Below are 144,179 nucleotides of genomic sequence, written 5' to 3' on the forward strand. Positions count from 1 at the left end.
CTAATGGTACAATGACAAGAAACAAATTGAAAGGTACATGCTTACTTGCTGAATTTGAACCTAGAAATGTTAAAGATGCTTTGGATAATGAAAGTTGAATTGAAGCAATGGATGGAGAAATAGAATAGATAGAAAGGAATAAGACTTGCACACTTGTTCCCAGACCCAAGAATAAGAATGTGATTGACACAAAGTGGGTTTTCAGAAATAAGATAAATGAAGATGGAGAAGTTTCAAGAAAAAAAGCAAGGATAGTTTGCAAAGGTTACTCTCAAGAGGATGGTATTGACTATGGTGAAACTTTTGATCCTATTGAAAGATTAGAAAGTGTTAGAGCTTTACTAGCATAATAAAAACACATAAAAATTTTAAGTTTATAAAATGGATGTGAAATCTGCATTCATGAATGGAATTCTCAAGGAAGAAGTTTACATTGAACACTACACAAAACATTGTATGGACTCAAGAAAGATCCCAGACCTTCATATGAAAGACTTCATAACTACTTGATTTATCTATTTCCAAGAAACTAAATTTCAATGTAGGAGTAGTATTCTTTTCATATCTGAGATAAATCAAAGATCTGGAAATGATTTTGCATACCAAACTTGAACTTTTTATTTCCTCTTATATGATGAATAAATAAATCTTAAATGAAAAAACCCATACTAATATAGAGATGACAACTTTATATCTCCATCACCAATCTAAAATGAAGATAAGTAAAAAATATGAAATAATTGTGCTATTTTGATATTTTCCATTTTTATTGAATTTGAGTAATTATGATGAAATGTGATTATTAAATCTAGCATGGAAAGATATTACTAGATAAAATAGATGATAACTAGGTAGCATCCAATTTACAACTGTCACCCATAATTTTCCTGCATCATTCTTTCATTTAAAATCACATGTCCACCACATGCTCGCTTACTAGCAATGCTAAATTCATTGTAGCACAACTAAAGATGCTGCAACATAACAAAAATCCAACATTACCTAATCACATTACAATGCACCATGGACTCTTAAAAAATCTATTGTAGAGAGAACAATACAGTTTGAGGTGAGGTCTAGATGACCTAAGCATCCACTATAATTTGAAGTACAAAATGACACCCAAGATTAGCATGAATGGATGCAAAATGTGGAACTACATGTTAGCCACATGCATATGGCCTCTTGATAGGTGGATTGTTCATAGTTTTTATCAGATTTTTAACATAGAAATCAAAATGACTACTAGAAAAAATTGTTATGGCCAATCATAAAAATTTTAAAATGATAAAAAATTATGTTTTAATAGAAACATTTCAAATGACCATAGGTTAGGAGATTTGGGCACATTAAGCCTTTTTTCTAGCGGTCTTTTCTATGTTTAGTGAGAAAATTAAGGAAAAAATAGGACTGTTGAAAAAATTTACATTTGTCACTGTATAAATATTCCAATGCATACAATGAAGATTTTTCACAGCCCACCTATCTTTACTATCCTCTATGTGCCTTTGGTATCCTTCCACATGTTCATAGACTTAGAATGTGGCAATACTAAGGGAAAATACAATCAACATCTACAACCCTTCTTTGATATTTCCTTCATTCTTAAGGATCACTCTCCTTTGGCTCTATGGGTTCAGCAAAATGGTTATACAATAAGGTATAGAGTGAATTTAATTATTCAGAGAGAATAGATTCTTGTACATGTTGTTAAACAACAATTATTCTAGAAAGAAGAGACTAGTATTTCTACCAAACATTGATCTTTTTGTAGTCTCCATACACTCTTTTTAGTTATCTAAGATTGAATGTTCATTCAAGGAATGAAACCATAAATAGATTAAATTTTTCATGTAAAGAACAAAAGAAAACTACATAGCTACAAATGCAAGTGTCATAAGTCCTCGATAATTAAGAGGCACTAAATAAAACTTAAACCACCTATTAATATGTAAAGAACATTTTTGTCTTATCTATTTACGTTGCTTGTGTTGTGGAGTGCATATGTGAGATCCCATATTGGAAAGAGAAACAAAATGGAACAAATTATTTGACCTATACTAAATGGAAATAGATTCACTAAAGTTATTTTGATACCTAGTTGTAGTGATCCAAGATATCAGAGATCCAAAAAATAAAACCACTTGCAACTTAAATTTCAAAACTACAAACAATTTTTAAAAATCAATATTTAGTCCATTCCATTCTAAGTGAGTTTTGCATGAAAGAAGAAGATTGTGTGAGTTGAAAATTTGAGTGGGTTAAAAATGGCCCATGAAAAGAATGGAGAGAAAAACAAAGCAATAGCTGTAAAGGTAGTCATTGTGTTCTCTCCCAAGGTGGTAGTCACTATTCAATTTTATAAATGGGCTTTTGAAAGGAATGTCTACAATATTGCACTTGGAGAGAAATGATGTGGAGAGTATAGTTGAAAAGGTAGTAAAGCCATGGGGACAATTCTATGAAAAGATTAATATTAGTTTTAGTGAGCTTGGATGGTTGTTCATCCATATGTAATTAATTAGCAAATATTTTTAAATTAATTAACTCCTTCTAGAAGCAACTAGTAACCTATTGGTTAGGTTGTTTTAATCAAGAATCAACTAGAAACTTCTTGGTTAGGTTATCTTGTTCAAGAAGAAACTTGAAACCTCTTGGTTAGGTAGTATAAAAGGGGGTTCAAGGGAGACATTTGGTGAATAGAACACGAGAACACAAGTCATAGAAGCATTTGCAGTGTTAGCAAATGAGTTTGTAGTGATAGAAAACAATCTTGTAGTATTAGTAAGAGCGTAGTGATAGCGTTGGGTATAGCAGTGGGGAATATCAAAAAGAGAAATTAGGAGGTTGTCTAAATTCTTCAAGTGAGAGGCAAGGAATTTTGTATCTCTTGATTTGATAAAGTTAATATATTTTCCCTTTGTAGAACTAGTTTTCCTTAGGGGTTTTTCCAAGGACAACTTGTCCAAAAATAGGGACATTTGCTCCTAATACAGATCAAAAAAGGCACACATCCTTGAATTCCTTCCAATTTTTTCCATCCATAATTTCATCTATAATCACTCCATCCCATTTATCCTTATACACCCATACCATGGCTAGTGGAAGTAACTTGGATGCCAAAGATAAAGTGAATCAAGCAAAATATCCATAGAAATCCAAGGATCAACATGTCACCTCTAAAAAACATGTTCAAGAAAAGAAAAATGTGATCCAAAAGAAAGAAAAAATCCAAAGGCCACAAAGGCTGAAAATAAAAATTGGAAAAATTATGTGGATTCCAAAGCTACTTAATTAAGCAATAAATCTAAAGGGGAATTTCAAAATGGCATCCAATTTCACTAATCGAAAGGCTTCCTTCTTCCAAAAATCCTCAAAACTTCCATTTACAAACTCCATTTTGGGTCCTTATGCCCTGAAATCCATCATCTCCTTCATCCATTTTGGGTACCTATATCCCAAACATCAAACTTTTTCCTACATATCCCCCAAAATTTCTTCTTGACCATCACCCTTCAAGGTATGTGCCAATGATGATCTTTACACCTCTATCATCCACTAGTTCACAAGTCTTTCAACCTAGCATTCATCAACCATGTCTTCCTCTTGACCACTCCAACCCCTTTACCCAAACCTTTTCATAAGTCCTTTACCTCCTTTCCCAAACCCATTTCATCCTTCCTTTCATTATCCTACCGGCATCTATGAGAAAATAGTAAAAATTCATTCACAATAACAAAGAAAGAGATAAATATCAAGAGATACCATCCATGTATCTAGATGCTTGAGTCCTCCCTTTATTTTCTTATTATGTATCAAGTGTCTTCCAATTCCACTTATCCATCCATTCACTTTTCCTCTTCCACTTGCACTCTACACTCAGGGAAAGCTTCATCCAAATAAATTTCTAAAGTATTTTTAATGTCAATTTTAATTTAAGATACTAAAAAAAATGTGTACCATTTTATCCCAAATTAAAATTATCTTGCTATACTAAGAGGCAACATAACATAGAGATACAAGTAATATAGTGTCTTATATGGCCACAAACATCATTGGCCTCATACGTGATACCCTTAGCTTTAATCATAAGTTATTTCAACCATATGCGGTAGTCATTTCTTGGTTATAAATATAAAGGAGTATGCCATAGATGTATGAAAGGTAATTTAATTATTTATCCCTTTGTTAGGCTCTCTCGCTCATCATCTTTGGATCTGCATTTTTTTTTACTAATATATTTCACTATCTATATCTCTTTCTATTAAATCCTCCCCCCCCCCCCCCCCCCCCCCTCTCTCTCTCTCTCTCTCTCACACACACACACACACACACACACACACACACACACACACACACACACACCATATTTCCCTATATATTTATATCTATTTTTTTCTCTTTCCATATCTTTTTGTACCAATATATCTCACCCATTTAGATGGACATATATCTTTATCTTTTTGACTTCATATCTATTTGCATAAATGCATTTATCTATGTCTAATGTCTCTCTATGGATTTTTTTGAAGGCTATGACCCTATAAAAAGTTTTCCCAATTAAAGGCTTACAAAGACTATTAAATCTTACCTTGTCAAATGATTTCAACATGATGCTAAAAGTGTGCCTTGTTAGAGGACTTTAACTCAGAATAAAGTAAGCACCCTGTTAAAGAATTTTCAAAAGCATGTTAAGAGATTCTCACTCATTCACCTATTACAATGTTTTAGCATTGATCCTTTACTTAGCACTACATTTCTAGATATCAAATCATCTCTTTCCTTAAGTATACTTTATCCTTTGACTTGATATGTCTTCTCTATCCTCTAACTACTTTTCTTTGTTCTCTCTAACTAATTCTACAATTCATATATCTACCATAACCTCCATAGTCACCATGAATGCTCTTTCTCTACACTTAGCATTCATCCTTCTCCTCTCACATATACATACTAGGCTCTCAAAAAATTTAGGGTTTTCTCTCCTTATAAAAACATTTGTAGACTATGGTCAAGTAGGAATCAACGATTGTGATTCATCCATTTTTTTGGTTAACTCATCCCTTTTTTTGATTGGTTTCATGTAATGCATAGGGATTTACAAATATACATCCATCCTTATCTTCTAAATCTATAAAAAAATACCTAAGTTGGTCCAAAAATGGTTTACATATGAAATTGTGTCATTACAAACAACTATGAAAAAAACCTATCTACACGACATTTGAAAGCTTTGATGCTCAGCATCCACTATATCCTTAATGTTGTAACCTAACTCTTGAATGAATCTGCATAGACTATTTTACTTAGCACTTGAATCACTTAACACATAGTGAATTTCTTGGCACTTGAATGACTTGGTACTAACTATCTTCTTGGCACATACTAGTGTTAGGCACTAACTAGGTATATTGTTCAACATGTATTATTGAAAACTTATGCTTGACATGTACTACTTACTCAACATGCACTAAGTTCTATTAAGTAATAACTTAAGTGTTTTGTCACTGTCTTGTCAATATCAAAATGGGATCAACATCTCTATCTTATGAGTTTCTCCCTATTGTGGTCTTTATTTATTGAGATGTACCACAATGAGGTCTCATTCCATTAATTGTAAGTCACTTTTCTTCTCATCAACTCTTTGCTTCATTTTATGGTTGTTACCAGTCAAGGTTTATTTACTACACCATGAATCTCCTTCATAGATATGGAAAACACTTCAGCATAACCACTCTTATCTATAATCTTTACCAAGTCTCTCAGCTCCAATATGCCCCTTGGGTGTATCCCATAAACTATTTCAAAATGACTCTTGCAAGTAGATCTATTTTGAGTATCATTGTATGCATATTTAGCTTGAGGAAGAATATGATCCAATGTTTGAAAACATTCCTTCATGAAAAATCTAAGCAAGTTCCCAAGGCTTCTATTAACCACTTTAGTCTACCAATCTATTTGTGGGTGATAAGAATACCATAAAGAAAGGTCAATGTCTAGTTTTTTACGAAGGGTCTTTGAGAAATGAATAATGAATTTTGAACCTCTATTTGAAACAATGTTGATTGGAAAAAAATGGATCCTCTCTAGCTCCTTGAAGAAAATATTGGCTATGTGGCACACATCATGAGATTTTTTCATTGCAAAAGTGGACCATTTTGCTAAACCTGTCAACTATCAAATATACACTATCAAGTCTATGTTTTGTCTTAGCCAACTGAACTACATAATCCATGCTGAGCCATTTCAAGGTCTATTTGGTATAAGAAGTGTTTGGTATAATATTTTATTTGATGAAGTTACCTTTTTCCTTTTGATAAATGATGCATGAATCTACACAATGTTGATTGAAAAAAAATGGATCCTTACTAGCTCCATGAAGAAAATATTGGCTATGTGGCACTCATCAGGAGATTTTTTCATGGCTCAAAGTGAGCCATTTTTCTAAACCTATCAACTATCATGTATGCACTATCAAGTCTATGTTTAATCTTAGCCAACTGAACTACATAGTCCATGATTAGCCATTCCAAGGTCTATTTGGTATAAGAAGTGGCTAGTATAACTTTTTATATGATAAAGTTACCTTTTTCTTTTCAAAAATGATGCATGAATCCACACACATCTTTATATCTCTTCTCATTATTGGGCGATAGTAGAATCTATGAGAAAAATCTAGTGTCTTATGGATTGCAAAATGACCACTCAATGACTCATTGTATTTTCTTTGTATCAATTTCTCTCTCATAGAGCCTCTTGTTAGATGGATGAATGGTGATGATATTCCTATGGGGGAGTATTTTAGAAACATGATTAGTTCATTATCATGATGATATGTTACATTCATGACTATGTTTGTCATTGATGTCAACATAACAATTTTCTGTTGTATTTGACAAAAGAACAATTGAAATATCAAGTTGGTATGGGATGATCATTGAGTATTTTCAGTAGCCAGGTTATAGGGAGATACTACTAAGTGTCTAGTATAGGTAGCTGACCTCAGAAGCATAAGATATTAAGTCTAGAAGAAGTTATGTAAGTTTCAGTGAAGACTATTCTAAGATAGAGTTTATAGAGGCATGTTCTGGTAAATTTTCTATATCTCTTAGTAGAGTTGTTATTTTAAGAAGTTGAAGTTAAAGATGTAAAGAAGACATTTTGGTGATAACATGGCTAATCTCACTCATCATAATGATACATGTACAAAAAGATATTCAAGTTGCAAGGTGGAAGATTAATGTTATTGCTAAGTGTAACATTTTCTTAATGTGGTTCTATAATAATTAATTGAGAAGGTGTAACAACCGACTCAAGGAATTGTTTTATGGATTTGGTATAAAGGAAGAACATTTTCCTTTATCCTGTATGATGGATTTATGGATGAATATGGATGATTTTGAGCAGTATAAAGTGTAGAATGTGAAGATAAGCAGAGCAGAGAGGAAGTAAAGGAATCTTCATTGTCAACATTTAATTGTGTGATCCAAAGTTTCATACTTAGATCTGAGGTTCATGACTTGGTCTACAAGGTCTAACAGTGATTGGTCTAGTTGAAAAGATAGATAAAATAATTTAGAGTACAACACATACAATTATTCTGCAAGGAATAGTTGAGAGATTAGTTGGATAGTGAGTTCAGTGGTCTTTCCCTAGAAGTTGTTTGGATAGTGGGTACTTTTGTCTTCTATAACTCCTAATAGGGTTGGGATCTTCTAGAAAGGATTCAAAGTCTCCTAACAGGGACTCATATGTACTAAATCTTGTAATAGACTCCTAATAGGGGCCATCCTCTAACAAGGAATATTTATATTAGTACATCATCTTGTGGGCATCATTCCCATTGGTGTTTTCCCTAGTTAACATATCTGGTGTAATTGTCTATGTGCATCTTGTTATAGTTGTTGTTTACTTTCGTTGAATGGATAAGATTGTTTAAGGTTGATAAATGTTTTAATTATTGGACAACTAATTAACACCCCCCCCCCCCCCCCTAAAGTTATCTTGGTGGACTATTGTTTCTAACAATTAGTTTTTGAGCATTAGGTGCTTAACAATAAAGTTTAACAACTTTGGGAGATCCATGGAAAACATGTTCAGGAATGATAGTCCAAAGCTCAATGGAATAAATTATGACAGCTGGAAGGAAAAGATGAAGACACATCTTTTGTGTATGGGTCGAGGATATTAGATTTTGACAAAATCATCAAAGACAATCTTTGTTGAAAAAGATTTTGAAACTTATACCAAGGAAGAAAGAGATCTTTTCATGTGCAACATGAGAGCTAGAGAAGCACTACTATTTGCACTTCTTGAAATTCAATACAACTAGGTAAAGTCACTTGTTACTTCTCATTTGGTTTGGAAAGCTTTGGAAATTAGTTTTGAAGGCGATAAACATTCTAGGAAATTGAGGCTACAATGTTTGATTTGTGCATTACAAGACACTAAAATGATGGAAGATGAATCTATAAGAACATATGTAGGTAGAATATCAAAAATTATTGCATGTATCAAATCTGAAGGAGGAACCAAAGAGGATGATGAGGTTATATGGAAGTTATTGAAGAGCTTAATAATACCATTTAAGCCAGCAGTTCAAATGATACAGTTGTTGATATCTTGTACCAATGATTTGGGACAGTGCAAGAAGTTGGGTCTCACTTTTGGCCAAAAATGTGGAAGCGTTTATCCTTTTTTTGAAATATATTGTCAATTGATGCCAAGATTTGAGCGATTTAGAGATTAAATATAAAAAAACTTCAAAACTCAAAATTGTTGTTCCTAGGATATTCTTTTTGAATATGTAATTTATTTGTATACCCATATGATAGATTTTTTTTTTGGTATGGATGTTTAAAAACCACTTTTTCAAAATGCCTATTTCAAGACCATACCACACTCGCGTACAAACACCATAATTTGACACAAGTAAATGAATTTTTGTGAATATTTTTAAAGAAAGATACTTAACACACCAAAGATTGATGAGAATGTTTTTCTTGAATTTTTTAATGAATATATATTTTTATTAATTTTTAATTACTAATTAAGCTAATTTCTAAAACCTCTTATGTAAAGATGCCATAGTTTAATCAAAATTTAATTTTTTAAACTTTAAAATAATTGTGTGAGGATTTATGACATGTAAATTAATTTACAAAATATGAAAAATTAAAAAAGTTATTAAAGTTTTAGTGAATGTCATTATTTAATGTTTAAGAGTTACTTTTGATTAATAAATAATGAGAAAATAGAAAATGAACTCATAACACTAAAATTTACATGTTTAAAATTAGAACAGTAAGACCTATAATGGGTTTTTGTTTTGTCAAAAAATTCAATGAGGATGGCCATATAAAAATTACAACAATCTCTAAAATTGTCAATTAAATGCCTCAATAAAAAATTGGTTCATAAAGCCATAGGTTTGGTGTAACCAAGCCTATGCCGTGTCTTTCCACAAGGCAAAACCCCATGCAAATTTGTGCCCATGCCAAATTCATGCCCATGTCACTAGAATCAGGCACCCGATTTGGATTTAGTTGTTAACCCAATTGGGCATGTGATTTATAATCGGGTACCTAATTATTTAAAAATTGGGTACTCGATACTTAAATAATCAGGTACCCATTTCTAATCTACCTATTGGGCCCCAAAAGATGCCCCACAAACCAATTTTCATTGATTACAATGATTGAATGACAATTTTGAACTACAACAAAAAATTTCTATCATAGTTATTATATTTTCTTGTCTTCTACAATTTACAAGCTATTGATTCAAACTCAAAATTGGTGCAAACATGGGATCAAAACAATGAAGAAAGAAGAAAATAAAAGTTCTGACAAATGAGGATATTGTAACAAGTAAAGAGAATGTCAACGAGAGAGAAGACAATTAATTAGAGAGTTGAGCAATGTTTCAAAGGAGAAAGACATTTAGGATACCATAATGGGTGAAGAGGCTGAAGACTAGAACCCAATACAAGGAGATTCAGGTGCACATTCCAATCAAACATTTAATAGAGGTGTGTCTCCAAACCCTTGAATTTTTTCTCATGATGAAATTGGTTATTTTTTAGAAGCAAGTTACGATTTAGATGATTGAGATTTTCTTCATGAGAATAGATTGTCAAATGATCCTACACAACAAACTCCAATAGAAATGCATGCCCTGAAAGAAATACCAAGAAAAAATGAAAATGAGATTCAAATTCCAAATAATAGTGAAAATGAAATGCCAATTGAAAATAACAATTGTATGAATGTAGACATAGAAACACCAATTAACAAAAAAACATGTCAGAATGATACTAATGTGCCTGAACATAATTTTCATCTTCCTAATGATGCGCTAGATAATCTTGAGGGATTGGTTTCATGGAGAAAAATTAGGACACATGCTAATAAACTATATAGACATTTTTTTATAAGAAGAAATTTGGGTTTCAATGTCAATTGATGTTGCAACTAATTAAAATGTCTAAACTGCAAAAAGTAATGAAAATTTTAGGAATGTATGCAAAACCCAAGAATAAAAATGTGTCTTTAAAATAAGTTGTATCCACTGTCACTAGTGCCTTTGATGTTATCAGAAAGAGAAGTTGCTCTTGATGAGGCATATTAATGTCTCAATTTTGATATAGTTTTATATAGTTTGAACTCACTCTTTGGGCTTTGTGAAAACATTTCCAACATATTTTTTTTAAATACCTTGTGAACTTGTGCCAAGTATGGATGGAACCTATTAGACCTATGAATAATGGATATGACATACCTTGCTTGATATTATACATAATGGGCAGTATTTCATATAAATATTTTAAGATATGTTCTAATATTTGAGTAAGAGTACAAATGTTGTTGTCCATATGTTTCCAATGTTTCTAATTTTAGGGAAATGGAGAAGTGGCATGAAGAGTGGTGATGACTAAGAAACTGAATTAAAGGAAGGAGCAAAGAAGACAATTCATGGCACAAGAAGTGTAGATTAGTTCTGGATGATGAGCCCCATCTGTGAAAAAATTAATGAGAAAATTTGATGAAGACTTTAATTGCTATCTTTCCTATGAACTATTATTTCTATTGCTCAATCAATTTTTTATTTCATGGTTGACATTCTGCCTCCTATTCTAGCAATGTTTGTTTGTAGCTTTTATGTTATGTTTGTAATGAGTACCCAATCCTCTATATAATGGATTTTGTGAAGGATCATTTGTTAGTTTTTGGAGATAGACATATATGAATATAGAATAATAGAATGTTAGTTTGAGATTTAAAGTTACCTTCTTGTTGTCGTTGTTCATGAACTATTTAGTCATGTAATAAGAGAAGAATTTTAATGAGAAAGTAATTTTGAAATATCTTTTGTATTCTTAGTTAGTTGAAGCCAACCAAGGGGGAGACATGGGAGGTGGAATAGATTTAGGTAGAGTAGATTTATTTCTTGCAATTTACTATATTAGTTCCTACAACATTGTCATTGTGAAAGTTCCTACAACACTTGTGGAAAATAGTCATAGTTGATGTTTGAATTGTTAGCTGGCTTAGAATTCCTCTTTTGAATTTTTCTATAGTTATCTATTATTAATCCTAGCATGCCTACTATTCTGAATTAGTAGTATATATCCCTTTCATGCATTTTACTTTCCTACAACATAGGTGTTAAGACTCCTAAAGGAACTTGGTGCACAACCATGCTAACCCATTTCAAGTCATACATCCCTAGGTTGACAATTCAAATGTATTTCCATAGTAGAATATATATTTTTTAGAATGGATAGAATACCATTGTTAGAAGAATGGTAGTGTGATTATCTTGATCTATTATGGAAACTTCTAGCTCTAAAGATAAGAATGCGAGATGACAAGAAATAACAAAAACTTTAGTTAACAAATCAACAACTAAAAAAAGATTGATTAGTAACATAAGTGGATGTCTTAATGTGAATCATAATACTTTAGAAAGAGTTTTAAAGAGAAGGGTTAACTTTGAAAGTGATCCAACAAATATTTTGTGGACTTCTTGTGGTAGACTCCCGAGATGTGATATTAAGCATACCAGTGAAGTCAAAAGTTTGCTTGAAAACTTTTGGCATGATAATAAAAGAGTATCACCTAATTCAAGAGATGTTCTTAAATTGAGAGTTGGCTCAAAAATAAGTGATCCACATCCTAAAAACCTTTTGGAGATGATTCAAATTGAATTGTCCAAAAAATTTGTAGATGGTGGATCATCCCACACAACTCTTTCCTACTTTTCATCATGAACAAATCATATGAAAAGTGGGAAAAAGAAAATTTGGGTGCTTCAAGTGAAGCCACCACATGGCTTCCCTCAAAGCCATGTAGAAATGGCTTTGATGGAAGCTAAGGGCTTCACTCAAAGCCCTTTCCACCCATGGGTCTACTTGGGCTTTGAGTGAAGTTGTGGGCTTCCTTTGAAGCCTTTAGAACTTTGAGTGAAGCCCTAAAGGTTTCATTCAAAGCCTCCCTTGGAAAGTGATAAACTACCCAAGGGGCTTTGCATGAAGCCACTTCATCCAAAGATATAAAAAGGGCTTAGAATGAAGTTGTCTTCACATGAAGCCTCCAAAAATGGAAATTTCTTAGATTATGCTCAATTTCTGACAAATTTTCTTCTTTTGATGGCTCAAACAATGGCCAAATAAGTTTAAACTCTAAAACTAAGTTTTAAAATGAGTTCTGCTTTCAATAAGCTTTCCAATGAATATACTTTGAGAATATATTGTGTGTATTGTTATGTTTTATTTTTTATTTTATTAAATATAGTTTTTTATCATCTTAGAAATCTCCATTTGAAGCCTTGGAAAAAATATAAAAGTTAAAAATAAATATTTTGAAAATATGATCATCAAAGCTATGTGTATTAGCTTTCTAGAAAGTCAAGAAAAAAGGCATTTCGATATATACAAATCAAGTAATATTGATCAAAAGAAACGTGTGTCCAAATTATTGTTAGTGTCACTTTGACACTAAATAAAACCTATAATTTTTGACGAAAGGGAACACAACCAAAAAAAATTTCTAGTTATTGATGTTACTATTCTAGCTCAAAAAGAATTTTGTGATTATCCTATTTTTAAAAAGAGGTATGTTGTTCAAAACACCCATCTCTTTTTGAAAATATCAATTTTCATATAAAGAACTTCTCGGAGGAGATTAAAAAAAGGACTTCAAATGAAATTATTAAAAAATCTAAAAAATATTTTTAGAAACTAGATAGAAAATGCTAAAAGTCACTAGTTTACATTATCCTCAAATTATTTATGGTTTTGTCATAATATGCATTTTAAAATCAAGGTTTTTTAAAAAAATCTACTTTAGTGTCAAACATGGCCAAAAGTGGGAACCATTACCATGGCCTTACCATGGTAAGGTGTTAACTATTACCATAGTCAATAATCTTTTGAAAGGTGTAAACCATGGTAAGTAAGGATTAACAAGCAAAGAATCACATGTTGTTGTAAAACTCATGTTCAATTTCGTTATCATTATGATGTATTTCAATCTATGCATGGTACCATGCATAGTAAAGAAATGTTGTAGGAATGTGGTATAAAAATACCACCTCAAACTGTAAAGGATTTCATATTAGGTTTGTTTTGTAAGCCACCTAATGATCAATACTTTCTTTTCAATTCATGTCTTTCTAGTACATGTGATATGTGTGGCAATCTTTCTTTGTTAGATGAATGTTTGCATGAAAATGCTTTGACTACTTTTGGACAAAAATTAGTTGATGTAAAAAGATTCAAAAGTATTGAATATCTATTGGAGGATGGGAAGATTGGAAGAACGTGTGATCTATTTATAGATAAAGTTAGTTGTTATGCATTTATGGATGAGTTTAAGAGTGTGACCATACCAAAATATGTTAAACACTCTCAATATGCTAGATGACTTGATGGAAAATTTCACATATGTAAGAATACATTTCAAATTAGTACTATACTTTCAGTTGTTGACTTTGCAGAGAACTAAACACGTGCACTGCAAGATGAGGTACAACCACAATATTACAATTCAGTGCAAGTAACAATTTATGTTCATATAGTTTATAGGAATGCACCTGATAGTACAAAGGAGGATCAAAAAATATTGAGAGAGTACCAATTCTATGTGAGTGATAATAAAATTCATTCATCTAAGTTTGTCCAATATTGTTTCAAGGTCTTTTATGATAATTTAAAAGAGAGACAAATTCAAATGATAGAAAATTAGATATGGTCAGATAATTCTAGAGGACAATTCAAGAATGCTAGAATGTTGTATTGGTTGAGTAGGACACATAAGAAAACTAATATCCAACATGTATGGAGTTTTTTTGAGTTTGTACATGGTAAAGGAGAACATAATGGGGTTGGTGCATGCAGGAAGAGAGCCCTTAGTAGAGAGCAATTAAAATTTGAGGAAAAAGCCAAATTCAAAAATGCACATGAGATTGTCGAATGGTGTAACAAATATTTATACACAGGATAAAGTTAGAACTCTACAATGAAACATTTCTTCTACCTAGTTGAAGAGAAGAATATCCTTTCAAGATATGACTGTGATACAATTATCAGGTTAGCTAAATGACATTCATTTAGGAGTTTAGATTCTAACAATTGGACTATATGGAATAGGGAGCTTGCTTGTTTTCGTTAGTTTTGTCTTGTAGGTGAATGGGAAGAATGCAACAATATGTAATGGGTTAAAGATTGGAAACAAATATCATTAGCACCTACTAACACACAATTTCAAGATGATATAGTAAATGAAGGTTAGAATGCTACTTTTGCATCAGAAGACTATGGTCATATTTCAGACCTCATACAACCTGGTATGCACAATTAAATTAATTTTTTTTTGTGATCATTCTTCAATTTATATTATTTATTTATGTACATGTCATTAATATAATTCAAGTACATATCTTTAATATATTATTTATATATGTACACATGTGATTAAAGTGTTTATGTACTTTATCTTATCTTGAAGGACATGTTTATGCCTTGATTGCACCTAATGATAATGATGAAAAGACTAAGTATTGGCTAGCTAGATGTGTGGAACCTAAGAAAAAATTGATATGTCATCAAGTAGATGATGATGGTTTTGAGTATCCAATTGGGTATGTTGTTGTAGTTGGCACCAGACTACATACATACCTAACAAGAAGAAATGGTTTACAAGAATTTGAGGACTACCAATCTGAAAAGAAGATTTTACACTATTCTCATTTGGTTGTGGCAACAATATCAAATTAGAAAGATACAAAGGGAGACCCGCCAATGGAATTATGGAAAATTTCAATGGATGAGCATGAGACAATCATAGATGCATTGCAAAAGAGAGAGGATGGAAATGGTATAGTGGGATGACTACATTTAAATCAAACACATGTATGTTTTTTCTTTATTGTGCTATTTTTATATATGTACTTATATAATTTAATTACATGTATGTATTTCTTGTCAATAGAAAACTAGAGAACTTATGTATACCTCTTATTCAGGTCTTAATTACAATTTATGCAAATTTAAATCAACATCTTGTGCAATTACATGTTAAGGTGGATCAATCATCAACATCTTGTGCAATTACACATAGTGAGTACATACAAATTACACATATTTACATAGTTCATATAGCTCATATTAATTTATGCTCTTATTAACCTATGCTTTTGTTTTACAATTTTATTTTGTAGGACCTCATTTGATGAAATGTGATGAACCAATTTTATATTTTGAATTGACTTTTATTTATGTCATTGACATTGTCTTACATATATTGTGAAACATGTTTTCAACATTTAAAAACAAGAGTTTACTTCTATTTGAAAGTTAGAGGTGTGCACTTGATATTATAAATTAATTTTTAATTCAAGTAATGACCTCCTATATTTTTCCATTACTTTTACATTCAAACATGTTTAAATTGATGTCTCTATATAAATTATTGTTTGTGTGCCATATACTTACAAAATGTGTCATAACATGAATAAAATATGCCACAATAAAGAAAATGGCTCATACTTACAACATGATAAAATAGCATGATAAGAAGTCGTAAAAAAGTACTACATGGTCTAACATGTCATAACATGACCTATGAAGTCAAAAAATATATATAATACAGTTAACTATCCTAATACAAAGTGTACCAAAATAAACAATATGTACATACAAAAAACACAATCTAAAGGTGCCAAAAAGACCTAATCTATTTGATTTGTAGTTCTCCTTAGTCCATGTGAAACGGACTTAGATGGATCATCCTGTGTAACATGAGTTGTCTCATCATGTAATTTCTTAATTGAAATGGGTTTCAATATTTATCTTGCAAATAAATTAAAGATTCAATACATAATAAAATAATACCACATGAGATGGGTGTCCCTCTATAATGGGAGGAGGTGCGCTGTGAAAATTACCAAATATGGCAATGGTGAGATCTTGTAATTTACAATACATACATGTTTAAAATTTGATAAAGAGCATAATGAACTATGTATGTACATAAATCACAATACTGACGTCAAAGGATGATTTAGGTACCTCCATTTGGCTTAGTCTCATACTCTTAGTAACACTCATGGCAACATAGTCTTAAAATTATGGATACATAAACGTTGAGTCAAAATTATATATACATGAATTACAAAGTACCTAAACTAAAAAGTACATAATTTACGCTAAATTTTTTATAAACTATAAAAACATGTATATATATCATACCTGAGTAGTAGCCAATGTCACAAATCTGTCTAAAGATATGCTATCATGATGATCATCGACATGTCTCACATGGTCAAAAGATAGAGTAAAAAATAAACTATATCAAGGCCTATATTGATAAGTACGATCCATCTCTTGTTTGTAAAACCAAAAGACATAAAATTATACATGAATAAAAGTTGAAGATTATAAGTTAATAACAATGTGTATGTAAAAATAGTACAAATTATTTGTCTTGAGTCAAAAGTTCATACCATAGGTATTTGAGGTTGTGCCTCAGTGGTCAATGAATCAAGAGTTGTACAAACATCAAATTGTGTAGTACACAAAAATCCCTACAAAATTAGATAAAAAGAACATATGAGCACATGTTATTAAATTCAAGTTTGAATGTACATTATTTATAGTGTAATTCAAAGTGTATACCATATGAAGGATGGAAACCTCTGTAAGTCTCAAAAAAAGACTATACAGCCTTGTAGGAGGAACAATATCATCCATCCTCTATTATTTCAAAATCAATATACATTAATATGGTTAATACAATTACACATGTATGTAGAAAGTAAATAATTATGTACTTTATTTAAATTTTAATCAAAATTTTACCTATTGCTCCTAACTGTCTCTGGGCTTTCCTTGTAGAAGGTCAAAAAATGATGACACATCAATATCATCACTACCATCACCATGGGTAGCATATGCATCATCATCAAAACAAGCACCCTCAGCATAATGGTCATCATGTGCCACATCAACATTGCTCTAGGGGCCTCTACATATATCTCCACAACTAGTACAGATGTGTCAAAGTGGATGAATATCTTTCATCTATGTTCACTGCTCTACTAAATTGCTCAAAAGGGAACTCAATGAGGTAAGAGTAGATGATATTGCTTGATGGTGGTGTGGCACTAGGACAACTGGTGTTGGTAGAGGTACAAGAGGCTAAGGTTGTATACGATTCCTCATATTATCACTTAGAGTTTCCCTAAGCCTATCTTGAGGCATCCCTCCACCAACCCCTTGAAGTGATCTAATATCAAAATAATTGGGTTTCAAACCCAATTCATGTTTAGCCCATTGCTCCCTAAGGAAGTACATGGGCACTTTCTTGATTTGCATGTGGTGGATGGTCTCAATATCATGAATGAGGTCGCAAACATTACAACTCATGCTCCCCTTAGATCCTCTGTGGTAGGTGCTTTAGGAGGACAAGGTGGTCATTGAGGTGGGGGTGGAGGTGGAGGTGGAGGTGGAGGTGGAGATGGAGGGGGTGGAGGTAGGGTTGGGAGAGGGGGACGGGTTGGGGTGGGTCCGTCAAATATATTCGGCATATATGTTTAAACAACATAAAAAATCACAAAATTACTATTTAATAAAATAAATCTAAAATATAAATTATATAAATGCACAGATATTTGAAACCATATCAATTACATAAATAAAGTTAAACACTTAAGTAAACTTTAATGTTAAGGCTTATTGAACCTTATACCAAATTTAAGCCTAATCATAAAATAATACTCCAAAACACTATATTAATAGATTAATTGAAATGTGAATTCTAAAAAAATATCTTATATAAATATGTTTATGATTATGCCTTAGCAAATTTGTATGATTAAGGTTCAATATTAAAACAATTAGGATTGAATATATAAATAAGATTGTGGTTTGGGTTATGATTTAAGGTTATCCATTTACAATTAGTGTAAAGAAATTACCATTATGATTGAGGCACAAAATATAAGATTTAGGATTAGCATTATGATTGTTTTAGAAAATGGTCAAGACCAATCAGATAGATAATAATAAAATGTTGAAAAAAGAGTCATAAGAAACAACACTGACTAAGAAAGCATGGCATACCATGTTAGAAATCTAGATGGTGATCAATATCATTACTCAAAAGTGGAGTTAATATGGTGATACCACTAAATAGAAGAGGGAAGTATTATGACATTTTATTTCCCTTAATGGCCATATCCAAAAGTGGAATGGTAGTATGCAAAACATGGCTTTATAAAAAAAATATAAATTTCTTTTCCATTCTAGTAGTGACACTATACACATAAGGTACCATCATATGGATATGTTGGTTAGGATTACTCATATAAGATGAAAACAAAAATTCTTTTCTTAGGGGTGATTTTGGAGAATAGTATTAAAAAGGTTGATTTTTGGACATGACCTAGTAATACATACAATGCATGTGAACACTATCATTGCCACATTTTTTGTAGACCTATTAGATCTTAGTAAACCAAAGGAAATGACATGTGCTCTATGAATTAAACTATTCAAAAGGGTTTCTCAAGAGGTTTAGATGTTAAAGAACTATCAAGTGATATGTAGAACACAAAAGGAGGTGAAATTTTTTTCCCTTCTCAACTAGGTGATGTTTCAAAAATTGAGTAGAGGTGTCCATGGTGGTCAGATTTAGTGTCCATGCAAAACTTAATATGGAAGGAACATGCACATCAAAATTCAACATGTAAAGCACATGCACAACCTACACTTTTCATAGAGCCTTTCTACATTTTACCACATCATTGAATTAATTCTTAATATCAACTAAAGAGGTCCACAAAATACCATTAATCAAATGCACATAAATAATTACATAAAAAGATAAATAAATAATCATAACAAGAATAATCAAAGATTGAGATAGTTACTTCTAAGAATCCAAATTTAACTTAGACATAGACATGAAACTATTTATACCAACATCTAAGTATAAAAACCATTCTAAATATAGTTTTAGTCAATTATGTATTAAATAGTAAAAAAACATGTCCAATGTGAACAAACCTCATGCTAAAAGAATCAAACACAAATCTAAAGATAAAATCCATATCAATTGAAATGTATTAACTACATAAATTACATGGTGAAAAGTTAAGTCCTACATATTGTGTGGAGAAATTAAAAGAATATATATCATAAAATATCATTATCAAGAGAAATATTAAAAAATTAATATAATTAGATTATAAGTGTACAAAATAAGTTTTTCTTGAAGTTCTATTTTATAGTTTATCATTTAAGATTTCAATATTTCTTCAACCCAATTTAAAATCATTAAGTAATGTTTCCAAACCTAGAATTAAGATTACTTTCCATTATAGACCTAAGTACTATTATGGTTACTTAGCTAGGGATCAACTATTAGGTTTAAGATTTGAAGTTACAATTAGAATTAGGGTTTAACATTTAGGATTAAGCTTATTAATGATTAGGGTTAGGTTTCTCAATTTTAATTATATAATTTGGTTAAAATTTTAATTAGTGTTAGGGTTAGGCTTAGAATTATGGTCAGAGTGAGATTTTACATCAAGGTTAATACTATGTTTACAGTTAGTGTGTAGCTTTATTTAAAAAAATATGGTCATCAAATTATTGAAAATTTTGTTGTAAAATTTATCTAACCAAATAAAAAAATGATAAATCATGGATATGATGGTCTAGATAATTTGGAGTAGGGGATTTAAAATTACATTTGATTTTGACCCTAAAACATTAAGTTTATCGAAAATCACAAATAGAATTTAAGAGCTCGTCTATGTTTAAATGTCATAATTAGGGCTAAGGTTGTGTTAAGGATAAATGGTTATGTATGATTGTTTAGGATTAGAGATTTAGTTAATGTTAGGATTATAGAGTTAAGCTTACAATTAGAGTTACATGAATCTAGGGTTTAGGGTTTAAATTATGGTTTTAAGGTAAGGGAGCACATTAAATACTTAGCTTTATGTTTAGGGTTTAGATTAAATTATTGTACAGTTATGGTTAGGTTGAGGTTAGACTTAGGAATATAGTTAGTTTTAATTTCTTTGTTATATTTTTTACAAACTAATTTATAATTAATTACTATTTAGTTGAAATAAATATAAAATATCAATGTAATTACATGTTTAAACAATCTAATTTACATCTGTCTAATCATTCAACATTATAATTTTTATTAAATACATATAAACATCTAAAGATAAAACTATTAACAATGGAAATTTACAATTTTACATATTAAAAGTGAAAAAATAAAAATAAAAAATTTGACGGAATTATAAAGCATAAAATTGAAAACAATGAAATAAAATAGTAGAAAACAAAGTAAAATACCTGGTATGTCAAAAAAGAGCAATAGGGGGTTAGCAAAAATCTTAAAATGGGCTCCCATTTCTCTGCTAAAATTGGGCTCCAGTTTTGCTCTTAGTAAAAATGGCCAAAAAACCCCCCAAAAGTGGGTTTTGTAGTTTTTTAGAATCGGGTACATGATTTCTAAAATCGGGTACATGATTTTAAAGAAATTAGGTACTCAATTTCTTTAAAATGAGGTAAACAATTTTTAAAATGTGGTTTGGGCACCTGATCCATATTCAAAAATTGGGTACCCAATTATTTGAATATGGATTGGGTACCCGAACCATAATGGGTACTTGATTTGTCAAAATCAGGTACCCATTTTTGGAAAGGTCTTGTTCCTTAGAATTGACTTCTATGAAATTGCTACCCAAGTTTGTGTTCTTAGCCATTTCACAAAGGAAACATTGCTTGGAAGACTTGAAACAATTGGAAATGAGCTTGGATAGTCCATAGAATTGACTAGAATAGAAACAACTTTTAGTGCTTTGAATATTCAACCTAGTTTATCAAGAAGCACAGGTGCTAGAGGAAACTTTGCTAGTAGTAGAAAATTTGATGAGGATAGAAAGGTTGAAGAAGAAGTAGCCATTTAGGGAAGAAGATAAAAGGATGGTAATAAAATCTTTAAATGTTGGACTTGTAATGAATTTGGTAATTAAGCATTTAACTATCCTAAAACAGAGAAAAAGTTTAGAGGTAATTTCAAAATTAGAAGAGATAGAGAATGTTTGTATGCTATTAGTGAGTAGATTGTCCTCCAAAGAAATAAATACAAATTAACCCCAAAAGCCCAAGTTGGAAGATTGAATATGTACTAACAGTTGGATCACTTTGCTATTGAACAATGTAAGTGCCCTCTGAATTTATTTGGGTATTGCTCCCTGTGTATGATTTACAATGAATTCAAAAAGATACAAAAATGGATGCTTTTAACCAGAAAGCACAAAAGGTTTACAAACATCTATCCATAAATATGAAATAGATGCAGAAAGACTAAGTGGCTAAAAGAAAATAAATGACATAAAGTCCACTTATTTAAATTTTACATAATAGAAAGAATGAAAAAAAGAAAGAAATCTTCCATCCTTTTGATAAAATGAAGAATCAAAGCTTCAAAAATATCTTCATATCAAAATGCATTCAAAAAATAGCAACACTAAATGTATTTAGAGAAAACTGAAAGTTACACAAAGATGACAATCAGTTGAAAGAAAATTGTTGCAACTTGAAGTTTTGGTGTGCAATTATCTCCCAAATCTCCCTTCTCCAAAAGATAAAAAGATTATATAGATCTTATTACACATTGCATCAGAATCATCATCTAGAAGAAACATAAATTCTCTCCCTTACATTACACATTGACATAAAATACCCCCCTTTTCCTAACGTGCAGTCCAAAAAAAAAAACTCTACTTTCCAACTGTTAAAATCTAAAAGATAAATTACAAACCACAAAATAGAGAAAGAGAGACATGATTTATCGTGGTTCATCACAACTGTGGCTATGTCCATGCTGAGAGTAGAGAAAATATATTATTTAGTCATTGCAGCTTACAGCTTGTCATACATAGGGCTTTGCCCTTATATTTATACAACAGTCTCCAACAAAAGACGAAGAGACAAATGAGAGGAATATGAAATGAACAGTCATGATAGTTGGACTTCACATCCAACAATCTCCCACTTGAAGTTCAACTCATGCAACAACCTCATATCTAAATATCCTCCCACTTAAACTCTACTTTCCCTTACCAAATCCCATGGTAAGAAAGTTGTCAAAAGACAATATGTTTAGTTGGAATAGCAACCACAACTAATCAATATCACATCCAACTATCCATACAACATCAGTAGATTTATAACCACAACTAGCCCATACAATAACTCACCAAATATACCATCTTCCAACAAAAAACACCAAAAAGGTTATTGATGTGCAAAAACTAGAAGACCATTCTAAGGATATTTAAATTGCATGAGCAATGTCAACTATAAGCTGACCCGATCTACCAATCATAACATAAAAGGCATTGCATTAACTTGAGATGATCTACAAACCACAACCAACCTGCTACAAAATGACATCTTCCAAGTCCTCATGAAAAGACCACATATTTTTGTTAAAAAATAATGAAGTACAACAACAATAGATGACCTCAAAAAACTCTTGGAAGGAACACTAACACAAATCATAACTCATTCTTCTACCAATACCATCAAGTGCCCAGCTATGTCAAGTATGATCTCCTTTAACTCCCCAGATGAGAGTATTTACAACATCCAAACACCATGAATGAAAGCTCCTGTAAACAAGAAGATCAAGCTCCAAACATTCCAAAAATTAGGAACAATATCAACCATCTCCTAAATGCACAAGGAGATAAATCTGCCGAATAGACCAAGTGTGGAGATTGAGAATGCTCCTCCAGGATACACCAAGCCTCAATGACTCTTCTCCAAGAACAATCTCCACTAAGTCTATAATGAACTCGCATCCAACCACAGGTGTAGGCCGTGTGGACTTCATGCTGAAACCTCCAAAGAGAAATTGTCTCAACAAATGTTCTCTAAACCAAGAGAACTGTAGCCTCACCCAAGCCTCTTAGTTTTCAAGAGCACCTCCATGGTCAATTTGCCAAAGTACCCAATACCAAGAGCACTAATCAAGATGAATTATCAAAACTCCCACTGCATGTCTGCATAACCTGGGAAAACCTTATGACAACTTGATCTTCACAAACCACCACTAATGCTCTAAGGAGAAAAACCTATCAAGAGAACCTCTATCATGCCAATGCTCTAAATAGCTCACCATGGAATAGTAGAAAACATCTTCAATCTCATGAAGGGAACCATCTCATGATAGAAGATTATTACTAGCGAATAAAAAACTCCCACTGCATGATGAAAGTGAACTTTCCATGGTATCAAAAATAATAAAAATTATACCAAATATCACACTGAAGCTACAATATGTCTATAATCTGGACAAGCATAATGAAAACGGACATCTCCCAATAAAATTTTGAGGGGTCTCCCTTAATTGTCTCCATATACAGGCTAAAAAGATTTACTGGTTGAAAAAACATTTTTTATTTTACCTTGTCTTCTCTGTGGTTCTAGCAGACTAAAATTATTATACAACAATCACAATTAAGAAGAAACATTTTACAAACTATGAAAACCCATCTCCATCACACAGGAAATCAAGTAAATTATTTATGGAGAAGACACATTGGAATAAACACCAACTCTTCAAAAGCTATAACAGAAAGTGTTACATCTTCATATCAACAACCTTCTTTACTACCTTTACACAACCATGGTCTACCCTCTTTATCTTTGTTGAAGAGATAATGCCAGGCTAGAAGAACAAGCCCCAACCACAAACAATTCTACACTGCTTTCCTCAACCCATACACAAAATAAAGGACTCTCTTCCTTAGCAGAAAGTTCCTCTCCATGAAGAAGACAACAATACGAATAACCTAGCTAGAAACGAGCCTCCCAAAAAATAGAACAAGCACTAGGAGGCACCATTTCCATAGATGCAGATCCCACACGATCCTCCTCTGTAGATCATCCACCATCAGGCTGCAAACAAAGGTTCCTACAATTACAAAAAGGCTAAGCCATGGAAAGAGCCCTAGGAAACCCTATTTAGCCCTCTTATACTCATCCAGAAGATCACAATCATTGAAGGGATCGTCCTCCTCATCTTCAATCAGCTTCTCCAACATCCCAAAATTTCAACCCTAAATTCTGAACAGCAATACCTTGCCTTGATAGACTGCTCTGCTCTCTATGATCTTACATGCTCTAATACCAATTGTTAAATCTAAAAGATAAATTGCAAACCAGAAAATAGAGAAAGAGAGACATGATTTATCGTGGTTCACCACAACTGTGGCTACGTCCACACCAAGAGAAGAGTAAATATATTATTCAGTCATTGCAACTTACCGCTTGTCATACACAGGGCTTTGACCTTATATTTATACAACAGTCTTCAACAAAAGACGAAGAGACAAATAAGAGGAATATGAAATGAATAGTCATGACAGTTGGACTTCACATCTAACACCTACAACCCCAAAGTCTGATTTTATTTCCCCTTAGAAGAACTGGAAAAAAACTCCCCAAAACTCGAACAAAACTGGAACCCTTCTTTTGTTTCATGGATGCATATTTATTCCTCCCCAACGGATTTTTTTTCTGTTATAAAACTACTTCTGAGAATGCCTCCTTTCCTCTTTTATTAAATGATTGAAGTAAGAAAATTATAAAATGACCCACTTCTCCCCTTAGGAATATAAACCTAAAGTTTGGAGTGATATAACTGAATCAGAACACATATCAATCAAAGTGATAACTCACATCCTTAATGACCCTTCTTGATTTGGTCCCAAGGGTATTCCGGAAATTGTGACCACCTGTCATTTATTGACACCTAGGCACATATTAGAAAGCCAATTGTCTTAGCAATGCCACAGACCCAATAAACTGTATATGAGGATAATAAACTCAATGGAATAAGAATTACAAATTCAAGAACAATTAACAAGAGAGCCTGGGCCATTTCTTTGATGTCAATACTCCAATTTCATAGTTCTATTATCGGGTTCTGATAAACAAGCTGAGAGTTTTCTTTTGGAGTTCAAAAATTGGAGGACTCGTTGATATTGCATTTGAATCTGTTCCTAAAGGATCATTGTGCGAGCCTTATGTCCTTTAATCGAGCTCGGGTATGTTGTCAAACCTTTTACATAAGCTCAATGTATGACTGAAACCGTTGGTTGCCATAAGAGACAATCCCGACAGGATGAAATGGGATGCCAATTTCATGAACCATTTCTTGGTAGGCTTTCATAAAGGTGGTTTTGTCTAGATCATGGCTATGATATTATCATTTGCCAAACATTTATGGCATCATAGGCCATATACTTTCTCCGTCACTCCAAGCATTTAGTCAAACAATTCACCTACACTATCCATGATTTCTCTTTTTCAATATCTTCCAGGGCTGCATGATTAATTTCCTATTACAACAGGTGATTTCAGTATCGAAACAAGCCTCCATGTATTGCTATCACGAATCAGGTGTGATCACTGACTTTGGCATCTTTGTCGATTCCTGGCATGTTGGCACTATGATAAACCTTCAAGATTTGAGGTGGTGAGGCGCATGAAAGCCACTCGGGTGGATGTCAATGTAGCTAAATGAGGATGAGCAGTAAGCCTTGTGGGTGCGGCCATGGGAAATGTGGGTTTTATGACCTTACCGTTATTATTCATCTCTGCAGTAAGAGCTATTTTGGAATGATGTCCCGTGAGGAGCGTCGTGTCTTTCTACATCACACTCTTGCTAAAAGAACACTCAATATCGGGAACCCAAGACTCACCACAAAGTTGGATTATGAGTGTGGCATCATCTATGATAGTTTCAATACTACTGGCCTCATGAGTCACTAAAGATCTTGATGGACTTCGGTATCAAGTCTTTCTGCCTTCTAAAATTAAAAACTTTCAACCTCCGCAGATAGCATTCGTTAATGATCTGTATTCATAGCCACGTGCTTCCATATGAATAAACCTTGGCAATGAGAATGATCTAACTCATTCTTCGCTTGTTATGCTCTGGAATCCTCATCTGGGGGGCGGCAGATAGCTATTTATTGTTGTGGGTATTGGCAGACCCCGTATTCTTTCACATATGGGCTCATCTTGACCCGTCAGAATGATGCCTCAATTTCTCTCTGCAGCCCACAATGGTGCTAATAGTATCCATACACTTCTCAAACTCGAGCATGAGTGAATGCTTCTAGTACTAACCCGTGCCTTCTCTTGAGAAACTCGATTTCACATCTGCCAATAGGAACCGACGGTGTTTGGGGTGTCTTACCTCACACAATCAACACATGTTCTATGCACTTTCCTCAATTTTTATAACTCTTGTGTCCCGTATCCTTAAACAAGTATTGAACTAGCTGAGTGTATCAGAACACATGGTATTTTTTAATACTTTCACACCCACAATGCTATCTCTAATATGCATGCCCGATAATGATGATTTACCTATTTTGTAATAATACAATGCAACTTCATCATATTGGAAAAGGATAATTCTTAAAACCGTACCATGTCAAACCATAAAAATAGAGCATTCTTCACTGGTCATAAGATCAACTCCAAAATCTGGGATTTTGATATTAGAAGACACATGAGATGAATGAACTCAATCAAGTAATTGATCGGTGACCTCGATGTGTGCTCAATCATATGATTTGAATAAGATTCCCTTTCATATTAGACTACTAAGAGATTGATTATATCTTGACATGGCCTCAATTCGAGACTTTAGAATCAGGAAAACTTCACATGTGAACTATGAATTTGAACCTTGCTTGTACATTTCAGTCTTTAAAATTCGAACCACGGAGCTTTAGTATTGAACTTGCAAGATAAGCCATCTAAACCATCAGACCACTTTGAATTTCTTTGAACCATAGTTCAAAAAGGTTCAAGATTCCATACACTAAAAATTTAATTCTGGGTCTATATTGAGTACCAACATATGTGAATGAAGAAGATGATTTTGATGAACAAGCAGTAAGTGCTAGTGATGATGAAATAGGATTTGTAGCCATTAAAGGAGAAAGCCCAAAGAAAATAGCTTTTGTGTCATAGGTTGAAAAGAAATCTGATTGGATAACTGATAGTGGTTGTTCACATCATATGACTAGTAATATGATAGCATTGTGAAGACTAGTAGTATGTTTGCAGTTAGAGATTTTCCTAAGATTATAAACCCTTCTAAAATAACATACAAGGAGTGTCTTTTGGCAAAGCATATTAGAACTTCTTTTCCTAGCAAGAAATTTACCACTATAGCAAAATTGGAGATTGTACATATAGATCTCAGCGGTCCTACAAAGACTAAAGGATTCTATGGTGAAAGGTATTTCATGATTTTGGTTGATGACTTTTCTACAATGATGTGAATTGCATTTCTTAAAGAAAAATCTTAGGCATTTGATAAGTTCAAGATATTCAAGAATAGAGTTGAGAATGAATCAGGTATGAAGATTAATTTTTTACGATCAGATAGAGGAGGAGAGTTTACTTCAAATGAGTTTAACATCTTTTGTGAAGCTAATGGAATCAAAATATAGTTATTTGCTCCGAGAACCCCTGAATAATATGGTATAGTAGAGAGAAGAAACTTGTCAGTAGCAGAAGTGGCTAGAGCTATGTTAGTTGAAAATGATGTATCCAAGATGTTTTGGAGAGAAGCTATAAATACAATAGTCTACACTATGAACTGAGTGCAAGTTAGGAAAGATACAAACAAGACCACTTATGAACTGTGCTTTGGTCACTCACCTATAGTTAAGTATTTCAGAATTTTTGGTAGTAAGTGTTATATCAAAAGAGGTGATGATATTAGTAAGTTTGATGCTAGAAGCAATGAAGGTATATTGCTTGATTATTCATTGAAAATCAAGACTTATAGATGTTATAGTCTGACAAATAAGACTATTATGGAAAGTGCAAATGTAAGAGTTGATGAGAAATTCAAGATACAAGAAAGAGTAGTTGATTACAATTTAGATGATGATGTTGTTACTAAATCAAGGAATGATGAAGTATTCCTTGAGACTAACAATAATTTGTAGAATGAAGGAGAGAAAGGGTAGGAACAAAGCTCAAAACCTTCAACAAAGCCAAGAGTTGAGATACCAACTCCTACTTTGGGTAAGAATATGACAAAGAATCATCCACCTAAGAAGATCATTCAAAGCAAGGATAAAGGTATGATGAAAAGAAGAAGAATCAATGAAGAACTATGTTTGATATCTCATGTTGTACCTAAGAATGCAAATGAAGCATGTAAAGATGACTACTAGAAGCAAGCTATGAAAAAGGAATTGGATTAGATAGTAAAGAGTGTGACATGGCAATTGGTTCCCAGATTAGTAGATAAGAATGTGATAGGAAGTAAATGGGTATTTAGAAACAAGATGAATGAACAAGGTGAAGTTGTAAGAAACAAGGCAAGAGTGGTATGTAAAGGTTACTCATAAAAAGAAGGAATATACTATGATGAAAATTATGCTCTTGTGGCAAGAGTAAGGTTATTCTTAGCCTATGCAAAACATAAGAAATTCAAAGTATATTAGATGGATGTCAAGTCAATATTTTTGAATGGAGAAGTTGAAGAAGAGGTATACATAGAACAGTCAGAAGGTTATCCTTTGATAGATGACAAGGACATAGCATGTAGATTGAAGAAAGCATTGTATGGCTTGAAGCAAGCACACAAAACCTAGTGTGCAAGGTTGGACAAGCATTTAACAAAACTTAGATATAGAAAAGGTATGGAAAATAGTAATCTCTATTGGAAAGAAATTGATGATGGATTAGTGATCTTGGTAATATTTTTTGATGATATCATATTTGGAGGAAATGATGATGAAAGTGACAAGTTTGCAGAAGAAATGAAGAAGTAATTTAAATGAGCATGATAGGAGAAATGAAACATTTTCTAGGATTATAAATTGTGCAAGAGAAAGAAAGAATCTTAATTTATCAAAATAAGTATTTAAAATATTTACTAAAAATGTTTGGTTTGCAAACATGTAAACCTATTGGAACACCTATGGTAACTGGACACAAGTTATCTACAAAGGATGAGACACCTAATGTTGAGCAGAAGAAGTACAGATCTATGATCGAAGGATTGCAATATCTCACTCACATAAGGCCGAATATAGAAAATGCAATTGGAATTGTTGCAAGATTCCAAGCTAATCCCAAAGAAACATATTATGCATTAATCAAAAGGATATTTAGATACCTAAAAAAAACACTAGAGTTTGCATTGTGGTATAATAAATCTAATGATTTCACTATATATGTGCTTATGCTAATGTTGATCAGGTAGGTAGTATGGATGATAGAAAGAGCACCAGTGGTGGAGCCTTTTTTCTTGGAGGAAGGTTGGTTTCTTGGGTAAGAAAGAAGTAGTATTTTACGTCACAAAGTATAGAAAAAGTAGAATATGTCACAGTAGCAAACAATTGTAACCAAGTTGCTTGGATGAAGAAAATGCTAAAAGATATAAGGATAGAACTCAATGAACTTGTTGTCATACATTGTGACAACACAAGCACATTAAATATTTCTAAGAATCTAGTGTTGCATTCTAAGACCAAGCACATTTCTATCAAGTATCACATGTTGAGAGAGGAAGCTATAGAACAGGAAATTATATTTGAGTATATGAGCACTAAAGAGTAGATTGCATATGAGCACTATGCTAGGGGTTATGCCCCTTCCTACATCAGAGTAGATGATGCAAGAGTGCATCAATCTAGTGTAACAAAGCACTATTGTTTGTCGAGACTGAATGTTGATGCTTCTTGTATAGGGGGGTGTCTATGATGGACAAAATCATCCAGGACTCATGTTGGATGTTGCTTTTGAAAAGTGACTTTGGACACTTGAGCTAGTTAGAAATAGTCATTTTAGAGATTGTTGCTTGCTAAAACCTTTGACATTGATGTTAATGGGGGAGAAGTACAACATGAAAAACAAGTACAGCATGGAGAAATAGTTTGGAAAGCATGGAAAAGTAGTACAACATGTTTGGAAAAATAGTCAATGGGAGAATGATTGATGAAGAGGATTTGAAAAGAAAGGTTAATAGTCTTTTGCAGATGATATTCTTGGAACTAGATGTTTTTCATCTATGTTTCCATCAATGCCAAAGGGGGAGATTTTTGAAAGCATGAATGGTGATGATATTCCTATGGGGGAGTACTTTATAATAATGATTAGTTCATTATCATGATGATATGATACATTCATGATTGTGTTTTTCATTGATGTCAAAATAGCAGTTTATTGTGGTATCTGATAGAAGAACAACATAAATATCAAGTTGGTATGGAATGATTGTCAAGTATTTTGAATAGCAAGGTTAAAGGAAGATACTACTAAGTGTCTAGTATAGGCAGCTAACCTTGAAAGCATAATATATTAAGTCTAGAAGAATTTATGCAAGTTTTGGTGAAGCCTATTACACCCCAATTTTTGAGCTAGCTTGAAATATAGCCATTGAGGTTCACATGAAGTTAGTTGGTAGTTTAATTTGGTATAATTTGGTGAAAAGGTAAGATAGTTGGTCATTATGATTTCAAGTGAAAATGATATGTTAGTTGATTTTTAATCACAAATTTAGGAAATTAAGATGGAAGGTTAACTGTTATGATTATTTATGATTTATAATTTAATTACAGAGAAATTCCTTGCAAGGAGCATGTGGAAGAGGTGAAAGCATTGTCAGAAAAGAATTAGGCAGGACATCACCATCATTGGTCAGATGGGTAAAAGACCTAGCCAAAATACATCTGCAGGATTTGCATGAGTTATTTAATAATTTAATAAAAATAATTAGGATAAAATATTAAATGTATATTAAAGGATTTTAAATCATCTTTTGTCGTTGTATTTTTAATAATTGTTTTTACATATTCATTTAAATATAAAAATATCTCTAAGGATTTTAATATAACTTTTATCATAATATTTTAATTAATATTTATAAATATTTGTATTTATAAACTTAACCAAGATGATAAGATAATATAAAATAATATTAATAAATAAAACTCTTCATCTTTCCTTTTCATTTTATTTTCCCTCTTTTCTTTATTCTTCTTTTAAAACCATTTGAATAAAGAAATTGAGTATGAATCTTGTAATGGTAAGAAGCCATAATGTCAACTCCAAAATATATTGGTAAGCCTTGTTGTATATCACCATCCTAGACTAATATCCATCTTCCTCCTATTACCACTTCACAAATTCATTTTTCCTTTTCTCTATTATGACATCTATAGCATCCGAAAAACTTATTCATTAGCATTCCTATCAAGTGCAGTCATCATGGGCTTTGAGAAGAAGGTGTTTGAGTCAAGTGATAACATTTCAACTGCAGAATAGTGTGTCAAGCAAGAGGTGTCCAATAATTCCTTCCTTTTTCTTTTATTTACCTTTCTTAAGATGAGATGGTTGTGAATAATTTTCTATGTTTTCATATAATGTTATAACATGTCATCTCTATTATGTCTTAGATCATTTGAAACTCATTTTTAAGTTTGTATTTGCATCTACATAGACTGTCATAAGAAAAATACCTTAGTTGATTATAATTTCTTTTGCCTAAAATAATATTTTCAATTCAATTGATTGTATTATAGAGATAGATTTCATTTATGATTGCCAACCTTTACAAACAACCTTTGAAGTTCTTCATAAATTTTTTAATTCTATTCATTTCAAAATAAGATTTTATGACCAATAACTATAATAAGAGCACCAATGAGATCACCTGGCTAAATGCTAGATTGAGGTGATGAAGGTGTGAGTTATGCAAATAAAATTAAATTGAAGGCACTAAGGAATCACTAGCTAATTGACCTATTATGGTGAGGAGGTGTAGATGAACCTATAAAAGAAAATACAAGGATGATATTGCGATCAAATAAGTAATACAATAAATAATGGTTAAGCTCATATATGTTCCATTCATGTTGAATGATTGTCAAGGTTGTTGTCAATTATGTGATCTTTAAAGATCATAATCATAGAATGTGAAATATGAAATCTTCTTGAAGGATTGTTAGAACCATCCGCTTTGAGATTTTTGGATACCTAGGACTCACTCAACTATGTAGCCGAGAAGATGGGTGATGAGGTATGAGAAAGGAATTGTTAATAATATGAACTAGTATCAGTTATGAAATTTCAATATCTATCATTTAATATGAATAGCTCATGCATATTCCTATTATGATGATCTCCTACTACCAAGTCATATGGCACATTATATATCATAATGCCCATTGGATGGTAAGATGATTCCTATTAATTCTAGGTAGGCAGGGCCTTCCTCGTTAGAGATAATGTGTGGATATGTTGTGGTCCGAGGTTGGTTGTTAATCCCCTAACAATGTTTCACCTCTCTCAACATGTCGGATATGCATCAGACAGATATAAGTTATGCAAACAACTATTATAGAAAATAGGTATTATAATTTTTAATTATGAGAATGTAAGATTAAATTGAGTTAGTTTATTGTTACCATTATTCTACATCTAGATGCAAGATATAGAATCATGGATTGTTTTTCATTTATATGGATATCAAATAAAGTATTTATCTAACCTTGAGTTACTATCATAGTTAAACAACTAGAAGAAAAGGAATCTAAAGCCCTAAATTGAATCTGTCATCGCAAAAGCCCTAATTTTGAATCTATCATAGCGAAAGCCCTAAGTGGTAAAGCAGTATTAGAAGCCCTAATGAACTTATGGTAATTGATGCCCTAATTTTAAATATAGTGGTATTTAATTGTAATCATCATTTGATTTTGGGGTAGTGGTTTTAGATGATAGTCATTATTTGAAATTGTTATAAAGTATTTGTGGACTAACCTATATGGTTGCAGAAACATCCTTGGTTTGATTTTTGGTCTTAGTTTTTTGAGGTATGTGACATTCAGTTTCATCTAATAATATTTCATGTTTTTAGTTAAGAATTTTTTTTAAAACTAATTTTAACGGTTGATCTTACTCACATGAATTTGAATGATATAACTATCTTCCTATGAAATGAAGTAATAACTGTACTCTTTGAGTATGTTGAATGATAAATTAGACATAGAAAAAGTTGATGTTACAAAGCTTATCCTAAGATATAGTTTACAAAGGCATGTTTTGGTAAACTTGTTATATCTCTTAGTAGATTTTTGATTCTGAGAAGCTGAAGTAAAAGATGTATAGAAGACACGTTGATGATGATGTGGCTAAGCTCACTCATCATATTGATACATCTACAAAAAGATATTCAAGTTACAAGGTGGAAGATTAATGTTATCACTAAGTGTAACATGTTGTTAATGTGGTCCTATAATAATTAATTGAAAAGGTGTAACAACCAACTTAGGGAATTGTTAATCATGTATGATGGATGTATGGAAAAATGTGGATGATTGTAACCAGTACAAACTATGGAATGTGAAGATAAGAAAAGCAGAGCAGAAGTGAAGGAAACTTCATTGTTGAGGTTTTATTGTGTGATCTAAAGTTTGTGATGTAGGAGCATCTAGAGGTATAAGGGCAATCCTGTGTCACCCAAAAAAATGTACTTAGACTTAGTTTCTATTTCATGTCTTTACATTTTTGGATACCCATTTGGCTCAAATAAAGGTTCCAACTCTCATAGTTCAACTATCAGTGCATTTGAAAATCCTAAAAAAATAGGAGCATGTATTTGGGCCATAATTTCGGTAAACTAGAAGGTGTGAATTGGCTAGATGAATGTAATCATGATTTAGAGCATTCCAGAAAAAGAATCAGGTCAATAGGCCCCACGGTTTGAAAGTTATTGCAGTTTTTCGGGTTTTGGAGACCTCCTAAGAATGCTTCAAAGTCAGGTTTAGGGAATTAAATGACCTTGAAAAGGGTTGAAAAATGGGGGAAGAGAAAAGCTTGTCCATAGGGCTATAGAGCACTTCGAGAGCTTTCCAAAAATGTAAACGATTTGTCAATCGGAGCTACGGTTCAAAAGTTATGCCTCCCGAAAGTTCGGTTACCGTTTCTGGATTCTTCTAGATTTGCACCGACTTCTAATGTAGCTTCCGGAACCTTCTATTTCGTCGGTGGATGCCTACTAGCACTTTCTAGAATGTACTCCTAGTTCTTAACCCTCCAGGGTCTATTTAAGAAGATTTTTGGAATTTTAAAAGGCAGTTCAGAGTGGAGTTTGAGAGGAGCTGCTAAAAGGAGAAATATTCTCCAGATTTATGCTATTGTAAGCCCTTAGGGCATGTTCTAAAGTTTATTTTCTCTATACTATTTTTACTAGCTTATTTTCTCAGTTAATATAATTTCCCCTTTTCTGTTGTGTCCATTATGTTCTTGGGTTGTGTCCCCATCAAGTGGTATCAGAGCAGGTTTTCCTGAGTGTGTAGACAGAGCACCGACTGTGAGGCAGTTTGCATCAGGACTGTGTGGTTGTGGGTTCAAGTTAGAAGATTCCTCCATGAAGAGAGCATGGCAAAAGGGCTAGAGCTATTGATCTTGAGGAGGTTAGAGCCCTCTAGAGGCAGGTACAAGGATTGCAAGAGGAGCTTCATAGAGGAGAAAATGTTGCCGCAGGTGAGAATAGTGAGGATGACAATGAAGAGGAAGTAATGGGCCTAGAAGAGGAAGTTGACAGGGAAGTTTTGAATCCTGTAGAGGAAAGGCTTTTTAGGGCCATTACTAAGTTTGGGAAGAGACTTACAATTGAAGTGGGTATATTTTCAAGAAATCTGAAACCAGATGAGTTGATCGATTAGATCAATGAACTGGAAGAATACTTTGAGTATGAGGATATAAGGGACCCAGATAGGGTTAAGTTTGCAAAGGCCAAACTAAAAGGCCATGCCAAAATTTGGTGGCAAGAGGTTCAAATGGAAAGACTTAGAAGAGGAAAGGAGAAGATCACAAGATGGGATCGCATGGTGGACAAATTGAAGAAGCAATTCATTCCTGTGGACTACGAGCTTGATCTATTTAAGGAGATGCATGGGTTAAAGCAAGCAGGAAGATCAGTCCAAGAATATACAGAGGAGTTTTACCGACTCTTGATTAGAGCAGGGCATGCAGAAGCAAATAAGGAGAAGGTTGCTCGTTATATCAGTGGGTTGCGACCTAGCATCCAGGAAGAATTAAATCTGGTAAGAATGACCAGTGTTGAAGAGGCATACCAGTTTTTCGTATGAGTTGAAGAGAAGTTGAATAAAAGGTTTGAAGGAAGACAAAGAGGGCGCGATCAAGGAGGAAGGGGAAGAGGTAGATCATCTGGAGGCCGCAATGAAACCCAAAAGAAAAATAAAGATGTGGGTACTAGCAGAAACCAGAGGAATGAGGGTTTCAACCGCTCCCATGATCAAGACTTTGGAAATCAAAGAGGAAGAGGTAGAGGACATGGAAAAGAAAGAGGAGGCTTCTGTGGTACTTGTTTCCATTGCAATGAAGAAGGTCATCGTGCCTTTGAATGCCCTCAACGACAAGGAAGGACAGATAGGAGAGCTGAGGGCCAAGCTAGGGTTGCTCATGTGGATGAGGATGCACAATCATCACATTCAGAGGATGCAGAAAGAGGAGAGACCTTGGTAAATGAAAGAGTCCTACTAAGTGGTGAGAATGAACTAGGACAATGGAGGAGTTTGTTCCATGCCAGATGCAAGTGTGAGGATAAATGTTGTGATGTGATCATTGATGGTGGTAGCACTGATAACTTGGTATCAGAACAGATGGTCTCTAAGCTGAAGCTCAAGAGGGAGAAACATCCCCAACCCTATCAGATTTCTTGGGTAAAAGATGATCATAAGGTCCTAGTAAGTGAACAATGTTTAGTAAAATTCAAAATTGGGAGTTACCATGATGAAGTTCTCTGTAATGTTATTTCAATGGATGTTTGCCATCTATTTTTGGGTAGACCATGGCAGTTTGATAGACATGAAATACATGATAGACATGCAAACACATACTCTCTGACAAAGGATGGAGTTTGCCACAAATTGAAGCCCATGAAAAAGGAAGGTGAAAAGGTATGTAGCAGTGCTAGGATTTCTCTTGTTGATGGAAGGAAGTTTTTAGATGGCATGAAACATCAGCATATATGCTATGCTTTGATTCCTAGGAAAGATAAAGAAGGTAGTAGTGAAATACCATTTGAAGTTTCAGATTTACTAGGGAAATTTGGAGGTATTATCTCTGATAATGTTCTAGATGGATTTCCACTAGTAAGGAAAATTAGTCATCAGATAGATCTGATTCCAGTAGCTAGTTTGCCTAACAAGGCTGCTCACAGGATGACTCCTACTGAAACAGAGGAGATAAATAGACCGGTTCAGGAGTTGCTGAGGAAGGGCTTTATTCGAGAGAGCCTGAGTCCATGTGCAGTACCTGCAGTACTTGCACCAAAGAAGGATGGAGAGTGGAGGATGTGTACAAATTCTTGAGCTATAAATAGGATAACCATCAAGTACCGATTTCCTTTACCAAGGATGGATGATCTTATGGACTGCTTGAGTGGAGCTCAGTACTTCACAAAGATAGATCTGAAGAGTGGCTATCATCAGATATAGATTCGAGAAGGAGATGAGTGGAAAATAGCCTTCAAGACCAAGGAGGGTCTTTATGAGTGGTTAGTCATGCCCTTTGTATTGACGAACGCCCCAAGCACCTTCATGCGGCTCATGAATGAGGTACTTAAGAAGTTCTTGGGAAAATTTGTTACTGTCTATTTGGATGATATTTTAATTTTCAGCAAGACTTTGGAAGAACATTTACTGCATATTCGTAGTGTCCTTGAAAGGCTAAGGGAAGAGAAACTGTTAATTAATCTAAAGAAGTGTGTCTTTGCAAAAAGGGAGTTAGTCTATTTGGGATTTGTTATATCACCTAAAGGTCTCAAAATGGATCCAGAGAAGGTAAAAGCCATCTTGGAATGGCCTACTCCAAGGTCTAATACTGAGGTAAGATCATTTCATGGTCTGGTTAGTTTTTACAGGAAGTTTATTAAGAATTTCAGTGGTATATGTGCACCCCTAGCTGATACAATAAGAGGGGATAGAAAAGAGTTCAAATGGACTGCAGAAGCTACGAGAAGTTTTGAATTGCTGAAGAAGAAGGTGACTGAATAGCCTATGTTGGCACTTCCAGATTTTAGAAAAGGGTTCCAAGTGGATTGTGATGCTAGTGGCCGCACTATTGGGGCTGTATTAAGCCAAGAAGGTAAGCCTATTGCAAATTTTAGTAAAAAATTGAATGATGCAAAGAAGAAGTATTATGTTTATGATCAAGAATTCTATGCAATAGTTCAGGCCTTAAAGAAATTGAGGCATTATTTATTGCCAAAGGAATTTGTTTTGTATACTGATCATCAGGCATTACAGTACCTAAATAGCCAAGGTAAATTGAATCAGAGGCATATGAAGTGGGTAGAATTCTTGCAGAGTTATACATTTGTATTGAAGCATAGAAGTGGAAAATCTAACAGGGTTGCAGATGCACTAAGTAGGAGACAGTTGTTTCTTACAACAATGCAGGTTGAAGTAGTTGGGTTTGATGAACTCAAGAATTTGTACCCCGAGGATCCTGATTTTGCTGAAGCATGGAAAGCTTGTAAAGAACCTATTGCTGTAGATAGAACCAAGTGGTTAGACTATTTGATTCAGGATGGAATGTTTTTCAAAGGTAGTCAATTGTGCATTCCAAGGAGTTCCATGAGGGAAAACCTGATTAAGGAGAAACACAGTGGAGGGATGGCAGGACATTTTGGTCAGGATAAGACCATTGCCATTCTTAGAGAACATTTTTTTTGGCCTCAAATTATGCAGGATGCGAAGAAGTTTTTACAGAGTTGCCAGGTTTGTCAAGTTGCTAAGGGGTTTAGTCAAAATACTGGCCTATATCAGCCATTTCCTGTTCCATCAAGGCCATGGGAGGACATAAGTATGGATTTTTTTCTTGGATTTCCAAGGACACAAAGGGGTAATGACTCAGTATTCGTGGTGGTTGATAGGTTCTCCAAATTGGCACATTTCATTCCATGCCACAAAACTCATGATGTTGTCCATATTGCAGACTTGTTTTTCAAAGAGGTGGTAAGACTACATGGTCTTCCAAGGAGTATAGTTTCTAACAGAGATACTAAATTTGTGGGGTATTTCTGGAGGACATTGTGGAAGAAGTTGAGAACAGACTTGAAATTCAGTTTCACGCATCACCCACACACTGATGGCCAAACAGAAGTGGTAAATAGAAGTCTAGGCAATTTGCTGAGATGTTTAGTTGGAGATAAGCCCAAGGGATGGGATTTGATTCTACCACAGGCAGAGTTTGCTTATAATAACTCTGTAAATAGGAGTATTGGGAAATCACCATTTAAAATTGTATATGGGAATAGCCCAAGGACTGCACTAGAATTGAGGAAGATAGAACAAGGGGAGAGGATAAGTGCTGAAGCTGAGGAATTTGCTGAACACATCAAGCGTTTACATGAGGAGGTTCAAGCACACATTATCAAGATGAATCAAGAGTATAAAGCTAGGGCTGATCAGAGGAGAAGACATAAGGAATTTCAAGTAGGGGATCTAGTCATGGTGCACTTACAAAAAGAAAGATTTCCAGCTGGTACTTACAACAAGCTGAAAATGAAGAAATTTGGCCCCTGCAAAGTTTTGAAGAAACATGACTCAAGAAATGCATATGAGGTGGAGTTGTCGGATGGTATTCACATTTCTCTCATTTTCAACATTGCAGATTTAACAGAGTATCATGATGATGGTGCAGATGAGGAGCTGGTTTTAGAGTCATGTCCAATTCCTGCTTCTAAGAAGGAGGAGATAGAAGACATTCTAGATCATCGTGTGGGTAGGAGTACCAGAAACAGGCAGTATGAAGAGTATTTGGTCCAATGGAAAGGACGGCCGATCGAGGACTCAACTTGGATTTCAGCAGCTGAGGTTTCCCATTTGGGATTTCCTCTACCATCCATAAAGTGACATGATCACTTTTCAATCTACCTTGGGTGTCTGATGCAGGAGCATCCAGAGATATAAGGGCAATCCCGTGTCACCCAAAAAAATGTACTTAGACTTAGTTTTTGTTTCATGTCTTTACATTTTTGGATACCCATTTGGCCCAAATAAAGGTTCCAACTCTCATAGTTCAACTATCAGTGCATTTGAAAATCCCAAAAAAATAGGAGCATGTATTTGGGCCATCATTTCGGTAAACTAGAAGGTGTGAATTGGCCAGATGAATGTAATCATGATTTAGAGCATTCCAAAAAAAGAATCAGGTCAATAGGCCCCATGGTTTGAAAGTTATTGCAGTTTTTTGAGTTTTGGAGACCTCCTAAGAATGCTTCAAAGTCAGGTTTAGGGGATTAAATGACCTTGAAAAGGGTCAAAAAATGGGGGACGAGCGCTTCGAGAGCTTTCTAAAAATGTAAAAAATTCATCAATCGGAGCTACGGTTCAAAAGTTATGCCTCCCGAAAGTTCGATTACCGTTTCTGGATTCTTCTAGATTTGCACCGACTTCTAATGTAGCTTCTGGAACCTTCTATTTCATCGGTGGATGCCTACTAGCACTTTCTAGAATGTACTCCTAGTCCTTAACCCTTCAGGGTCTATTTAAGGAGATTTCTAGCATTGTAAAAGGCAGTTCAGAGTGGAGTTTTAGAGGAGGTGCTAAAAGGAGAAATATTCTCCAGATTTATGCTATTGTAAGCCCTTAGGGCATGTTCTGAAGTTTATTTTCTCTGTACTATTTCTACTAGCTTATTTTCTTAGTTAATATAATTTCCCCTTTTCTGTTGTGTCCATTCTGTTCTTGGGTTGTGTCCCCATCAGTTTGATACTTGGGTTCAAGGTTCATGACTTGGTCTACAAGGTCTAAGAGTTATTGGTCTTGTTGAAAGGAGAAAGGAAAGAAGTTAAAGTATAGTACATACAATTATTTTACAAGGAATAGTTGAGAGTTCAGTTGGATAGTGAGTTCAATGGTCTTTCCCCAGAAGCTATTTGGAAAGTGGGTCATTCTATCTTCTACAACTCCTAACAGCTCCTAATGGGGTTGGAATCTTCTAGCAAGGATTCAAAGTCTCCTAACAGGGACTCATATGTACTAAATGTTGTAATAGACTCCTAAAAATGTCCATCCTCTAATAAGGAATATTTATATTAGTATATAATCTTGTGAGCATCATTCCCACAGGGGTTTTCCCACTGATCAACATATTCATAATGAAAGTGATTTTGAAATTTTAAACATACCTGGTAGGGTGTAGAAATGTCCAACACAAACTAGTTTGATCTAAAATAATTCTTAGAGCTATACAAGCTCAATTTTTTATGTGTAACTTTACTAAACATCTCCAAAAAATTATTAAGTTGCATTGGAGATATCCTTTCATCAATGCTTTCTTCATTTTTAATGTGACTTTGTCCCACATCTTTAAAGTGCAAGCTATGCAATATTGTTTTATTTTTTAGGACAAAATGTTATATTAAAATTGTTGACTCTTATTTTTAATTTTTTTATTGTTTGGATTAACCTTAAATATTAAGAGGCTAACAAAGAGAAGGACCTAGGAAAGATAACTGAGAGAACCCAAAAAGGATTAGGTAAAAACCATCCTAGATAGACCGATGAAAGAAAAGGAGGAGGATGGGACAAAGGAAGCACCTAAGGAGCAAACCAGGGTCTACTATTTTTTATTTCTATTTTTATGTTTATGTCTCTGAACTTTACACCCCACAGAGTTTTTTGGACTATGCCATTTATTTCAACCAATAGCAGTGATGTTTTTAAATGTTGCTAGTTTATTATTCAATTTCTTATGAATAGAAGTTTAAGAACTATGATTAAAGACAATTTTACTCTCAATATTTTGTGGTTTCTTTTGGCTATTATCAACTATTTCAAAAACATTAAGGGACCATTTGGCAATGGGAATACAAGTGGAAAAGGCATATTTATATTCTTAAAATTTTGAATTCTCTATTTGGATGCACCAAATCATAATTGGAATTGGAATAAAATTTGAATAAGTATTCCAATTTTGGCCCAAAAATGAGCATTTTCTATTCTACCTATATAGGTGGAATAGGAATACATATTCCTATTCCTATTTTTTTTATATTAGGAAACATAATTTTTTGAGTCTATGAATTCTGCATCAAATTTTGGGTGAACCAAACAAGAGTAGAAATATGTAGCCCAATTTTCTATTCAAGAATAAGTATTCCTATTCCCATTTTTATATTCTTATAGCCAAATGGACCCTAAATATGTTTCGACCTTCATAGTTATGTGCACATTTTGACTTCATAGTTTGTAAATTTGAATAATTTTTCTACTATTTTCAAGGTTGTGTATTAAGTGGGTGCACATAATCCCTCTTTTGAAATAATATTTTTTGGTTATCCAACCTAATAAAACATTTTTAAATGTTAAGCAAGTTGTATTTGACATATTTGATATTATTTTCTCTATACATTAAAAATGTGATTATTCCATAGACCTTGACACCTATGACCATTATTAAATTTCATGGTTCAAATTATAATAGGGAGAATATGATATAATATATTTGTTACTATACATTTTCAAGTTACAACCTTTAACCTTTTCTTTAAATTTTGTCTATTGTTACATAAATATAACTATGTTTGAATATTTAATTTACATAGATATTTTAATATGATGATCGTGTTAAACTTTGTGGGTTTTTTTACACTTTGAATTGGTTTTTAATTTGTATTAGGTCGGTGGACTTAAACCATATTTTTTTGATAAATAGTCCCTTCTCTATTAATAAAATATAAAAGTGAATAAAAATTATATGAAAAAAGTGAATAAAAATTATTTGATTCTACACAAGTGTAGATTAGAATATTTTACTTTTTATTTAAATTTACTTTTAATAATATTCGTCCTCCTCCTCTCACATATGAATACTAGGCTGTCAAAATTTCTAACATTTGCTCTCCTTATAAAATCATTGGTAGAATAGGGTTAGGTAGGAATCAACTATTGTGATTCATCCATTTTTTCATTTAATTCATCCCCTTTTTTGATTAGTTTCATGTAGTGCATAGGGATTCACAAATATACATCCAACCTTATCTTCTAAATCATAAAGAAATCCTTAAATTAGCCCAAATATGGTTTACATGAGTGTTTGTGCCATTACAAACAACTATGAAAAAAACTGTTTACTTGGCACTTGAAAGCTCTGATGCTCAAAATCCACTATATCCTTAATGTTGTAACTTGGCTCCTGAATAATTCGGTATACACTATTTTATTGAACATTGAATCACTTGGCATGTATTTACTTGCTTGGCACTTGAGTGACTTATTGAAAACTTATGCTCGGCTTGTACTACTTACTTGACATGCACTAAGTTCTATTAAATAATGACATAAGTGTTTTGTAACTACCTTGTCAATATCAAAATGAGATCAACATCTATATCTTATGAGGTTCTCCCTATTTTTTGCTTTATATATTGAGATGTATGATAACCAGGTCTCATTCCATTAATTGTTAGTCACTTTTCTTCTCATCAACTCTTTGCTTCATTTTATGGGTGTTATCAGCCAAGTTTATTTACTACATCATGAATCTCCTTCATAGACATGGAAAAATCTTCACAATAGCCACTCTTTCCCAAGTCTCTGAGCTCCAATATGCCTCTTGGGAATATCCCATAAACTATTTCAAAAGGACTCTTGCAAGTAGATCTATTTTGAGTATCATTGTATGCATATTTAGCTTGAGGAAGAATATGAACCCATGTTTGACAAATATTCCTTCATGAGAAATCTAACAAAGCTCCCAAGGCTTCTATTAACCAGTTTAGTCAACCCATCTATTTGTAGGTGATAAGCATACCCTAAATAAAGGTTGGTGCCTAGTTTTTTCCATAGAGTCTTCAAGAAATGACTCATGAATTTTGAATCTCTATCTCAAAAAACAATGATTTGAAAACAATGGATCCTCACTAGCTCCTTGAAGAAAATATTAGCTATATGGTACACATCATGATATTTTTTCTTGACAGAAAGTGAGCCCTTTTTCTAAACCTTTCAACTATCACATATACACTATCAAGTCTATGTTTGGTCTTAGCTAGGCAAACTACATAGTCCATGCTTAGAAATTCCAAGGTCTATTTGGTATAAGAAGTGACCGGTATAACATGTTATTTGATGAAGTCACCTTTTTCTTTTGACAAATGATGCATGAATCACACACATCTTTATATATCTTCTCATTATTGGCCATAGTAGAATCTATGAGAAAAATCTAGTATAATCATGTGCTTGTGACTTAGTTTGTCATGTGAATTAAGGAAATGTAAAGCTTGGTTGTTGATATAACACAAATTCCTTTGGAAAATGGTAATTCCTCCATTTTCTCAAGGATTGGACTAATCCATATAACTCTAGGTCATAAGATCTGTACTTTTTCTTTGCCTCATTAAGCTTCTCACTATGAAATGATATTGGTCTATTTATGTAGAGTTCTACCTTATGAAAAAATAATTAGAAATTCCCTTAATATCATCAATGTGTGTGTGTGTGTGTGTGTGTGTGTGTGTGTGTGTGTACATACACACACACACACACACACACACACACACACACACACACACACACACACACACACACACACACACACACACACACACACACACACACACACACACACATACACACACACACAAAAGACATTTTATCATAGAAATGCAATGATTTGATTGGAAAATTTCTCTTACATATCAATCTAAAGCTTTCCCTATTTTCTCACTATGATCTTCCTATCCTAAAAGTTTAGGGAACTATAATATTAATAAGTTATACCATTAGAATTATATCATTTCATGATAGCTTACCCTAGAAATATTTCAATATAAAATATATTATAAATATTAAAACTTGTGTAATTCTAGCAAGAATTAGACGAAGTATCAAAAAGTTTAAAATTATTGAATCTCAAAATTTTGGTAGCAACATCTATGTTTCAACATCATGATAAAACCAAGATTTGTGATCTTCCAAGTGGAGTCTTTCCTATTGTAAAATTAATATATATTTTTTATTCGTAAGAGGTTGAAGCCAAGATTTATTATTATTTATTTATCTTGTGTAGAGTCGAACACAAGACCTCTCTGATTCTTGAAATATTATCACATCCACCATATCCAAAATTATTTCAAATAAGATAAATCAATAAAAGAAAAATGGTTAGAAGTAAGGTAAATTAGATAATTTTTTAAAAATAAATTTAAAGGTCAGAATGAAAATGTTGCTTGAAAGCTTGAGATTGATAGAATAGATAAAACAATTTTAAAAATGGTTAGAATTACAATGTTGTGTGAAAGCTTGAGATTGACATTGATTTAAATTCAACCCTCCATGCTAGAATAGGTGATGTTCCAAATGACATTTTTTATTAAAATTTTGACTAAGAGAACGGGAGAACTATAGCCAAAGCCTTATAGTCTTGTAGAGAGAACCATTTATTTTTTTAGATAAACTATATTAAGTTTATTTTTGTACTTGTGTGGGCATTATTAAATTCTATATAAAGTTATAAATTCTAAATATTTCTATTTTTTGAACAACTAGGACACAATTTATTGTACTATGACACCATTATTGTACAATTGCAAAATAGTTATATAATCTTCTTCATTTGACACATCTCCCTTTTAAAAAATTGTTCTCACAAGCCTAAACTAAGTATAGTCAATTTTTTTTATAAAGAAAAGTATAATATCTCTACCAAGAAGTCCAAGTTCTTCTATCTTAATTTTTTTAAAATTTAGCTCAAGATTTGAACAATATCAAAATAATTAATATGTCTTGGTAGAGGTTTCCTAAAGAATAATCCAAACACTAATCCAATTGGGAAAAGACAAAATATTTAGGAATACAATGCATGGATTCTAATGATGTCATTAAAGAAGTGATACGCAGAATTTCAAAGCTAAAAGATTAAAAGAATTAATTCATTCTCACTAGAATTTTTTTTCTATCAATCTATACTACTATTGGAATCCTCCAATCCTACCAATATGGTGATTGTGTGATGATAAAACCTAATTGTTAGAATAATTTAAAAATATTTATTTGAAATATGCAAGCATTAAGGAGCGCTAATCATCTTGGGGCAAGTGGCAATGTTAAAATAATTTCATACGTTTGGCATATTCTCCCACATTTTGCATGCATGTTTGCATTTGTTCATAGCATGTTGTTTCTTTTGAACATCTAGTCACCTCTTTAAACCATGCTTCTACACTTGGGTTTATATTCTGGCTCACAAACCTCTAGGCCTTTTGTTTATGGTATTTTTCATCACAATGATGCATTTTTGTATACAAAAAAGGAACTAAAATGATCAAATGAAAAAAAAATTGAAGCTCTACATTCAACCTAAGATGGGATTGTTGTGTTTTCTTTAAAGCTTTGAGTGCATGTAAACCTAATGGTCTCTCAAAGCATATTAATCTAAAAAATTAATACATCTGATTATTCATTAAGTATAAATGTCAAACTTGTCTATATTCTAGATCATTTATGAATCCTCCTTGTCCAACATTAGGTATATGTCATATTAGTGCCCTATCCAAAATTATTGCAAACAGTGTCAAAATACATGTATTGATTGCAATCTCAGTGACCAAGAAGTTTCTTGTGTTGGTATCTTGAATTGATAGCTTGGACTTTGTCATATTGAGAATAGGAAAAATTTCATTCACATTTACAAATAATGAATCTAGATACTCCAACACATTTATGTAGAAAAACATTGTACATGTCCAACAACATGTAGTTATTTTTTCTTAGCAAGTTCAAATTGCAAAAGAATAATATTTATAGGATGATTTAGTAATGATATAATTTTATTCAAAATCCTAAATTATTCTTAGACAACATTTTTTTAAAACTAACTCACTAAAGTATACAATAAATGAGTGCAAAGATTTGAACATAAGAGGAAGAAAAAAAAGAAACAATATATTTTTAAAAAGGAGGAAACCACAGAACTAAGTAGGTAGAATTTTATGAGAGGGTGGAACTTTATGAGGACATGGTCCCAAAGGCATAAGAATGTAGAAGATTAATGCTTAGAAGATGGTTCCACTAAAGAAAAGGTATAAATGTACCTTAATAAAGCATCCATGCATAGAATCCATAACAAAAATGGTTTTATTTGAAAATGCCAGTTCATAAGGCAATATTGAGTCAAATGTTCACTACTAGAATTCCTACACTAACTCATAAGATACAAAGAGATTGTTGTTTCACACCATTGTGAAGGAATGCAAATTTCTATGAATACAACCAACTCATGGGTTTTTGTAATGCTTGACTTTGTCTATAGAGCTCAATGTTCTAGAGAATGGAAAAATGTATGATGTGAATTGACATCATTATTGTTAAGGTGATGAAGTGTGTACCATACAGTGCAAGGAACCTCATCGTATGGTGAGTCCATAGTACTGTACAGTGGAGGTCACCATACATTGACATAATATTGTTTCAACAATTTGTACAGTGGAGTTGTGAGTGTTTTGTACATCCATACTGTGGTATGGTGAAATAGAACAATATGGTGTATGATGAAGTCATGTGTGGTTTGTAAAGTTGTACGGTGAAGCCTCATGGTAGTACAATGAAGCAATATGATGCCTAAGGCTTTGATGCTGAAGGGAGTGACCCTTTGTTGAAAAGATTGCCAATTGGAATAGTGACCATCAAATGGATGAGTAACCATTGGGATAGTAACCATTTTGTTCTTGATAGATAATGCACTAGATTCCATAATGAATTGCAGAGTGTATAAATGTTTGTGCGATTTGTTGGGCTGAATAGGCCAAAAGAAGAAGAAAAGGTTGGAGTTGTGAAAGTTGGGTTGATTTTAAAGGCATTTTGAGCCTGTGAGACTGTCTAGAAACCAGAGTTTGTTGTATGTAAATTTTTTACTGTAATACAAAATTTCTCAAGCTTTTTTGGGTGGTGGGTTTTTCTTGAAAGGGTTTCCCACATTAAATCTGGCTTCCTGTGTTTATCTTGTGTGTACTTTTTTTTCAATGTTCTTTTTTTTCTTATTCATCTCAATGTTCTAAAGTAGATTTACATTCTTTTGTATTTCCCTTGTAAATTGGCATTTGAAAGACATTTTCTGCAAGTAGCTTTCCTAACAAGTGGTATCAAAGCTTGGGTTATCCTTGTTCAGTAGGGTTTTTGTTTGTGTCAATTTGTTTCCAATGGGAGTTTGAAAAGGTGTTTATCTAGTAATTGAGATGGCAGGTATAGGAAGAGTAGAGATTGAAAAGTTCAATGGCACAAACTTTGAGTTGTGGAAACTTAAAGTTGAAGATATATTATTTGATCATGATATGTGAGTTGTTATGTCTAGTAACAAGCCTTCAGGTATGGAGCAAGAAGATTGGGTTTTAATAGATCAAAAGGCAAAGGACTGATATGACTATGTCTTGTAGATTCTATTATCTTGAATTTTCATGAGGAGAAAATTGTAGATTCTTTGTGGAAGGAGTTGGAAGATATTTATTAGGGAAAATCCTTGGTAAAAAAGGTCTTCCTAAGAAAGAAGTTATACTCTTTGAAAATGGAAGAAGGAATGGCTATGGTGGATCATTTAAACACATTCAATATGGTGATTGCACAACTGAAATCTATTGGTGTGTCTATTAGTGAAGAAGAGCATTGCATGCTATTGTTGTGCCCATTGCCTGATTAATGGGATCATCTTGTGATGGCTATTGGAAGTACTACCACCTAATTAAAAATAGATGAAGTGGTTGTTGCACTTCTGTCAGAGGAGATGTAGAGGAAATCTTCTGAGGTGGCTAAGGAGGCTCTCATCACTCAAGGTAAAGCAAACATTTGACAAAAGCAAGAAGGAGATGAAGCCTAAATCATTCGGATGTTTTACAAATAATATCTGTTTGAAGATTATACAGAAAGTGAGATTCAAATGAAACAAATTGGGAAAGCATGGGCAAGGAATAAGCCCATCCAACCCATTTGGAGGCAAAAATATGAAAGCCTAGGATTCGAAAAGAGAGATGGAACCGATGTTGCAAGTATGAAAATTCAAAGAATTCAGTTGACAGAGGGCATTGTTCTCACTATCATAGAGAAAAACATTCTAAGGATAAATGTTGGGATCTTGACACTTGTCAAATTTTTTTGGAATAGACACTTTGACAGACAATCTATGAAAATTTGTATGTATGTTGATTATGGATGGATTGATGGATCATGATTGCAAAAGGTCACAAAGATTTTGAAAAGGTTGTACAAACATTAATGTTTGCATGTCAAAAGAGATAGTGATAGATCAAGGTTCAGATGTTTGAGTGGATGACTTCTTATTTTTATTGACACATGCAAGTGTCATGGAGTCTTCTCTATATTAGAGAAAGGAGTGGAAGACTAAGCCCTATGATCTCTCATGAAAGAGAGAAATTAATAAAGAATTATTTGAATTCTATTAGAAGTATCATGTTAGACTATAAGATTCTAGTGTTGAGAAGTTGCATTACAAGTTGCATGTGTCACACTTGAGTTTATGGAGATCATATTGACAATCTTTGCATCAAGGGAAAGTGTTGAGATCTAAGTGATGGTCAAAGTCATAGTTCTAGCATATTTTTTATCATCATTGGTATTCCTTCCATATAGTTCCATTGTAGTTTTCATCATCATTGGTATTCATTCCATGCAAGAAATATTTTTAGTATAGATGATGAAGATTTAGAATGAAGCACTAGTTAAGATGTTTCTAGTTTGTGAACTACCATTTAACTATTATTGAAATAAAGCATATGAAATGCATTAAATAGTGCATGATTAATGCATGGAATATAAAATAGAAAAAATCAATATTTTTGTGATCTAAACTGGATTGTTAAAAGCCTTTTCCTTCACTAAGGACTCACCTAGGCTTCTCTTCTAGCCTAATAGGGATCCCCTTTTTCATCCTAACCGCAAGAGTATTGCTATCTTATCCTACTCACTTCCCTATCTAGCTACACCAAAAATATTAAAACTTGCATCCATCATGGAGACATTCCAAATTGTTCTCCAAACACACAATTTCACCAAGAATGGTCATTCTACCATAAACTTGGGGTCAAGGATTAAAATTGAGTGATTCTATACTTTCCATATCCTATTGGTATCAAATCCACCGATTTTACTATTGATTCCTTCAAAATTGGCAAAACTATATTAATTAGGCCTAGTTGAATTAAACTTCCACACTTGGTTTTTGGATTGTAACTCCAAATTCCCTTTTAAAAGTTGGAAAACTAATTAACAATATGAATACCCTTTTTGAAGTAATTCAATATTTTTTATGTCTTTGAATCCCAACTTGTCCATACACCACATTTCTACTTTTATGCCTAAAAATAAGAGATTTAAACATTTCATGTAAGCACCTTATAGGGCCTAATGAAATTCATAGAAACTATTGTCTTCGGAACTTTTCCTTTGACACATAGTTTCTTCATATATCCCTCCTCCTCTTGTAATTATTATATTAAAATTTCTAGGACATTCAATCTATCAAAAACAACTTGCTAGCATTGTGATTGCCTAGCCATGCTTCAAAAGCTTGCCTAGGGAATCACTTGAAAAATAGAAAAAAGGCTTGTCCAAAATTCTCCTTTTCTATGTAGATTGTACGAGGAATCCACTTCCAAATTCATAAAGGCCATGATGATTCTATGGTGAGGGTTCATGGGGGATCTATTTTTCACAAAATTGTCAAAACAAGAACTACACAATATCTATTTACAAAAGATTTTCTAACCATAAACAAATGCACTCCTATCCACTTCCAATCTAAAAAAAAATGTATAGTGAGAACATGACCTATAAGGATCCAAGAAAAACAAGAATCTTTCAATCCATTAATTTATTTGTGCAATCCATTGATTTATTTGTGCAAATTTTAGTTCTAGAACAACTCTTTCATGGCTTTGAGTTTCAACATTCACTTCCTACAACATCTAACCCTTGCAATGGGTCTCATTCATATTTTTATTAAGGGTTTTAGATAGCTATCATAACTGTCAAATCCATACTCATGATATGCAACTTTTTTATCACAATATTGTCATGCAACTTTGAAAAGTTGCTGACAACATTTTGCATTTCCTATAAACTTTGACATTGGACACTTGGAAACTTCCAAATAGGCCTACTATGGTCTCTTTATTATGTTTTAGAATGATTTATCCTTCATAGAATCCACTCACATTATTTGGGCAAATTTGACCTAATTGATAACTTTTGCAACAAATTGAAATCTTTCCCAATATTACATCAAATGGCAACATATGACCTCCAACCTATGTAAAAGGATGTAAAAACATCATGGAAGACACAATAAAGTGAAATGAAAACTTTCTCCAAACTTCTCGTGTATAAGACCATAACCTAATCTTGTATACTAAAACCCTAAATACAAGGGAAGCAAAAACATCTAGAATAGATTGAGCCTAGTCAAATTCATCTAGGATAAAAATCATATGACCTTGTAGGGTCCAAATACTCCACACTAACTTGGCTAAGTCCAGTACATGCCAAAATGAAAAATGTTGATCTAGGACTAGGAGTTAGCCTACATGCTCATGCACCGTACTCCCTTGAACACAAAGAGTTCAATTCATCCTTGGATTGACAAAATTGGAGGGTAAAAGTACAAAGTTGTGTCACCTTTTAGGCTAAATTATCAGAATGACTCAGTTGGAGTATTTCAATCTAAAAATTAATTTTGTTCAAACATATGATCTAGATAAGTTCATTCTAGCTAAGTTATATATGGTCTCACACTTTTCCAATTGGAAATTTCTATTAAATGCATTCTTTACACTAGTTTGTATCCAATTACTAATGAAATAAAATTGTTTCAAAAAAGTGTTGATTCAATAACTCTTACTATTTTTTATGATATATTTTTTTTATAACATATAAATACCATTTTATAGAGCTTAGTGTCAAGAATATTCTCATATAGAGTTTATAGTGTTTTAACTAGATATAGTGTAATGTAATTAAAAAATTCTACAAGCACATTTTTAACACATGAAAATATGTCGATTTTGAGAAAGAAAAAATATTAAATCGTATGAAAAATATTTTAAAATTATATGACATTCTAGAGGAGAGAGTCCTCTTTTAGAATGTATAATTTTTCTCCTAGTTAGAATATATTTATTTTGAAAAATGTGGTGGGGGGACGAAAACCATCAATTTCAGGTGAGTTAAAATTTAAATCATTATAAAAGAGAAAATATAGGTCTGAGGCCTATTTTTATTTTTTTTATTGTTCTAGCTATATATGTTATCGATAACATACTATGAGACAATGTATTTTCATCTGCCCTAATTTTTTTTTTTAAAAACTTTGTATCATCCAAAAAATGAATAGACTTCTAGAAAATCACTACATTCAATAGAAAATTGAAAATTAACAATTAAAATTTCATAGATAAGAAAATGGAAAGGAATAGTAGTTTCCACCAAAGGAGGCATAGACTTATAATAATATAAAAATAATATATCTCTAACTATTGCAAAGTGTAAAATGGTTGATGTAAACATATTCATATCAAAATAATTAAATGATTACCTACCTATTTCACAAGTTAGATTGATAATTATTGTAAGAAGAATAAAAAAATTCTAATAAGAAGCCATGTAATAATGTGAACCCTAACACTTAAAATAAAATATATAAAGAAAAAATAAATTACTCTAAAAAGAAGAGACTGGTATTCCTACCAAACATTGATCTTGATGTCGTTTCCATACACTCTTTTGAGTTATCTAAGATTGAATGTTCATTCAAGGAATGAAACCATAAAAGGATTAAATTTTCCATGTAAAGAACAAAAGAAAACTATATAGATTCAAATGCAAGTGTCATAAGTCCTCAATAATTAAGAAGCACCAAATAAAACTAAAATCACGTATAAATTTGTAAACAACATTTTCATCTTATCTATTTGATTTTCTTGTGTTGTGAAGTGCATATGTGTGATCCCATATTTTGAAAGAAAGTGGAATGGAACAGCCTATTGGACCTATACTAAATGAAAATAAATATAACAAAGTTGTTTTGATACATAGTTGTAGTGATCTAAGATATCATACATCCAAGAAATAAAACCACTTGCAGCTTAAATTTCAAAACTACAAAAAAAAAAAAAAAAAAAACCAATAATTAGTCCATTCCATTCTAAGTGAGTTTTGCATGAAAGAGGAAGATTTTGTGAGTTGAAAATTCTAGTACATTGAAAATGGCCCAAGAAGAGAATGGAAAGTAGAATGGTATTGAAACAATGAATGCAAAGGTAGTCATTGTGTTTTCTCCCAAGGCGATGGGCACTATTCAATTTTATAAATGGGTTTTTGAAACAAATGTTACCAATATTGCACTAGGAGAAAAATGATGTGGAGGGTGCATTTTCAAAGGCAATGGAGGTAGGAGCAAAGTTGATAGTGACCATATCAGAGAAGTCATAGGGACAAGTCTATGAGAAGATTAATTTTAGTTTTAGTTAGCTTTGATGCTTGTTCATCCATATTTGATTAATTAGAAAATATTTATTAATTAATTGACTCCTTCTAGAAGCAACTAGTAACCTATTGGTTAGGTTGTTTTAATGAAGAAGCAACTAGAAACTTCTTGGTTAGGTTGTCTTGTTCAAGAAGCAACTCAAAACCTATTGGTTTGGTAGTATAAAAGGAGGCTCAAGGGAGGCATTTATTGAATAGAACAAAGAGAGACAAGTTGTAGATGCATTTGTAGTGTTAGTAAATGAGTTCGCAATGATAGAAAATAGTCTTGTAGTGTTATCAGGAGCATAGTGATAGTGTTGGGGATATCAATGGGAAATATAGCATGAAAAATTAGGTGGTTGTCTAAATTCTACTAGTGAGAGCCAAGGAATTTTTTATCTCTTGATTTGTTGAAGTTAATATAGTTTCCATCTGCAGAACTAATTTTCCCTTAGGGGTTTTTCAAGGACGATTTGTTCAAAAATATTGTGTTCTTTGTGTTGTGAATTTCGTTCCATATTTTATTAGTGAATTTATAGTTGTGTTATTATTTGATATTTCCTGTAAAAAAAAATTTTGCAGTTTAATAATCATTTGCTATAGGAGATTAATAATTAGTGGCTGCAACAATGTTAATTTTCACATGGTATTAGAGTAGTTTTGAGGGTAGTAATTTTTTTCCCGAGGAAAGAAATTAAGGGTTTATGTAGCCTAGTGGGATCTCTTCAGAATTATTATTGCTTTAATCCCTTGGGATGGCTTCAGCTGGTTTGAGAGATTAGGATAGATTGGATGGTGCCTCAAATTTTGGTGTCTGGAAGGCCATAATTTCTTTATTGTTGGAAGAGAATGGTATCAAGGATTATGTTACCAATGTTGTACTTGTAGCAATGGATGCAACACAACTCAAAACATATAAGACGAATGATGCCAAGGCAAGGAGGATTATACTTGATGGTGTTAAGGATCATATTATTCCACATATCATGGAGCTAGATATTATGAAGAAGATGTGGGATGCCATTTTGAATCTGTACCAAAGTGCTAGCACTAATAGGATGATGATTCAAAGAGAGAAGTTAAAGAATACCCAGATGAACAAGGAAGAAGACATTACAAGTTACCTCTCTAGGCTTAGAATTTTCAAGGATGAGTTAGTAACTAATGGAGATTGTGCCAACAATAACGAGCTAGTGAGAATAGCCCACAATGGATTTTCTAAATAGTGGTGTGTCTTTGTTCAAGTTGTCAGTAGATGAGATACCTTACTGAGTTGGGATCGACTATGGAATAATTTCACTTAGGAGGTGTTTACACTAAAACTTTTCAATGGGGCCAACAAGAGTCAAAAGAGTGAGGTGGAATAGGAGAACGTTGCCCTAGTAGGGAAAGGGAAAGAAAAGAAGGGATCTAGCAAAGGATCAAATTCACAAAGTGAGAAGAAGAAGAAGGACCTTTCTAAGGTCAAGTGCTTTAGATGTCACGAGTATGGTCACTATTTTAGTGATTTCCCATAAAGGAAGAAGGAAAAGTTGTAGGTGGCAACTTCAGCAAGTGAAAAAGAACTCTCTAGTCAAATGGAAGATGAGTTTTCACTTGTAGCTTGTATGGTGAGCTCAACCTCATAGACTATATGGTATATAGATAGTGAGGCATTATTTAATATGATAGGAGTTGGAGAGTACTTCTCTAGTTATAAGGAGGAGAACACCAATATCCATATTTCTACAGGAAACTTGTTCAAACTCAACCCAGTTGGGAAATGGACTATTCAATTTTTGAGGGAGACTGGAAAGATAATTCTAGTTCATGATGTGTTGCATGTGCTAGGCTTAGGTATGAATTTTATTTTTGTATCTATTCTTCAAGATAGGGGGTATAATGTACTCTTTAAGGGGGAACACAAGTTAATTAAGAACAAGGATTGGTAATCACCTATACCTATTGGAGTTAGAAGTGGTCACCTTTATAGGTTACAGTTTGATACTCCTAAGGCACTCATGAGCAGGTGTTATCGAAGAAATCTTGGAGAGCTATGGCATAGGAGGATGGGCCATATTCATTATGGAGCACAAAAATTGCTTCATGAGATGGTGAGAGGTGTTCTAGAGGTGAGCATAGAGCAGGATGATATATGTAAGGGATTTGTGTTGAGGAAGTTTGTGAAAGCATCTTTTCCAAGGAGTGACACCGGATCTCAAGGTTTTTTTGATCTAGTACATTCAGATGTATGTGGACTAATCTTGACAAAGTCTCTTAGAGGATATGAGTACTACGTTACTTTTATTGATGATTTCTCTAAGAAGACCTAGATATACTTCTTGAAGACCAAGGATGAGGTTTTCAGTTGATTGCAAGAGTTCAAGGATCTAGTGGAGAACTTGATAGGAAGGAAAATAAAGGTTTTGTGGTTAGACAATGGAGATGAGTAGAAAGGAAATAACTTCTAGGAGTTTTGTATAATGGAAGGAATCAAGAGAGAGTGGACTATTCCTTACAATCCATGGAAGAAATGGAGTTGCTGAGAGGAATAACCATTCTATATTAGAGGTGGGAAGAGCTATGCTACATGACTAGGATATGCCCTACTAATTATGGTCAAAAGTGTGTAGTAGAATAGTCTACATTTAGAACAGGGTTCCACACAAGGTACTAGGGATGATGACACTAGAGGAAGATTTCACAGGAAAGAATCCTGATGCTAGCCATTTTAGAATATTTAGGAGTTTGGCATATTGTCATATTCTAGCTGATACACGTACCAAGTTAGATCAGACTACAGAGAGTGGGTACTTTTTTGGGTATAGTGAAACCTCAAAGGAATATAGGATTTTTATCCCTACGATAAGAAGAATTATTGTCAGACTTGATGTTAAGTTCATGGAGGACAAGGCATTTAGAAGGTCCAAAGATATTCTAGAAAATGATTAGAGTAAGCAGCTAGAAAAAGCTCCAAGGCCTAGTCAAGGGAAGCAAAGCAAAAGTATAATTACCAGTACAAGTCTAGGCTCAAGTGGTAAAGATTGACAGAGCATGGAGTAATAGGTGCAACAAGAAATACATCTAGAAGACTTAGAGGTCAATATTTCATCCTCTATAATTGGCAGTAGGAACCACAAGGTTCAAGAGACACTAAGGGATACTCAGGAGTTTGTGGGAGCTCCTAATAAGAGTACTAGATAGTGGAGACAACTAGCCAAGTTCAATGACTATGCGTAATTAGTTAGTTAGTTGGTAGATAGTGAGCCTTCTATCTATCAAGAGGCTACACAGCATCAGGTATGGCAAGATTCTATGGTTGAGGGCTATTCCACAATAATGTAGAATGTTGTGTGGGAGGAAGTGCCTAGAACAATAGATAGAGTAGTAGTTGGATCATGTTGGATCTATAACATAAAGCATGGTGCGGATGATAGCATCAAGAAATACAAGGAAACATTAATCGTCAAGTGGTTCTCTTAGAAGGAGGGAATAGACTACAATGAGACATTTTCTCCAGTGGCCAGGTATACTTCTATACAAGTTGTGATCTCATTTGCAACATAGATGGGATGGAAGATCCATCAAATAGATGTCAAGAAAACATTCCTTAATGCTGAGTTAGAGGAGGAGTTATACTTAGAGTTACCAAAGCACTTTGTGGCACACAACAAAGAGACCCACACGTGCATATTAAAGAGAGCATTGTATGAACTCAAGCAGGCTCCTAGAGCATGGTATGAGCACATTGACACTTACTTGTAGGAAATGGGATTTGTGACTAGTGAAGTGGATGCTAACCTCTACTACTTGGTGGTTGGTGGTGAGATTTCATTCTTGTTCTTTATGTGGATGACTTGTTTCTTACACCTTCAGTAGGGCTCATAGAAGACTAGGAGAGGAATCTTGCATAAGAGTTTGAGATGAAGGACTTAGGACTTATGCAATACTTTATAGGCATGGAATTGTGGCAAACAAATGGAAAAAATTTCCTTGGTCAAGGGAAATATTGCATTAAAATCTTGAAGAGATTTGGGATCAAGGATTGCAAAGCCATGTCTACACCCATGATCAAAAATTTGAGGAAGGTAGATACATCTAAGGAGAATGATGTAGATCCCACCTTATATAGGTAGTTTATTGGTTCACTTATGTACTTGGTCAACAACAGGCCAAATGTTGCATTTGTGATGAACTCACTTAGTTCATGGTTGAACCAAAGACAACGCATTGGACTGCAGCCAAGTATGTATTGCATTACTTGCATGGTAGAGTTGAGTATGGGGTCAGATATGTTTGAGTTGAAGGTATCAAGTTGATGGTAGGTAGAAAAAATTCTAACTAAGGCATTGGAGAAGGCTAAATTCATCTTCTTTAGAGATAAGTTAGGTGTCATGCAAAACAACTTCCTTGCTAAAAGGGAGTGTTAGTTTTAGGTAGCTTTGATAGTTATTCATCCATATGTGATTAATTAGAAAATATTTGTTAATTAATTGATTCCTAGAAGCAACTAGTAACCCATTGTTTAGGTTGTTTTGATGAAGAAAAAACTAGAAGCTTCTTGGCTAGGTCAGTATCAAGAAGCAACTAGAAAGTTCTTGTTTAGGTTGTCTTGATCAAGAAGCAACTAGAAACCTCTTGGTTAGGTAGTATAAAAGGGGGGTCAAGGAAGGCATTTGGTGAACACAACATAGGAGCACAAGTTGTAGAAGCATTTGTAGTATTAGCAAATGAGTTAGAAATGATAGAAAATAGTCCTATAGCATTAGCAAGAGAGAACTTATAGTGTTGGGGATAGCAGTGGGGAATATCAGTAGGAGAAATTAGGAGGTTGTCTAAATTTTTCTAGTGAGAGGCAAGGAATTTTGTATCTCTTGATTTGCTAAAGTTAATATACTTTCCAACTATAGAATTGGCTCTCCCTTAGGGATTTTTCAAGGGATGATTTCTCCAAAAATATTGTGTTCTTTGAGTTGTGAATTTCTTTCTGTATTTTATTGGTGAAGTTGTAGATGTGTTATTTTTTGATATTAGCTATGAATTTATTTTTGGTAGTTTAATAATCATTTACAATAGAAGATTAATAATCAATCACTACAATAGTGTTATTTTTTTGTGAGGCCTCACCCCTACCCATCATAGCATAGTGATACAGTACTATTATTTTCATACTAATGACTCAAGATGTCGAGACATTATTTGATGCTTTGAACATATTATATTATTTCATGTTGCGTGATGTTATTTTCAGATATTTGATGTTCATCATTTAATGTTTTATGCATATGTATGTTGATGAATTAAGCAAATGTAGGATTAACACTTTGATTATGGAACTTTTATGATTAAAGATATAAGTAGGATGAAAGAAACCCTGATTGATGTATGTTTCAATTTATGTGAATTTTTGATACGTATATACATATGTACATGTGATTTTACGGGGCTACTGATGTGTGCAATGAGTGTGCAAGATATTTTAGCTAAGAAACTTGACGGAGGAACAAAAATGATCCCTTTGTGCTAATTTTGGAAACCTTGTTGTTCGTAATTCAAGTATTTTAATTGTGAGATATATTAATGTGTCCTTCTGTGATCAGTAAATGTTAATGTTCTTAACTATGTTCTTATAGTGTCACTTGACACTCATGATTTTCATATGCTCTCTAGCATGCTAGTTAGGGTTAGTTGTGTAACCCTTGGACCTAAGTCAGATTAAGTTAGTGTCTTTTTGCTAATTTGTTTCTTTATCAAGTTTAGTCACCCCTAATCCGAATTAGTGCTTAATCTGCATTTTTAGAGTTTGTTAATGGTCCTAAATATTTCCTAGCTTTTTTATGGTTCTAAACCTATTACTAAGGCTTTAAAACATGAAATATTTATACCCAAAGGGTATGGGTATGGGTTGGGGGCATTTTCCAACCCCTAAACCCCTTTTGTTGACTTTTGAGGTCACTCAAAATGTCTATTTTTGCCTTTGTGCGAAAATTGCAAGTGGCTACCATGAGTTGCATCACCTGACCTCCACTTAGTGGTTAACCTTAGTATGGTTTGAGTTAGAAACTTCTATATTTGTAGGTGGGTGGGAGAACTTATTTCGCTTTTTGTTGGTTGAGTTTGAGTCTTATTTAGAGGCCCTTCTTGGAGTAGTTTTGGTTGTTACCCAATCTCTACTTTTGGAGAGGAGTCTTAGAAGATTGAAAGAAGGAAGGGAAAAGCTCTACTCAAATTGTTCATTTGACATTTCCTCTTTGTGAAGGTAGGAGTTCTTCGTTTCCCTTGTTCATTTTTTCATGCTTGTTTCATGCTTATGCTATGGTGTTGTTACTTGGATGCTTGTATGTATGTTGGGTATGTTGGGAAGGATTGCAACCATGTTTTTTGAATGTTTTCCTTTCATGTTTATGTTTGTATTTTGATGTTTTCTTGTATGGTTGTTTTGGTAGTACTCACCCTTGGATAGGGAAAAAGTGACCAATTTTGGAAAAGGTCTTTTTAGTTGGACTCCAACAAGTGTAGAGTCTCTTCTTAGGATGAGAAGAGGGAGAGAGGGTAGGGTATTATGGGCCCCTACCTATCAGCACAAACCTCGTATGAGTTTGGTATGTTAAAATGGAAGAACATAAGTTCTTGGTTTATAGCCCCAATTGGGCATCTATTTTGGTGTTGTGTCTAACTTCTCCTGTTGGAAGAATCCAACTTTCCCTAGTTTTGATTCATTGTAAATCCTATTGTGAAAACCTTGTAAGAATATGCATGTTTGATTTGTTTCTTGGTCATGCCCCTTGACACCTGATCAAATTCTATTCCCTCCATGGTTCTTAGAAATGTGTTGCAGATATTGTTATGGAACCCTTGATGTGGGTCATGAAGGAAATTCAATTGAATTGTTGTACATTTTGGGATTGGAATCCTATATAATTTTTATTTCAAACTTTGTTGTAATGACAACAATGCTAGGTTTTCTTCCTAGTTCTTTCCCAGCTGAGTCTTTGAATCAGGTTTTCCAATAAAATGGTGATTGAGAAATATTTCTTATCATGAGATTTAATCGTAATTTTCAATTATATGAATGCACATCAAAAAATGGATGGAAATGATGTTGATTTAATTAGGCAAAAATTTCAAGTTTCTTTATAGGGTGAAAACAAAAAAATCATATTATGGATGAAAATTCAGTTTCGTGATTATTGGAATTAAATCAATTCTTGCATTGTGGCTTAAATGAATAACTAAATCTCTTGGCTTATTTAGTTTGCAAGAAGTCCTATTCGATTTAGTTAAAAAATAATAATCCCCCCCCCCGCTTGGTTATTAAATCAACTAGAAAATTTATATTTTAAAAAAATAAGACACAAAAAAAAAAGTGCCAAGAGAGAAAAAACTCTCTAGTTTATGTATGGGGAGAAATTTAAATTCTCCCCTTGAGATAGAGAATTTGAAAAGAATCTTTAAAAGATTCCTTAAAATATCTTTAATATCTAGTATATGTTCTATTTTAATTCAAAAAAAATAAGGGAAAAAATATATATAAAAATAAAATGAAACAATATCTTTTCTTACCTAAGAAACTTTATGACTTTAATACTTACCCATCTCCTCCAACTGGGCATCAATTTTTTTTGAGTCATATTTTTAAAACGTGTTTGAATCAAGTTAGTAGCCATCATAGAGATGACATCACCCCTTCCCCCTTCATAAATTGCACTGATTTCATATCTCTTGGGAAGGGCATTAAAAGTTTGGTTTTAAATTTGAATAAGGGGAATGCAGAGCATTACCCCCTACCCTTCTCATATGCACGTAGTTCTACATGACCTGCCCCCATGCAAGGACAGAGGGGACCGCCCTACCATGCGTAGGCCTAGGTGTAGGGTGGTTGTAGGAGTTACTAATAGGGGTTAGTATAGGTTAGTGTTAGGTTAGTGTAGGTGTTAGTAAATTTATGTATGTTAGTTTATTTTGATGTTTTATTTTTAATTATTAAAAGTTTTTGTTTTAAAATTTAATATATATTTAGTGGTATTAGTTTATTAGTATGATTTAGTTAGTTTGTTAGTTTTATTTTTTTAATTAAGTTTTTAAGTATGTTAGTTTAAGAAAGTTTTAGTACATGTTTTGTTAATAATTTTAGTTAGTTGTTATTTTAATATAGTTTTGTTTAATTTTGTAAATGTAAATTTAGTTATTTTTTAATATTAATGTTAATTTAGTTTTTGAATTTTTTTAGTTTTAATTATAAAGATAGTTAGTTAGATTAAATTTAAACTAGTTTAGGTTGTGTTAGTTAAGTGAAGATTAGTTGAATTTTTTAGTATTAAGTAGTTTTAATTTTAAAGGTTAATTGGCTATTTAAAATAAGCTTTCATGTAGAATTTATTTGATTAGATATTTCAATTAATTTTAAACCTGAATTCATTTACATTGTTATTTAAATAATTTGCACATATTGTGGTAAGTTAATGTAATAACATATTTTTTGTCGATATTAACTTAATAACAAGAGTAATAATTTAATAGTGTAGAGAACCTATACTTAAACTGTGATCATAACCTTATCATACTTAGAGCATTTTAATTATAATTAAAAATAATAATTGAGTGTTTTTGCCTCGTAATTTGGGCATGTCATTTTTGGTTTTAGAGCTCATGTTTCAAAACTAGGAACCTTAAACCATTGTGCTTCCTAAAGTTAACTCAAACTTTTAATTATGTAGATGCCCCCTATGACTCGAAGCAACTGGCGAGGTAGAGGTCATAGGGCTAGGGTTGGTAGAGTGGGACAAGAGGATGGACCACCACCACCTCCACCTCCACCACCACTGAACCCAAACCAAGACATTATAGATGCACTTTATACTTTGATCGGTGTATTTCAGTAGAGTGTAGTACCTGTAGTTCAGCCAAGTCACCATATTCTAGTAATGGAAGCAGTGGGACCCGGAGGAGGTGGACCCAGAGTTAGAGAGAGGACTAGGAGTGCCCCACTAAGATAGATAGAGGGTCAGGGTGAGCATGAGGAAGAGTCAATACACCAGAGAGGACCCCCACTTGACAGACCTCCTAGACATATAGGAGATGATATTAGAGAATTGATTTGACTTGGGCCACCATTAGTTATCGGTTCCACTAAGGGAACAATAGTAGAGGCATGGTTACATAGCCTACAGTGGTGCTTTGGGTTACAACTTTATGGCAGTAATCTAAAGGCATGCCTGGCAGTAATCTAAAGGCATGCCTAGCAGTTCATCAGTTGAGAGGGGATGCCTCCAATTGGTGGCATCAGGAGGAGACCATAGGAGGAGTGAGGATGGATACCCTCACATGGGAGTCTTTCCTAGAAATATTCCAAGAGAGGTACTTGTCAGAGAATTTCCAATAGAAATAGATAGAGGAGTTTCATTCTCTCTATCAGAGGGGTCTTATAGTGGCTTAGTATGAGAGCAAGTTTCTCGAGCTCCTTCCTTATGTGGAATACTTGTAGGATGAGAAACCGTGGGTGCATCTCTTTATCATGGTTCTGAATTTCTCACTTCAGGGACCAGTTCAAATGGCCTTTCCAACCACCTTCAGATAGGTAGTGGAGATAGCACTAGTTGCTGAGGATACTAGATGTAGGCAGGAGTCATGGGATCAATCTGAGAATCGAAACTCTTCCCAGTAGAAACCCCCTTGGAAAGGGAATCCGAACTATACAGCATGGTCCTCTAAGGGCCAGTAGTCTTAGCAGTAGAAACCACAATAGTAGTAGTAGTAGAAACCTTCTTAGGGTTATCAATGCTCCAAGCCAAAGAAATGACAGTCACAGGGTCCCAAGCAGGATAAAAAAGTACAGGCCCCACAATCACAGCCAGTGAAGACTTAGCAGTCTTCTATGGGTGGATACAGTGGATCTAGTAGGTCAGAAGGCCCACAACACTCTGGATCATAGGGTGCATGATCTTACACCCGAGGACCATGCTACATGTGTGGTGGCATGGGTCATATAGCTAGCAAGTGTCCACAAGGATAGGCATCTGGTCGTCAGAGTAGGACTTTCTCAGAGCCGATAGTTGGTGACATGGACAGATCCCATAGAGTTTTTGCAGTGGTTGACAACCGCTAGGCTGAGCATCAGGCCACAATTATCAAGACTTCATGTATTATAAAAGCTCATATGGTTGTAATTTTATTTGATTCTGAAGCTACTAACTCTTTTATATCTCCATATGTGGTGAAGCATTGCTAGCTAGTGGAAGTTAGACAAGATGTTAGTTGGGAAGTAGAGTTAGCCACAGGAGCCAGAGTGTCAGTTAGTTCCATGGTGCAAAATTGTCAGATGCAGATTTGAGACATGTCCACTATGTCTGATCTACGCATTACCCCTCTAGGTTCTTATGATGTTGTTCTTGGCATGGATTGGCTTTATGCCCATAGCGCCAAGATGGATTTTTAACAGAAGAGGGTGGAGTGTGTGGATGATGATGGTATCCCTAGGGAGATCTTTGGAGTGAAGAGACTTGTATCCCTTCGTATTTTTTTTTCTACGCAGCTTAGGCGGTGCATGCGAAAGGGTTGTAAGTTGTTTGCTATCACCATTAGTGACAGAGAGGAAGATTCAGAGGGGGAGTCATCCCTTGATGATTTTCCAATCCTACAAGATTTTTCATATGTGTTTCCTTTAGAGCTTCCTGGTATGCCTCCACATCGAGTAGTGGATTTTCACATAGACCTTGTGCCAGGAGATGAGCCAATTTCAAGAGCACCATACAAGATGACTACTCATGAGCTCAGTGAACTAAAGGCTCAGTTGGAGGAACTCTTAGAGAAGTAGCATATTCAACCTAGTGTGTCACCTTGGGGTGCACTAGTGATCTTAATCAAGAAGAAGGATGGATCACTTAGGTTGTGTATCAACTATCGACAATTGAATAAAGTGACCATCAAGAACTGATATCCTCTTCCCAGAATCAATGATCTCTTTGATTAGTTGCAGGGTGCCCGAGTATTTTTAAAGATTGATTTGAAGTCGAATTATCATCAGTTGAGGATTGTGGATAATGATATCCCCAAAACTATTTTTTGTACTAGGTATGGTCACTATGAGTTCACTGTGGTACCATTTGGCCTCATGAATGCTCCAGTTGTATTCATGAGCCTCGTGAATGCAATATTTTGTACCTTTTTGGATAAGTTTGTGGTTTCTTTTCTTGATGATATTATGATTTATTCTCATGACAAGAAAGAGCATGAAGAGCACCTAAGACAGGTATTGCAGAAGTTGAGAGAGAATCAGTTGTTTGGCAGCTTGTCAAAGTGTGCATTCTTCAGACATGAGATACATTATTTGGGTCATGTCATATTAGGTGATGGAGTCTCAGTAGACCCATCAAATATTAGGGCCATCATGGATTGTCTAGCACCCACCATTGTTACTAAAGTGAGGAGCTTTATGGGGCTAGCAGGATATTACCGATGCTTCATTTCAGGATTCTCTAGATTGGCACACCCCATCACATCTCTTTAGAAAAGGGGGAAGAAGTACGAGTGGATAGAGAAGTGTGGTAGAGCTTTTCAAGAGCTCAAGAGAGCCCTCATGAGTGCACCAATTCTTTCAGTACTAGATCCTTCTACGGATTTTGTGGTGTGTACCGATGCATCTTTAGATTGTATAGGGGTAGTCCTTATGCAGGAAGGATGACCTATTTCCTTTGAGTCTAGGAAGTTGAAGACTCATGAACTCAATTATCCTACTCATGACCTAGAACTTGCGGCAGTGGTTCATGCCTTGGTGAGATGTCGACACTTCCTTCTACGTCATAGATTTGAGCTTCATTCTGATCACCAGAGCTTGCAGTACATATTTTTGCAGCTGAACCTTAATGCTAAGAAAATAAGGTGGATGGATTTTTTGTGTTAGTATGATTTTAATGTTCATTACATCAACGAAAAGGAGAATATGGTTGCAGATGCCTTAAGTAGAAGGTGCCATGAGCTTTCATCTGTGACTACTTGCACTAACTTGAGAGAGTGGATCTTACAGCACTTACCAACTGATGAGCTTTATGCAGAAGTGAGTTAGATAATGCATTCTTAGAGACCCTTGGAAGGGAAGTATTCAGAGTATTCCTTGGAGTCTGATGGACTTTTGCATCATAGAGGACATATGTATGTACCTTCCATTGGGGGTTTATGCAAGCTCATTATACTTGAGGCTTATAGAGCACCTTATGCAGCGCACCCCAGTGTTAAGAAGTTGCATGCAAATTTGAGGCAGTTGTATCATTGGCCAAGCATGAGAGTGCAGATTGCTAGCCTAGTTGTGAGATGCCTTGAGTGTTAGAGGGTGAAGGTGGAGCACTGTCATCCTGGTGGGCTTCTTCAGCTGCATGAGATTGCAAAGTGGAAATGGGATACTATATCTATGGATTTCATTGTTGGTCTTCCTATGTCATCTCGTTGCCATGATGCCATTTTGGTGATAGTTGATACATTGACCAAGGTTTCCCATTTCAAACCTGTGCGTACTACTTTCATAGAATGAGACATAGCTCAGGTGTTCTTGTGGGATATTGTCAAACTTCATGGTGTTCCTCGTAAGATCATCTCCAATAGAGACTTATTTTTCACTTCTTCATTCTGGAGAGAGTTGCAGGCAGCTTTGGGCACTAGGCTCAATTTTAGTACAACATACCATCCTCAGACTAACGGTCAGACTGAGTGAGTGAATCTGGTTTCGGAGGACATACTATGTATGTACATGATGGACCATCAGGTCAAATGGGAGGAATATCTACATCTTTTCGAGTTTTCCTATAACAATGGGCACCATTCCTCCATAGGTATGCCACCTTATGAGGCCTTGTATGGGAGACAGTGGAGGACGCCCTTGAGTTGGGATAGGATCGAGGATCGAGTATCTATTGGTCCCCAGTTAGTAAAGGAGATGGAGCAATAGCTGACCCCAATTAGACAGTGCCTGAGAGAGGCACAAGATAGGAAAAAGAAGTATGCTTATGCAAAGAGTATAGATCGAGAGTATTACGTCGGTGATAGAGTGTTCTTGAGGGTTCAACCGCATAAGAGTGCAATCTAATTCAAAAAGTTCTCTAAGTTGGCACCCCACTTTGTTGGGTTGTTCGAGATCCTAGAGAGGATAGGACTTGTTGCATACTGTTTAGCTTTGCCACCTAGCCTATCATGCATCCACGATGTGTTTCACATTTTAGTACTTAGAGGATATATTTATGATGAGTCTCATATTATAGATTAAGATGCTTTACATGTGCAGTCAGATGAACAACTAGCTCTAGAGCCTATCCGTATTATTTTCTAATGAACCCTAGCACTTCGAGGCCAAGAGTTGGACTAGGTTAGGGTCCAGTGAGATTGTTACAATGAGGTCACGACTTCATGGGAGGATGCAGTGCAGATGTAGTCTAAGTGCACATATCTTTTTGATGAACTATAGGAGGAAGTTCATGCCTAGTGGGGGAGGATGTGAGGCCTCGCCTCGACCCATCATAGCATAGTGATACATTACTATTATTTTGATACTCACGACTCGAGATGTCAAGATATTATCTGATGCTTTGAACATATTATATTATTTCATGTTGTGTGATGCTATTTTTAGATATTTGATGTTTTTCATTTAATGTGTTATGTATATGTATGTTGATGAATTAAGAAAATGCAGGATACACTTTGATTATGGAATTCTTATGATTAAGGATATAAGTAGGATGAAAGAAAACTTGACTGATGTATGTTTCAATTTATGTAAATTTTTTATACGTATATACATATGTACATGTGATTTTACGGGACTATTGATGTGTGCAATGAGTGTGCTAGATATTTTAGCTGAGAAACCCGACGGAGGAATAGAACTAATCCCAATGTGCTAATTTTGGAAACTTTGTTGTTCGTAATTCAAGTATTTTAATTGTGAGATGCATGAATGTGTCCTTCTATGATCAGTAAATGTTAATGTTCTTAACTGTGTTCTTATAGTGTCACTTGACACTTGTAATTTGCATATGCTCTTCGGCGTGCTAGTTAGGGTTAGTTGTGTAATCCTTGGACCTAAGTCTAACTAAGTTAGCATCTTTTTACTAATTTTTTTCTTTATTGAGTTTAGTCACCCCTAATCAAGATTAGTGCTTAATTTGCATTTTTAGAGTTTGTTAATAGTCCTAAATATTTCCTAGCTTTTGTTTCGTTCCAAACCTATTCCTAAGGCTTTAAAACATGAAATATTTATATCCAAAGGGTATGGGTATGGGTTGGGGGAATTTTCCAACCCCTAAGCCCCTTTTTTTGACTTTTGAGGTCACTCAAAAAGTCTATTTTTTCCTTTGTGCGAAAATTGCAAGTGGCTACCATGAGTTCCATCACCTAAGCTCCACTTAGTGGTTAACCTTAGTATGGGTTGAGTTAGAAACTTCTAGATTTGTAGGTGGGTGGGAGAAGTTATTGCTCTTTTTGGTGGTTGAGTTTTAGTCTTATTTAGAGGCCCTTCTTGGAGTAGTTTTGGTTGTTACCCAATCTCTACTTTTAGAGAGGAGTCTTGGAAGATTCAAGGAAGGAAGGGAAAAGCTCTACTCAAATTGTTCATTTTCCATTACCTCTTTGTGAAGTTAGGATTTCTTCATCTCCCTTGTTCAGTTTTTCATGCTTGTTTCATGCTTATGCTATGGTGTTGTTATTTGGATGCTTGTATGTATGTTGGGTATGTTTGGAAGGATTACAACCATGTTTTTTGAATGTTTTCCTTTCATGTTTATGTTTTTATTTTGATGTTTTCTTGTGGATGTTTTGGTATTACTCACCCTTGGATAGGGTAAAGTGACCAATTTTGGGAAAGGTCTTTTTAGTTGGACTCCAACAAGTGTAGAGTCTCTTCTTAGGATGAGAAGAGGGAGAGAGGGTAGGGTGCTATGGGCCCGTACCTGTCAGCACAAACTTCATATGATTTTTCTATGTTAAAATGGAAGAACAAGAGTTCTTGGTTTATAGCCCTGATTGGGCATCTATTTTTGTGTTGTGCCTGACTTCTCTTGTTGGAAGAATCCATCTTTCCCTAGTTTTGATTCGTTGTGAATCCTATTGTGAAAACCTTGTAAGAATATACATGTTTGATTTGTTTCTTGGTCATGCTTGTTGACACCTGATCAGATTTTGTTCCCTCCACAGTTCTTAGAAATGTGTTTCAAAAATTGTTATGGAACCCTTGATGAGGGTCATGAAGGAAATTTAATCAAATTGTTGTAAATTTTGGGATTGGAATCCTATGTAATTTGTATTTCAAACTTTGTTGTAATGGAAAAAATGTCGAGTTTTCTTCCTGGTTCTTTCTCAGCTGAGCCTTTGAATCAGGTTTTCCAATAAAATGGTGATTGAGAAATATTGCTTATCATGAGATTTAATCGTAATTTTCAATTATATGAATGCACATCAAAAAATGGATGGAAATGATGTTGATTTAATTAGGCAAAAATTTCAAGTTTCTTTATAGGCTGAAAACAAATAAATCATATTATGGATGAAAATTCAGTTTCGTGATTATTGGAATTAAATCAATTCTTGCATTGTGGCTTAAATGAATAACTAAATCTCTTAGCTTATTTAGTTTGCAAGAAGTCCTGTTAGATTTACTTTTAAAAAAAAATTCCCCCTCCCCCCCTTGGTTATTAAATCAACTAGAAAATTTATACTTAAAAAAAATAAGACACAAAAAAAAAGGTGCCAAAAGAGAAAAAACTCTCTGGTTTTTGTATGGGGAGCAATTTAAATTCTCCCCTTGAGATAGAGAATCTGAAGAAAATCTTTGAAATATTCCTTAAAATATCTTTAATATCTAATATATGTTCTATTTTAATTCAAAAAGAATAAGGGACAAAATATATATAAAAATAAAATGAAACAATATCTTTTCTTACCTAAGAAACTTTATGACTTTAATACTTACCCATCTCCTCCAACTGGGCGTCAGTTTTTTTTGTGTCATGTTTTTAAAAAGTTTTTGAATCAAGTCAATAGCCATCATAGAGATGACATCACCCCTGCCCCCTTCATTAATTGTGCTGAATTCATATCTCTTGGGAAGGGCATTAAAAGTTTGGTTTTAAATTTGAATAAGGGGAATGTAAAGCATTACCCCTTGCCCTTCTCATATGCATGCAAGTCTCCGTGACCTGCCCCCATGCAAGGACAGAGGGGACCGCCCTACCATGAGCAGGCCTTGGGTAGCGCATGCACATGCCTAGGTGTAGGGTGGTTGTAGGAGTTAGTAATAGGGGTTAGTATAGGTTAGTGTTAAATTAGTGTAGGTGTTAGTAAATTTATGTATGTTAGTTTATTTTGATGTTTTACTGTTAATTGTTAAAAGTTTTTGTTTTAAAATTTAATATATATTTAGTAGTATTAGTTTATTAGTATGGTTTAGTTAGTTAGTTAGTTTTATTTTTTAATTAAGTTTTTAAGTATGTTAGTTTAAGAAAGTTTTAGTACATTTTTTGTTAATAATTTTAGTTAGTTGTTATTTTAATATAGTTTTGTTTAATCTTGTAAATGTAAATTTAGTTATTTTTAATATTAGTGTTAATTTAGTTTTTGAATTTTCTAATTTTTAATTTAAAAGATAGTTAGTTAGATTAAATTTAAACTAGTTTAGATTGTGTTAGTAAAGTGAAGATTAGTTGAATTTTTGAGTATTAAGTAGTTTTAATTTTAAAGGTTAATTGGCTATTTAAAATAAGTTTTAATGTAGATTTGATTTGATTAGATATTTCAATTAATTTTAAACCTAAATTCATTTACATTGTTATTTAAATAATTTGCACATATTGTGGTAAGTTAATGTAATAACATAACTTTTGTTGATATCAACTTAATAACAAGAGTAATAATTTAACAGTGTAGAGAACCTATACTTAAATTGTGATCATAACCTTATCATACTTAGAGCATTTTAATTATAATTTTTTATAAAAAAAAAATTGTGTATTTTTGCCTCGTAGTTTTGGCATGACATTGTCACAATTAAAGTTCTCTTTGGTTTTATATGGAGCGTCACTACTCATGTTAAGAACAAATCAACAACTTAGGTGATGTTACCATTTGCATCATCATTAGGAGATTTATATTTTGATGATATTGGACTTGTTTAACTATTTTAAGAAATAAAATCTCGGTAACTCTTTGGTAACCAAAATTAAAAACTAACATACATTCAATTTTCTCTTAAAACTAAAATAATAGAATCACTTCAAATTAATTATTTTATCACTACTTGATGATATCTACCTCATGGTTTCACCATTACTGAATGTTTCTACTAAGTTTTTCCACAGCTACTAAGCCTTTTTTTGTCTAAACACTACAATTTTTGTAATTATGCTTTCAACTCACTGGGTGTTATTTTTCTAACATTAGTGGAAGCATAGATATGAAAGAATAAATCCATATAGAAGAGTGTCTATGTGAGTTGTTAACTGATTTTCTTATTTAGCAACCCAATGCAGGCAATGAAAATAGATGATCACCATTATGATTTTCTAGCCAAATATGTTATAGTCCATAAAAAAATGTGCTAGAAATTGAAAAAAAGAAAGAAAAATTACACCACACTAGAGTCATAGAGACATATGTTAATTTATAGAATTAAAAGATAAATTACTGGCTATAGGATATAGTTTTTTGACAATTAGATATAATCATTGATCTTATATGCTCTAAGAACTGAGAATTTTATTTTATATTTTTTGAACAAAATGCCCGAGGCCTATACGAAATATATATTAAAATAAAGATTTATAACAAAGGCATGGAAGCCTAGAATAGAGAAATGAAATAGAGAAAAAATTAGGTATGTGGTAGAAGAAGAATGGTTGCCTTGAGGGTATATTTCACTAGAGATTAGAGCTGATTATGAAAAACTTGTGTGATCTTCATTTATGGATTGCATGATATCTAGGAAGTCAAAAATATATGGCATTGGCCCTTCAAAGTGTAATGTTCTATCATCATAGCCATGGTTTGCGAGCTTGTTGGCCAATTCACTTCCCCCATGATATGTGTGAGTGATGCGAATAGATGGGAACATTAGCATAATATTCCAGATTTGGGTCATAATATATTTGATGCTCTAGTTGGAGCACTTTCTTTATTTCATGCCCTCCAAAATAATTGCAGAGTCTCCCTCAATGTGGATCTTAGTGTAGCCTATACTTAGGGTGTGTTGAAGCCTAGTTAACAATGCCATTACTTCAGCCTGGTTATTGGTCCCTGGGGGAATTGAAATTGCATGCATCATAATGGGATCACCAAAGTGATTTTGGATTACAAATCCAATACCTGACTATCCTAGGTTTCCTCTCAAGGCTCCATCAAAATTTAGCTTAACATATGGAGGTAGAGGCAATATCCACCTAATCTCCTACCTATTCACCTTTTTTTTATTGGCGGTAAGTTGTGACCCTAGAAAAGGAAGCTTAATACCTAGCAATGATGGCTTCCTCAATAGAAGTGTCTAACTTGTTCAAGAACTTTATAGTTGTGGAGGATGTGTGTCAAAAGTTTCTTAGATTTCTTTCCTAGCATATTGACCATACTGTTATTGCAGGAATAAAGATCCAAATGCATGAAAATAATGAATCTTTAAATAGGATTGACCATTTAAAGAGAACAAATTTCCACAATCCATTATATTGTACTAGTGTGTTTCTAGATTCGATTGTGTTAAGAAGAGGCATATGTTAACTTAGTTCTGAAAGGACACGTGACAAGCAATCCAATGCAAACACACATGATAGAAAGAGATGATCTAATGTTTCCATTGTCTTATGGCACATTATACATTCAAATTGATTTGCAATATTCAATCTCACCAATCTACCACTTGTAAGGGCTCTATAATTGATAGCCAACCATGCAAAGAAACCAGCTTTAGGGGGAACCATATTTGACCAAAAAAATATGTATGGTTTGATAGGTGTTTGACATTCTTGTATTTTTTTAATAGCAGAATAGCTAGCTCTTATTGAGTAGAAACCATTGGAAGCAAGAGCCCATATGATTCTATCATTGTTACCATTTAGGAATACTATATTCCCATGTAATATATTTTCTATTAATTGCTAATAGATAATTGGGATAGGAAAAGTTGATGGATCTTTCCATAGCGCCGGACTAGAGCCCAATTCTACAACATCAACAGAATTTATAAGTGCTACACCCCAGAGCTATGAAATCAAGCGATAGATGAAAGTTGAGATCAACATTTCTTATCAGAGGTGGATTTCCTCCCCAAGAATCAATCCAAAACTTTACATGTACCCCATTGTTAACTTCCCAAGTAACAAATTTTGTGATAATTTGTCTAGATTGAATCAAAATGTTCCACATTGCAGATCCCACTCAAGAATTGGCTGCCATAAAAATTCTAGTGTTTAGAGGTGAGTAAAGATATTTTTCTTGCATAATTTGTACCCAATATGCATGAGGCATTGCATATATGTTTCATGCTAGTTTGGCACTAAATGCTAGATTTCTTATATAAATGTCATGTAAACCCACTCCTCCTTCAAATTTCTGTCTGGACATATTTTTGAAAGATAGTAGGGGGACCTTTTTTTTGGTCAATAATATTTTCTCTCTAACTGAAGTTAGATATTAGTCTATGCCAGCTTGAGAAAATTAAAAAGACATTAAATTACAATACTTAAACAATACATCAATACAATTTTATTATGACATTCAACAATGCTTGGGCATTGCCCTCACCCAGAGTTAGGACTTCAGAGGGGGGAAACATCTGCTACCAGACTACCATATCTAGTCATTGTGACAAGCTTTTTAAATATGGTTGTGCCTTCATAGAATTGAAACAAGAGGAACTATACATGTAATCTAGGCATGCATGTAATGCATGTATGCAAACTGTCAAGAGTATTAGCAAGGAACTTTGAAGGAAAGTAGAATGCCACATTGAGAATTTATATTCTCTAATTTAATAGCACAAAAATTAAAATACCACTAGCAAAAATATAAACAACCAATTAGAAAAAACTTTTAAAAGGGAGAAAAATAAGTTTAATAAATAATTCAAATAGAACCATAGGATTGTGTATAAACATAAATCATGATTGGAACATCCATTCACATTAGATATGCTCATCATACATGAATATAGTATTCAATTTTATAAATACCAAGCCCACCCAATCATTATAAATTGTTAGATCAAATAACAAAATCCAAGTTGGGAGAGCCAAAACAATCTCCACATTAAAGTTGAACTGAACTCAACTATTTTTTAAGAATTCCTACCTATTATTCCATATTTTTCCCTACTCAAGCAGAGACCAACATAGGAATGCTAACACTGAAAGATGACATCATTATAACTTCAACTTTAATGGTTGAGCTATAATTTTTTTTTTTTTTTAGTACTTGATCCACAAAATAACTCCTCCATATTTTGAGGAATCCTAGATCTGAGGAAGCACATCTAGCTTGATATAGCCACTGGTGGTGACATATTCAAGTGAGGTAGGAAGGCTAAGGTAGAAACCTACTCATTCTATGTATTCACCAGATTAGAAGAGTCACCATAAACATATTCACATAGTCAAACGACCCTGTCTGCAATGCATCATCGAGATAAGCATTGCGATAGAGTCATTGTGGAGTAGTGCTAAGATAGACCTTGTTGGTGGTGATGCCAAAATCAATATTATCCACAACCCTATCATAGGGGAAAACAAAATAAAAAGAGGGAGACAAAATCATCTTCAAAAGGTCCAAAAATAAACCTTAGGCCACATGCAACCTTTTGTTCCTTCATTGATAGAGCCATAGGTTCACAACCAACAAAACCATAAGTTTAGTTCATTTTTTCCAAAAATATCCCCTTAACAAATAACCTTCCAACCTCAATAAAGAAGGGGACCTCATCAATAGAAGTAGAGGGACGAAAGATCATAAAATCATTGTTAGGGGAGAGAGACTCCCAAACATCAACACCGTCACAAATGGCAACCCAAATATCTTCCCTTTTAATAAAACTAATCTCCACCACCAAAAACACAAGAAATAACTCCACCTCAATAGAAGTCAAAATCCTGGATGTAACAAAAATAAAAATCCATATCAAGTTTGGAGCAATTCCCCTGAACCAAAAAAGAAAAATAGAAAAACAAGCCCTCCTAGCATAGCTTCCTTCCACCTTAAAAACAAGGAATCCCACCTTCTTAGGGAGAAGCGACCAAAAGAGGAGTAATGTTCAACCCACTACCAACAACAACCACACAACCCATGACTACCTTAATAGATTAAATCTCCACCTCAATAAGACTCTTGCACATAATAGGCAATAATAAGAACAAGTCCTCAAACTAAAATCCTAGTTGAAGATACCTTTGAAAATAAAGGTGAGAGTGCATCACTATAGAAATAAAAATCACTCAGCCATAAAAAAATTGAGCCCGCTTTAGAGAATGGGAAACATTATAAGAAAGAAAAGGTGCATGAAATTGCTTCCTACACTAATCTTGAGAGGACAATTATGCAAATTCAACTAACTATTGTAGAGATCTCAAGAAATGTACAATAAAATAATAAAAATAACAATGAATGCATAACACAATGATTACCATAGGGAAACCCTTCTAGGATAAAAATACCACCCTCCAAAACCCACACAATGTATTCTAAAATCAAGAAAATTACTATTCACTTGCAATGCAAGTTCTTACAAGAGTTCATCACCACAACTTGAACTCAGACTCAAAATTGTAGACTGCTTCTAGCACCTAGTCTTGCAAACCAAATTCAATGATACAAACACCTCCCTAAGCCCTCCTTTTATAGTGATTTACAACTTGCAAACCATTTTTGGTCTTAGAAAACCATGGACAAAACAACCATGCCACATGTTACCCACTTGTCATTTGTAACTCCAAGAATAAAATTTTCATCCATAATATTGTACTCTAGTTTAGACCCCTTTAAAGGTCATATAGTGAGTTATTTATACTCTAAAATTAGTCATCTATATTGTACTAGGGATAGGACACATTTTAAACAATTCATACACCTTTTTCCAACTCATAAACATGTGGACAAACAAAATTTTACAATTCTCTAAAAAAATTTAGAAAACACTTGCAAGGTCAAGACGCAGTTCTAAACATTCTCCAACTTGTCAAACAACTTGCAAGAATTAGGGGATCCAAAGTGTCATTGACTTAATTGTTAGGGGATGAGAGGCCCATAGACTATAAACACCATCTGAACTTCTCTTTAGTCATGGGCTTAGTTAATGCATCAGCAATATTCAGCAAAGTCTCCACCTTCTCTAGCTTTACCTTGTTGTCCTTGACCATATCTCCCACAAAATGATATTTTACATCAATGTGCTTGGTCTTGACATGAAATGTTAGGTTCTTCACTAGGTAGATTACACTCTGACTATCACTATAAATTATTAGTCCACCCTATTTGAACTCTATATTTGAACGCAGTCTCTTTAGTTAGATAGCTTCCTTGTAGGCATAAGTAGCTGCGATATACTTTGCCTCTATACAACTATACTCCACTCAAAATTGTCCATTATCATCCTTTCAATTAGCACACTTTACACATTCCATCTTGCATGGATTTTTTGTGCCTTTACATGCATTTCATATTATTTTGGAACATTATGTCTCTCCTTTCTTTTTTAAATGGTGAAGGAAGTTTGAGTACTTTGCATCTCCATCGGTGTCATTGCCAAAGTTATATATGCAACTATTTGAACTTAAAATTAGTAGTTAGCCATTTGCATACAATTATGCATTAGACTAATTTTTTAAAGCACTAATATGTTAATTCTAAGGACTCAAATATATGGTTATTAGAGACTTGGTAACCAGGTATTGGAGACATTGGAAAAGGAGACACCAAAAATATGTGATACTCTATTGCTTTGACTTGACATTTAGTGTGGATATTTAAGCTGATGGACTTAACCCCTATCAAATGCTTGAGGGTTTGTTTAGCATTAATCATAGTGTTATGTAGTAAGAAGTGGGTTTGCTGACCGCCAACACCATAAAATGTTGTGTTTTCCATTGTCTACTAGTTGATGTCCTAAACATTCGGTGATTAAATCTGGTTAAAGATGACAAATCTAGGTTATCACATCTATATGAGAATATCATAGGTAATAGAGAATACCAGCTTATAGAAAATATTTCTATATTTATCTATGCAAGTTGCATTTATATATGGAAGCAATATTGGGATAGAGAAATTATTTTTTATTTTCTAGTGAAAATTTAGATAATTTTTATTTTGAATAGTTGGATTTTATAGATTTATACTTAGTGATCTAGGTGCTATAGATCCTAAAGCTATAGATATTGGAGGTTGCCTAAGCTCAAGGATAGTTATAAGAAAATGATTGTTAGATAACTTATATATAATATTTTTTTGTTAATCAATTTATATATTGTAGACAAGAGAATTCACATTTGATATTATCTAAATGACCAATTAAAGAACTAAATTATAAGTTGTATTTAGTTAAAGTTTATTAAAAGAAAAATTGATTAGTCAGCTAATTGTAAATAGTCTGTAGTAGTGACTTATTTTGTCAAATCCCTCAACACACACAACATGTTTGACAAAATGTCTCCATGTAATGTTTTGATATAATGGTGATAGCTTCAAAATTGGTTGATAAATATTAGGGAAATTGGAATTAGTTGGTACTTTCAACCATATTTCTATCAAAAAAATCAAGCCCTTGATCATTAAAAGAATGAGATTGGAAAAATAATCACTATTGGGCAGCATCTTTACTAGGAAAGGAAATGAAACTATTAAGGAGTGTTTGATGGATTGATAAATTTAAATGTTTAGATCGTGTGTGATCACTTTCCCTAGAGGAGCTTTATAGTTCCTCAACTCATAGCACAGGCATGCATTAACCCATCTCAAATAAACTAATTCCTCAACTTCACTAAATTGATTATTTTGTAGTCCTTCTATTTTGTTTGATAGATCTTTATTCTCATGCCTCAATAAATTAACCTCCTCTCTTGCCTTCTCAATAACCCTTGTCTATATTTTAAGAAAAAAATCAATACCTTTTGTTGCAACTAAAGAACCACATTAAATGCATGGAGAACAATTCAAACACAAAGTTATAAATTGGAAAAACCTTATTACTCAAATGCAACCTAGATAGACCTAGAGAAATATAGATGGAAAAATGTACCTCGATAATTTTAGAAAGGGAAGTGATTTTTTATTTTGCATAGTCTAGTGTCACTATCAACTCCCACTTTCCTTGTTGTAGCTCTTTGTTGGCCCTTCTTAGTTCAACTATTCTAACCTCTTTCATTCTTCAGAGCAAGGAATCCAAAATCTCTTTAAAGAAATGACTTTGATTTTGAAATTTTAAATGTGGTAGGTTTGCCCCTAGAGCCAAATGCCCACCTACCACCCTGACAGCCTGCAATAGTCAGAAATAATCAATGTGGGTAGGTGAGTTTGAAAAATGAGAGGGAAATTTTTTTTAGTTCAAAAGAAAAAAGGAATTATCTGATCCATTTGACTATAGATAGAAGGGTGAGAGAGAGAAACTATAGAGTAGAGTAGAGAGAAGGATTGAATCTATTGCAGAGAAGAAAATCGATCAGCAGATCAGAGTAAAGTGTTTAGAAGGAAGAAGGGTTTCAACACATGTTGGATCTTTTGTCATTTTGTATGTTGTTATTGTTGTTTTGACCTATTGAAGTAGTGATTTCTCTAGGCATTGTTGAATGTAGCCATTAGAGCTGTAAGTTTAAGTTTTAAGTTTTAGTAGTTTGAAGATTTCAAGTTTTTCTAGTTGAAGCCAAATGCTCCTAGATTTTGTAATAGTTTAGTTGAATAGAATATAAGAAAGCAAGAAAGTAGGCATACATATCTTATTTTCTGCATCTACTATTCACTATTGCATCTTTTGTGTTTGAGAAATTCCCTGTTAAAATCTCAATCCTTTGGCTCTCTACATTTTAATGGATGTTTGCCATTCTACTCACTCGGTCAAGTCCTGACTGAGTATCCTCTCTGCAAACCCTATCAAGCTCACTTGGCCTCCTCTTATGTCGAGCTTCTACTTCTAGTGGAGACCAAGCTCACTTAGCATCCTTTGACTACTAAGCTGCCCAAGTGCCAAGCTCACTCAACTTCCTCTTGTGTTGAGCTAGCTTAACATCATCTCCCTACCACTCGGCAGCCCTTTGTGCTATGCAAAATTGGCACTCAGTAGCTATTGTTGCCGAGAAAATTTGGGTGTTTTGAGCACTATATTTTCTCACATGGTATCAAATCCCTAAGCCCCACATCCAAAGTAACTTAGCACATTTTTTTCTAGTTTATTTGACATGGAGAGAGATGCAAGAAAGATATGGTAGTAGACATTATCCTGTAATGGAAAAAATGATGATATATGGGCAAAAAAGATGAAAACCAAAATGGTTGCGAATGATTTTTGGGAGTTTGTGATAAATGGATTCAATGATGTTATAGTCCCAACACTATATAATACTCTCACAAACCCACACAAGACTCAGTTGAAAGAGTTGAGGAGAAAGGATGCAAAGGTATTAAGTCTTATTGAGGTAGCAATGACAGAGACAGTTTCCCCAAGATTACAGCAGCAAACTATGCAAAGAAAGCTTGAGATATCCTTGAGAGAAACTTCAAGGAGACTAATAAGGTCAAAGTAGTGAAGCTACAAATGATTAGAACAGAGTTTGAGAACCTTTAGATGAGGGACAATGAACCTATTGTAGAGTTCAGCTCATGAGTCTCCACTTTGATAAACCAACTCAAGTCAAATGGAGAAGAATATCTTGAGCAGAGAATTGTATAGAAGATGTTGAAGAGTTTACCTCAAAAACTATGACAATCTAGTCATGAACATAAAGGAGGCAGAATACCTAACCACATTGACCATGAATGAGTTGATGGGAACTCTTCAAACCCATGCAAACTAGATAAATAGATCAACAAAAACTTTGAAAGAGTGATCTTTCAAGGCTCAAGAGAATTCAAGAGGTAGGGGGAGAGGAAGAAATGGCTTTGGTAGAGGCTCATGAAGTAGAGGTCATGGAAGGAATGGTCAAAGGAATGTTGGTGCAGAAAGCTCAAGAAGAGCAAGCAACCAAGAGGGAGCAAGAACCTCTCAAAATAGCTCTAGAGGAGATAAGAAGAATTATAACTCCAACAAGAGCAATATTGAAAACTACTAGTGTCATAAGTATGCACATTATGCAAGTGAATGCTAGAAGAAGTAGGGTGATCAGTCAAAGTAGAATGCTAATGTGGCTGATTTGAACATGGGAAATGGAAACAATCCCACAGTCTTCATCATGTGTAACATTGGTGAAGAAGGAAGCCCTGAGGTATGGTACCTAGATAGTGGTTGTAACAACCACATGAGTGGTAATTAAATTTTTTTTTCATTCATTGACAAGACTTTTAAGTCTGAAATTAAGATGGGAAATAATGAAACAATTCCCATAGTGGGCAAAGGATCTATTATAATTTACACCAAGAAAGGTGAGAAGAAGGAGATATAGAATGTTTATTTTCCCCCAGTATGAAGCACAACATGATGAGTGTTGGACAACTCATTCAAAATGGATACAAGGTGCTGATGGAAAATGACAAGTGTGTCATTCACGAGAAGGATAGGAGCACTAGATTACTTGTAGTAGTCCAAATGACAAAGAACCAAATGTTCCCATTGAGAATAGAGACATGTTTCTCTTCTAATGTCAATGTTGCACCTCCCAAGCATGCATGTACAATAGTAAATGAAAAATGAACTCTTAGGAGTGTGATTGAAGACCCCTCCAAGCTTTGGCATCTTAGCTATGGACATCTTGGCTTCGTTGGTTTAAATTTTTTATCCAAGAAAAGAATGGTAGATGGTTTGCAAAGAATTGTAAATCATATGACAAGTGTGAGGCTCGCATATTGGGTAAGCATCATAGGCTTCCCCTTAATTCTAAAAATTCTAGAAGGGCTAGGGCACCATTAGAATTGGTGCATTCTTATTTGGTAGGTCCTATGAAAACTACTTCTATTGGGAGGAATACTCAGTTTATGACATTCATAGATGATTCCAGTCATAGGATATGGGTGTATTTTTTGAAGAAAAAATCTGAAGCATTTGATAAATTTGTAGAACTTAAAGCCCTAGCTGAAAAATAATATGGACACTATGTTAATGTCCTTAGATAAAATAGAGGAGGGGAGTATACCTCCAATATGTTTGAAAATTGTAGTAGGTAGAATGGCATCAAGAAAGAGCTTACATCAAGTTATACTCTGCAGTAAAATGGATTGGCTAAGAGGAAGAATAGGACCATTTTTGAAATGGAAAGAAGCATGATGAAACAAAAGGGACACCCAACTGAATATTGGGGAGAAGCTATAGCAACAACAATATAATTGATCAACAGGTGTCCTACCAAGTCCATTCATGACAAGACACCTCTTGAGGCTTGGTCAAGAGGTGGATGGATAGTTGAGCACTTGAGACATTTTGGATCTATAGCATATGCACATGTGCCTAAGGAACAAAGGAAAAAGATGGATGAAAAAGGTGTGAAGCACATTTTCATAGGGTATAGCTTAGAATAAAATGCCTATAGGCTATAAGATCTAATTGATAAAAAGACCATCATTTCAAAAGATGTGGAGTTTCTTGAAAATCAGTCATGGGATGGCTTAGTAGATGAATCCTCAAGCACTTCAAGTAAACTGCCTACTATTGAAGAGGAAGAAGATGACATTGGTAATCAACAAGAATATGGAGTAGAAAACATAGATTGCAAACAAAGGCAAAAAGGGAAGTAGTCCTTAACATGCTGAGCATCAGCTCCAAGCAGCTCAAGACAACCACAAGCTAGTGTGCAGAACAATAGTAGCAGCAATACTAAAAATTTAGATCCCATTATCACCTCCCTATTTCCAAGAAAGACCAATATTCTAAGGGAGATATACCAAGATGAATGGTATAAGGAAGATTATGATGAGAGTGTAAATTTTGCATTATTTTCTCATAGTGATCTAATTTATTTTGAGGAAGCTATGAATGAAGAGAAATGGTGTAATGCCATGGATGATGAAATATATGCTATTGAAAGGAATGAGACATGGGAGTTAACTACTTTTTCTCCCAAGAAACAACTAATTGGAGTGAAATGGGTCTACAAGACCAAGTGCAATGCTGAAGGAAAAATAGATAGGCATAAGGCACGTTTAGTGGTCAAGGGGTACAACCAATAGTATGCTAGAGATTATGATGAGACATATCCCCTCAATGCAAGAATGAAAAACATGCATGTTGTCATAGCAATTGCAACCCAAAAAAAATGGAAGGTATATCAAATGGATGTGAAGTCCACCTTTTTGAATGTTGTATTAAAGGAAGAGGTTTATTTGGAGCAACCACCTAGTTATGAAGTTGCAGGTGAAGAACACAAGGTTTATAGATTGAAGACAACTCTATATGGGCTTAAGAAAGATCCATGGCCATGGCACATTAGGATTGACTCACCTTTAATGAGCAATGGCTTTAGAAAAAGTGATGGTGAGCCCACTGTCTACATCAAGACAGCAAATGGTAATTTATTGATTGGTGTCTTGTAAGTTTATGATTTAATTTTCACCACAAATGATGATTTCTTAGTTGGTGAGTTCAAAGAAGCCATGAGCAATGAATTTGAAATGATAGACCTAGGTCTCTTGAAGTATTTTCTAGGGATAGAAGTAAAAAAAATGCATGATGGCATCTTCATCTCTCAAGAAAAGTATGCACGGTAGATCTTAGAGAGATTCAAAATGCAAAATTGTAAGGAAGCCCCAACACCAATAGTAGTAGGTCTAAAGTTAAGCAAGGAAGATTGCAAAAAAAGTGTGAATCCAACACTATACAAGAGTATGGTTAGAAGTCTAATGTATTTGACTACAACTTGGCCAAATATGATGCATGCAATAAGACTGATTTCCAGGTTTATGGAAACATCAAAGGATTCCCATTGGAAAGTGGGAAAGAGGATCCTAAGGTATGTGAATGGTACCAAGGGATTTGAAATTTTGTATACTGCAAATAGTGATTTTAAGTTGGTTGGTTACATAGAGAGTGATTGGGTTGGAAGTTTAGATGATAGGAAGAGCACTTCTGAATACATGTTTCATACGGGATCTGGTGCAATTTCATGGGCATCTAAGAAGCAACCTATTGTTGCTCAATCTAAAATAGAGGTTGAATACATAGTAGTGAATGTAGTAGCATGTCAAGCTATTTGGCTAAGGAGGATTTTGATAGATTTGAATGAAAGGCAAGAGGATGTAACCACAATGTATTGTGAAAAAATCTCCTCAATTTCCTTGTCCAAGAATCCAATCTTCCATGGAAGAAGCAAACAAAACAATATTAGATATCACTTCATCAGAGAGTTGGTAGAGAATGGGGATATCAAAATGGAATTTTATAAGTCTGAGCAATAGCTAGCAGAAATATTTACCAAACTATTAGGCATTTCAACATTTGTACACCTAAGAGAGTGTCTTAGTGTAGTTGATTTGGATCAAAAGTGATCCTTGGTTATTTGACTCATGACAAAGGGGGAGTGTTGAAATATTGAATGTGATAGGTTTTTCCCTAGAGCCAAATACCCACCTACCACCCTAATGGCCTGCAATAGTCAAAAATAATGAATACAGTTAGGTGAATTTCAAAAATGAGAGGGAAAAACATTTTTAGGTTAGAAGATAAAAGGAATGATCTAATCTATTTGATGATAGATAGAAGGTTGAGAGTGAGAAGTTGCAGATCAGAGCAGGGGAAAGGATCAAATCTATTGCAGAGAAGCAAATCGATCAGCAAATTAAAGTGTTTGGAAGGTAGAAGGGTTTCAGCACGTATTGGATCTTATGTCATTTTATAAGTTGTTATTGTTGGTTTGACCTATTGAAAAAGTAATTGCTCTAGGAATTGTTGAATGCAACCTTTAGAGTTGTAAGTTTAAGTTTTAAGTTTTAGTAGTTTGAAGATTTCAAGTTTTTCCTTTTGAAGCTGAATGCTCCCAAATTTTGTAATAGTTTAGCTCAATAGAATATAAGCAAGAAAGCAAGTAGGCATACATATCTTATTTTCCTTGTCTTCTATTCACTATTGCATATTTTGTGTTTGAGAATTTTCTTATTGAAATCTTCATCCTTTGGCTCGCTACGTTTTAATGGTCATTTTCCATTATGCTCACTCAGTCAAGTCTTGATTGAGTATCCTCTCTATAGAACCTACTGAGCTCACTTGGCATCCTCTCATGCTGATCTTCTCCTTCTTGTGGAGACCAAGCTTACTCGGAATCCTTTGACTATTTAGCTTACTCGGCACTATCTTGTGCCAAGCTACCCAAGTGTCGAGCTCACTTGGCTTCCTCTTGTGCTAAGCTAGCTCAGCATCGTCTCCCTACCACTCAACACCCCTTTGTGTCAAGCAAAACTGGCACTCAATAGCTATTGTTGCTGAGAAAATTTGGGTGTTGTGAGCATTTTATTTTCTCACATTTGAGCATTGAAAAATAAAGCAAAAACATGTTAAAAACACAAGGAAATTAGCTTACAATTTGTTAGCAATACATTCAATTAAAAATGAATAAAAGCAAAAATTTATAATAAGGATTTCCTATAATGTTAATTCTAATAAAAATCAAGATAAAGGAAACATATATATATATATATATATATATATATTCATTCCACAAAGAGATGACTGTTCCATCCTCATTTAGTTTTTGTAATGAGAACATGTCAGCAAAACAATGGGAAATTAAGTCTTACAGGAAAATTCTGCACAATACTTGATCAATCTCTACACTCTTCCCCAAGAAATTTTTTTTTCCAACAATCTTTTTGCAGAAATTAATAACTACTACGAGTCCAATATTTAATGGGAAATTTAATGGAAAAAACCTCCAATTTGAGAAAATTTAACTATGATAATCAAAATTCATTGAAATTAATCATTTCAACTTAAATTAGGTGGCCGAGGTGGAAAGATTTGCAGTGTTCTCAATGTCAAAAACTTTCTGTGTGAAAACCCAAAAGTAGAAAAACATTTCCTAGTCATCGGTAAATGATATGCCATCAACGTCAATTCAATAATTCCTCAAACATAAATGTCATTACGAAAGAAATTTAAGAACTCAAGAATTATGCCCTTAACCTACAAAATGATGGTCAAAAGAAAACATCTGTCTTTCAAAACATATTGCCTCCTGCCCCATGTTTCAAAATCCATAATCCCCATGTCCCATCCAACCCCAATCCTCCATGTATTTCTCCATACTTTCAGCTTAAAGTCCAAAAGCATCATCTCAATCTCCTACCCATATCTCAAACTTCATACTATCATAATCCTCCAAAGTCACAATCATCTGCACCTTGTAATACACCCATTTTTCCCAAATACAAAAATAAAATGATCCAATCACCCAAAATCATACACCTAATTCCATATCAAGAACTTGTTCCAAACCATGCAATTATGGATTCCTCCTGATGCAAGAGCATCCTAGGTGTAAGAGCAATCTTACATCACCTAGAAATATTTTTCATTTCAATTTTTTTGTTTTAGTAAGGACTAGTAGATAGGGTGGTTACTATTAATGGGAACTTACTATTTTTAGTAAGTTTGTCATATGAGATCAGAATGTTCTCATTTTTTTAATATGAAGGTTCATTATAGAGTAATAAGCCCACCATAAAATCTCATTGTTCCAGCTTAAGTATCAGAGAAGTTATTGCAAATTTTTGGTGGAAAAATTGTAGATAAATCTTTAGGCTCACCATTGGAGGCCTTAGAGTGCTCGAATGATGTCTGAAAGCTCGATGGAAGGATTAGGAGTTGACATTTCTAAAAAGTGGTTATAATAGCCAATCGAAGCAACAATTCGAGAGTTATGGGCTTTCAAAATTGGGCTACCTGAAATTCCTACAATAAATGTCAAAAATGTATTTGGCCAACTCTATATGTATTGTTAGGGTCTATCGACCCTAGGTATGAAGTTTGAGCATCTAGAACCTTCCCAAATGGCATAAAATTGCCTATTTAAGAAAGGCCTGAACATTGTCTAGGATAGCTCTAGGTCATAGTTCGTAGCTTGTCTTGTAGATTATTGTAATGAAGCTGCACATGTGGGTTAGCATATTGTACTTGTGAATTATTTAATTCTACATTTGTGGTGCAAATAAAAAGTCCATATATTATTCATGCATTTTCTTTTATTTCTTTATTTCTATTATGAGTTTATGGTTTTAAGGGAAGCATCCTTCATCAAGTGGTATCAACATTTGATGGAGGAGCATCCTGGGTGTAAGAAAAATTTTGCATCACCCAAAAAATAATTTCATTTCAGTCTTTTCTATTTTAGTAAGCACTAGTAGATAGGGTGGTTACTATTTATGGGAACTTACTATTTTTAGTAAGTTTGTCATGCAAGCTTGGAATGTTCTCATATTTTAATATGAAGGTTCATTATAGAGTTAAAAGCCTACCATAAAGGTCTCATTTCTCCAACTTAAGTATCAGAGAATTTATTGTGGATTTTTGGTGGAAAAATTTGCACAAAATTATTTAGCCTCATTATTGGAGTGCCCGAATGAGGTCCAAAAACTCGACAGAAGGGTGCTTGTACAATTTTGAGCCTATAGATCACGAGCTAGCATTTCCAAAATGTGGTTATAATAGCCAATCATAACAATGTTTCGAGAGTTATGGCCTTTCAAAGTTGGGCTACCTAAAATTCCTAAAATAAATGCCAAAAATGTATTTGGCCAACTCTATATGTATTGTTAGGGCCTATCAGCCTTAGGTATTAAGTTTGAGCATCTAGAACCTTCTCGGGTGGCATAAAATTGCCTATTTAAAAAAGGCCCAAACATTGTCTAGGATAGGTCTAGGTGATAGTTTGTAGCTTGTCTTACAGATTATTGTAATGAAGGTGTCCATATGGGTTCGTATATTGTACTTGTGAAATCTATAATTCCACATTTGTAGCGCAAATAAGAAGTCCATATTTTATTCTCACATTTGCTATTGTTTCTTTGTTTCTATTATGAGTTTATGGTTTTAAGGGAAGCACCTTTCATCAAGTGGTGTCAAAGCTAGAGTTCTTGAGTGTGTGGATAGATCATCGACTATGAGGCAATTCACACTAGGACTGTGGTTTGGGCTGAGAGTGTAGACATATCACTGATTGTGAGGTATTTTGCACTAGGGTTTTAGTGGAAGTACAAAAATGACTCCATGAAGAGAGCACCACAGAAGAGTTGTAGGTGCTACACCTGAGGGTTTTAGAGCCCTCCAAATAAAAATGCAAGCATTGGAAGAACAAATGAATAGAGGAATAAATCTTCCTGTAAGAGATGAAAGTGATGATGAGGATGAAGTAGAAGAAAATGCTGAAGCAAAGGCAATTCTAAACCAAAAGGAAGAAAGGCGTTTTAGGGTCATCTCCAAGATTGGAAAAACACCTAAGTTTGAAGTTCCCACATTTTTGGGAAATCATAACCTAGAGGAGCCGATCAATTAGATTAATGAACTAGAGGAGTACTTTGAGTATGAAGATATTGAGGATCCTAATAGGGTCAAGTTTGCAAAGGAAAAATGAAAGGGACATGCAAAGATCTGGTGCCAAAAGGTTTAGTTGGAGTGAAATAGAGAGGGAAAGGACAAAATCACCAAATGGGAATGGGTGGTATCTAAATTAAAGTGATAATTTATTCCTATGGATTATGAGTTTGATCTATTGACGAAAATGCAAGGATTGAAGCAAGCAGGAAAATTTGTTCAAGAGTATACTGAAGAGTTCTACTGAGTTCTCATTAGAACTAGCCATGCAGAAGCTGATAAGGAGAAAGTGGTACATTATCTTTATGCATTAAGGCCAAGTATTTAGGATGAGCTGAGTCTAGTTTGAATGAAAAATATTGAGGAGGCATGCCAATTTGACTTAAATTTTGAGGAGAAATTGAGCAATAAGTTTGACAACAAGAATAGTGGAAGAAGTTGTGATGGAAGATCTAGTAGACAATCTTATGCAGGTTGTAATGATGATCAGATGAACAAGGATGAGGCTAGAATTTGTAATAAAAAAAAAGGGGAAACAATTTCAATCATTTCCATGATCAGAATAATAGATATCAAAGAGGAAGAGGTAGAGGACAAGGATCTAGAAGAGGAGGCTTTTGTAGGAAATGTTTTCACTGCAGAGAAGAAGGGCATAGATCATTTGAATGTTCCCAGCACCAAGGAAGGATAGATCAAAGAACAAAAGGCCAAGTCAGAGTTACACATGTTGATGAAGATGCTAGATCTTCACATTCATTAGATACTGAAAGAGGAGAAGTCCTAATTAACAGAAGAGTCCTGCTGAGTGGTGAGAATGAACCTAATCAAAGAAGGAGCTTATTTTGCACAAGGTGTAGATGTGAAGATAAGTGTTGTGATGTGATCATTGATGGTGGAAGTACTGATGATCTGGTGTTAGAAATGATCATCACCAAGTTAAATTTGAAGAGGTAGAAACACTTGTGTCCATACCATATTGCTTGGGTGCAAGATGACCACAAGGTCATGGTTAGTGAGCAGTCTTCAGTGAGGTTCAAGATTAGAAGCTACTAGGATGAGGTACTATGTGATATCATACCTATGGACAAATGTCATATGTTGTTGGGTAGGCCATGATAGTTTGATAGGCATGTTGTACATGATGGACGAGCAAATACCTACACTCTAACCAAGGATGGAGTGAAACATAAGTTGAAGCCATTGAAGGATAAAGAAGAAAGGGTATGTAGTGCTGCTAGAATATGTTTTGTTGATGGAAAAGAGTTTCTCAAAGGTATGAAGTGTGAGCATATGTGTTTTTCTATAATTCCAAAAGATAGTAAAGAAGAAGTAGAGCAGGTACCTATAGAAGTTGTAGATATGTTGGGAGATTTTTTTTGATATTGTATCAAATAATGTACCTGATGGATTTCCCTCAATGAGGAAGATTAGTCACCATATAGATTTTGTTCCAAGAGCCAATTTTCCAAACAAGGCAGTGAATAGAATGACACCAGCAGAAAGTGAAGACTTGAATAGACAAGTTCATTAGTTGTTGTAGAAAGGGTCAATTCAAGAGATTTTGAGTCCATGTGTTGTACCCATAACATTAGCACCAAAGAAGAATGAAGAGTCAAGGATGTGCACAAATTTTGTCATTATCAACAAGATCACAATCAAGTACAAATTTCCATTTCCAAGGATGGATGATATTATGGATTGTTTGAATGGAACTTAGTATTTTACAAAGATAGATCTGAAGAGTGGGTAACATCAGTTTTCCATTAGAGAAGGTGATGAGTGGAAGAGTGCTTTCAAGACCAAAGAAGGATTATATGAGTGGTTAGTCATGCCTTTTGGGCTAACCAATGCACTGAGTACTTTCATGTGACTCATGAATGAGGTAGTAAAGGAGTTTCTAGGTAAGTTTTTCATTGTTTATTAAGAAGATATTTTGATCTTTTATAAGACATTGGAGGAGAATTTGATTCATATTCACAATGTGTTTAATAAGCTGAGTGAAGAAAAGTTATTGATAAACCTAAAGAAGTGCAGTTTTGTAAAGGAGTTGGTGTACCTAGGATTTGTAGTTTCAGTAGAAGGTGTTAAAATGGATCAAGAGAAAGTGAAGGCTATCCTTGAATGGCCTACTCCAAGGAATGTGATAGAGATAAGGTCTTTCCATGAACTGGCTAGTTTCTACAAAAAGTTCAAAAGCAGTTTTAGTAGTATTTGTGGGCCCTTGACTGAAATAATGAGAGGGGATAGGAAAGAATTTAAGTTGATTGTAGGAGCAAATAATAGTTTTAATCTATTGAAATAGAAAGTTACTAAGAAACCTATTTTAATACTTCCTGATTTTAACAAGGTGTTTCAAGTAGACTATGATGTTAGTGGTACTGCAATAGGAGCTGTTATGAGCCAAGAAGGCAGACCTATTGCTTACTTTAATGAGAAATTGAATGATGCCAAAAGAAAATATTTTGTTTATGATCAGGAATTTTATGCAATAGTTCAAACATTGAAGAAGTGGAGACACTATATTCTTCCTAAGGAGTTTGTTTTGTATACTGATCATCAAGCTTTACAATATTTGAATAGTTAAGCATAATTAAACTAAAGGTATTTTAAGTGGATTGAGTTTTTTTAGAGCTATACATTTTTTTTGAAACATGGGAGTGGGAAGTCTAATAGAGTTTTAGATGCTCTTAGTAGAAGATAACTTTTGCTGATAGAAATGCAGATAGAGGTGGTTGGGTTCAAGGAACTCAGTACTTTGCATCTAGATTATCCAAATTTTGGTGAAGTGTGGAAGGCATGTACATAACCTATTACACTTGATAGGAAAAAGTGGTTGGATTTCATGATCCAAGATAGTATATTGTTCAAAGGAAGCCAGTTGTGCATTCCTAGAAGTTCAATGAGAGAGAATGTCATCAAGGAGAAGCATAGTGTAGGATTGGCTAGACATTTTGGTAGAGATAAAACCATAGCTTTGGTTGTTGAGAATTATTACTAACCACATTTGTAGAAATATGTGAAGAAGTTTGTATAGATGTGCATAGTATTTCATATGACGAAAAGAGTGAAGCAGAATACAAGGTTGTATCAGCCATTACCTATACTAAAGAAGCTGTGGGAGGATGTTGGCATGGATTTTGTTCTTGGATTACCAAGGATGCAATGTGGACATGATTCTATTTTTGTGGTGGTTGACAAGGTTTTAAAGATGATGTATTTTATTCCTTGCAAGAAGACTAGTGATGGTGTTCAAGTAGTAGAATTATTTTTCAGAGAAGTGGTGAGACTACATGGTTTGATAAAGAGTATAGTTTCAAACCAATATACCAAATTTGTTCGGTATTTTTGGCATAAATTGTGGAAGAATTTGAAAATAGATTTGAAGTTTAATTCATCACATTATCCACAGACTAATGGGCAGACATAAATTGTGAATCACAGTTTGGGAAACTTGTTGAGATGTTAGGTTAGAGACAAGCCAAAAGGATGGGATATGATTTTACCATAGGCAAAATTTGCATTTAATAATTCTATAAATAGGAGTATTGGTAAATCAACATTCTAGATTGTATATGGAAGTATTCCCATAAATGCTTTTTAATTGAGGCAGTTGGATAAGAGAGAGACAAGTAGTGGTGAAGCATAAGATTTTGCTAAACATTTGAAGAACATCCATGAGAAGGTGAGGAAGCACATTATAAAGATGAATACAAAGTAAAAGGTTAAGGCATATGTGAAATAGTGGTATAAGTAATTTTAGATTGGAGATGAAGTCATGGTTCATTTGAGAAATGAGCATTTTCCAGTGAGCACATATAATAAGTTGAAGATGAAGAAGTTTGGACCATGCAAGATAGTGAAAACGCATGATTCTAGAAATGCATATGAAGTGGAGTTTTTTGCTGAATTGAATATTTCACTAGTATTTAATATTTCAAATTTGATAGAGTATTATGATGGAGGTGATGAAGATGAAGTTGTAGAAGCTCAGTGGAGTATTCTAGCAGCTAGTTCAACTACAAAGGAGATTGAGGAGATATTGGATAATCATGCTGGTAAAAGTACCAGGAACAAAAATTATGAGGAATATCTAGTCAAATGGAAAGGAAGGCCAATTGAGGATTCATCATGGCTATCAAAGGAGGAGGTTAACCATCTTGGTTTTCCTCTGAATGACTGAGACATAATGGGGTCACTTCTCAAATTACCCTAAGTGGCTGATGCAAGAGCATTGTAGGTGTAAGAGAAATCTTGCATCACCTAAAAATGTTTTTCATTTCAGTCTTTTCTATTTTAATAAGGACTTGTAGATAGGGTGGTTACTATTTATGGGAACTTACTATTTTTAGTAAGTTTTTCATACAATCTTAGAATGTTCTCATTTTTTATATGAAGGTTCCTTATAGAGTTATAAGCCTACCATAAAAATCTAATTTCTCTAACTTAAGTATCAGAGAAGTTATTGTGGATTTTTGGTGGAAAAATATGTAGAAAAATCTTCAGGCTCACCATTGGAGGCCTTAGAGTTCCCAAATGAATTTTGAAAACTTGATAGAAGGGAACTTGCATAGTTCCAAGCATATAGATCAGGAACTGGCATTTTTGAAAAGTGGTATAATAGCCAATTGGAGCAACGATTCGAGAGTTATGGCCTTTCAAAATTGGGCTACCTAAAATGCCTAAAATAAATGTCAAAAATGTATTTGGGTAACTCTATATGTATTTTTAGGGTTTGTCAACCTTAGGTATTAAGTTTGAGCATCTAGAACAAATTACCTATTTAAGAAACGCCCAAACATTGTCTAGGACAACTCTAGGTGATAGTTTGCATCTTGTCTTGTAGATTATTGTAATGAAGGCACCCATGTGGGTTAGCATATTGCACTTGTGAATTCTTTAATTCTACATTTGTGGTGGAAATAGAAAGTCCATATTTTATTCTCACATTTGTTTTTATTTCTTTATTTCTATTGTGAGTTTATGGTTTTAAGGGAAGCACCCTTCGTCACCTCCTCTCCTTTTGATCCAAGCAATTCATCATCCCATAAATCCCTTATCCCTCAAAATAAATTTATCCCTCTTAATCCATCTCATGATCCCCTTTCTAATCAAGATCAAGACATTCCCTCTCCTGCACCCATTTATGATTCCATCCCATCTTAAGAGCTAGCATCCACATATCCTCCACTTCATGAAGATGTTCCTTCCACTCCATCCACTAATACTCATCCATGTCAAGATCAAATCACTCCATCTCATGGTTCCATTCCCGCCACTCCATTATATGATTTTATTCCATTATATGATTCTATTCCATTATATGATCCAATTATTCCTTCCATCCCACTACATGATCCTCTTATAAGTCAAGATCAAAGTACTCTTTTATTTTCATTTCATGATCTCAATCCATCTCATGATCGCCTCATCTCTCATAATCCCCCTTGTGATCCTAATCCTCCATGAGATCTTGTCACACCTATCCAATCCACTCATGAACCCCGTATACATGAAATTGTATCTTGTAGTGAAAATAATAAGTGTCTCATTGAAGAAATAACTTCTCAAGATGTTGTTATACCAAATATATATAGAAATCCAAGGATCAACATGTCACCTCTAAAAGATCACGTTCAAGAAAAGAAAAATGTGATCCAAAAGAAAGAAAAAATCCAAAGGCCATAAAGGCTAAAACAAAAAATTGGAAAAATTATGTGGATTCCAAAGCTACTTAATGAAGCAACAAATCTGAAGGAAATTTTCAAAATGGAATCCAATTTTGCTAATCCAAAGGCTTCCTTCTTCCAAAAATCCTCAAAACTTCCATTAACCAACTCTATTTTGGGTCCTTATGCCACAAAATCCATCATCTCCTTCATCCATTTTGGGTCCCTATATCCCAAACTTCAAACTTTTTCCTACATATGCCCCAAAATGTCTTCTTGTCCATCACCCTTCAAGGTATGTGCCAATAATGATCTTTCCACCTCCATCATCTACTCATTCACAACTCTTCCAACCTAGCATCCATCAACCATGTCTTCCTCTTAACCACTCCACCCCATTTACCCAAACTTTGTCATAAGTCCTTGACCTCCATTTCCTAACCCATTTCATCCTTCTTTTCATTATCCTACCGGCATCTATGAGAAAATAGTAAAAGTTCCTTGAAAATAACAAAGAAAGAGAAATAAATATCAAGGGGTACCATCCATGTATCTAGATGCTTGAGTCCTCCCTTTTTTTTCTTATCTTGTATCAAGTGTCTTCCAATTCCTCTTATCCTTCCATTCACTTTTTCTCTTCCACTTGCACACTACATTAGCAGCAAGCTTCATCCAAAAAAAAATCTAAAGTATTTTTAATGTCAATTCAAATTTAAGATAATAAAAAAAGAGTGTACCATTTTCTCCCAAATTAAAATTATCTCATTGTACTAAGAGGCAACATAACATAAATATATAAGTAATATAGTTCCTTATATGGCCACAAACATCATTTTTTTCATATGTGATACCCTTAGCTTTAATCATAAGTTATTTCAACCACATATGGTAGTCATTTCTTGGTTATAAATATAAATGAGTATGCCATAGATTTATGAAAGGTAATTTAAGTATTTATCCCTTTGTTAGGCTCTCCCTCTCATCCTCTTTGGATCTCCTTTTTTTTTACTAATCTCTCTCTCTCTCTCTCTCTCTCTCTCTCTCACACACACACACACACACACACACACACACACACACACACACACACACACACACACACAGTTTGATCTCTATCCATATCTTCCTCTCTCCCCCACACACACATGGTTTAATATCTACCCATATCTTCCTCTCTCCCCTCCATACCTAGAAAAATCTCCTTCTCTATCCATCTATCACTTTCCACCACTCCCTTTCATATACCTCTAAAACTCTACATCTATATTTTTATCCCACCATATTTCCCAATCTATTTATATCTTTCATTTTTTTTCCATAGCTTTCTATCCCAATATATATCGCCCATTTAGATGGACATTTATCATTATCTTTCTAACTTCATATCTATTTGTATATATGTACTTATCTATGTCTAATGTCTCTCTATCGATATTTTTTAAAAGGCTACGACCCTATGAAAACTATGCCCTATTAAAGGCTTACAAAGACTATTAAATCTTACTCTATTAAAGGATTTCAACACCATGCTAAAAGTGCACCTATTTAGAGGACTTTAACTCACAACAAAGTAAGCACCGTATTAAAGGAATTGTAAAAGCTTGTTAAGACTACTATGTTAAGAGATTTTCATTGATTCACCTGTTAGAATGTTTTAGTATTGATCCTTCAGTTAGCACTAATCTGCTAGATATCAAATCCTCTCTTTCCTTATGTATACTTGATCCTTCTAATTTGACATGTCTTCTCTATCCTCTAACTGCTTTACTTGTTTCTCTCTAACTAATTCTACAATTCATATATTTGCCATAACCTCCATAGTCACCATGAATGCTCTTTCTTTTCTCTTAGCATTCCTCCTTCTCCTCTCACATACACATGCCAGGCTCTCAAAATTTTTAAGTTTTTATCTCCTTATAAAAAAATTGGTAGACTAGGGTTAGGTAGGAACCAATGATTGTGATTCATCCATTTTCCTACTTAATTCATCCCTTTTTCTAATTGGTTTCATGCGCTGAATAGGGATTCACAAATATGTATACATCCTTATCTTCTAAATTGTTATAACAATACTTAAGTTGGCCCAAAAATAGTTTACATATGAATTTGTGTCATTACAAACAACTATAACAAAAACTATTTACTCGACACTTCAAAGCTTTGATGCTTGACATCCACTATATCCTTAATGTTGTAACTAGGCTCCTACATGAATCGACATACATAATTTTACTTGAAATCTAAATCACTCGACATGTATTGACTTGCTTGGCACTTGAGTGACTCCGCACTAACTATCTTCTTGGCACATATTGGCGTTGGCCACTAACTATGTATATTGTTTAACATGTATTATTGACAAATTATACTCGGCATGTACTACTTGCTTGACATGCACTAAGTTCTATTAAGTAATGACTTAAGTGTTTTGTCACTACCTTTTCAATATCATAATAGGATCAACATCTATATCTTATGAGGTTCTCCCTATTGTGGTCTTTATATATTGAGATTTACCATAACCATATCTCATTCCGTTAATTGTAAGTCACTTTTCTACTCATCAACTCTTTACATCATTTTATGGGTGTTATCAGTCAAGGTTTATTTACTACATCATGAATCTCCTTCATAGACATGGAAAACTCTTCAACAAAACCACTCTTATCTGTAGTCTTTCCCAAGTCTCTAAGCTCCATTATGCCCCTTGCACATATTCCATAAACTATTTCAAAAGGACTCTTGCAAATAGATCTATTTTGAGTATCATTATATGCATATTTAGCTTTAGGAAGAATATGATCTCATGTTTGACAATATTCCTTCATAAAAAACTAAAGCAAGTTTCCAAGGCTTCTATTAACCACTTCAATTTTCCCATCTATTTGTGGGTGATAAGAATACTATAAAGAAAGGTCGGTGCCTAGTTTTTTCCAAAGAATTTTTGAGAAATGACTCATGAATTTTGAATCTCTATTTAAAACAATGTTGGTTGGAAAATAATGGATCCTCACTAGCTCCTTGAAGAGAATATTGGCTATGTGACACACATCATGAGATTTTTTCATGGCACAAAGTGAGTCATTTTGCTAAACCTTTCAACTATCACACATACACTATCAAGTCTATGTTTGCTCTTAGCCAACCAAACTACACATTCCATGCTTAGCCATTCCAAGATCTATTTGTTATAAGAAGTGGTTGGTATAACCTTGTATTTGATGAATTTACCTTTTTCTTTTCACAAATGATGCATGAATCACACATGTCTTTATATCTCTTCTCATTATTGGTCAATAATAGAATCTATGAGAAAAATCTAGTGTCATATAAATTGTAAAATGACCACTCAATGACACATTGTATTTTGCTTTTATCAATTTCTCTCTCATAGAGCCTCTTGGAACACAAAGATTCCCTCCTTTGAATAGTAAACCATTTTGTAAATTATAATCAGTATATTCATTAAGAAAGTGATTTTGAAATTCCAGACATACCTGGTAGGGTGTAGAAAAGTCTTCATCTTTAACATATAGATCCCTCAAGCTATCTATCCCAATGCTCCTTAACTAAATTTTGTGTATTGTTAGCAACCTTCTAATTAAGGCGACTGCTACTTTATTATTCTACCCATTGTTTTTTTTACAGTAAAAGTATAGTTTTGTATGTATTCAATCCATTTCATGTGCTTGTGACTTAGTTTTTCTTGTGAATTAAGGAAATGTAAAGCTTTTTTGTCAAGATATAACACAAATTCCTTTGGAAAATGGTAATGCCTCCATTTTCTCAAGGATTGGACTAATGCATATAACTCTAGGTCATAAGAGGTGTACTTCTTCTTTGCAGCATTAAGCTTCTCACTATGAAATGATATTAGTCTATTTATTTAGAGTTCTATCTTATGAAAATATAATTAGAAATCCAATGGATGCTCTACATTCAGCCTTAGATGGAATTGGTGTGTTTTCTTTAAAGCTTTGAGTGCATGTAAACCTAAGGGTCACTCAAAGCCTATTAATTAAAAATAATAATAGATCTGATTATTCAATAAGTACAAATGTCAAACATATCTATATTCTAGATCGTTTATGAATTCTCCTTGTCCAACAATTAGGTATATGTCATAGTAGCACCCTAACCAAAATTATTGCAGACAATGCCAAAATACATATATTGATTGTAATTTTAGTGACCAAGAAGTTTCTTGTGTTGGTATCCTGAATTGATAGGTTGGACTTGGGCATATTGAGAATAGAGAAAATTTCATTAAAATTTACAAATAATGAATCTAGATACTCCAACACATGTAGAAAAACATTGTTCATCTCCAACAACATGTAGTTATTTTTTCTTACCAAGTTCAAATTGCAAAAGAATAATGTTTATAAGATTATTTTATTAATAATACAATTTTATTCAAAACCCTAAATTATTCTTAGACAACTTTTTTTTGAAGCTAACTCACTGAAATATACAATACATGAGTGTAAATATTTTAGCACTTGAGAGGAAGAAACAGAAGAAATAATTTATTTTTAAAAAGAGGAAACCACAGAACTAAGGAGGTAGAATTTTATGAGCACATGGTCGGTAAGGCATAAGAATGTAGAAGATTAATTCTTAGAAGATGGATGTTCTTAATAAAGAATCCATGCATAAAATCCTTAACAAAAATTGCCCTATTTGAAAATTCCAATTCTAAAGCAGTACTGAGTCAAATATTTGTTGCCAAAATTCCTACACTGACTGACAATATATAGAGAGGTTGTTGTGGAGGAATGCAAATTTCTATGAATACTACCAACTCACGGGTATTTTTAATGCTCGACATTGTCTATAGAGCTCAATGTTTTAGAGAATGGAAAAATGTATGATGTGAATTGATGTCATTATATTAGTCAAGGAGACCTTTGATGTTGAGTCAATGTTGATAAGACAACTTGAATTTAGGTTATAATAAAAATGCATGCAAAGAATAAGTAGAGAAAAAGAAAAAATTTAGTTAGTGCTTAGTTATGAAATCTTCAAAGAAAACATTGACTTACGCACTATTGAATTGAAGTTACCTGCAATTAAATAAATTATTTTTATAATAGAGCCATACTGATTGAGAACTCCAATAAACCTATGCTTCAACAATATTCATTATTTACATAGGCCTTTGAAATTCATTTTTCTATCTTTTTTATTGTGTGTGGTCATCGATAAAAGACAAGCATCTTCTAACTTTCTGACCAATAGAGGAAACAAAGTTGTGTCTTCTATAGTACTAGTCATGGGGTGTTAGTTTTATTAAAATCTAACATATAAGAGGTCAACCACAAATGGAAGATTAAACAAAGTACCTCAATTAGATGCAAGTTTCTACAAGAAATTGCAACCTGTCAATGAATGTAGGTATATTTGAAATATCTCGAGATTGATTCACCCTAGGTTCCTCTTCAATAATTTTTATAAGCTCCATTTTAATGGCTATATGCTAATGTATAATTTTTATGTGCTACCACTTGAATATATGTTTATTCCTTTAACTATATAATGTTTGTTTAGCTTTGAATAAGACACTCTTTCTAATGTCCACTAGTAGCATCTTATCTTGCATCTAGGCATGCACAACCTTCATTCTCCATGAAATTGAAAACAAATGTCAAAGAAATATCTAGAAAGGTTGAATTCATTTTGTGACTCTCAAATAACTTGCAAAAGGAACAATACCTCTTGGAGCAGTTTGTCTTCAAGAACTACTTTACGCATATATATTCTATCATGTACTCTATCATATACTTATTTTCATCAATTCAAAATGATGAAACAATCCATAGAAATTCTTCCATCAAATTTGCTAGAATCTTGTACATGAAATGCCACACAAGTGAAGCTTGGTTTGTGAAGAAGTGATGTCTAAGCAATGGGAATATCAGCAAACAATCAAGTTATTTCCAAAAGTGTAGGTGAGAGTTCAATTCTATATTATAAGTACAAGGTTCCATTCATATGGTTGGCATGCAAAATGTGGAAAACCATAGTAGCCACACGAAGTGTTATAAGGTTGTCACTTGTCTATGATGCTCAGCTATGTGCACAGAATTAAAAAATTGGATAATATAATACAAGTGAATTAATATGAAGCTACCACTTATCAAATGGTTCCTACTATGTGTACTATTAATAAATATCCAAATGTTTGTAAATAAAATTTCCTATTTTTCACAGTAGAAAAATAAAAAAGAAAATAAGAGTTAAATTACAAAATCTCACTTTAGTAAAGTATTTTGGAGAACATATGATAAAAGGACACCACATAGTTTCCTAGAAATGAATAATAGGTAAGAGTGTTTTATGAACTAAGACCCCTTTCCCACATATACTATAGAAAACTGAAGTCTAAGTGATTTATAATCTTCTTTTATACAGTATACTTATTTAATAAAATAAAAAAATACATAATCTAAATTATCATACCACCCTGCATTGTAAAATAACTAAAGAAACCACTATCTATTCTTGCTCTGGTATGGAAATACCCTTATAAACAAGGCTCCACAAAGGGCACCCAAAACAGGTCCAAGAATATATACACACAGCCCTCCAAAATTGAATGTTATCAGTGCAGGCCCCAATGATCTTGCTGGGTTCATCGAACATCTCGAGAGTAGTCTGTATAATTGAAAACATTCTTCATTTAGTAGCAACTAAATTTTCAAAAAAGAAATGCAATCCACCCAAAAACATAAATGGAAACACTTGTTTATTAGTTCAACAGATACCTGCAAATAAAGCATTACAAATAGCCACACCATCCACAACAATCCCTACCATTTCACCTGGCTGCAGGATAAAGCATCACTCATTAGCTACTAATTAGATACTCTTGTGGAAAAACTTCACCTAGTGAGCTATAATATATAGCCTCTCGATTCTGTACATTAAATGATGAATAACAAAAATTTAACTGTATTACTATACAATTTAAGGGTAAAATATAGTTGGTTTTGGTTTCAAAAATTCCTTTGATGTCTAACAATTACTAGTAATGTACCATAAACATACATTCATCTCCATTTTTCTTTTCCACCTATGTTTTTGTCATAGTCAAAATATGTTACTAAATGATATACAATCAAATGTAATATAGATCTATAGAATTGTAGTAAATTGAATCACATACTGCTTTAGAATCTGTTACTGTTGAAGATATAACAATGGTGAGTATGAATGTGATAATGAATTCCACAACCAGTGATGCCATTGGATGTCCGGGAGGAGCATTGACAGCAACATCAATGGAGACTTTTGTAATAGTTATATCCTGTGCAGCTGCAGCTGTTGTGGCACCAACAGTCTGAGATATAATATAAATGGGTAGCTGATAATTTCAAAGACATCAAAAACCATCAATGTTAGCATTGTTAGCATCATGAAAGAAATATAGTACGATGTCCTTTAGAATCCAAAAGCTTATATTATAATTTTTTTTTTCATAGATCAAACCCAATTTGTATTTTCTATGTACTAGATTAGTTTACCTCCTGAAGAGATAGTTTTCTCACAGATGAGAAGGCAAGACTAAATGCAGGATTTATGTGAGAATAAGAGATATGTCCCACACTGTAGACTAGTGCTACTATAACCAGTCCAAAAGCAGCAGCAACCCCAACTTGATATAACACTTTATCCCTTGTTTCCACCATGATTCCTCAACAACTAGCAAATACTAGGATAAAAGTTGCCACCAATTCAGCTGCTACCTATGTAGAAAAATCATATGATTACATTGGGAAATTTAGAAAAACAAGAACAAATGAAAAACCCATACATATAGATAAAAAATTATCTGGTTTTATAATATTAATTTTATATTTCTGATTTAGATTGTGTAAATTTTTTGATCGTCAATCTATCATCAGACCAAACAAATAATTAGAAAATATAAATTCTAAGATCCTCTTATCTCTACTTTGTAACAATCACTTTTAATTCTTATAATTGAATTTATAATCTGATCCATAACAGATGATGAAAAGTTTCACATATAATTTAAACTAAAAGTTACAATTAAGCCAGAGGGTTGATGAAGGTCAATGGGAACGGGATCCCCTTGAACGTTAATGGACTATATAAAGACAGAGATAAATAAATACACTTACAGATACATCTTTATGTTTATTGGATATACCTTTTTGTAAATTATGACCTCTAGAAAGATATTATTAGTTGTAGTAGCCTTCAAATCTTCCACTTCTGGTTTCTTTGTTTGAGAAGAGAGTCCCATATTTGGAGCAACATTCTGGGCAGAGATGATAGAGGAGGAGGCATCCTGCTTTGCTTTTTCATGGCGAAAACATTCCCACTTTTTATTGTAGTAGTGTAGGTGTTTACATGTTATGTAAAGCTCATCTAACAGGAGTTTCACTACTGTTATAGGTGTTAGGCTTCTCTTGTTGGGCATAATGAGAAGTTAGTGAATTATTAATATTTTTCTCTGCAATGCCTTTATTCTACAATGAAAAGCTAAAAAAAGAGTTCTGATTGAAAGTAAATGCAACAAATGCACACAAACAAACAATTCTAAGTTGGAGACTTCAACCAGGAGAAAATAATAAGAAATGAGAGAACAATTGAATTGTTATGTCTAGAAAGTTGCAAAACAATATCTTTGTAAGAATAAGTCTATTGATTTATAAGAAATAGGGCAAATAGGGACGAGAAATGGATAAATTATTGTGAACGAAGATCCAAATAGTTGAAAGAGCAACAAAGAAAAAGATCATACGAATATGCTGATTTTTTTTAATTGTATATCTGCAGCATATCCATCTGTCATGGACACCTAGAATGGTTAACGTATAAATTGAAGTTAATATAAAACGAGCTTCTGACATTGTGGATATCAAAGCTCAATTGGCCGCTTCCGTAGTTGTTTTTATTGTAAATTACAACTAAGAGATAAAGAGGCACCCAAAATACCAACATTAAAGTTAAATTAGATTACAAGACAATGTTGATAAAGGCGTTTAGCATGTGGGAAATCACTTAACTTTGTTCATTCCATTTGAATAAATGACCTAATTTTTTTTTACTTTCAATCACGACTCTTATTTTTAGCTTTTTATTTTTAAATCAATAAATTATTAAAAATTTTAAATGAAAGTTTATGTTTATTTAGTTGATTTAATATATAGTATAAGTATAAATATCTACTGTTTAAATATTTTGCTGTCTTTCTTTAGACTTGAAGGCAATTGATTTCACATACTGTACTGCTCATTATTGTAATTTTTTTAAAAGTAGGACTGTATCAATATAATATCCTCTCTAAAATTCTTCCCATCCCAATAATTTAGCATTCCTCCTATGTTAATAGAGTGTCCAAATGCAATAATACTTCAACATACATAGAGTGGATTACATAATCAGCTATTACTTTACAAAGAAAAGAAATGATTTATTTTGATTCACCATCATTCCACTGCCATCAATTGATAAATGTCAATATGAAGAAAAATTTACATGCTAATCTCCTACACACAACTCAAAGGCTCAACAAAATTAGTGCAAGTCCACTCACCCTTAATTATACATAAGTTATAGCATGCTCTGATACCAAATGAGAGGTGACATTCTTGATGATATACTCAACAATGAGGACACACATTTATACTATGTGGAGATGGATGCAAGCATAGTTATGGTAACTACCTAATATTAATATCCTATACACTATAATAACAAACTTATATCCTAGCATATTCTTATAGTACTAATTTTGGTTCTTTGGCTTAATGTCTTTTTTAAACAAAGGTATTAGGCCCTATATATATATATAAGCAAGGAAATAAACACATTAATAATAATAGAAACAAGTGCCACATAGTGGCCGTTATGATTTAAAAATTAATAATAATTTAATTTAGTTTAAAAAATAATTAGAATATAACTAAAATAGCTATAGTATAAATCATTTGTTTGAATTTTCTCTTCTATATATTTTTTTATTCTATTGACTAAGATTTAAAATAACTAAAACATCATTAAAAAAAATGTAAACACTAGTAGTAGCTTTATAAATTTATTCTTTTTATTGTAGTAAGTTAATTTATTATTTTAACAATGTTAGTTGTTAATAATTAGTAAAATTTAATAAATATTAGAATGGTTATTAGTAATGTAAAATAATAAAATACTCTCCTAAAATATATACAATATATGTAATAAAGAATAAATATTATAATTAGATAAGTATTTAAGCTTAGTTTAATATGATCAACAAATATTAGTTTAATGATATAGATAAGATATGCAAAATATGAAATTACACTAATCTTGATTAATTTTTTAATATTAGTGTAATTTTTTGGCATATTCACACATGACATTTATGTCATATTCACCTATTACAAATAGGAAGAAAGTGACAACTTTTATGAGTACAAAAGGAAGGTTGAGAGGAATATTTATTTTCTCCTAATGGTATAACCCCAACACAAAACTAATTCTTGCATTAAATATATTTATGAAAATAAAAAGTAATTATTAATAGCATATTAATTGAAAAATTACCTTAAAATATTTAATCAATCCTAAAACCTTGCCAAAAATAATGTATATGGAGATACTCATCTCAAAAAAGGGGTCTTATAAAAGTAAATTGATTGAGCCAATCATAATTCAAATAAATCAATTATATAACATTTTAAATTAATAAATATTTATGGAAACTATAGTATTAATCAAATATTGAAAAAATACTAATTAATGATTGGCTCGTTAGTGTGCACAACTATTGCTTAATTGAATAGAGGTGAATGCAATAGTACATTGCCTATGGCAAGTAAAACAAGTGCCACGTAGTGGCATGTACTTGTCTTATAGTAATTTGTATTGATTTTATTGAATATAATTATTAATATGTAGTCTATTTTTATTAAATTTTATTCAATATAATAAAAATATAATGAATAAATTTTAAAAGTAGTTAGATAGAATAGTTTTAAAAAATTTGCATTTCTATATATATTCTCCCAACTTAAATAGTTTTGAGTTAGAATATATCCATAAAAAAATATTGAATATAGCATATTCCATCAATATATTTATGATATTTATAATTGTGATAATTAATTTTCCTTTGAAAGAAATTAGAAATTACAAAAAATTAAATAGAATACATATAGTTAAATCTTTAAAAAAAATTTGTTTATGATCCAATTTATATTTAGAAATTATATCAATTGTAATGCATTAACGTCTTGTAGTATTAATTACCACTATACATGAAATTAATATATCTATTTTTATATAAAATTATTTTAATTTATTAAATCTAACAAAATTTTACAACAAATTCAAATATAATCTATTGACAATTTATGTAAAAGATTAAGTATAATTTAATATATAATTGAAAAGTGCCATGTAACTATCCATTTACATGAATTTAGTCAAAAAATTTGTAATATGAAGAAACTCCGAAAAAAGGGGTCTCATAACACAAAACCTATTGAGCCAGTCAAATAATTTGTATAGTATATGAAATCTATAATTAAATAATTAAACTTTAGAAAGAATTTAATTATTTAAAAATATTTGTATGTGATTGGTTTAAACTAATTGAATTTGAGAGAAACAAAATGCAATAGTATGTTGCCTACGGCAAGTACAATAAGATTCTTAACTCACATTTCCATAATTTACAAAACTAAATCTAATCTATAGTCACTTGCCTAACCAATATATATAGATCCTAGAAACCCTTAACAGAAAATGATTGCTTTCATCCCTTATAAAGTTTAGGGTTCACATACAAAATTCAAAAAACATTCTCTAAATTGGTGTATACAAAATGGAGAATACAAAATTTGTGCAATAGCATCCATTGCACAAGTACAATTAGGAGGTCCAAGGTCACAATATGGGTAATTTGATTGTATTTTAAATATTTATGACATATTTTTTTGAGATAAGTGATGCTCAAATTGATAGTTCTAGCATAGTTTTCACCCCATGAAAGGAATATTTTAACTATAGACAATAAAGATTTAGAATGCAACGCTAGTTAAATGTTGCAAATTTAACTGTTATTGAAAAAAAGCATATAAAATGCATTAGATAATGCAAAAATAATAAAATAGAAAAAATCAATAAATTATAGAGTCTACAACCTCTATAAAAACTTCCTATTGTAATTAGTTTAGAAAAACCTAAAACTATGTAATTGATTTGTAATTCCAATGGAATAAAATAACATGTTTGTGTAATTTTGTAGTGTTCTCTTTGTGTTCTTTGTTTACGTTGTTTTTTTTTTCCCTTGTTTCACATTTGGTATTAGATCTATAGCCAAAAGACTGTGCAAAGAGTTTGTTGCCATTGAATTAGAACAATGAAAATGATTTTCTGAAGAAGTTTCCTATGAGTTCAAAGGATATATTGAAGCCATAATTTGAGGTAATTTATTTTTGTAATATTTTTTACTTTTCTTTAATGGGTATGATAGGAAAAAAGACTCAAAAGAGAATCAAATTTTGATTTGTGAAAAATATATTTTGAATTCTCAATTGAGAAAATTGGAGAAGTGCAATTTAGGAATAGTGGAGAATTTTAAAATATTTGGAAAGGAGAGATATGAATATTTATTTCAAGTTGAGAATCTAGAAAGAGAATTACAAAAGGTTTTAAAATGGAAAATGTTGAATTGAAGGAAAATTTAATGCTATTTGATGAAATCAAGAAGGAGAATGAAGATTTGGGTAAGAAGTCAAAGATTTTAGAAAAAGATTTGAGATCTTGAAATCACATTAATCAGTTTATGATGTGATATGTGGTACAAGTGATCTATGTGGTTTGAATACATATTATAAAGAGAAAGGTACTCCTATTTAGTTAGGTAAACATAAAGGTAAGAATACTTTTGCAAGTATAGATGTAAATTGTTATGATGATAACAATGGATGTTTTAAAAATAGTATATGTTTGAAGATTACACAGAAAGTGAGATTCAAAGGAAATAGATTAGGAAAGCTTGGGAAAGGAATGAGCCCATCCAACCCATTTGGAGGCCAAAATATGAAGGCCTAGGATTCGGCAAGAGAGATGGAACTAATGTTGCAAGTATGAAAAGTTTAGAAAAATCAATTGAAAGAGTGCATTGTTCTAACTATCATAGAGAAGGACATTTTAAGGATAAATGTTGGGATCTTCACACTTGTCAAATTTGTGGGTTGAAGAGTCACAACAACAAGACATGTTGGAATGGAGGCTATGATGGACAATCTATGAAAATTTGTATGCAAGTTGATTATGGATGGATTGATGAATGATGATTGCAAAAGGTTACAAAGATTTTGAAAAGGTTGTACAAAAATTAATGTTTGCATGTCAAAAGAGATAGTGATAGATCAAGGTTGACATGTTTGAGTGAAGTAGTGGATGACTACTTGTTTTGATTGACACATGCAAGTGTCATGGAGTCTTCTTTATATTAGAGAAAGGAGGGAAAGACTGAGCCTTGTGATCTCTCATGAAAGAGAGAAATTAATAAAGAGATATTTGACTTGTATTAGAATTATGATGTTAGTCTATAATATTCTAGTGTTGAGAAGTTGCATTATGAGTTGCATGAGTCATGTTTGAGTTTATGTAGATCATATTGCATGTCTTCACATCAAGGGCAAGTGTTGAGATTTAAGTGATGGTTGAACTCATAGTTCTAGCATAGTTTTCATCATCATTGGTAATCCTTCCATGCAAGAAATATTTTTTGTATAGATGATGAATATTTAGAATGAAGCACTAGTTAACATGTTGCTAGTTTGTGAACTGCTAGCTAACTATTATTGAAATAAAGCATATGAAATGCATTAAATAATGCATGATTAATGCAAGGACTGTAAAATAGAAAAAATCAATATTGTTGTGATATAAACTGGATTGTTACAAGCCCTTTCATTTACAAAAGACTCACCTAGGGTTCTCTTCTAGCCTAATAGGGTTCACCTTTTTCATCCTAAGCTCAAGAGGATAGCTATCTTATCCTGCACACTTCCCTATCTAGCTACATGAATACTTTTACAACTTGCATCCATTATGAAGACATTCCAACTTATTCTGCAAATACACAATTTCACCAAGAATGGTTATTCTACCTTCAACTTGGAGTGAGGGATTAAACTTGAGGGATTTTATACTTTCCCTATCCTCTTGGTCACAAATCCATAGGTTTTACTATTGATTCTTTCAAATTTGGCAAAACTATCCTAATTAAGCCTAGTTGAATTAAGCCTCCACATTTGGTTTTTGGAATATAACTCTAGATCTCCTTTAAAAAGGTGGAAAACTAATTACCAATATGAATACCCTTTTTAAATTAATTCAAAAAATTTTAGTTCTTTGAATCTCAACTTGTCAATACACCACTTTTCTACTTTTATTCCTAAAAGTAAGGGTTTTATGCATTTCATGTCAGCACCTACTAGGGTCTAATGAAATTCATAGAAAATATTATCTTGCAAACTTTTCCTTTCACACATAGTTTCCTCATATATCCCTCCTCCTCATATAATTCTTATATTGAACTTTCTATTGCATTCAATCTATCAAAAACAACTTGCTAGCATTGTGATCACCTAGCTATGCTTCAAAACATTCCCTAGGGCATCAATTGAAAAATAGCAAAAAGGTTTATCCAAACTTCTCCTTTTCCATGTACATTGTAGAAGGAATCACTTCCAAATTCCTCAATGCAATGATGATCCTACGGTGAGGATTCATGGGGGATCTATTTTTTAGAAAATTGTCAAAACAATAATGACAAACTATCTATTTACAAAAGATTTTCTAACTATAAACAAATGAACTCCTATCCACTTTCAATATATCAAAAAATTTATTGTGAGAACATGAACTATAAGGATCCAATGCAAAGAAGAATCTTTCAATCCATTAATGTATTTGTGCAATCCAAAAAGACAAAATTATCAGTTCTAGAATAACACTTTCATGGCTTTCAATTTCAAAATTCACTTTCTACAACATCTAACCCTTGGAATGGATCTCCTTCATGGTTTTATTAGAGGTTTTAGATAGCTATTTTAACTATCAACTTCATCCTCATGATATGCAACTTTCTTGTCACAATGTTGTCATGCAACTTTGCAAAGTTGCTGACAACATTTTGCATTTCCTAGAAACTTTGACATTGGACACTTGGAAACTTCCAAATAGTCCTAATATGGTCTCTTTATTATGTTTAAGCATGATTTATCCTTCAAAGCATCCACTCACATTATTTGGACCAATTTGACCTAATCGAGAACTTTTGTAGCAAATTCACATCTTTCTTAATATTGCATCAAATAACAACATATGACCTCCAACCTATGCAAAAATATGTAAAAACATCATCGAAGACATAATAAGCTCAAATCCAAACTTCCTCTAGAATTCTAGTGCATAAGACCCATAACCTAATCTTGCTTCCTATAAACCCAAACACAAGGTAAGCAAAAACATTTAGAACAAATTGAGCCTAGTCGAATCCATCTAAGAGAAAAATCACATGACCTTCTAAGGTCCAAACACACCTTACTAACTTGTCTAAGGTTAGTACATGCCAAAACCAAAAATGTGGAACTAGGACTAGGAGTTAGCCTACATGTTCATGCACCATACTCCCTTGAACACAAAGAGTTCAATCCATCCTTGGATTGAGAAAGCTAGAGTCTATGCCCAAATTCTTGAAGTCTTCTTTCTTGATCTAATTAGCCTCAACGTCATCTTTTCTATGTCACTTGAAAAGATGTTCCCAGTAAGTCGTCGTCCTAATTTTCTTGTAAAATATTGATTCAAGTATCTTCTCAACTATTTTTGCTAGTGGAGGACTTAAATTCAAGTCTTCTACATCTTGAGTAATTTCCTTAAGTATCTGATCAACATCTAGAGTAGGGAAACTCCACATTGCATGTATTGTTTCCATACTCGAGTAGTATTGTGCAAGTTCTAAATTTTCTCATCTAAAGTTTATGGGGAACTCCCTTCTATGACCATACTTTTGTAGATGAACCATCACAAGATCCCCAACCTTGAATTGTACATCTCTTTTACTATCATCTATCTTATGCTTGAGTTTTCCAACATTTTTAGTTATGGTCTTCCTTATTGATTCATGGAATTCATAGAATGGGAAAAGTCCTCAACATAACCACTTCTTTTTTCACCATCTTTGAACTCCATTAGTTCAAACGCTCCTCTAGGATGCAATGCATAAATAATTTCAAATGGACTTTTACCAGTTGACCTATTGACTATATCATTATATGCCTATTTAGCCTACCCAATGAGTTGATCCCAAACTTTTCCAAATTATTTTGTAAGACACATTATCATGTTGCCAAGGCTCCTATTTATTATCTTAGTTTGAACATCTATTTAAGGATGATAGGTAGATCCAAAAGAAAAATTTGTGCCTAGCTCGTGCCACAAGGTTTTCCAAAAATGGCTCATGAACTTTGTGTCCCTATTTGACACAACATATAGAGGTAAGCCATGGATTATTAACACCTCATTGATTAAAAAATGTGCAATTTGGAAAGCATCATGGATTTTTTTGCAAGGGATAAAATGTGCCATTTCACTAAATATATCCACTACAACATAAATACTATCAAACCCTTGCTTGGTCTTTCGTAACCCTACCATAAAGTCCATGCTTAAAAAATCCCATGGTCTTATAAGAACTAGAAGGGGATGATAAAGGCTTGCATTGGAAGATGTGTTTTTTCTTTTTTCTTTTTGACACACCACACAACATTCAACATACTATTGGATATCCCTATTTATTTTAGGCCAAAATTAGAATCTAGTAACTAACTCTTGAGTCTTATTGAACCCGAAATGACCACTAAGCTCCCCATTTTATTTTTCTTGACTGAAAATTTCCCTCATTCATCCCCTAGGAGCACATATTTGATTCCTATTAAACAAAAAATCATTTTGAAAAGTTTAATTAGAAAATTCACCACGAAAATTGTTCTTTTACTCCTTACATACTTTATTAATATTTGCAAAATCTTCATCATCAACATATAGGTCCTTGAAACTATCAATACCAGTGCTCTGCAACTAAACCTCTTGTACTATGAAGAGTCTCCTACTCAACGCATTAGCTAAATTGTTCTATACTCCTTTCTTATGCTTGATATGAAAGGAGTAATCTTTTAGGTATTCCAGCCACTTCATATGTTTGGTAATGAGCTTATCTTGGGTGTTAAGGAAGTTGAGGGCTTACTTATCTAAATATACCACAAACTCTTTTGGAAGAAAACAATGCCTCCACTTTCTTAAATCTTGTACTAGAACATATAACTCTAAGTCATAGGAAGAATACTTTCTGTTTGCATCATTAAGATTCTAACTATGAAAAGTCACTAGTCTCCCTTCTTGGCTTAGGACTACCCCAATAGCCACATTGCTAGCATCACACTCCACTGTGAAGAGTTTGTCAAAACTAGGTAGAATACGAATGGGTTGAGTAGCTATCCTCTTCTTTAGTGTTTCAAACTCATTGTTTTCTTGAGGAGTCTAATAATAAAAACTTCATTCCCCCTTGATGGTGTCTAACATAGGAGCACAAATAGCACCAAAATGTTTGATAAAATTCTTGTAATATTAGGCCAAGCCATGAAAAATTCTTACCCCTATTGCAACTTTGGGATCAGGCCAATTAAAAATGGCATCTACTTTACTTTGATTCATCCTGAGGTTCCCTTGAGATAGAAAAACCCAAGGTACACTAGCTCCTGCTTCATGAAGTCACACTTCTCCAAATTTATAATTAGCTTTTCTTCATGTAATTTTTAGAATAATTTTTACAAATTTTTAATATGCTCCTCCTTAGTTCTACTGAAAGTCAACATGTCATCTAAATAGGCAACAACAAACTTACTAGTGTAGTCTTTCAATACCTCATTCATAAGCCTCATAAAAGTTGAGGGAGCATTTGGCAAGCCAAATGGGGTATGTGCATGATCATGGTTTGTTGAAAATAATTGGTCAATTGTATATTGTCTTTAATGTTACACAAAATGTCATACATTCACTAGTTAGTGACTACCCAGATCACTAGGGCAATGAAAAGCATTTTTGTGGCTGCTAAGTATTCTTGTGTATGACAAGTTCAGATCACAATGTCTACCAAGTTCACTCGGGAGACAAAGGAAAGTTGGAAGGTAATGAGTGTTAATCAAGCTCACTTAGTTACCAAATAAAATTCATAGAAGATAGTGTCTACCAAGTTCACTCAGGAGACAATGAGAATTTGTGTGAAAATCAGTGTTAACTAAGCTCACTGGGTTAATGAAGGAGAATTTCTTTTGAGCTAGTGTGTACCAAGCAGGGTCGGCCATCGAAGAATTTTCTAGTTTTGACTTATTGAATTAAATGAAATTTTTTAAAGGTTTTAACTGACTCAAAAGCTAAATATTATTTATTGTAAGTTTTATTCATGCTGACTTGACAATATATAAGATATATACATAAGGTCAAGTTGGGAAATTTGAATGAGAATAAGCATGAAGAAGAAGAATCCTTAGAGGAAGTGAATTTGAAGGATAAGAAGAATATCCTTGTGGAGTTGTAAAGTTATATTTGATCAAGAAGGATCAAGTATTGAAGCCAGAATTGAGATTTGTAATCAGCAATTAAGTTGTATAAAAAATTAGGTCATTCTCATTGTTAATCTCTATCTATTGTAGCAGTGATCTAAATTTCCTAACAGAGTTGGCTTAGTAGCTATTTGTAAAATCCTCTAACAAGGTGGCATTTCTAGATTCAAGTGTCTAAAGACCTCTAACAAGGCCACTCCTAATAGGGTGATTAAATCCTCTAATAGAGTCACACCTAATAGTGTGATTTGTAACTTTTAACAGGGTTGGTTCCTAATAGGGCTCACTTCATAAGAGTGAAAATCAATAACTAGTTGTAATTGGTGGTTTTTCTTAAATTGGGTTTCCATGTTAAATCTTGGTGGCTCATGTGTATACAAGAAAGTTTAATTAATGTTTATCATAGTTAAATCTTAAATATTAGTTATTTCTAAGTAACAATTAATTTTTAGTATTTGTAAAGTTACAACATCTGCTAGTGTTAACTGAGTGCCTATATGTTTGCTGAGGTACAAAAAAAATATAGTTTATCTCTAAGTTGAGTTGACTCTAAGGGATCTAGATTTTTTTTTTGTGCTAACTAATTAACCCCTCCCCTCTCAGTTACTCCTCTTATATTTCAAACAATTGGTATCTAATCTTTTGGTTCTTGTAGAGAAGGTTTCAAGGACCTAAGCTAAATATCAAGATGTATTACAAAAGAGAGATTCCAAAGTTGAATAGAGATAACTTTGCAGCATGGCTGAAACTTATGAAATTGCATTTGGCAACCATTAGTGATTCAATTTTGAAATATCTTGATAATCAATACAAGGCTCCTACTAGAACAGTGACAATTGAAGAGATTGTTGAGAAGAAAAATTATAATATCATGATGATTGATATTGCTTCTTCTCTCAACTATGTTGAATTTGATGAAGTCAAAGATTGCTCTACTACTAATGAAAAGTGGACCAAACTAAAGGATATCTATGGAGGTGATGATAATGTCAAAAGAGCCAAAGGAGAAAGTCTTAGAGGTTAGTTTGATTAGATGAAGATAAGAGAGGATGAGAACATTGCAAAATATGTTCATAGAATCAAAGCAAGTTTTAGTACAATCAAAGCCTTTGGAGGAGGAATGAATTATAAAATAGTTGTAAGTAAAGTAATCAAAACCCTTCTTTATATCTTTGCAATTAGAGTATTTTCTATTCAAGGCATGAGATGTGATCCAAACAATAAGATAAATTTGGATGCTCTAGTGGGAAGATTGATAGATTTTGAATTGGATAACTATGATAATTATGTTCCAAGTTCCAAGGGTATTGAGTTTGCATTTGAAGCCAACCTTTCACTCAAGAAGAAAGGAAAATTAAAAGCTAAGAAATCTGAAAGTGAAGAAGAGGAAGAAATTTTTGACAATGATCTTGAAATGATTGAAGCTCTACTTGCAAGGAAATATCCCAAAGGAAAAGGAAAGTACAAAGTCAAGATTCCTCTAATCTATTTTTCATGTTAAAAAGTTTGCCACATTTCTGCTACGTGTTTAAATAAAGAAAGAAAAGAAGAAAATAACAATAGTAAGTTCAAAGGCATGAAAGAATTCAAGAGCTACAAGGACTAAAAAGACAAAGGTAAGAAGTCTTGTTTTATGGCTAATGATTCAAATAGCAGTGATAATGATGAAATGGTCTATATAGCTATAAAAGATGAATCAAATGATGAGTCAAACAATATAGAACTTATTTCTCATGTGAGTAAGAATGATACATGGATTATTGATAGTGGTTGTTCTCACCATATGACTGGTGACAAATTTTTTTTTTGAACATATGGAACATGATGATAGTGGAAGTGTTAGATTTATAAATAATGAACCTTGTTGCATAAAAGGAAAAGCTTGTATTTAACTAACCAATAAACTTAGATGTGACAATGCCTACTGGGTGGAAGGAGTAAAGAATAATCTATTAAGTGTGGCACAGTTGAATAACATTGGATTCAAGGTAAAATTCATGAATGGGAAGGCCAAGCTACTAGATGGAAAAGGAAATCTAGTTGGGTCTGGTGATCAAACAAAAGGTAACTTATTCTACCTAGATCTTAGTGAAAGTTCATGTTTCATTGATCAACTAGAAGAAAGTTGGTTATGGCACAAAAGGCTATGTCATGTGAATTTTGATAATCTGATCAAAATAAGAAAAAAAAAAATGAGAGTAAGAGGTATTCCTAGTTTGAGGAAATTGATATGGGTCTATGCAAAAATTGTTAAATTGGAAAGATGGAAAAGACTAGTTTTAGAAGTAGGAACTATAATTTAGAAGAAGTCATGGAGTTGGTTCATACAGACCTCTGTGTACATATTGGCATACAAAGCTATAATGGAGATAAGTATTTCATTTTATTTATTGATGATTATTCTAGAATGATGACTATAATTTATTTTAAAGAAAAATATGAAGCTTTTCAAAAGTTTAAATGGTATTTGGAAAGAGTAGAGAAAGAAATTGGAAAGAAACTGAAATGTATAAGGTTAGATAGATGAAGCAAATTCATCTCTAATGAATTCAATGAATTCTGCATTGAGAAAGGAATCAAAAGACAAGTATCAGCACCTTGTAAACCTTAGCAAAATGGTATATTAGAGAAAGGAACAAATCCATCATGGATTATGCAAGAACCTTGATAACAGAACAAAATGTTGCAATCAAATACTAGAAGGAGGCAATCAATATTACAGTGCATACCCAGAACAAAGTATAGCTAAAGAAAGATTCAAATCAAACACTTTATGAACTATGGTATGGCTACAAACCTAATGTAAGCTACTTGAAAGTATTCAGTAGAAAATATTATATCTTGAAGAAATCTAGGAAAAGAAAATTTGATGTCAAATGTGATGAAGGCATATTCCTAGGATACTCCTACAGAAGGAAAGCATATAAATGTTTGAATTTATCAACTCACTAGAACATAGAAAGTGCACATGTAAGAATTGATGAGTTTGTAGAAATGAGTGAAGTGGAAAGTAGCAAAGAACATGAGGATTACAAAAGATTTGTGTACTATGAACCTAATAAAATGACTAATCTAACTAGAAGTCAAGAAGCTTCATCTACCAAGTCCCTAAAATCACAAGAAGTACTCAAGTTGCAACCAGTACAACTTGAGTCATAGTCAGAAGGACCTGAGTCATAGTCAATAGATACAAATATGATGTTAGAGCAAACTAAGTCAGAAGGACCCGAGTCACAGATAGTGGGACCCAAGCTTGGAGATCATGCCAAGCTATGTGAAACAAATTCTAAACCCAAAGTACCTATATTAGCAAGATATTTTAAAAGGCACCATGCACTTGAATAGATCATTGCAGACAAGTTTTATGGTACAATGACAAGAAACAAATTGAAAGGTACATGCTTACTTGCTGAATTTGAACCTAGAAATGTTAAAGATTCTTTGGATAATGAAAGTTGGATTAAAGAAATAGAATAGATAGAAAAGAATAAGACTTGGACACTTGTTCCTAGACCCAAGAATAAGAATGTTATTGCCGCAAAGTGGGTTATTAGAAATAAGTTGAATGAGGATGGAGAAGTTTCAAGAAAGAAAGCAAGGATAGTTTACAAAAGTTACTCTCAAGAGGATGGTATTGAATATGGTAAATCTTTTGATCTTGTTGCAAGATTAGAAGGTTTTAGAACTTTACTAGCATATGCAGCACATAAATTTTTTAAATTTTATCAAATGGATGTGAAATTTGCACTCTTGAATGAAATTATTTAGGAAGAAGTTTACATTGAACACTACAAAAAGCATTGTATGGACTCAAGCAAGCTCCCAGAGCTTGGTGTGAAAGACTTCATAACTAGTTGATTTATCTATTTCCAACAAACAAAATTTCAATGTAGGAGTAATATTTTTTTCATATCTAAGAGTAATATTTTGTTGCATACCAAACTTGAACTTGTTATTTCCTCTTATACATTGAATAAACAAATCTTAAATTAAAAAAATCCCATACTAATAGAGAGATGACAACTTTATATCGCTATCAACCAACTAAAATAAAGATAAGTAAAAGAAATGAAATAATTGTTTCATTTTGATATTCTCCATTTCCATCAAATTTGAGTAATTATGATGAAACATGATTAGTAAATCTAGCATGGAAAGATATTACCAGATAAAATAGATGATAATTGGGTAGCGTCCAGTTTACAACTATGTCACCCACAATTTTCCTACATCATTCTTTCCTTTAAAATCACATGTCCACCACATGCTAACTTACTACCAATGCTAAATTCATCATAGCACAACTAAAGTCCCTACAACATAACAACAATCTAGCTTTACCAAATCACATTACAATGCATAATGGACTCTTAAAAAATCTATTGTAGAGAGAACAATACAGTTTGAGGTGAGGTCTAGATGACCTAGGCATCCACTATAATTTGAAGTACAAAATGACACCCAAGATTAGCATGCATGGATGCAAAATGTGGAATTGCATGTTAGCCACATGCCTATGGCCTCTTGATAGGTGGATTGTTCATAGTTTTTATCATATTTTTCACATAGAAATAAAAAAGACTGCTAGCAAAAACTGTTATGGCCAATCATAAAAAATTTAAAATGATAAAAATTTATGTTTTAATAGAAACATTTCAAATGACCACAGGTTAGGAGATTTTGGCATAGTATAAGTATTCCATTATATTAGATTTTTAGTGAGAAAATTAAGGAAAAAATAGAAGTGTTGAAAAAATTGACATTTGGCACTGTATAAATATTCCACTACATATAATGAAAGTTCTTCACAATCCACCTGTCTTTGCTATCCTCCACATGCCTTTTCTATCCTTCCACATGTTACATAGACTTAGAATGTGGAAATACTGAGGGAAAATATAATCAACATCTACAACCCTTCCTTGATATTTCCTTCATTCTTAAGCATCACTCTCCTCCAACTCTATGGGTCCAACAAAATGATTCATACAATAAGGTATAGAGAAATTTTAAGTATTCAGATATAACAAATTCTTTTATGTTGTTAAACAAAAATTACTCTAACATAGCTCACAACATATAAGAAGGATGATGCCAAGGCAAGAAGGATTATCCTTGATGGTGTCAAGGATCATATTATTCCACATATCATAGAGCTAGATATGGCAAAGAAGATGTGGGATGCCATTTTGAATCTGTACCAGAATGCTACGACCAATAGGAAGATGTTTCTTAGAGAGAAGATGAAGAATACTAGGATGAACCAGGCAGAAGACATTACAAGTTACCTCACTAGGCTTAGACTTGTTAGGGATGAGTTAGTAGCTATTGGAGATTGTCTCAATGATGACAAGCTAGTGAGAATAGTGCTAAATGATTTTTCTAAATAGAGGAGTGTCTTTGTTCAAGTTCTTAGTGGACAAGATACCTTATTGAGTTGAGATCAACTATGGACTTATTTCACCCAGGAGGAGTTTACACTAAGTCTTGTCAATGGGGCCAACAAGAGTTAGAAAAGTGAGGTGGACCAGGAGAATGTTACCCTAGCGGAGAAAGGGAAACCAAAGAAGGGATTTAATAAAGGATCAAATTCAAAAAGTGAGAAGAAGAAGAAAGACCTTTCTAAGGTCAAGTGCTTTGGACGTCATGAGTATGGTTACTATGTCAGTGATTTCCCAGAAGGAAAAAGGCAAAGAAGCAGGTGGCAGCTTTAGCAAGTGCAAAAGAACTCTCCAGTAAAATGGAAGATGAGTTTACACTTGTAGCTTGTATGGTGAGCTCAACCTCATAGATTATTTGGTATATAGATAGTGGGATATCATTATATATGATGGGATTTAGAGAGTACCTCTCCAGTTATAAGGAGAAGAACACCAATATCTAGATTTCTATGGGAAACATTTCCAAACTCAACCCAGTTTGGAAAGGGTCTTTTTAGTTTTAGAGGGAGAATGGAAAGATAATTCCAATTCATGATGTGTTGCATGTGCTAGGCTTAGGTATGAGTTTTATTTCTGTATCTATTATTTAGGATGGGGGTATAATGTAAATTTTAAGTGCAAACATGTGTTGATTAAACACAATGATTGGAAATCACTCATAACTATTGGAGTTAGGAGTGGTCATCTTAATTGGTTGTAGTTTAATACTCCTAAAGCACTTATGAGCAGTTGTAATCCTAGAGATCTTGGAGAGGTATGGCATAGGAGGATGCAACATATTTATCATGAAGCACTCAAATTGCTTCATGAGACAATGAGAGGTGTTCTAGAGGTGAGCATAGAGCATGATGATGTTTGTAAGGGGTGCTTGTTGGGTAAGTTTGCAAAATCATATTTTTGAAAGAGTGACACCAGATCTTGAGGTGTTCTTGATCTAGTACTTCAAGATGTATGTAGACTGATATCAACAAAGTCTCTTAGAGGATATGAGTACTATGCTAATTTTATTGATGATTTCTCTAAGAAGACCTAGATATAATTCTTGAAGACCAAGGATGAGGTTGTTAGTCGATTCCAAGAGTTCAAGGCTCTAGCAGAGAACTCGACAGGAAGGAAGGTAAAGGTTCTTTGGTCAGACAATGGATGCAAGTACAAAGGAAATAACTTCCATCAATTCTATACCAGGGAAGGAATCAAATGTGAGTTCATTGTTCCTTACAATATACATAAGAATGGAGTTGCTGAGAGGAAGAACCATTCTATATCGAAGGTGGCAAGAGCTATGCTACATGACCAGAATATGGCTTGCTAATTATGGGTAGAAGTGTGTAGTAGAATAGTTTACATTCAAAATAGGGTTCTAAACAAGGTACTAGGGAGGATGACACCAAAGGAAGCTTTCATGGGAAACAAGCTTGATTTTAACCATTTCAAAATATTTGGGAATTTGGCATATTGTCATATTCTAGGTGATACATGTATCAAGTTAGATTAGACTAGAGAGAGGGGATACTTTGTTGGATATAGTGAAACCTCAAAGGCATATAAGATTTTTATCCCCTAGATGAGGATAATTATTGTTAGACATCATACTAAGCTCATGGAGGACAAGGCATTTAGAAGGTCCAAAGATTTTCTAGGAGATGATCAGAGTGAGCGACCAACAAAAGCTCCAAGGCCTAGTCAAGGCAAGCAAAGCACAAGTATAGTTAAAAGTACAAGTGTAGGCTTAGGTGGTAATGATTCATAGAGCATGAAGTAAAAAGTGCAATAGGAAATACATTTAGATGACTTAGAGGTTGATATCTCATCCTCTACAATTGGAAATAGGAATCATGAGGTTCAAGAGACACTAAGGGATACTCAAAAGTTTATGGGAGCTCCTACGAAGAGTACTAGACAATGGAGACAACTAGTCGAGTTTAATGACTATGTGATATTAGTTATCTAGTTGGTAGATAGTGAGCCTTCTAGATATCAAGTGGTTGCATAGCATCAAGTATGGAAAGATTCTATGGTTGAGGAGTATTCCTCAATAATGCATAATGATGTGTGGGTGGAAGTGCTTAGACTAAAAATTAGAGCATTAGTTGGATCACACTATATCTATAAGTTAAAGCGTAGTGCATATGGTAGCATCAAGAAATACAATGCAAGGTTTGTGGTCAAGGGGTTCTCTTAGAAGGAAGGAATAGACTATGAGGAGACATTTTCTCTAGTGGCTAGGTATACTTCTATACAAGCTATGATCTCATTTGCAACATAGATGGGATGATAGATCCATCAAATGGACTTCAAGAAAAAAATCCTTAATGATGAGTTAAAGGAGGAGGTATAAATAGAGAAACTAGAAGGCTTTTTAGCACACAAAAAAGAGACACGTGTGAATATTGAAGAGAGAATTGTATAGACTCAAGGATGCTCCTAGAGCATGGTATGAGCACATTGACACATACTTGTAGGAAATGGGCTTTTTAAAGAGTGAAGTAGATGCTAACCTCTACTACTTGGTGGTTGGTGCTGAGATTCTCATTCTTTCTCTTTATGTGGATGATTTGTTTCTTATAGGTTCACTAGGGCTCATAGAAGACTACAAGAGGGACCATGTAGAATAGATTGAGACAAAGGACTTAGGACTTATGCATTACTTTCTAGGCATGGAGTTGTGGCAGATAGATGGAAAATTTTTCCTTGGTCAAGGTAAATATTGCATTGAAATCTTGAAGAGATTCAAAATGGAGGATTGCAAAGCCATGTGTACACCCATGATCCTGAATTAGGGGAATGTAGATACATCTAAGGAGAAGGATGTAGATCCCACCTTATACAAGAAATTGATTAGTTTGTTTACGTACTTGGTCAATAGCAAGCTAGATATTGGATTTGTGGTGAACTCACTTAGTTAGTACATGGTTGAACCAAAGATCATGCATCAGACATCATTCAAGCATGTATTATGTTACTTTCATGGTATAGTTGTGTATGGGATCAAATATGTTCAAGGTATCAGGTTGATGGGCTATACTTATGCAGATTGGGTAGGAAGTACAATGGACAAAAGGAGCACTTTAGGGTGTTGTTTTAGTTTGGGATCAGGAGTTGTATCTTGGTTCAGTAGGAAGCAAAAATCCATTGCTATGAGTTTGGAAGAAATAGAATACATAGCAGCTAGCATGGTGACATGTGAAGCTATATGGCTTTAGAAGTTGTTAGTAGCCTTTTTTGGTCATAAGGTTGAGACTACTATGATACATTGCAACAATTAGAGTTGCATCGAGTTGTCTGAGAATCCAATATTTAATGATAGGTCTAAACATATAGACATCAAATACCACTTCATTAGAGATTGTGTACAATGGGGAGTTGTTCAACTATAGTACATACCTACAAAGGAGCAAGTAGCAGACATTCTAACTAAGGCATTGGGGAAGGCTAAATTCATCTTCTTTAGAGATAAGTTAGGTGTCATTCAGAACAAATTCCTTGCTAAGAGGGAGTGTTAGTTTTAGGTAGCTTGGACATCTTTTCATCCATATGTGATTAATTAGAAAATATTTGTTAATTAATTGACTCCTAGAAGCAACTAGTAACCTATTAGTTAGGTTGTTTTAGTCAAGAAGAAACTAGAAACTTCTTAGTTAGGTTGTTATCAAGAAGCAACTAGAAAATTATTGGTTAGGTTGTCTCTATCAAGAAGCAACTAGAAACCTCTTTGTTAGGTAGTATAAAAGGGGCGCCAAGGGAGGCATTTGGTGAACAAAATAGAGGAACACAAGTTGTGGAAGAATTTGTAGTATTAGAAAATGAGTTTACAGTGATTGCAAATAGTCTTGTAGTGTTATGAAGAGTGCAATGATAGTGTTGGGGATAGTAGTGGGGAATATTAGCAGGAGAAATTAGGTCTAAATTTTTCCAATGGGAGGCAAGAAATTTTGTATCTTGATTTTCTAAAGTTAGTAGATTTTCTATCTGTAGAATTGGTTTTCCCTTAGGGGTTTTTCCAGGGACAATTTGTCCAAAAATATTGTGTTCTTTGTGTTGTGAATTTCTTTTCGTATTTTATTGCTAAAGTTGTAGTTGTCTTATTTTTTATATTAGTTGTGAATTTATTTTTGGTAGTTTAATAATCATTTACAATAGAAGATTAATAATTAGTGGCTGCAATAGTGTTGATTTTCACAATTAAATATCCATTTGGTTTTGTATGGAGCATTTCTACTCTTGTTAAGCACGAATCAATAGCTTAAGTGATGTTAGCATTTTCATCATTGTTAGGAGATTCACATTTTTTTTCACTTATTCGGGGTCACCCAATGGCCATTCAACATAGAGACCTCTTGTTGGTGTTATTTTTTTGATGGTATTGAAAATTTTGCATAAATGTTGTTATACTTCAATGATATTGGACTTCTTTAACCATTTTAACAAATAAAATCTTGGTAACTCTTTAGTAACCAGAAAAACAAACTAACATACATTAAATTTTCTCTTGAAACAAGAATAATAGAATCACTTCAATTTAATTATTTAATCACTACTTGATGATATCTACCTCATGGTTTCACCATTACTGAATGTTGCTACTAAGTTTTTCCACAACTACTAAGCGTTTTTTTCTCTAAAGACTACAATTTTTATAATCATTCGTTCAACTCACTGGGTGTTTTTTTTTTGACTTTAGTGGAAGCATAGATATGAAGGAATAAATCCATACAGAAGAATGCCTATGTGAGTTGTTTCCCAATTGTCTTATTTAGCAACCCAATGCAGGCAAGGAAACCAGATGATCACCATTATGAATTTCTAGCCAAATACATCATAGTCCATAAAAATAAATGTGCTAAGCATTTTAGAAAAAGAAAGAAAAATTACACTACACTAGTCATAGACACATATGTTAATTGATAGAATTAAAACATAAATTACTAGCTGTAGGATATAGTTGCTTGACAATCAGATATAATCATTGATCTTATAGGCACTAATAATTGAGATTTTTTTTATTTTTTGTTTTCTAAACAAAAGGCCTAGGGCCTATACAAAATATATATTAAAATAAAGATTTATAACAATATCATGGAAGAATATAATAAAGAAATGAAATAGAGAAAAAGAGGTACGTGGTGGAAGAAGAATGATTACCCTGAGGATATACTTCATTGGAGATTAGAGCTAATTATGAAAAACTTATGCAATCTTCATTTATGGATTGCATGATATCCAAGAAGTCAAAAATCTATGGCATTGGTCCTTCAAAGTGCACCATTCTACCATCATAGCCATGGTTTGCAAGCTTGTCAGCCAATTTATTTCGCTCATGATATGTGTGAGTGACGCAAACAGATGGGAACATTAGCACAATATTCAAGATTTGGGTCATAATATATTTGATGCTCCAGTTGGAGTACTTTTTGTATTTGATACTCTCCATAATAAGTGTAGAGTCTCCCTCAATGTGAATCTTTGTGCAGCCTATCATTAGGGTGTGTTGAATCCCAGTTAACAATGCCATTGCTTTAGCCTAGTTATTGATCCCTTGGGGAATTGGCATTGCATGCCTCATGATGGGATCACCAAAGTGATTTTGGATTACAAATCCAATACTTGACTGTCCTGGGTTGCCTCTAGAGGCTCCATCAAAATTTATCATAACATATGGAGGTAGAGGCAGTCTCCATCTAATCTCCTACCTATTCACCTTTTTTTTATTGGCAATAAATTGTGACCCTGGAAAAGGAAGCTTAATACCTAGCCAATCTTTTAAAAGATTTCTATGAGGGCTTCCTCAATAGAAGTGTCTAACTTGTTCAAGAACTTCATAGTTGTGGAAGATGTGTGTCTAAAGATTCTTAGATATCTTTCCCACCATATTGACCATACAGTTATTGCAAGAATAAGGATTCAAATTCATGCAAAGAATGAATCTTTAAATAGGATTGGCCACGCTAGAAACAAATCTGCAAGTGTGTTAGGAAGAGGCATATCATAACTTAGTTTTGAAAGGACATGTGACTAGCAATCCATGTTTAAATTATTTGAATTATTTTAAATTATTTAAATTTAATATTGTGAAAAAATTATAAAATATGTTTTTAATCACTAAATCTCATATTAAATATTATGATTAATGTAATAAATTTATTGTACATATATAAATATTTTTTAATAATTAAATATTATTCTTATATTAATTTATGATTTTAATCAATTAAAAAATTAAAGCACTATGATTGATAGAATCATTTTTTAAAAGTTAAACAACAAAATATTTACTTATTTTAGGTTTATACAAAACCATAGTTATATATTATCTTGTGTAGATAATATTAATGTTTCACAAAGTATATTTAACTAGGTCAAACTTTAGCAAATCACACCATGCCTTAAAGGGAAACTAGTAGCCACGTGAGCTAACTTTGTCCACCTAGAACTCACTTTCATAGGAGAGTGAAATGCTTAAAGAAAAGATTTCAAATTTTTGGTATTTGTGTCTCATTGTAGGGATCATGGTGCCTAAAGTGGTGGGAAAGTGTTATTTTAATATCTGCTATGTTCTACAACAATAGTCACTCTCTCAAAAATTCCAATAAGTGTGCTTAAATGTCCAAGTCTTTATGAAATGTCCCAATAATGGTGCACAAATGATTCAATTACCAACTAATAAAATTTAAAAATTATAGACTATTCGGCACCTAGAACTTCTAATCCATTTTGTACGTCAAAAGTTGTCAATTTTTTTGGTGAACCTCTGCAAGTGAGTGAAGAGCTTAAAGGTAACCTTTTGACTTTTCCTCATTTACAACTTGTAGAGTGTGAGGTGGCATCAAAGTGATCCCTTAGATCACTTGGTTGTGCTTCTAAGAAAAAAATTATAGACATCGCCTTGTGTTTCATGATTATCTACTAGATAAAGTAAAAATTAAAATATAATATTAGAATAAGGAAACTAATGTTTTCACTATGCTCAAAATTTTTTTTTTTTTCAATATTAAGTTCTAACATTCTAAAGTTTGAAGAAGTTTATTTTTAAAATGTATTTATGTATCTTAATTCCTAAATTATTATTGATTACTTTCAATTTTTGTGGGGATAAAATTATTTTTTGAACTCAAAAAATAATCTTAAAATCTTCAACTTCTATCTGCAAGCTTCTCGTAATCTGATCACACATCTACTCCTATAAATTTCTTACACCAGAATAAAGTTTCTCATAATCTGCTCATAGATCAACCCTTGTGAAGCCTTATATTTTCATTGTGAACATCAGCTCATCTGCAACCCACATTTTAACTCCTTTGTGTCCACTCACAGAAAGGTGTGAGTTGTGTGGAGTAGCAACTAGCAACAATCTTGATCCACATTTGCTAAACAACTTCTACTTTCTTAGTACACTAATACAATTATATATTTATAGATTCAAGATAGAGGCGGGTGGTTCAGAGGTAAATTTTATATATAGGTAAAATTTGTCTACAAGGACCCAATTTTACTATCGCCACAATGTACAAATTTATGAATTCATCATAAAATATCTTTAAGAATTGATCTTCAAATCTTGGATTTTAATCATAGTTGTAACATTTTGTCCCTTTAATCTGATGTTATCCAAGATCTTTTATAAATTTTTCCATGAATTTAGTTTATTTATAGGCATTTTAACTTACTTAAAAAATGCTTAATTTTATTTATTTAGTAATGAATTATATAGCATTCAATTTATTTTTCTTATATCTATATTTCATGGACAAGACTAAGATATGAATTATGTTATGCAAGGTACTCATCTCCTTCTTTAACTAGAAACTACTCTCTTTTTAACTAGAAACAGAAAACATGTTTACAACTAATATTTAGATCATTTTGCTTTCTTCCCTTACACAAGGTAGGGATTCAAGCTCGCAGAACTCTTGTTTGATAAGGAATTACTAAAAGTTTATATAATGAGTGGACCAAAATGAAAAGTTATAATATAAAAAACGAATTTAAAAATCCGATCTCCCAGAATCGGACCAGCGACCTAAGGATTACCGAAGGATTTAATGTCCCACTACAGTCCTCCGCTCTACTAACGGAGCTAAGCTCGGATTGTGATCATTGTAATTTAATATTAATAATTATAAGAAGGGGGCAAAACATCCAGGGGCATGTGATTGCAGATTACGGAATGAGAATAACAGAATCAGATTCAAGACTGGGCTGTTTGTTGTATATCGAACACTCTTGTACGACCAATTACTCGTCTCTTTCTTTAACTAGAAACTGAAAACATGTTTACAACTAATATTTAGATCATTTCGCTTTCTTTTGGAGGATATGGGGTTGAAGGGATACATTTATCTTGACTTGGAATTGGATCATTGAGGAAATGGAACGGTGATCTTGATCTTGCTTAAGAAGTCAAACCTCAATGGGACATGGAAGGAAATTTTGTGCTTGAGATGGAAGGTGATCGTCATGTATAAGGGTAATAGGGTCGACATGAGGTTCAAAGAGATCTTTATCAAAAACTGGATAGGCTTGGTCGTCATTGAGATCTTTATTTATTTTAGGACTCGTTTCTTTGCTTTTTGAATCATCCTATTGACATGGGGTATGAAATCCATTGTGTATAGGAAGCTCTAAAAAGGGATCAATATATAGACATGAAGGATATGTTCTTTGAATTGGATGCTTTGAAAAGGGATAGCTTAGAGATGGAGGACATAATGAGATTGGATCTAGGACTTTGGATTCATGAAATGTACTTCTATCAAGAATGAGACTAGCTTGAATTTGTTCTATGGATAGCCCTTGGGAAGTGCAATCATTGGAAGTGAAACTTGAGGGTGATGAAGGAACATGCTCTAGTGAGGGTTTGGGCAATCAAGGAGTGGAGGGAGACATGGATGTTTCTTGAAGGTAAATTTTTTGGGAGGACATTGGTGTTGCATCCATGTGAATCTTTTGGGATGGAGCATTGCTATAACATTTTTTGTGAATTTTTCTATTTGGTTGATCTTTTTGGTGATATGGAATTAATATTTACATATTGTACATATTTTTTGGGTTGAACATGTTCACTGATCATGTTGGTTTGACGTCAAAAAGTTGGCATGTTTGAGTTGATGTTTGTTTGAGACAAACTTGTTGAATTTGTCATCATAAAGTAATTTTGATCAAATATTGTTGAAGGCCAAATTATTTGTGGACTTGGTGTTGGTTGGATTGTTTGCACAAAAGGTTGTAAAATTGTTGGAGGATCACTTGATTTAAATGGAATGGATATTTGTTCAAATTCATGGGGTGCACCCCATTTGATCATCCACATGTTAGTGAAGTGTTTGGTGGAAATACCATAATGCACATGTCATTTGAAGCAGATGAGGCGTATCTTAAAATAGGATTGCATTGATCATGTTCAAGGTCTTCATTGATAAGTATTTGGTTGAGTCTTTTCTTTGCCTCTGTGATTTGTCGAATAAGTTTTGGCATTTTTTATGTGTACATGATAGATTTTACATGAGATTCAAAAAAACTTTGTACTAGACAATATAAGTTTAGCCATGTCATAGTTACATTTTATAATGGATCCCAATTTCTTTTGACCTTTTTGGACTTCTTGCCTATTTTCTTTTGCAACCTTTCGATAAGGAGTATGTGAGATTCAAGTGATTGATCATAAGATGTTTTATGTGTTGTATGTCTTGAATCAAAAAAGGTAACACCATGCGAGGTGTATGTCATGTTGCAGCCATAACCTTGTGCTGAATCAAAAGGTGTTTGTAAAGTGGCCATGATTTTTTTGTCAATGACTTGTTGTTGTTACAAAGACATGCCTTGTCTTAAGTCAAATAGCATTTGTGTGGACATGATTTGATATAAGTCTTGTTTCCTTGCAGGAGTTTGTGACCTTTAAATGATTGGCATGATGTCTAAATGCATATTATAAAAGGCAATATAGCTGTATGTTTCGAAGTAGCGAGTGAATCATTCATCTTTTTGGTTATCCCACACAGACACCATAGAGGATAGGAAGAAATATGTGAAGTAATTTCTTATTGGACAACACTATTTAGAAACACCATCACACAAACTCGATGTGACATTGCTATAGTGATGAAGATAGATGGTATTAGCATAACATGAAATAAGAAAAAATGTAGAGTAAGATGAGGGAAAAATAAGAAGATAACCCTACTACCTCAGATACATTAAAAGAAAGGAAAAGCATTATTATTGTATCATCCCATGCATATGAGTACTACCATGTGGAGTATGGAAAGGCTATAAAATATAATAATAGTAAGGAATTAAAAGTGGAAAGAGACTTAAAAACAAGAGCTGCTATGCAGCTCCTTTTGTCAAAAATATAAATGGAGGATTTGATTATTTAGTTCTTGTTATAATGTTATAATGTTTAGAAGGATTTGATTATTTATTTTAGTTCTTGTTGTAATGTTATAATGTTTTGAAGGTGATAACTATTTGTTATTATTATATTAGTTTCCAATTATCTATATATACATTTAGTTAATATCTGAAGAATAAAATAAATCATTATACGGATAAGAGTGTTCAAAAGGCATGGTAGAATAAAATAAATCAATCATATGAGGACTAACTTGGAACATGGTGACAAGCAACTCAATGTTGCACAGACTAATTATAATCTAAAAATCATGCATTGTTAGAATGTGACTAAAAAAAATAATCTAGATAAATTCAAGTTTGTGCCATGTTTTCAGCTTTTAGTGAATACTCATTGGATGAACTAAATTTCTCAAACATTTAAAGGATTTAGAGGACATAGAAAATCTAGATATGAATAATTATGTGGGGAATTTTCTTTGTGACATATTTTACTTCAATGCTTCTTGTGACATCAAAGAGCATTCAAAGGATTTAGAGTCCATAGAGAATCTGGATATGAATAATTATATGGGGAATTTTCATTGTGACATATTCTACTTCAATGCTTCTTGTGACATCAAACTATGGATGTTCAACTTATTTAGAAAAGTTACACTTTGCAAATAGTGATGTAGTAACTAGACCCTAGATTATCAAAACTACAATACTCTTACCATAGGCATTCTATGATTTCTCAAAAATTATATATAATTCTATGATTTAAAGGAAACAAGAAATCTATGAGACTTTTCAACTCAAAATGACTAAGGACATGCACTATAGTCCATTGTGTTCTAAAGCCACTCAACAAGAGGATCCAATTTTCAAAACTTTTAAAAAATGAAATTAAAAAAAGTCTGACCACAAATTTACTCAATCTAAGTTGGATGCAAGTAATATTTTTAAAGATATCTGTAGGAGTACACACCGCTCATATAGGGGAGGGGGTGGCAATTAAGAAAAGGTATATAGAGTGATAAGTGCATATTGGAATGACGATAAGGATAATCACAAGCCAGTCACACACACTCACCTAGTTACTATTCACAAGAGACCCACAGAACGCTACAGTCAATGTTGATGGGTAAAGGGCATATTTTCAAGATAATCAATTCACAGCAGACTTGAAAAGATAAACATATGCGGGAAAACCTAAACAAATTATTCGGAAGCTTGTAAACATTACGCAGTAGAAAATAATATCAGTTTGGAGAAATAATGGAATAGACTAAGATAAAAATCATGACAACAAAGAACGGAAAAATTCAGGATTATCGTATCAATGACAATTAGGTGTATAATGGAGAAGTATATGTCAGTGACCCTGTGAAAATAGAGTAGTTATTTTATATCATATAAAAAGTGATAAACTTATGATCGTCTAAGTTACCAGCTATGGTATTAAAGCTATCAGTATCGATCATCTGATATCAGCTATCAAGGATCATTCTCCTATACTCACTTATCGTCAAAATAATCTCAAATAGAAATATCTAGCATTAGTTTACAAGCGTTGTCTTACAAGAAATAATTACAAACGTTACAGATGAGCCTATAGACAATTTAAAATAATAATTAGTTTACAAGCGTTGTCTTTTGGGCCTATATTCATGGTAGGCAGTGCCAGCTTTTAGCGTCTCTGTCTGACCGATCATGGTCTCCGGAGGCAATACTTCCTTTTGGGCAGTGCCAAATTTCTTTAAAAGAGAGACTTAGATTCTTTAAAAGTAATTCAATCATATTTGATTGTCTGTGTGAAGGGGTTCTAACTGAATTGACTGAATATATCTAACTGAATTGATTGAATGGCAGATGTTATTTTCAAATTTATATCATTTAACAAGATTCGAACTTCTTTAAGATATAATACTACATATTAAATTGATATAAAGATATCGCACAGTTTTCAATCCTCAACCAAAAAAATATCAACATAAAATCATACCTTCATATAAGATAACAAACAAAACAAAATCCAGAATATATAAAAATCTCACCTGATATTTGAATTTTTTCGTAATTAATTAACGAATCCACTTTTCTCATTTCTTACTTTCTTACTTTCTTTTGCTAATATACAAATCGACTACAAACCTTTTTGTTGTCAAGATTTATTGGGTAAGGTGAGGTTGTCCGGAAAGATCATCAACCTCACCAACACTCAACAAGAATGGATTGTGGTTGGCAGCTTATATAGTAGGCGACAATACCTTACTGGTTTCCGATTCATTTATGTTGTTTCAACGTGGCATTTGTGGGACCTCTGAATGGTAGATTTCTTTCATGCTTTCCAACATCCATTTGACAGTTGTAATTTGGTATGTTCACCAAACAATCCATTTGACACTTTTAGAGGAGTCTCTGACTTTTCAACATTTAAATTTTAAAAAGAACTAAATTCCATACACCTTATATCTAGATGTAGCAATCAATATTTTTATGTAATTCTTAACATTGATGGTGCAATGCCTATTTTTAGTTCACTTTTCATGCTATATTACGAATATGTGATCCTTAACAAAGAAGTTGTGCTCTTTCACATGCTTTTCTACATCGCATACCATGATGCCGTCAGGAATAGATCTGAGGAGCAGCACATTTCCCACAGTCAGATTAGCCCTCTTACCAACGTAAACAAATTGGCCACTATAGATTCCTTCAACAACAATGAAGAGCTTGCGTCATGCCTAGGGTCATTAAGGATTTGTGTGATGATGCACTTCAGATATCCATTTCACTCGTAGTAATCCAAATTGTGAAAGCAAGCAAGGCACTTTATGTGCTCAGCATGTGATTCAAACATGGAACCTATCCCTTTTTCTACACTCTTATCACATGCCCTATTTTCCCTCTGCAAACTCTTTGAATAGCTGAGACTACCTCAAATGCCATAATCACGCTACTCAATTATTTAGACATGCACAACTAATCAGGAAATGACCCTTAACTACAACACAAAAACAAAGACAATCTTAACTACAATGAATACAAGCATACTAGACTATTTGTTAGGTGGAGATTTTTTCTAAGAGTAGTGTTGTGGGGATTTCACACCATCACCCCATTGCAAATGGGGGACCCATTTTGTCTCTTGGTCTTGTCCTTTTGACTTTATTTCTTGGTAGTATTTGGCTTGGTCTTCTAAAGGTCCCTCTTTCAAATGAGAATTGGTAAAATTGGCCAAATGTGGAAAGTGTTGTCCATGTGGCTATGAGAATGGAAATTATTTGCTTGTTTGAGAATTGAATGTCTTGACTTACTATTTTTAGAAAGTCTATTTTTAGTAAATTTTACTACCTCTCAGATTGACCTTATTTTGACTTTGGGACAACTTGCTATTTTTAGAATGTCTATTTTTAGTAAGTCATTTTTAGTAAATTTCACTACCTCTCGGATTGACCTTATTTTGACTTTGGGACAACTTAGTATTTTTAGAATGTCTATTTTTGGTAGGTCTATTTCGGCAACAAGTGAGCTATGGTTGATAAAGAACCAAAAGGGTACATGTTTCTATATCCAAAAGAATGAGTAAGCATGACAATCAATCAAGAAAAAAATGGTTAAGTCTGGAATCACCCATGAAATATCCAAAAGTAGAAAGTCATGAAAATAACAAGAAAAATGGTTGTTGTGGAATTCTTCTGTCATGGACAAAATCCATGATCACTCAAAATATCCTGCCATGGAGAAAAATGGTTATTGCAGAATTCTTCCATCGTAGACAAAATCCATGATCACTCAAAATATCCTGCCATGGAGAAAAATGGTTGTTGCAGAATTCTTCCATCATGGAAAAATCCATGATCACTCAAAAAATCCTACCTTTGAGAAAAATGGTTTTTGTGGAATTCTTTTGTCATGGACAAAATTCACAATCTCTCAAAAAATCTTGCCTTGGAGAAAAATGGTTGTTGCGGACTTCTCTCATCATGGACAAAATCCATGAGCTCTCAAAAAATCCCGCCTTGGAGAAAAATGGTTGCTGCGGAATTCTTCCATCATGGGCAAAATCCATGACCACTCAAAATTTCCACTAGCAAGAGAATTAGAAATCATGGAAGAAAAAATGGCTGAGTGTTGAAAATTTCTCATTCATGGAAGTAAAAATGGCTAAGTGTTGGAAACTTTGTCCTTCATGGAAAAATGAAAAAGGATTAAGTGCTAGAAATTTCTCCTCCAAATCTTAAATTTCACCCTCTTCAAGTGTGTACCCAAGACTGAAAAAATGATTGATGATGATTAAAAAAGGGGGAATTCTTCAAAATGTAAGAAAAGGCGTAACAGTGAATTGAAAGCATTTGCAGAGAAAGGAGGAGAAAGCTCTACTTCTAGAAATTCAAGAAAGATGCTCAAATAAAAAATTCTATACCAAGATCAAAGTACTATGTCATCCGGTCCTAGAAATTCAAGGTTCAAAGATCAAAGTTCAAATCCAAAAATCCAAGAACATGGCAAAGGAAGTTAAATATGAAGAAATTCTAGAGTAACATAATCATTAGCAAGGGATTCCAATCCATTTTAGGGAGATAAATTTCCAAGCAAGTACATGGAAGATGAGAATGTTTGAAGAGAGATTTTTAGAAAAGTCAGTCAAAGTTGGATCTTAGTTAAAATGATGTAGTTGGAAAAGAGTCGAGCTTACATGACATCCATCATCATTTCATGGCATCCAATTATCATTGATGAAGAACTAAAGTCTCCAAGTCAAACTTCTATGCATTCTAAGAATGGAATCAAGAATAATTTATTCAAGGAAGACTGAGCATTTATCGAGTAATGGACATGCATGGTGGATATTTATTGCACCCCACTCACTTTCTATGAAAGCATGCATATTGGGCATTTATTACCCACTACAATAGTGGATTCCTTGTTGCATTAATGTAGATTCCTTTTCTTTTCCCTAACCCTAATTAGGGTTGATGTGGCACGATCTTGGCCATTGGTTATTGTAATCATCTGAGCCACCTATTGTAACCAAGGACCTATATAAAGGCCTCATTTCTCATTTGTAAAGGGACATTTTTATGAGATTTTTGCTATGAGCTACTAAGATAATAAAGTTTTCATTGGAGTTTGGTGAATACTTGACATGTTTTAGTGCTTGCTTGTTCTCTTAAATTTCTTCAATTACATTAAGTTTAGCGTAGTTAACATGTGGTGATTACAATGACAAATATGATGGTGTATTGATGAATTCCTTTGGTTCATACTTTTTACATTTTAGAGATTCTAACTCATTGTGAAAAGTTAGCTCAAACCCCTTCCATGCATATGCTTAACATCTATCATTCATATACATTATTCTTTATGATGGCATATGTAGTGATATGAAAATCTTTGGCATAAACCTTGAAGATTTCACTAGTTCACACTTAGTTGTAGTATAACTTGGTGAAGTCGAATTTGGTAAATTGAGGAATTTGTCTAATAGAGTACTATTTTTTTTAATCACTAACCTTAGGATTAGAATATAATTCTTGAAACCTATCTTATTGAATTTCTACATATTTTTTGAAAACTCCAAAATGTACTTCATTGCAAAACCTTAAGATAGCTCCCACATCTAGTATGGCTTGAAATAAATCTGTATAAACACATAAGGCCCTTTGTGATCATCAACAAATCACATCAAACACCAATCTTATCCAGAGTCAAGACCTGACATTAAAGGAACCTTGACGTCATTGTATGATCTTCTAGCAATCTTAGCATACACAAGACTTTATTCAAGAGAGGATAAGATATTTTGGTATTTTGTTCTACTCTTTGGTGAGTCATAAAACACACATCAACAAGTAGTTTGATTAGTAAATACCATTAATCAAAGAAAGAGATGAATGCAAGACAACATTCAAGGCTAGGATAGTTTTATACAAAAGTTGGAAATGCCTTTGAGAATGTTAAATGCCCGTGCTACTCTCATGTGCACCATGAACAAAGTAATCTCCTACAAAAGTATATTTGTCAATCTCCAACAATATTTCTTAATAACCCCCAAAAGAAATCAACAATGAGGAATCAAAAAAATGATAATCACAACATAAAATAGTGCCCTTTCTCAAAAGATCTTGATCTTGCTTTGTTGTTTCTTCCTATTATTTTTCTTCTCCCAACCTTTTTTTACTATCACAAAGATAACCCTCCTATCAATGCACAAACACATTCCTTTTTCTTAATTAATCACCCCATGTTTATATAGGATTGAAAGAAAAAATATGCAGAAACAATGTCTACTCCTTGAAACTAGATTCATCAATTATTCCCTAAGAACCTTGTCACATTTGAGTAGCACAATTTGTGACACTACTCATTTTAGGATGACTTCCTGATAGCACTAAGTTGCAGCACAAACACTTGGATAACTTGAATATCTTAAGGTAGAGATATCATCATCACCATTCATATAAGATTATTGATTCAAAAAATACTTCCATAATCTTAAATAAATATTTCCCAAATCCTATACAATCGAGCAAGGGACATTACATTTTATGAAAGGAAAAATATCAAATAGAAAACCATTCAAGATGGCTTATAGTAAAAATTAAAAAAACCATCAATTATAGAGATATTAAAAAGAAACTACAATAGAAATGGCTCACAACCCAAGAAAGGAAAAAATTTCCCCATTCGATTAAATGAGATTTAAAATGTTAGTCATAATCAATGATTCAAAAAGAGTGTATGATGGGGACACAACCCAGCACAGAATGGACACAATGGAAAGGGAAACTTTTATTTACTATGAGAATATGCTATTACATGCAATACAAAGAAAACAAACTTCAAATCATGCCCTATGGGCTTACAATAGTAGAAATCAGGAGATAATTTCTTCTCCCAGCTCCTTCTCTCAAACTCCACTCTGAACTGCCTTTTACAATGCCAGAAATGTCCCTAAATAGACCCTAAAGGGTTAAGGATTAGGAATACATTCTAGAAAGGGCTAGTTGGCATCCACTAACCAAATAGAAGGTTCTAGAATCCACGTTAGAAGTCGGTGCAAAATTAGAAGAATCTTGAAATGGTAACCAAGGTTCCGGGAGGCATAACTTTTGAACTGTAGCCCAATTGACGAACCATTTACATTTTCGAAAAGATCTTGAAGTGCTCTACAACCCTATGGACTAGCTTCACTCACCCCCCATTTTTCAACCCTATTGAAGGTAATTTAATGCCCTTAACCTAACTTTTGAGCATTCTTAGGAGGTCTCCAGAAATTGAAAAACTGTAATAACTTTCAAACCATGGAGACTTTTGGCCTGATTCTTTTTCTGGAATGCTCTAAATTACAATTACAATCATCTAACCCATTTACACCTTCTAGTTCACCAAAATGATGGCTTAATTACATGCTCCTATTTTTTTTGGCTTTTTCAAGTATCCCCAAGAGACTCAAATACTTTGACCTAGAACACTGATAGTGGAACTGTGAGGGTTGGAACCTTTATTTGACCCAAATGGGTATCTAGAAATGAAAACACATGAAACAAAACTTAGTCCAAGTACATTTTTTTGGGTGAGACAGGATTGCCCTTATACCTCTTGATGCTCCTGCATTAGTATAATAACAAAATAGTAATAATTATAGAATAGTGATTTCTCATTATGTTTTAGGCTAGAACATTCAATAGGTAGAAGATGAAAATGAAATGAATGAGAGAAATATGTGTGTGTGTGTGTGTGTGTGTGTGTGTGAGAGAGAGAGAGAGAGAGAGAGAGAGAGACTAGAAGGCTTCTTTGAGGTCAAAAATTCTTCTATAGAAGATTTGGATTAGTGAAAAGCTAGTTGACATTCTTATAAACATATTGGACAAATTAATTGAATCATCAATTATAGGTGAGAAATCATTAATGGAGAATGATGATGAATGCTGCCTATTGTTCCGATGGTGCATTTCATTTAGGTTCTAAGTGTTTCATATGATGCAACTACAATGATTATTAGGTGAGCCAATGTCGACTTGGGTGAGCTTAGTTTTCTATGTATATGCAACTTCAAGCCTTAATTTTTCTATTTAATTTATCCTCTACTTTTGGATGCTCACACTCTCTCATTGTGTATCTTTCAAGGGGCATTGCACAAAATCATTTCATACTTATTTAAATTTTGTATGGTAAGTATTGGTTCAATCAAGCACTACTGTTATGTATATTTTAGTTTTTTAGAAAGTGTGGTGCAGAAACTATTCAATTCATATTAGAAACATTTCAATGATAGAGAGCATTCCAATCATCAACATGATTAGAAAATCCATGAGTCAGTATCATATCAAGTCAAAACACTTTTAAACATGTTAAACTAAATCAAACTAAACTTTCTAATGAAACATACACCTATACATGTATCATATGAATAAAATATAATTGATCACCTTGATGTTTCATAACAAAAAGGGAAGTATAGATCTGTGTAAAACATACATCCTAGATGAACATGACATATTAGTTTATTCCCTTCTTTTTTATGTAAACATGCAAGAATTACTGCTAGAGCAATTTGGAAACATCCTCCCAACAAGCTTGCTAATTTTCTCATAATGTTTTTCTTTAATTGCAAGGGATTATATATTCCTCCTATTAATCCTCAACCTTCTCCTTGCAAGAGATAAGGGGTAGACAAAGGAAGAGTGTTAAAACTCAATGATAGATTAATAGATGCTATGTGCATCTTGTGTTAGCAAGGGAATATTTTAGATTAATTTGTAGTTTATTAGTTTTTAAAGCTTCTATCTTTATAATGTATGTGACAATACATAGTACTAGATACTCAATACAACCATTCTAATACTACAAGTGATAGTTCATGACCACATTTTAGTTTACAGGGTAGTTATTCAATTCAAGGAATTCCATCAATGAGAACTCCAAGTTCACTCAGTCCTTATTCTATTATAACTCCTGATATTGCTAGGAGGGCTTGGACACAAGACTCTGGGAACTTATGATTTTATTCACAACAGAAATCATCAATGGAGAAAAGTGATGAATTCTGACTATTATTGCAATGGTGCATTTCATTTGGGTTCTAGGTGTTTCACATGACCCAACTACTATCAGCTGAGTCAATGTTGACTTGGTCGAGCTTAGTTTTCTATGTATGTGCAACTTTAGGCCTTAATATTTTAGTTTAATTTACCCTATGCTTTTAGATGTAGACATTATCCCACTATGTATCTTTTAAGGGGTATTGCACAAAAGTATTTCAAGCTTATTAAATTTTGTACTCTGAGTATTGGTTCAATCAAGCACACTCTTATGTATATTTTAGTTTTTAAGAAACTATGATGCAGAAACTATTCAATTCATATCAGAGACATTTTAAAGATAGAGAACATTCCTATCATAAACATTATTAGACAATCCATGAGTTAGTATCTTATCAAGTCAAAATATGTTAAACTAAGTCAAACTAAACTTTCTAATGAAACATGCACCTATACATGTATCATATGAATAAAATATAATTGATCACCTCAATCTCTTATAACAAAATGGAAAGTAGAGATCTATGCAAAACATAACTCCTAGATGAGGATGAAATATTAGTTTCTTCCCTTCCTTTTTATGTAAAGATGTAAGAAGTATTGGTAGAGAAATTTGGAAACATCCTCCCAACAGGCTTGGTAATTTTCTCATAATGTTTTTCTTTATTTGCAAGGGATTATATATTCCTCCTATTAATCCTCAACCTTATCCTTGCAAGAGATAAGGGGTAGACAAAGGAAGGGTGTTAAAACTCAATGATAGATTAATAGATTCTATATGCATGTTATGGTAGCAAGGAACAATTTTAAATTAGTTTGTAGTTTATTAATTTTTAATTTTTAAAGTTACCATCTTTATAATGTATGTGACAATACACAGTACTAGATACACTTTACAACCATTCTAATACTGCAAGTGATAGTTCATGACAACATTTAATTTACAGGGGTTTTCTCCAATTCAAGGAATTCCATCAATGACAACTCCAAGTTCACTTAGTCTTCATTCTATTTTAACTCCTGATATTGCTGGGAGGGCTTAAACACAAGACTTTTGGGACTTATGGTTTTATTCACAATAGAAAGGAACAAATGCACCAAACATCATACACAATGATGAATGGTGCAAAAATATCAAGGACCTAGACTTAGCCTAATTGGTGAAACTTCTACCAAACAAAGAATTAACATGGCTGCAAATTTATCTTCCATCTAATTTTTTTAGTACAATCTAGAGATTGAAAGAAAATGGGTCAATGTACAAACCTATGTCACCTTTCAGGTTGACTTATTAGAATGACTGAATTTGAGTATTTCTATCCAAAAATCAAATTTTCTCAAACATATGATCTAGATAAATTCATTCTAGCTAAGTTATATATGGACTCACACTTTTCCATTTAGAAATGTCTATCAAATGCATGTTTTATACTAGTTTGTATCCAATTACTAAAGAAATAAAATTACTTCAAAAAATTGACGTTTCAATAACTCTTACTATTTTTTATAATATTTTTCTGGTAAAATATTAACACCATTTTATGGAGCTCAAAGTCAAAAGTATTCTCATAGAGAGTTTATAGTGTTTAAATTATATATAGTATATTGTAATTAAGAAATTCTACGCATAGCTATTTTAACACTCGAAAAGTAGTCGATTTAGTAAAAAAATTTTTAATGAGATCACATAATTAAAAATAAAATAAAATTATATGAAATTCTAGAAGAGAGAGTCCTCTTTTAGAATTTATAATTTTTCTTTTAGTTAGAATATATTTATTTTGAAAAATGTGGTTGGAGATGAAAACTATCAATTTCAGGTGAGTTGAAATTTGAATCACTATAAATGAGAAAATATAGATGTAAAGTCAATTTTTATTTTTGATTGTTCTAGCTGAATGTGTTATCTATAACATAGTCTGAGTTCAAATACAAATAAGTTTATTTCCATATAAATTTGTGGTGGAAACTGAACTCCTATTTTTTAGTGCTTTTAAGTAACTATAAAATTATCTATAAAAATTACAAAAATTTATCATTTCTTATTCCAAATAATTATTAATAATTATAATACTAAAATTCAACAATTTCTACATATTTCATTAGTTTACTTCATTTTCAAATTCTAAATAATAATACCAGTTTTATGTCATTGGAAATGAACAATTATACTTTTGTTAGCCTTTTCCTTTGCAAAAGGGTGAGACAGGTTTGTGCTTTTACCCAAATATAATCAAAAATTTTCTAAGGATTCTTGATGAAACATATTTATAAAATTATGAGCAATTCTTATGAAGGAGTGAACTTGGTAGGATGTTTAGCTAGATCAATATTGGTTGATGATTATTAACTTTATTCTAAGAGGTATTGATTTTGAATCACGCAAATAATTTATAAGTTTTTTAAAGTTTTCTTAGATTGGAAAAACAATATATATAAATAATAAAGAATATGTTTCATTGGGATAAAAAAATGTAGATCTAAAATATTAGATTCTCATAAATTACACATTTTCCTATTATTCTAAAACTTCCATTTTGGCATGGACTGGAATGACATTGGTGAAGGATGTAGAGTTTGCCTTTATACTTGCTGAATGAATTTCTTTGAGTGCATCTAAAGCCTTTTCAAAAAAATTATTTTGTGCATTATTTCACAATCAATGCAGTCCATGCAGCTCGCATGCATTGTCTATGCTTCCACATTTTGCACCCTACCTGTGATTTCAAACCTCTTAAGACATTCTATAAAATACACTCTTAATTAGTATTTTATGGATGTTTTGTACCCTATTCCAAAGCTCTAATTTGGGAACATGGCATGAGAATGCAGTCAACATTTGAGGTCTCCTTTATACTAGCAATGATGTTCCTAGGTGCAAAAGCAATAGGAGTGTCATTGGTGAAATTAATGCACAGTATGGATATCATCTACATATATATAACACAAATGATTACCATAGTCATTTCAATTAAAACGTCTAGAGTAAATTCCCTTCTCACTACACTTTACTAAACATCATAACATATTGAAAGCATTTGTGTTTTTTGCACATGCATAGATGATATTGAAAAGAGCCAAAGAATTTCAACTTTAGCATAATACCTAGTTGCATTTTGTAATGCCTATCCCTACTTGACTTTTCTGATTCGTTTTGACTAGATTCTTTTAAGCATGTTCTATGATTATGTTTTATGATTAGCGGTGCTGGTTTACTAGAATTGATTAATTATATTTCATATTCAGTTAGTTTAAATGTGTTTAGTTACTTTAGTCTTAGTTATTCTAGTTATTTCATGATTGTTTCGATGATTATAGATTTATGTTCATTCACTGATTTCAGTTATTTAATGATATTAGTTAGATGAATAATTTTTATGTCATTTCTATGGATACTTACCCCATACTTGCATCTGTATGCTATGTGTGTATGTTTTCTTTATGTTTGACATTTCTAATGTGGTTGAGGAAGGGAGTCATAGTCACCTGCTAATCAAGATCTACACGTTGCACCACTTCCCACCATTGCCTATTTAGTTTAGAATATATGTGTTTGTACATTCATGAATTTTATGTAATTGCATGTACTGGGTATCAACTTCCCTAAGGTTTTAGGATGAGCATACCCTATCATAGTATTTCAATGTTATAAGTGGGAAGATAACTCTTGAGTCCAAATCCTAAACCCTAAGTCAATTGTCCTGGAAAATAGGACAAATATCTAACTTAGTTTACCTTTTCGAATTCTTTAAGTGACGTGAATTTGTAATTTCAACGTTGGAGTTTGATTTTGTCCTTTGTCTTCAATTGAGTTGTCATTATTTGGTTTTGTGGGTCTGTTGTGCTTTTTTGTTATAATTAAATCAAATCAAAAGATAATTTAATGATTTAATTTAATGGAAGATTTGTAAAGCAATTTAATATTTGATTATATTTAATTAATTTAGAAATTAATTAAATTAAAGAATTAAATTTAAAATATAATATTAAAGTTCTATTTTTTATGTATCTATATTTATTTAATTTAATGATAATTACTTAGGAGTTTTATTATTATAATAAACTCTAAATAATGTTATTAGTTAATTTAATAAATGCTATATTGAAAATGTCTCATGAATTAATTAAATAAAAGAATGAAACTTAAATAATATTATTAGTTAAATTAATAAATATATTATTGAAATGTCTTGTAATTAACTAGAGAGAGAAAACATAAAATTAATAAAGTTTATTTTAATTAAATTGAATAAAGCTAATGCATGAATTTAAAATATAATAAATTAACTAAAGAAAGAAAGCTAATTATTTAAATTAAGATATTTTGTAATTAAATATCTAAAAGAGTTGCGCATGAAAAAGTAAAAAGGTAATAAAGTAATAAACAGTAATTGATCATTGAGTTCGTTCGCATGATTGCTCAACTAGACCCCCAAATTAAGGGATAACTCTTTATTAGAGATCACATGATTGCACAATCAGAGCCCCAAATTAAGGAAGAACTCTTTATCAAAGATCTAGAGCTCATTTTGTAATTACACAAGTTTTGGAGAAGTAATTTTAGAGAGGAAGGTTTTCAGAAAAAGAGAATTATTGCATGTTCCATGCATCCATCATTTTAGCATCAGATATAGGTAGGATCTCATGGTTTAATTGTATAGTGGTTTTTCATTTTTTAAATTTCTATCTTCTTCATGTCTAGATAAATCTGTTTTCAAAATTTTAGATTTGGTTGAAACCCTTGTGTTGAAATTTATTGTTCTTTATTCTTGATTTTTTCTATGAACGAATTAATTAAATTGAACCCCTTGTTTGTTAAATTGAGATTGGAAACCCTTGTTTAATTTAAATTGGGTAATTTGTAATGCATTTGATTAAATTTGAGATAGGGGTTTTGAAAAGAAAAGTAGTTTTTAAATCACTAAATTTAATTGCTTAAATTTAGTTGCTCTATTAGATCTAGTTTGGAAAGTTTCCATTTTAAGTAAGTTTCCATTTTTAGTTAGTTTTTATTTCTAGAAAGTTTTCATTTTTAGTTAGTTTCCATTTTTTAGTTAGATTTCATTTTTGGAAAGTTTCCATTTTTAGTAAGTTTTTTTTTTTTTTTTTGGAAAGTTTCCACTTTTAGTATATTTTCATTTTTTTCCACATTTTCATTTTTAGTAAGTCTCTATTTTTAGTAGGTATCTATTTCGAGAAAGTTTATATTTTTAGCAAGTTTCCTTTTTAGGGAAGTCTCTATTTTTAGTAGGTTTCATTTTTGGGAAAGTTTTTCCACAGTCTAATTAATTTAAAATTAATATGGTAATAATTGATAATTATTATTAATAATTTTAATAAGTATTGTTAAATATTTTAATTTAATTATTTGAAAATTTGATTTATTAATTTATTAATTAAATATAATTCTCAAGTAAATTGAAAATCAAAGAAATTAATTGGGAGAATTAATGGTTGTCTTTAGTAAACTTTGGTTATGCTTGATGATTCAATTTTATATGAAAATTATTTATATTGCTGGGATATTTTCTTATTTGAAAACTTTAGTAATTATAATACTCTGAGAAAATGAAAACTAAAACCCTAGTTTTGAACATCGAATCTTGTATTTGTCTTTGTAATGAATTAAACTATGAAACTATGTTTAAACAACTTTATATGAATTGTTTGGGATTCTAGTGAATCTGGCAACAAAAGAAATGGAAGCTAAAACCCTAATTGAGATCGAAAACATTATGAACTGCAAGCCTTGAAAATGAAAATTTAAACTTGGGAACCTATAGTGAAAATTAAATATGAGTGCTTTCCAAAACCTAATGTATTATGAAAAGTTACTACTGTATCTGACATGTGCTTTATTGGTGTTGGGTTTCCAAGGTTTGACTTAGCTTTTACAAGTTAGGTTGTATTACTAGAGGCTTGGGAATTTTGTTTATGATCTCACAACGATGTTTTGATCTCGATCTTTTATACTAAACTAGGGCAATGTGTCTGGTATGCTCTATGAGGTGTTTTGATGTATTGATTGTTATTGCTTTCTAGTGTTCTTGTGTGAAATTGAGGTGAATGGTGTGACCTATCTAATATAACCTTTGAGTCTTCGATCAGTTGTATTTGGATTTCTTTTCAATCACTTGTATAGGACTAAGGTGTTTGCATGATTTGTTCTTGGTGATCTCATGTTATGACATGGATTGGATTATGTGTACTTGATTGTTGATCAGTCCTATTAGGATGATCATATTGGTGGAATCTGTGATTATGATTAGTGATTTTTAGTACTTATCAGTTGCTTGTTTAAAAACTGATGTACGGTATGTGGCCTTCTGTGGTCTTTTGATTTTACTAAGCTTAGGGTAGGTTATCTATGTGTCATGTTTAGAAGTGGTTTGTAGTGGAGGCCGAGGCCCTAAAGAGGGTAATGGGTAACCCATTGTAGGTTATTTAATAAGTGATAACATTTCATTAAATGTGTTTAAAATGAATTAATAAGAGTCATTATTTTCCTCACCCATGCCTCGAGTGCTAGTATAGACTAGGATGGGAGTAGAGAGGATGCTTGGTTGTGACCATGCTTCATTAGTATGCCTTGTTAGTATTAAAGGATACCAATGTTGCATAGAGTCACTAGAGGGCTAGAGGATTAAAAGACTAGCTAGGTAACCTTAGAGTTGTTTCATATGATGACTCTTGCCCACATGCATAGTAGATTTCCTATGTGTCTATGTTCCCTCTAAGTTTAGTTGATACTTGTGTCTTGGAATGCTTTGAGATAGGTTTCTTTCAGATGATTCCTTGAACCTAGATGTTGGTTTTGACTTTTGAGTTTATTTTCCTATTTGGGACTTGAGACTATCTCCTTAGCACAGTGGGAGTCAACCTTTTTGGGTTCCACAAAGTCAGGTGGTAGTAATTTTTCTTATACCATTGACATCTGACCATTGGATGCCATTGCTAGATTTGTTTGTGCAGATGTTCATTTTTATCTAATCTTATATTTTTGTTGGATGGTTATTCTTAGCGTATTGTATGTGATTTCATAGATCTTACAAGATGATGTAATCTATTTCATAATGTATATTATTTCAGCCCTTCATACCCTATGACCCATAAAGTGGATGATGGTGCATTATGATTATTGCCAAGTGGCATTCGAGATGATTGTATATTATTTAAATGGAATCATACTTGTACATTATTCTTTGATGTGGATTTATTATATCTTGGATTTAGTGTTAATTACAAATTAAATGTGATTCAACATCATGGGACCCTTAAGAGTTGTAACCAATTTATGTGTTGTTGATGTATGAGTGTGTTTTAATTTCTTACACTATTCTATAATTGTTGTTTCATCTTTATCTTTAAAAAAAAAGTGTTCCAAACTTAGTAAAACTTTAGGTTAACTTCTTTTGGGTCGCATGACAGGCCATTCCACATTTTCTTTAAAGAAACTGGAAGTTTATTCTTCCAAAATTAAGTGGGAATGTTTGTGAATATATTTTTTAATTTTATTAGGTTTAGATAGTCCAAGTAATTCTTTTTCATGGGATGTATGGCTTAGTCTCGGACATAAATATTTTTGCAATTGCATAATTTTTTCTTTGTTAGCTCAAAGAAAATCCATTTCATGGTTGTGTCTGTTATAATTTCTAAATTTCTAATAGATGCTATATGCGTGTTATGGTAGCAAGGAACAATTTTAGGTTAGTTTGTAGTTTATTAATTTTTAAAGCTTATATCTTTATAATCTATGTGACAATACATAATACTAGATACACAATACAACCATTCTAATACTACAAGTGATAGTTCATCACCAGATTTTAATTTACAAGGGAGTTCTTAAATTCAATGAATTCCATCAATGACAACTCCAAGATCACTTAGTCTTCATTCTATTGTAGCTCCTAATATTGTTGGGAGGGCTTGGACATAGGACTTTTAGAACTTATGTTTTTATTCACAACAAAAAGGAATAAATGCACCAAACATTATACACAATGATGAATGGTGCAAAAATCTCATTGACCTAGACTTAGCCTACTTGGTGAAACTTCTACTAGATAGAGAATTAACACGGCTGTAAATTTATCTTCCATCTAATTTTTTTAGTACAATCCTGAGATTGAAAGCAAATATAATCAAAAAATTTCTAAGGATTCTTGATGAAGCATATTTATAAAATGATTAGTAATTCTTATAAAGGAGTAAACCTAGAAGGATGTTTAGCTAGATCA

The 144,179-nt window shown here is 33.0% G+C and overlaps 1 pseudogene; it reads right to left on the minus strand.

The window, feature by feature from the left end:
• Positions 1-26,050: 26,050 nt before the first annotated feature.
• On the minus strand, positions 26,051-100,912 carry LOC149528681 (aquaporin NIP1-2-like; annotated as a pseudogene).
• Positions 100,913-144,179: the final 43,267 nt, after the last annotated feature.

The sequence above is a fragment of the Cupressus sempervirens genome, chromosome 11 (assembly GCF_028749045.1).
Source record: "Cupressus sempervirens isolate cs-2001-9-10 chromosome 11, ASM2874904v1, whole genome shotgun sequence".
NCBI lineage: Eukaryota > Viridiplantae > Streptophyta > Pinopsida > Cupressales > Cupressaceae > Cupressus > Cupressus sempervirens.